General features: G+C 34.6%; 1 pseudogene; it reads right to left on the bottom strand.

Moving 5' to 3' along the window:
- Positions 1 to 66,053: 66,053 nt before the first annotated feature.
- On the bottom strand, positions 66,054 to 67,365 carry LOC123642081 (annotated as a pseudogene).
- Positions 67,366 to 144,179: the final 76,814 nt, after the last annotated feature.

Here is a 144,179-nt window from a genome sequence, read left to right as displayed (position 1 = left end):
TCATTTCCAGAAAGACATTATAAATAAGGAAAAAAATAGCCTTTTGTGACATAAAAATGGCTAGGTTGACCTGTAGAGTATTTCACATAAATGAACATGTGGACAGTAATTGCAATAGCCCCACTTCCTGCTTGCTGATCCACTAATTAGTTAAAAGGATCAAACTACATACTCTATTAAAGTTACAAGAGTACAATTTAGATGGCAAGTGAAGAAATGAAAAGTCTTACAACTGAGAATACTTAATTTTGCATAGCAGTTGTATAAATATAGGTGATTTAAAAATTAATCAGATCGCAACGTTGTCTTTTGAAAAGACTAACTTTTGTTCAATGTTGAGAAATATTATTAGTCATTTTTGTCTGTATAGACTTTCTGTTTTAAAAATAAATTAAGCATTGTGGTTTCAAGTATTTCTTAAATATTTTTTGTAGTGCAGTCAGTTGCTGTAGCTATAACATTACTATGATATTCTCATGAAAAATCTTGGGATTATGAAATGTCAATTAATTTTAGAAGCACAATGTCTGGATATTTAAGACAATATAATGGTAATAGTTTTATTTGAGATTAAGCAAATAAATCATATGTTAAAATTAATATATTCTCAGTATTGTAGTTTTCTTTTTGCTAAAGCAATAGTAAACAAAATTTTTTAAAATCATAAACAAGGTACAACATGATACATTCCTTTTAAATAATATAATACTGATACTGTCAGTTGAGAAGTAACTGAAACAAAAAAATGTTTATAGGTACTTGTATGTTTGATTATGTTTCAAGATAATTTTTATCTAGTTTGAAGTAATAATATAGTCATGCAAACAGTTATTTAAAAGCACTTAATGTAGAGGCCAGGCACAGTGATGTGCACCTGTAGTCCCAGCTCCTCAGGAGGCAGAGGCAGGAGGATCATTTGAGCCCAGGAATTTCAGGCTCTACTGTACTGGGATGGTGCCTGTAGATAGCCACTGCACTCCAGCCTGGGCAACATAGCAAGACCTTGTCTCTTAAAAAAAAACAAAAACAAAAGCAAACAAGCAAAACCCACCCTGAACATAAAAGTATTTGCTCTGGTATGTATCTGACATCTGACAATTATTCAACTACTCATACAGATTAAATTACACAGGAAAATATTGCTACATCCTTTAAAATCATTAAGAATGATTAAAATAAAATGTCTGAGGAACTTACTGTATTCCTCATACCACTTGTTTAAACTTGATTTGAAATGGATTTTATTATATAAAGGTGCTTTCACCCTTAAGTTTTTGTTTTGTTTTTATTTTTGGCATAACAAAATGCAATGGCAACAAATCAAAAGAAGCAACAGCCGAAGTATGAAAAATATTCTAATATCTTCTCTGAGGACCCTGAAATCTTATATTCTAGAAATGTTCACGTAGATTGAATATTTTTCTTTTAAAAATGTTATAATTTTAAAATACAGTATTTGGTAGAAAAAGGGAAGAATATTGGGATAGATATTCACTCATTTAAAAGCAATAGTCCTGTATAAATATTCATATTGTCAATATTGTTTCAATTGTTTTACTTCTGCCAGCTACAGAAACCCTAATTCAAAGTGCTTAAATTGTCATTCTACAAACAGTTTAGCAACGTAAGTATTGAAAGTTTTTAGTATATTTATTAACTGAATGACCGAGAGACTAAAGAATTTTGATCTTTTTCATATGATGATGAAGGAAAGTATAAGTATTTTAAAGATTTGAACTGTTTTGAAAAACGTTTAAAGTCTAGTAGCTATATTGTCTATAAGACAATTGATCAATAGTACTGCTCCTGAGAGCTGATTACAGATGCAGTTGGCCCTTCACAAGGGGCTGCTAAATGAATGTTAGAAAAAAAAGTGTTTAGTTATTTTTGAAAATTTTGTGCATTTAAATTAATGGATTCTGAGAAATACATTTTGGAAAATTAGTTTTACATTTAGGAGACATAGTTGTCTTTTTAAATAAAAATACTCTTCCTTTTAAAAAACCTAAGCAAACAGAAATCCCTACTAAATTTATCTGTATTAAGTTTAAATATATGTTACATCCTTATTCCAATCAACAAATATTTATTAGGTGTTGACTATATGCCTGGTCTCTTGGGGCTAAAATATAATTAGCATACATCTCGGAACTCAGTTGCTGGAATATGTGGTAAGACTGTACCTTCAGAGAGGATAAAGATTAAGATCAGCTACAGGAATCAGGGTAGGCTTCAGTAGGTAAACTTTTGAATTGAAGCTTAAAGGCATTACAGGATTTAGTTGGCATTGCTGAGAGGTGAGCACCTCAGAATGGGCGAATTTGTCTTTGTCTTCACCATGTTTGCAAATTTATATTGTTTGGGCATTTTCTTTGAGCTTACATTAATTGATTCAACTTATTAAAGGAAATGCATTTAGTTTTTTCCCCCCCCAAAATCCAGAAGCCTAGTTTTCTGCACAGTATATCTTTTTAACCTAACATTTTATCTTTTTTAATGAATTGCAGTAAAAATGACTTGAAGGTTCTATTGAACAGATCATGTAGTTGATGTGAATCCTCAAAATCCAGTTTTCAATGTTATTTGTAAGTGAAAGGTAAGGGAAGATCATGAAAGGTTGAAAACTTATGGAAAAAAGATTTTTTTAAAAAATTTATTATTATTTATTAGCCAGGTGTGGTGGTGCACCTGTAGTCTCAGCTACTTGGGAGGCTGAAGGATCGCTTGGGCCCAGAAGTTGAAGGTTGCAGTGAGCTATGATGACACTACTGCACTCTAGGTTGGGAAACAGAGCACTGAAACCCTGTCTCAAAAAAAAAAGAAAAAAAAAAAGCACCAGTGAATAAAGTGAACTCTTACCACCATTTTACTGCACTGGCATTTTGCTTTTTTTTTTTTTTTTTTTTTCCACTTTTGAGATATTCTCTAATTTTCAAAAAAAGTGCTAAGATGCATTTATCTATTTAAAAATTAAGGCAAATGGAATTAATTTGAATTTCAGGTTTTTTTTTTTAGAATTTTGTAGAAATCATTAAAATTGCAGTAAGGTTGGCATGTTAAAATATCAACAAATACCTGGGATTCACTCCTCCAGAGTCATCTGGTTTATTAACAATGGTTTTGTCTTAGAAATCTCTCTTTGATTTTATAAACTAAGATAATTTTTTGTTCTGTTATTATGAATGCATGCTGCTCTAGTCCTTCAATAAGCCCATCACTCATTTTTACTGTGTCATACTTGGGCACTTTTTCTACAGTGTTAACATTGACTTGTCACATGTGGTCAGGTGTGGAATTTTCCACTTGTGGTATCATGTTGACACCCCAAAAGTTTCAGATTTTGGAGTGTTTTGGATTTCAGATTCTCAGATTAGGGATTCTCCACCTGTACTTCATTCCTTTTTAGGAGTGCATAATATTCTATTTTATGTATGTATCACAGTTCATTCATCTGTTGATGGACATTTGGATTGTTTCCACCTTTTGACTATTGCGAATAGTGCTGCTATGAATATTCATGTATAAGTTTTTGTCTGAACACCTGCTTTCTGTTCCTTTGAATATATACCTAGGAGTGGAATTGTTGGGTCATATGCTAATTCCATGTTTAACTTTTTGAGGAAGTGCCAAAATGTTTTCCATCGTAGCTGCATCGTTTTACATTCCCACCAGCAACAATGTATGAGGTTCCAATTTCTCCACATCCTTGCCAACACTTATTTTCCATTTAAAAAAATCATACTTGCAATCTACTCTTAGCAATTTCCAAATATACAACATATTGTTATTCACTGTAGTCAGCATGATGTACAATAGATCTGTTGAACTTATTCTTCCTGTTTAACTGAAATTTTATATTCTGTGACCAATATTTTTTCATTTGTTTCAGATGTGTTCATAATTGTTCATTTAAGTATTTTTATCATAGCTGCTTTAAAATATTTGTCAGATAGTTCTAACATGTGAGTGTTGGCATCTATTGATTATCTTTCTTTTAATTTGAGACATTTCTAGTGCTTGGTGTGACAGTAATTTTTGCTTGAAACCTGTACATTTTTGTTTTGTATTGTGACACTGGTTTTTATGTAAACCTTCTGTTTTAGCTGGCTTTCCTTGACACTACTCCAGTAGAGGGAGGGAAGCTGCAGACTTTTTACTGCAAGGTGGATGTAGAAGTCCAGGTTCCCCACCTGGGGGTGGGGCTCCTTGTTACTGATGGTTGGGGAGTGCCAGCTCCCCATGTGGTCCTCACTGACATCATGGAGGAGGCCTGTTGTCTCTGGGCAGTGGTGAAAGTTTTGAGTTTCTACTGGTCATTACCTAATACCAGTGTGAGAGACACGGGGGCCAGGGGTGGGGGCAGGCAGGGAGGCTATTACTGGCTGGTAGGTAAAAGTTCCAGATCACTACCTGGTGTTCTTTGACACTTCCTTAGGGATGGGTATTGGGTGCCTCATTAAAGCCATGAGAGAGTGGAATTCTAGGTTAGCCACTTGTTCTTTGTTTGAGTGCGTCAGGGTGGAGCTACAGTTTTTTCTGCAGTGTTTATCTAGAGGTAGAGTGGTTATTTTCTAAAAGTTTTCTGTCTTACTAAAAGCTACCTCTTTCCTGACCCTTTGGCTAGAGAGAGCAGACTCTTCTTGGAACTTTTTTGTGTGTGTCCATTGGTGTTTCTAGATTGCTGGCTTCTTTAGCTTGAGGTCTGAAATACAGGAGGCCAAAAGAAAACCTAGGGAATTTACCATAGCATCATTCCTCAGGTTCTGAATTCTCTACCCAGCCTGCCTTCTTTCTACCTTTTAGAGTCTTCTTCTTTTTTTTATTTCAGGATATTATGGGAATACAAACATTTTGGTTACATGTTATGACTAGAGTCTTCTTAATATTTGTTTTATATACAATGTCCAGGATTTTTAGTTGTATTTAGAGGGAGGAATAGACAAAAGTACTTCTACTACATCCTCCCAGAATTAGAAGTCTCCATATGAGAAATTTGAAAACACAAGGACATGTTAGTCTTTAGAGGAATGGCATCATTATGTGACCTCCGGAAAACTCCACTTTACACTTGCAAAAGAATGAGAGTGAAAAAGGGAAATTTTAATACATTATCCTTATTATGAAAAAAATTTTGACCTTGTAGGTCCCTGAAGAACTGCTGCCCTAAATTATAGTCTATCCAGGGACCTGAAAATATTAATCTTGACAATATCAATTTTAAAGCAATTTTTGTTAGATACCTATTGTTCTAGTCAAGCCCTGATCTAAGTGCTGGGGATATATTAAAGAGCAGTGTATGAGATAGACAAAGTCCCTGCCCTCATAAGCTTTGAGTTCTTTGAGTCAGTTGACTTGACAACTGAATGAAGTAATGAGTTTTCTATTTGCCTAAGCTAAGTCCTTACATTCATGTCTCAGGATTTGTCAGGGTGTGCGTAGCTGTTTATTTACAGCAGGCGAGGCAGTACAGCTGTGGTTATTGATAGAAGTTCCAGCTACTGAGAAGACTGTGGTGCCCAAAGGCAGTGGGATGATGGAGGGTGGATTGCAGTACTTCATTATAGTCCAGATAGCATAATTTTGTAGATTATTTCTCCTCCTTCCTTCCCTCCCTTCCTGTCTTATTCCCTTCCCTATTCTCTCCCCTTATTCCTTCCTTCTTCCTTCTTTTCTTTCTTTCCTTCCTTCCAATTTGACTTGTATGTAGACTGCTTTCTCAGATAACCCTTCCAATTCTTACTGCCCTTTCACCCTGGTGAAGTTATAGCCTCACACTTCATTATTCATTTTACATATATATTTATATATAAATACATATTTATATGTAATAAATGTCTACATATTTATATACCAAGAACCTGCTCTAGTTCAGACATAGTGCTAGGCACTAGCAATAACACTAAAAATTGCACATGAAGCCCATTAGTCTTAGAGTAAGAGTTGGAATATTTTAGTGTCATGGCTTAAAGAGATCACTCACTGTAAAGCAGGCAATATAGAGCTTTCACGTCCCTGAACATTCTAGTTTCCAATTTTAACTGGCTTTAACAATTTCTTTGTGTTAATCCACCACAACATTTAAGAATGGATTGACTTTGAAAACTTTCCCACCTTTTCTACCACTCCTAGCATCTAACTTATAAAAATAGGACTTGACTTGCCTTTTCTTGAGGCATTACTATTTTTTTTTTTTTTTTTTGAGTCAAGAATCTTGCTCTGTCACTTGGGCTAGAGTGCTGTGGTGTCAGCCTACCTCACAGGAACCTCAAACTCCTGGGCTCAGGTGATCCTCTTGCCTTAACCTCCTGAGTAGCTGGGACTACAGGTGTGCATCACCACACCCAGCTAATTTTTTATTTGTACTAGAGACAGTGTCTCGCTCTTGCTCAGGCTGGTCTTAAACTCCTGATCTCAAGCTATCCTCCTGCTGTGGCCTCCCAGAGTGCTAGAATTACAAGCACGAGTCACTGTGCCCAGGTGAGGTATTGCTCTTAAGGAAAGTCTGATATTAGGCATCAAAATATGCTAAGTATGGCTATAATTGGAAACTATTTTTTTTCTTGGCCTAGGAATATCAGGGGTTCAAAAGTAAATATTGTCAACATTCCTTAGACTCTAAGTAACAGCAACAAACAAATATTGTGCAAATTACAGTTTTGGAAAGACAAGTACAATACAATTAGTAAGGCATGAAAACCAGTAACAAGTAACTGAAAGGAAGAGGTAAAGTAATTTTTTTATTTTAAAGGGAGAAAGCTGAATTTTTGTGTTTTGAGTTTCCTATTTTTAAGACACCTGTGTCTCACTTGCTACAATCACAAATTCCAACTGTGAATAATGGAAATCATTGTATGGGTATAAACAGTGTATCGACTACTCTTTTCAGTCTATAACACACCTTCCTTGTTGACACCAAAGAGCAATGAATGAGGCATTTTATTAAAACCTAGGCTTGTGCTTCTAATCAAAGGTCACTAGTTGGCTCTCACTTTCAGTTTTAGATTTGTCTATGTTTGATCAGGGGGGCAGCCACGAAATTATTATGACAAAGACTTTGTACTAGTCTGTATCTGTCTGTTGAAACTTGAAAGTCTTTGGAACTGTGATGCTGACAGCATGTGAACACTGCAAGAAAGTGCAAGCTGTGTAATGTCTTAAAGAAACTTTTAAGTATCATCTTCCTTTTGTGTTGTTTGAAAGAGTTTCAGATACTATTATGGTACTAGTGAAAAGGTGTTTTATTGATTAAAGGAGATTTTTTTCCCCTAGCAAATATGCATTAAGACAGTCTTCCTATTACTTTTTCTGTTCACTCCCTGCTTTATACAGCAAGTTCATTAACATGCAGATATGCAGTGATTGAAGTCAGACTGCTTTTTACAGTGGAGTTGTCTTGATATAATGAGCTCCTCTTTAATGTTCAAAAAATTGTTGTTACTTTCTAAAAGGGGTTGTTTGTGAATTTCATTAAATTTAATCTTCTCTTCAAACAATTTCAGCATTGTTCAGTTTACTACAATTAAAATGCTTTCTGATGCTAAAAAATCACTTTTTACAGATGTATCACAAATGTAAGCACTGTGAGAGGGGCTTTGTTTTTTACTTTGAAAGAAAAAGCTGCTATTTAGCAGAGAATTCTCATTTTTTAAATTGGCGTTCCGTATGGAAAATCAGAAGAGGGTACCCTTACTGTATTGCTAAACAGGCTAGTTTGCTCATGAGGGTTATGTTTCACAACTAGTTCATTCTATCCCTGGACTAAAGCATTGGTCTAATCATAGTTGAAAAACAAGGGCCTTAACCTTGCTTTCTCAGTTTACTAGAGTACAACCCCTTCATTTTTAGAATATTGAAAGTCTTGAGAAAGAACAGATATAGTGAAGTTAGGTTTCTGTTTTGGGCAAAAGTTCTCAAAGGGATGAATGAGAAACCTGACTAAATTCTCAGTAGCAGAGCAGTGATTATTGTTCATAGTGAATAGCTTTGTTCTTTGTAAATTATCCTTTCACTTAGGCCCTGGTCAGTAGGACTTGAATGGTATGAGAGCAATCCTTAACATCTTTTGAAGACTGGGCACAGAAAGAGGTAGAATGTCTTTCTGGAGAATATCTGGCAGATGGAAGGTTTAAAAATTTCCAGGTGGTATCCAGGAAGTTTTCCAGGTAAACCCCAGGACAATTGGTTTATGAAGGCAGGGGATTGGAGAGTTGAGAATACATTACTTGATATCTTAAAGTTTTTTTTTTTTTTTTTTACCAGAAATTAGTTTATAGAGCTATCCAAGTCCTACTATGATCGCTGCTCAGAATAATGTTCTTACAGGATGTTTCTTCCTGTTTTAGTTTCAGAGGCTATTTACATGATGTCAAAACATCTAGTTAAGAAGTCAAAGGTTCTTGATAGTTGGAAAAATGGTGTAGAAAAAATATTTTAGATGTTTGACTGGTTTTTGAAATTGTGCTTTGCCTTCTTAAGGACAGAATCAGTATCTGAAACTTAACAGGGGTCTTTAATAGACTGAAATAATCCTATCACCAAGTTGGCCTTTATAAGTCATTATGAGGTAGCTATAACAAAAGGGCTTATCAAATACCTTCATCAAAATAAAAGATACACTGATCTGAAAAAGGAGCAATTCTTGTACTACATAAGGCATGAAATACTTCTGTAGCTTTGTGGGAGCTAATAATCATGATAACAATATTACTGATATTATAATTTATAATAACAATAAATGATAATAGTAATAATGTTGCCAATATTATAATTTACAATTATAAAGGTAACATTTTCAGGTGAGAGATAAGACTATTTGAAGTAGATACCTAAGAAAATTATGTGTAAGCAAAGGGTATTTATAGAATGGCAAACAAAAGAGTTGTGGAATTTTATGTTTAGATGAACTTTCTTTGGAGATTGCCAGCTCTATGTTTTTTTTATTTTCCTGTGGTTGCAAGGTATCTTGCATTTGTTGTAGTTGTTTTTTTTTCTAATTTTTAAAAAATTTAAAATTTTTTTTAAATTTCAGCATATTACAGGGGTACGAATGTTGAGGTTACATTATGTTGCTTTTGCTCCACCTGAGTCAGAGCTTCAAGCATGTCCATCCCCCAGACAGTGCACATCGCACCCATTAGGTGTGTTTATACCCATCCTCTCCTCCCTGCCTCCATCTGCCTGACGCCTGATGAATGTTACTACTGTATGTGCACTTAAGTGTTGATCAGTTAATACCAATTTGACGGTGAGTACATGTGGTGTTTGTTTTTCCATTCTTGTGATACTTCACTTAGTAGAATGGGCTCTAGCTCTAACCAGGATAATACAAGAGGTGCTAGATCACCACTGTTTTTTGTGGCTGAGTAGAACTCCATTGTATACATATACCACATTTCCTTAATCCATTCATGTATTGATGGGCACTTGGGTTGTTTCTACATCTTTGCAATTGTGAATTGTGCTGCTATAAACATTCTAGTGCAGATGTCTTTTGTTCTTTTGGATAGATGCCCAATAATGGGATTGCTGGATCAAATGGTAGTTCTACTTGTAGCTCTTTGAGGTATCTCCATATTACTTTCCATAGAGATTGTACTAGTTTGCAGTTCTACCAGCAGTGTATGAGTGTTCCTATCTCTCCGCATCCACGCCAACATTTATCATTTTGGGACTTTTTCATAAAGGCCATTCTCACTGGAGTTAAGTGGTATCTCATGGTGGTTTTGATTGATATTTCCCTGATGATTAGAGAGATGCTGAGCATTTTTTCCTATGTTTGTTGGCCATTAGTCTGTCTTCTTTTGAAAAGTTTCTGTTCATGTCCTTTGCTACTTTTTAATGGGGTTGTTTGATTTTTTCTTGCTGATTTTCCTGAGTTCCGTATAGATTCTAGTTATCAGCCCTTTATCGGATGTGTAGCATGCAATTTCCTCCCATTCTGTAGGTTGTCTGTTTGCTTTGGTGACAGTTTCCTTGGCTTTGCAGAAGCTTTTTAATTTGATCAGGTCTCATTTATTTATTTTTGTTGTTGCTGTGAGTGCATTTGGGGTTGTCTTCATAAATTCTTTGCCTAGGCCAATGTCTGTAAGAGTTTTTCCAACATTTCTTCTAGAATTCTTATAGTTTCATGCCTTAGGTTAAAGTCTGTTATGCATTGTGAGTTGATTTTTGTGAGAGGTGAAAAGTGCAGATCCTGTTTCAGTCTTCTACATGTGGCTATCCAATTTTCTCAGCACCATTTATTGAATAAGGATTCCTTTCCCCAGTGTATGCTTTTGTTTGCTTTGTCAAAGATTAGATGGCTATATGAGGATGGTTTTATATCTGGGTTCCCAGTTCTGTTCCCTTGGTCTATGTCTCTGTTCTTGTGCCAGTACCATGCTGTTTTAGTTACTGTAGCCTTGCAGTATAGCTTGAAGTCTGGTAAATTGATACCTCCCAATTTGTTCTTTTTGCTTAAGATTGTTTTTGCTATATGGGGTCTTCTCTGGTTTCATACAAAGCATAGAATTATTTTTTCAATAAAAAATGATGTTGGTATTTTAATAGGGATTGCATTGAATCTGTAGATCACTTTGGGTAGTATAGACATCTTAACAATGTTGATTCTGCCACCCCATGAGCATAGTGTGGTTTTCCACCTGTTTATGTCCTCTGCTATTTCTTTCCTCAGTGTTTCATAGTTCTCCCTGTAGAGGTCTTTTACCTCGTTGGTTAAATATATTCTTAGGAATTTTATTTTGTTTGTTGCTATTGTGAAGTGTATTGAGTCTTTGATTTGGTTTTCAGTTTGATTGTTGTTGGTATATGGGAATGCTACTGATTTCTGTACATTAATTTTGTAACCTAAGACTTTGTTGAATTTGTTATCACTTCCGGTAATCTCATGGCAGAATGTTTGGGGTTTTCTAGATATAAAATCATATCATCAGCAAAGAGTGAGAGTTTGACCTCTTCTGCCCCCATTCTGATGCCCTTGATTTCCTTCTCTTGTCTGATTGCTCTGGCTGGGACTTCCAGAACTAAGTTGAATAGAAGCGGTGATAGAGGGCAACCTTGCCTTTTCCAGTTCCAAGTAGGAATGCTTTCAATTTTTCCCCATTCAGTATGATGTTGGCTATGGGTTTGTCATATGTGGCTTTTATCATTTTAAGGTAAGTGCCATTTATGCCTATTTTGTTAAATGTTCTTATTATAAAAGGGTGCTGAATTTGGTCGAATGCTTTTTCTGCGTCTATTGAGAGGATCATATGGTCTTTGTTTTTATTTCTATTTATGTGGTGAATTACATTTATAGATTTGTGTATGTTGAACCACTCCTGCATCTCTGGGATGAAACCCACTTGGTTGTGATGGATTATTTTTTTGATAAGCACCTGAATTTGGTTTTTCAGAATTTTTTTTGAGACTTTTAGCATCTATATTTGTAAGGGATACTGATCTGTAGTTTTCTTTTTTTGTTGCGTTCTTTCCTGGTTTTGGTGTCAAGGTGATTTTGGCTTCATAAAATGTGTTGGGGAGGATTCATTCCTTCTCAATGTTGTGGAATAGTTTCTGTAGGATAAGCACTAGTTCTTCTTTATAGGTCTGGTAAAATTCAGGTGTGAAACCATCTGGTCTGGGACTTTTCATTTTAGGAAGGTTTTTTATTGCTGCTTTAATTTCGGTACTTGATATTGGTGTGTTCAGGAATTCTATTTCTTCCTGATTGAGCCTAGGGAGGCTGTGTGTTTCTAAGGATTTGTTCATTTTCTCTATGTTTTCAAGTTTATGTGCATAGAAGTTTTTATTTATTTATTTATTTCAGGATATTGTGAGAGTACAAATGTTTTGGTTACATTTTATATCTTTGCCTCACCCAAGTGAGGTTTAGAGGCTTGCCCTTCCCCTCTACATTGCACACTGTGTCCATTAGTTGTGAGTTTACTGCCCTCCGAAACCCCTAATGCCTGGAGAATATTACTACCATGTGAGCACCATAGTGTTGATCAGTTAGTGCCAATTTGACAGCAAGTACATGTGGAAGCTATTCCTCCGATCTTGTGATACCTCACTGAGGATAATGGGCTCAAGCTCAATCCAGGAAAATATAAGAGGTGGTAGGTCACTGTCGTTTCTTTTTTTTTTTTTTTTTTTTTGAGACAGAGTCTCGCTCTGTTGCCCGGGCTAGAGTGAGTGCCGTGGCATCAGCCTGGCTCACAGCAACCTCAGACTCCTGGGCTTAAGCGATCCTACTGCCTCAGCCTCCCGAGTAGCTGGGACTACAGGCATGAGCCACCATGCCCGGCTAATTTTTTGTATATATATTTTTAGTTGGCCAGATAATTTCTTTCTATCTTTAGTAGAGACGGGGTCTCACTCTTGCTCAGGCTGGTCTCGAACTCCTGACCTTGAGCAATCCACCCGCCTCGGCCTCCCAGAGCTAGGATTACAGGCGTGAGCCACCGCGCCCGGCCCTGTCGTTTCTTATAATTAAGATTCCATTAAATATGTATACTAAATTTTAATAATCCACTCATGAATTGATGGGCACTTGGGTTGTTTCTATCTCCTTGCAATAGTGAATTGTGCTGCCATAAACATTTGGGTGCAGATGTCTTTATTATAGAATGTCTTTTTCTTTTGGGTAGATGCCTAATAATGCTATTGGTGGATCGAATGATATTTCTATTTTTAACTCTTTGAGGTATCTCCAAATTCTTTTCTACAGAGTTTGCACCAATTTGCAGTTCCACCAGCAGTGTAAGAGTGTTCCCATTTCTCCACATCCTCACCGGCATTTGTTGTTTTGGGATTTTTTGATAGAGGCCAATCTCACTGGAGTTAGGTGATATCTCATTGTGGTTTTGATTTGCATTTCTCTAATGATTAGAGATGTTGAGTATTTTTGTATATGTTTGCTGGCCATTATTCTGTCTTCTTTTGAAAAGTTTCTGTTCATTTCCTTTGCTCATTTATTGATGGGGTTGTTTGATTTTTTTCTTGTTGATTTTTTTAAGTTCTAGATAGATTCTTGTTATCAGGCTTTTATCAGCTGTGTAGAGTGCAAATATTTTCTCCCACACTGTAGGCTGTCTATTCACTCTAATGATAGTTTCCTTGGCTGTGCAAAAGCTTTTTAATTTGATTACATCCCATGTATTTATTTTTGTTGCTTCAGTGATTTCTTTGGGGGCCTTCCTCAAAAATTATTTGCCTAGGTTCATGTCTGAAAGGGTCTCCCCAACATCTTCTAGAATTCTTATAGTTTCATGCGTCAGGTTTCAGTCTGTTATACATCTTGAATTGATTTTTGTGAGAGGTGAGAGGTGGGGATCTAGTTTCAATCTTCTACATGTAGCGATCCAATTTTCCCAGCACCATTTATTGAAAAGAGATTCTTTTCCCCAGTATCTGTTTTTGTTTGCTTTGTCAAAGATTAGATTACCATATGTGGATGGTTTCATTTCTGGATTCTCAGTCCTGTTCCAAAGGTCTCTGTCTCTATTTTTATGCCAGTACCATGCTGTTTTATTTACTATAGCCTTGTAGTACAAATTGAAGTCTGGTAGACTGATACCTCCCACTTTGTTCTTTTGCATAGAGGTTTTTATAGTATTCATAGATGATATTTTGTATTTCGGTGGTATCAGTTGTAATTTCTTCCTTTTCATTCTTGATGGAGCTTATCAGAGTCCTTTCTTTTCTGCTTCTCATTAATGTAGCAAGAGGAGTGTCAATTTTATTTTTTTAAGAACCAACTTTTTGTTTCATTAATCCTTATAGTTTTTTTATTATCAATTTCATTTAGTTCTGCTCTTATCTTTGTTATTCCTTTTCTTCTGCTGGGTTTGGGGTTGGTTTGCTCATCCTTTTCCAGTTCTTTGAGACAATTCATTGGATTGTTGATTTATGATCTTTGTGTCTTTTGGATGTAGGCATTTATGGATATAAATTTTCCTCTCAGGACTGCTTTAGCTGTGTCCCACAGATTTTGATAACTTGTGTCTCCTTTATCATTTAGTTCAAAGAGTCTTTTGATTTCTATCTGAATTTCCTCCTTAATGCAGTAATCGTTCAGGAAAAGGTTGTTTAGTTTCCATGACTTTGTGTAGGGATGAGTGTTTCTATTGGAGTTGATTTCTAATTTTATTCCACTATGGTCTAAGAAGATGCATGCTATAATTTCTGTTTTTTTTTTAAATTTATTGAGACATGCTTTGTGGCCAAGGATATGGTCAATCTTAGAGATGTCCTATGAGCTGATGAAAAAAACATATATTCAGTGGTTTTTGGGTAGACTGTTCTGTAAATGTCAATCAGGCCCATTTGTTCTAGAGTTCTGTTTAAGTCCATTGTTTCTTTGTTTATTTTCTGTTGGGAAGATCTGTCTTGTTCTGTCAGAGGGGTGTTGAAGTCCCCAGCTATTACTGGATTGCTGTTTATCATTTTATTTAGATCAAGTAGGTTTGCTTTATGAATCTGGGTGCACCTCAGTTAGGTGCATAAATATTTAGAATTATTATGTCTTCTTGTTGAATTGTATCCTTCCCCATTATATAGTGACTATATTTGTTTTTCTTTACTTTTGTTGATTTGAAGCCCAAGTTATCTGAAATTAGAACTGCCATGCCAGCTTTCTTTTGGCTTCTGTTTGCTTGAAATATTGTTTTCCATCCCTTCACCTTGAGTCTGAATGCATCCTTGTGGGTTAGATGTGTTTCCTGAAGACAGCAGATACTTGGCTTTTTATCCATTCAGCCAGCCTATGTCTCTTTAGTGGGCAGTTCAAGCCATTCACATTTATTGAAAGAATTGACAAGTGGGGCAGATTTCTGTTCATCCTATTGAGTGGAACTTTGTTGCTTTGTTTTCTCTCTTGAGTCATTGTGGTATCTGGCCTTTGACCTTTAGCTTTTGGATGATTTTACACTGGTGAGTGTTTATTGTGTTGATTTGTATGTAACACTGTTCTGAATACTTCTTGGAGGGCAGGTCTTGTCTTGATGAATTCCCTCTGTCTTTGCTTGTCTGAGAAGGTCTTTATTTCTCCTTCATATATGAAACTTAGTTTTGCAGGGTACAGGGTTCTAGGCTGGGCATAATTCTGTTTGAGAAGAGTGAGAATGGGGCCCCAGTCTCTTCTTGCTTGTAAGGTCTCAGTTGAGAAGTCTGCCATTATTCTGATGGGTTTTCCTTTGTAGATTGCCTCCTTCTTTCAACTTACAGCTCATAGGAGGGCCTCTCTCATGGTTATTTTGGCCAATCTGATGACTATGTGTCATGGTGTCTTCCTGTTTGCAATGAATCTCTCAGGAGTCCTTTGAGCTTCTTGTCCCTGGATATCTAGATTTTTAGCAAGGCCTGGAAAATTTCCCTCTATTATATCCTTAAATAGTTTACTCAACCACTATGTATTTTCTTCTTCACCCTCATGATGCCTATAATCCTCATGTTAGGCCTTTTACATAATCCCACATTTCTTGTAGGATTTGCTCTTTTATTTCTCTGTTCTATCTCTGCAACTGACTTATTTAATCGAAAGGTGTTATCTCAGTCTCTGAGATTCTTTCTTTTGTTTTATCTACCCTATTCTTGAGGCTTTCTACTGTGTTTTGTAATTCCTTGAATAAATTTTTCATTTCCAGAAGCTCTGTTTGATTTTTCTTTAATATATCAATTTCTTTAGTGAATTTTTCTTCCAAGTCCTGGATTTTTTTTTGTGGTTTCTTTGTGTTGGGTTTCCATTTTCTGTTGCATATCATTGAGTTTTCTTACAATCCATGTTTGAAATTCTTCTGTCATTTTAGTGTTCTGGATTTGGTTGATACCCATTGCTAGACAGCTGGTGTTCCCTTTTGAGGGTGTGTTTTCCATTTGATTCTTTGCACTTCCAGTCTTTTTTTGCTGATTCCTTCCCATGTGGATCAGCTGTTGCTTCTTACCTTTAGATTTTCATTTAGATAATGACACGCCCAGTTTAGTCTCTTAGCCAGTAGGTGGTGTTTGTGGGTGCAATTTGATCACACCCTGTATGATGAATCAGTAGATGCAGAACAAGGGAGTGCAATAGACCTCCCTGTCGATAGGTGGCACTTGCTGGGAGGAGCAAGCTGTAGTGTTGTTTTTGGGTTCTTTAACCAGGTCTCGTTTCTCTGGAGAGGGACTCTAGTGCCTCAGGTGGTGGGCAGGACTCTGGGACTTCCAGGTGTGTTCTTATTCTCCACCTCAGCAGGGGGCGGGTGAGGGAGTGAGACTGGTCGGAGCTGGGTTGGGTGAGCCTGCCCTCAAGCTACACAAATGCTTTTAGCAAGGGTCAAAGGTCTGTTCTCTGCTTATTAGCAAAGCTTCCAAGGTGGACTGAAATGGCCTCACTCAGCCAAAAAGTCTGTGTGTGGGGGTGGAGCTGTCTGAGGCCTGCAGTCTGGTGCAGGTCTTGTTCCTTTCCACCCTCCCCTGTACTGTGGTTTCTCCCGGGCCTCTGCCAGCAGGCAGGACCGCAAGCCAGTGGAGCTCCTCTGACTGTGATGTGAGCTGGGAGGTTCCCTGCCCAGGATTGCAGCCTCAGGTGGGAGTGCAGCCTTCCCATGGGAGGAGTGTTGCCCCTCAAGCATGCTGTAGCTAGTATCCACTCTGATATGCCCCTGAAGGCATACACACCTCAGGAGACCAGTGCACAAATATCCCTTCTTTGTGATCGAGACCTGGGTGTATGGGATCTGGCCTGCAGGTCTATTCCTCAGGCCTGAGGATCAACCCCTGACCCTGCCAGGGAGAAGAGTGCTGGTCTCAAGTCACCCATGGGGTGCCCAAGCTGGATCAATGTCTCTCTGCCTCAGGATTTGCCCTGCTCTGCTGGAGTCACCAGGCAGGCAGCATCTGGGAGGGCTGGTGGGTAGGGAGCTCAGAGTCCAAGTACCCCTCAGTCCACTGTGGGGCCCCAAATGGAAAGGTCCCATTCCCTGTGGTTGCCTCTGAGTGGTAGCTAAATTATCTCTCTTAGCAGTCTTGGGTAGGGAAGGGGAAGGGGAGAATAAAGCAATATGACACCTGCCAATTGGCTCAAGCCAGTGGGGCAGGAGGTGCCCAAAGGGAGCTGGGAGCCTGGAGCCCTGTCTGCAAGAGGTTCACTGCTCCCTGGTGGCAGCCATCTCTGGGCTGGTGTTAGCAGGTCTCTCCAGCAGCTCAGGAGCCCACCAGCAGTATGAGATGCAAGGGAGGGGAAATTTAACCACTCCACCTACCCTTGTTGCTGGTCTCCAAGGCTCTCGGTGTTTAGACCCTGCTGATGCCTTTCTCCTTCCAGTTCTACTCTGCAGCTTCTTCCTGTGGAGTCTCCTGTAGTTTCAGACACCCTTCCTTCTGACCCTTATCTGATCTATGTTTGTCTGCATGTTTATTTTTTTCACTTTCATCTAAAATCTATCTTTCTCACAGAAACACTCTGATTGGCAGTTTTTCTTGTCTGTCATCTTGCTGTTGTAGTTCAGCTTTATGTTAATTAAATCAGAAGCTTCACAAAAGAATGTTCCTGGCTGGTACTAGCCAGGAACATTCCAGGGGTAGTGTAGAGTCAAGAGGAAATTTGTATGTGGGAATGTGTTTACTGGAAACGTTTTCCAGGGGAGTTAGAGTGTGAGGAAGAGAAAAGAAAGAGATAGGGGCAAATTGAAATAAAGTAAAGGCTTAAGAAATTTGTCAAATGTGATACAGATGCCATGTGGAAAACTTCCTGACCTTACTTTGCCTGTCTTCACACTTCATATCAAAACACATAGATACAAAAACTTTACACTCAGGAGACTTGGCTTCTGTGACAATATTTTGCCATATTTAAGTGACATTGAGATGGAGAGATGAAAATTTATAAGAAACCATAGTTATATTTACTAGTTGTGATTAGGGTATGTAATAAGACTAAAGGAAAATATGAGATTTTGAGAATATTATCAAGAGTTCTGGGATTCTGAAGCTGGGGAGACATTTAATTGACATTGATAAAGGAAAATTATGTGTGACAATCAAGTATGGTATGTAAGAATAATGAAAAGTTAGAGAATAATAAAGTCAGAAATTCCTAGTATGAAAATACTTAACTTGATTTCAGAAGTAGTGTGAGCTAAGGGCTAAGAATTGTTATATTATTGGTCTACAGAATAAAATTTGTACCTTCTATATTTTATGGATTAATTTCTCATGCTTTTTATTATATGCAAAAAGCAACAAAACAAAGTGTAAGAACAATAATATTAAAGTATTAGCAATAATTTGAATAACTGTAAATTTACGATTCTAAAATGTTATTTGATGAAAGCAAAACCATATTATATGGCATGATACTGGGTACTTCATCAGTCTGAAATGTTAAATATTTTAATCACAAAAATGTTACAGGTATCTGTCCTAGATTAAAAACTAATGTTTTTATGGTCATTTCTGCATGTGATTCTGTGGTATATTTGAACTATACTTAAAAAGGACGCCCACTGTCATTTCTATTCAACATAGTGCTGTAAGTCCTAGCCAGAGCAATCAGGCAAGATAAGAAAATTAAGTGTATCCAAGTGGTTAAAGAAGAGGTCAAACTATCACTCTTTGCTGATGACATGATCTTACATCTAGAAAACCCCAAAGATTATGCCAAGAGACTCCTGGAATTAATGAATAAATTCAGCAAAGTCTCAGGCTACAAAGTCAATGTACACAAATAAGTAGCATTCCTATATACCAACAACAGTCAAGCTGAGAATCAAATCAAAGACTCAATACCTTTTACAATAGCTACAGAGAAAATAAAATACCTAGGAATATATTTAACCAAGGAGGTAAAAGAGCTCTACAAAGAAAACTACTAATCACTGAGGAAGGAAATTGCAGCTGATATAAACAAATGGAAAAACATATTATGCTAATGGGTCAGCAGAATCAACATTGTTAAAATGCCTGTACTATCCAAAGTGATTTACAGATTCAATGCAATCCTCATCAAAATACCAATGTCATTTTTAACATATCTAGAAAAAAATAATTCTATGCTTTGTTTGGAACCAAAAAAGAGCTCTAATAGCCAGAGCAACCTTAAGCAAAAGGAACAAATCTGGAGACATCACTTTACCAGACTTTAAGCTATACTGCGAGGTTATAGTAATGAAAACAGCATGGTACTGGCACAAAAAAACACACATAGAGCAATGAAACAGAACAGAGAACCCAGATATAAAACCATCCATATATTGCCATCTGATTTTTGAAAAAGTAGACAGCAATATACACTGGGGAAAAAAATCCCTATTCAATAAATGGTGCTGGGAAAATTGGATAGCCACATATAGAAGATTAAAACAGGATCCATATCTCTCACTGCTCACAAAAAATAATTCAAGATGTACAACAGACTTAAGTCTAAGACATGAAACCACTGGAATTCTAGAAGAAAATCTTGGAAAAACTCTTCTAGATATTGGCCTAGGCAAAGAATTTATGAAGAAGACCTCAAGGGCAATCACAGCAGCAACAAAAATAAATAAATGGGACTTGATTAAATGAAAAAGCTTCTGCACAGCCAAGGAAATAGTCAACAGAGCAAAAAGACAACTTAGAGAATGGGAGAAGGTACTCACATGCTATACATCCACTAAAGGGCTAATAACCAGAATCTACAAAGAACTGAAGCAAATCAGCAAGAAAAAATTAAACAACCCCATTAAAAAGTGGGCAAAAGACATGAACAGAAGCTTTTCAAAAGAATATAGACTAATGGCCAATAAACATATGAAAAAATGCTCAACGTCACTAATCATCAGAGAAATGCAAATCAAAATCATAATCAGATATAGCTTAACCCCAGTAAGAATGGCTTTTATCAAAAGGTCCTAAAACAACAGATGCTGGCATAAATGAGGAGAGAAAGGAACACTTACACACTGAAGGTGGGATGCAACCTCTATGGAAAATAGTATGAAGATTCCTCAAAGAACTAAAAGTAGAACTAAGTTTTGATCCAGCAGTCACACTATGGAGTATTTACCCAAAGGATAAAAGTCACTTTATCAAAAAGACACTTGCACTAGAATGTTTAGTATAGTACAATTACAATTGCAAAGATGTGGAATCAAACCAAGTGCCCATTAATTCATGATTGTAATAATAAAATGTGGTATATTTACACCATGGAGTACTACTCAGCCATTAAAAATGAATGAACAACTTTTGCAACAAACCAGACGGAACTGGAGACCATCCCCCTAAGTGATGTATGACAAGAATGGCCAGACAAACACCATATGTACTCACTATTAAATTGGAACTAACCAATCAGTACTCATGTGAACAGATGGAAATAAAACTCAATGGAAATCATGCAGGTGGCAGGGGGTAGGAGGGAATGGGCGATAGTATACAAATGGGTGATAGTATACATTCATAACTTTGACCCAAGCAATACAAAAGCAATCCATGTAACCAAAACATTTGTACTCCCATAATATTCTGAAATTAAATTAAATTAAATTAAATTAAATTTAAAAAAGAGGAAGCCACAGTTATTCTTTAATTGTATTTCAATATTTGGGCCAAAGGTTGTAGCTGGAGTACTTTTATTTAGTGGAAGGAAGTGTGAAAAATGTGATGATTTCTGAGAAAAAAAAAACCAAGTTAGATTAGCGTTGCAGATAGTTTTCAGAATATCTAATCATTTAGTATAGCTTTCAGCCATATTTCCATTTATTTTATTCAGATTTAACTAATGGCCAGAGAGTACTGTGGTTTAGGGACATGTGTAATATCAGTGCTTTTGATTTGTTTTCTTTCTCATTTTTAGGCTACAACTGTAATGAATTTCTGATAATTATGACTAATACCCCTAGCCATCCTGGCTATTTGAACCCATTACTAAATGATCTGTTTCTAATGATGATTGTATATTCATTTAAGGACCTTTTGTTAGATGCTAGAAGTGGAAGATATTATGGAATATAATTAAGAACTATGGCATTCTTTTGAGTTATCCTTATTTTGAATCAACATAAATTTTTATGTTTTTTCTTTTACATAAAAATATAAATATATTAATTAAAAAACCCGGAAGTGGCATGCTAGTTTTTCCAATCAAGATATCAAGATCAGAATCTTGAGAAAAAAACGTTTATCTTAAAAAACCCATGTGTATATAGAATTAGCAAAACATATTATTGGATTATTAGTAAAACCTAACTGGTCAAGGGCACATGGTAGAAGGCACTTCTGCTTATTATGTTTATCATATTTCTACTTTTTAAAGTGATTTAACTTTCTTGTGGGTGAAATTCTCTGGTATAAATTCTTATGTGTTTAAGACTCTATATGTATTCCTTCTATCTAATTGTATTTTTGTATTCAGTAGTATGGTAGGGAAATCATAGTTAAAATAATTTATTGCATATTTCAAAATAGCTAGAAGAGAAGATTTTTAATGTTCCCAACACAAAGAAAAGATAAATGTTTGAGGTGATGGAAATCTCAATTACCCTGATGTGATCATTGCACATTGTCTACAGATATCAAAATATCATATGTACCCCCAAAATGTGTACAACTGTTATATATCAATAAAAAATAAAAAAGATTTTGTATGTAATAATAATGATCATATATTTTGTTTGAGAAACAAATGCTTAAATTAACCATTGCATCTGTGCAAAAGTAATTTAAAAAAGAAATATAGTTATGTTGTTAGATGATCAGCTAATTAGTGGTAATTTAGACTAATAAATGTATGCATTGAAAAATTTATTGTTTTCATAGCATTGTTAAGTTTTTAATGCAAATGTTAAAAAATTATTTTCCTTTTAAGATTGTTGAATTTTTTTATGTTATTGAGACCACAGAGTCTGCCTGTTTGTTTATATATTTATTTTTGGTTGTGAATTTTATAAATTGTCCTACTGGCTAATGTATGGTAGAGACTGAGTTCTTTTCCATTTTTAGGTATTAACATGTGAAACATTCAGAGAAGTTATCCTGTACATCTTTTTAAGTAGTCAATGACCTTATCTTTTGCTAAAATCAAAAGACATTCAATACTGATACTATGGAGAGAGGAATCAAAATAGATACCTAATTATAATTACTTTTTTCCCTGTCATTATATCACTACGTGCAGAACAACTGATTTTTAAGAGATCATACAACTGCTGAATTTTGGCAGGTACAAAGGGTTTTTTTTCTTTGCTTCTCTCTCCTTCCCGCTTCCTGTTTTTATCCTGTGTAGTATTAATTGGAACAGTTCAAACTGACCTCTTTCTTGTAAGATTTAATTTTAATTCTAATAGTTTATAAGAAATAGCAGAAGGACAAAGAGAAGTTAATATGTTTATGATTGTTTCATATTTTCAGAAATCCTTAACATTTACGGTATAGTTCAGTTGTTAAGTGTGTAAGGATAATTTTAAGGGAAATCAGTATGAAGACTTGTACTAAATGCTATATAATTAGCTGCCATAATTACTGATTTTTAAATAAAATCAAATGTGAGCAACATGAAGGCAGGATCTATGTCTTCTTAACTATTCTGACCCATTAAGCAGTATTATGTCTGGTACATAGTAGATATTCAATAGTTATTGTAAGAGTGAAGGAAGACAGGATGGGAGGGAAGGGGGAAGGGAGAAAAAAAGCTAAGTTGATTGGACAAAGTTCCATGTTACTCTGTTATGCTTTCTTTGGCTGATGCATTGCTCTCCCAGACAGATAACAAACAGGGTTATGGTCTTTACACTGAGCATGAACCTGGTATATTTTGAAAAACCTTATCAAAGGCTTTTAAACACTTTTATTTGCTTATTAGTTCACAGTGACTCAATTCTTTTCTCTCCTACTCATTTTTTGTTGGATGGCATGGGGAAATAACAAGACTAGAGTTGCATATAACATTTCAAGGGAAACTTTGATGATTACTGTCACCATCTTTATTGTTTCTTCTTTTGAAACTACAGATCCTTGTGACCAATCCTCCTTTTAAATTGACTAAGTACTACCTCCCAGTAGGACCTTCTACTTCCAAAATGGCTCTGTTTATTATCCTAAGACATTTCGAATACTCTGTAACATGTATATGGTATTTAACACATTAATTGCCATATGAGTTGTATTTAACTCACACTAGTTTTGACCCCGGGCCTCGTGAAGAAAAACCTGGGCAAAAGCCTGCAGTTCATTCATGAAAATCTTACTTGTTGATGTTCTTATTGTTACAATTAATATTGACAATGTAATTCTAAAAATGTGGATTAAATGAATAGAAGTCAATAACAAAATTTTAATTAAATTAGAAAGGACTATTTTGTTTTCAAAGTTTTTATTCTATTTTCTATATTCTATAAAACACCATGGCCCCAAGGAAAAAGTTTTTTTTCTAGTGTGGCAGTCAATGTGTTAAAGAGTCAAAGACATTCACTAGTTAGTTCATTGACAGAAAATGGTCTATTATTCATTTTTTAGATAAGGTCATTGATAAAATGGTGTTAGAATTCAGGACTGGTAAATGACCTGAATAATAGATTTATAAGTCAGGAGTGAAACTCATCTATCCCGTCTTTATGAATTTGTTGTAAATTTTACTTACTGTCAGTTTTATTCTGGCTCTATTTGGAGTTAAGGGTACTAATCTATGTTAGATGCTCTGGGATCAGTGCCTCTTTAGAGATTTGGTCTCCACTGAGAGAGATGGATGCTGGGTTGTAGCCATTTACACACTTCTCTTTTGAAGTGCTGTTGTTTCAAGTGTCTTCTTTCCACAGATACCTTAGTTACTAGAAGGACAGTTACAAAGAAAGAAAATAGTTTTTAAAATAATAAATTGTTGCATTTAAAGTCTAGATTTCAATCTTTCTGTTGACATTGGATGTTTAGTGTTTTAATTATGAGATGTAATAATTATCAGTGTATCATAATGATCCCCATATTCACATAATGTTATTTTTCAAATAATCTCATATCTATGAGAGATTTTTACTCACTCCAAGATAGGTGTTATGCAATGCCATTTTAATTTTCCTGGTTCTCCAACTGTGTAAGAGTCCTGTGATATTTAAGTCAAACTAACCTGAGTGTCACCTCAGAGAAAGGCTGAAATTGTTTATAGCAGAGGATCTCCTTGTAACCTTTTAGATCTTCCTTTATAAATTTTAGGATGTTATATAAAGCTTTTATTAAAAAAGAAAACAATAAACCTTAGAACCCCTGTTAGGCTGAGAGTCCTGAATCTCACTTTTCTGTAACTCCCAGGATCAGGCAATATAAAGTACACGTTTCCCTTTTTTTTTAAAGACAGAGTCTTGCTTTGTTGCCCCGGCTAGAGTGCAGTGGCGTCATCATAGCTCACTGCAACCTCAAACTCTTGGGGTGAAATGATCTCCTGCCTCAACCTCCTGGGCAGCTGGCACTACAGGTATGTGCCATTATACTGGCTAATTTTTGTATTTTTTTGTAGACACAGGGTCTTGCTCTTGCTCAGGCTGATCTCAAACTCTTCACCTCAAACAATCCTTCTGTCTTGGCCTCTCAGAGTGTTAGGATTACAGGCGTGAGCCACCACGAACAGCCTAAAGTATGTATTTCTTTATTAAGTGTCATGGGTAGCAATATCTGGTTACTAAATGTTTAGAAAAATTGCTTTCATTTGTTGAAGGCTCTACTTGTTGTAGAGTGTAATAAATTTTTCACTTACTTTATTCATTTGTCCAGACCAGCAGACTCTTAAGTGTGAATAGATTATGAAAAATCCCCACAAACTTCTACATCAACTCATAGAGTGAGATATATTTTGATTGCATGTATTATTTGGGGGGTTTGGTAAATGAGGGTGACCTTTATAAATTACATAAATATTACTTTTGGTCTGGAGAATTTGCCTCTGACATACACATATAAGTTTTTACAGTGGGCTTTATTCATAAAATGTCAGCTATATAGCATGTATTTTCCTATGTATTTTCCTGTTTTGATTTTAGCTCAGTAGATTTTTATGATTCACAGGGAGATTTTTTTTTTTTTATGTGGAATCTCCCTGTATAGCCCAGGCTGGAGTACAGTGATGTGATTATAGCTCACTGCAGCCTTGAACTCCTGGGCTCAAGCAATCCTCCTGCCTCAGCCTCCCAAGCACCACCATTGCCTGGCTAGTTTTTTTTCTTACTATTTTATTTCACACTGATAAAATTAATGGAGGTTTATCTGATACCCATTTCTAGATTGGGTGGACATTTTTTAATTTTATTTTTTATTTTTTATTATTTCAGCATATTATGGGGGTACAAAAATTTAGGTTACGTATATTGCCCTTGCCCCCCGCCCCGAGCTTCAAGCATGTCCATCCCCTAGATGGTGCGCATCGCACTCATTATGTATGTATACACCCACCCTCTCCCCCCTAGACTGGTCTTGAACTCCTGATCTCACTCAGTCCTCCTGCTTCGGCCTCCCAAAATACAAGGATTACAGGTGTGAGCCACTGTGCCAGGCTGTGGCTTCATTTTTACATATGGTGTGATATGAGGTAAGGATTTTTTTTCTCCCACTTGAAGTACTTTCTTTAACATTTCTTGTAGTGTAGATCTGCTACTTATGAATTCTCTCCAAACATTTATTTATCTGAAAAAATCTATTTTGCCTTCATGTTAGAAAGATATTTTTGCTAGATTTAGGATTCTTATTGGCTGTTTTTATTTCTTCGGTATTTTAAAGGTGTTATTCATGGTCTTTGGGCTTGCATAACTTCTAATGAAAACACTTTCTCATTTTTGTTCCTCCATATGCATTGTGTAATTTTACCCCTCTGTGGCTACTTTTAAGATGTTTTATTTATAACTGTTTTGCAGTATTTGATTATGATGTACCTTGTGTCTTGTTTTTTAAAAATAACATTTGCAATTACATTTATTTTTAATTTTTAAAAATTTCCCCCTTCATTTTATTTCATAAATTATTAAATCAACTTTAAACACTGTAAAGGACATTTTAAAACAAAGTAAACTCATCATCTACTTTTATTTTATTCTAGTTTTTTAGCACAGTTGTGATCATAGTATGTGTATAATTTTGTGTTCTACTCTTTCTTTAAACAAGTTTTTATTGATACATAGTATTTGTCCATATTCATGGGGTACATGTGATATTTTGTTATATGCATAGAATGTGTAATGATCAAATCAGAGTTTTTAGGATATTTGTCACCTTGAGTATTTATCATTTCTTTCTATGTGTTGGGAACATTTCAAGTCCTCTCTTTCAGCTATTAATATTTTGAAATATACAATATGTTATTGTTAAATATAGTCACCCTACGCTATCACACATTAGAACTTATTCCTTCTATCTAACTATTTTAACCATTAACCAACTTTTCTTCAGCTCCTCCTGACACACACCCTTCCCCCAGCCTTTGGTAACTATCATTCTACTCTCTATCTCCATGAGATAAACTTTTTTAGCTCCCACATATGAGTGAGAACATGTGATATTTGTCTTTCTGTGCTTGGCTTATTACACTTAATATGATGACTTACAGTTCCATTCACGTTGTTACAAGTGACAGACAGGTTTTCTTTCTCTTTAATGGCTGAATCATATTCCATTGTGTATATATACCACATTTTCTTTATCCCTTCATTTATTGATGGATAATTAAGTTGATTCCATATCTTTCATATTGTGAATAGTGCTGCAATAAACATGGCGATGCAGGTATCCTTTTGATTTATTGATTTCCTTTCCTTTGGATAAATACCCTGTAGTGGGATTGCTGGATCTTATGGTAGTTCTATTTGTAGTTTTTTGAGAAATCTCCATTCTGTTTTTCATAGTGGCTGCACTAATTTACATTCCCACCTACAGTGTATGAGTTCCCTTTTCTCTACATCCTCCCTACTATATGTTAATTTTTGCATTTTTAATAGTAGGCATTCTAATTGGGATAGGATGTTATCTCATTGTGTTTTAATTCGTTTTTCCATGATGATTAGTGATGTTGAGTATTTTTTCTTATACCTGTTGGCATTTGTATGTCTTGAGAAATATCTATTCATGTCCTTTCTCCATGTTTTAGTGGAATTATTTGTCTTTTTGTTGTGGAGTTGTTTGAGTTCTTTGTATGTTCCAGATATAAGTTTCTTGCTGGATGAATAGTTTGCAGATATTTTCTCCCATCCCACCGGTTGCCTCTTTACTCTGTGGATTGTTTCTTTTGCTGTGCAAAAGGCTTTTAGTTTAATATAGTCCCATTTGTCTATTTTTGTTTTTGTTACCTGTACTACTGAGGTCTTAGCCATAAAATCTTTGCCTTGACCAATTTCCTGAAATGTTTTCCCTATGTTTTCTTCTAGTAGTTTTATAATTTTGGGTCTCACATTTATGTCTTTAGTACATCTTGAGTCGACTTTTGTATATGGTGAGAAATAGGGGTCTAGTTTCATTCTGTATGCAGATATCCAGTTTTACCAGCACCTTTCCACAATGTATTTTCTTGGTACCTTTGTTGAAAATCAGTTGGCTCAAAATATGTGGATTTATTCCTGGATTTTCCATTCTATTACATTGTTCTATGTGTCTTGTCTGTTTTTATACCAATATCATGCTGTTTTGGTTACTGTAGCCTTGTAATATATTTTGAAGTCAGGTAGTGTGATGCCTCCAGTTTTGTTCTTTTTGATCATGATTGGTTTGGCTATTCAGGCTCTTTTTTGGTTCTATACAAATTTTAGGATTGTTTTTTCTATTTCTGTGAAAAATGTCATTGATATTTTGATAGAGATTGCATTGAATCTGTAGATAGCTTTGGGTAGTACGGTACTAATTCTTTAGATCCATGAACGTGGGGCGTCTCTCCTTGTGTTTGTGTCTTCTTCAATTTCTTTCATCAATGTTTCATAGTTTTCCTTATAGAGGACTTTTATCTACTTGGTTAAATTTATTTTTAGATTTTTTTTGTAGCTATTTTAAGTAGGATTGTCTCCTTGATTTGTTTCTCAGCTATTAGGTTGGTACAGAAGTAACTGCAGTTTTGGACCATGAATTTTAAATGGTTATAACTAGGTTCAAACACATCTTAGTCAAAATAGGAACTATTACAATCAACACATTTTTGCCAATGAGAAACAAGTTTGTTTATTTTTGTAGTGTAAAAATCCGTGCTTTGGGATTCCACGAACTCCTGGAAAGCATTATCTGTATCCTTCTGGTTGTGGAAGTGTTTTCCCTGCAAAAAGTTGTCGAGATGCTTGAAGAAGTAGTAGCTGGTTGGTGAGAGGTCAGGTGAATATGGCGGATGAGGGAAAACTTCGTAGCCCAATTCGTTCAACTTTTGAAGCATTGGTTGTGTGATGTGTACTCAGGCATTGTTGTGGAGAAGAATTGGGCCCTTTTTGTTGACCAATGCTGGCTGCAGGTGTTGCAGTTTTCAGTGCATCTCATTGATTTGCTGAGGATACTTCTCAGATGTAATGGTTTTGCCGGGACTCAGGAAGCTATAGTGCATCAGACAGGCAGCAGACTGCCAAACAGTGACCATGACCTTTTTTCATACAAGTTTGGTTTTGGGAAGTGCTTTGGAGCTTTTTCTTGGTCCAGCCACTGAGCTGGTTGTCCTATAAAATCCACTTTTCATCACACATCACAATCTGATCAAGAAATGGTTCATTGTTGTTGCATACAGTAAGAAAAGACAGCACTTCAAAATGATGTTTATTTTGATTTTCGGTCAGCTCATGAGGCACCCACTTATCAAGCTTTTTCACCTTTCCAATTTGCTTCAAATGCTTAATGACCATAGAATGGTCGATGTTGAGTTCTTGGGCAACTTCTCCTGTATTTATAAGAGGATCAGCTTCGATGATTTCTCTCAATTGGTCATTGTCACCTTCCGATGGCTGGCCACTGTGCTCGTCATCTTCAAGGCTCTTGTCTCCTTTGCAAAACTTCTTGAACCACCACTACACTGTCCATTCCTTAGCAGTTCCTGGGCCCAATGTGTTGTTGATGTCCAGAGTTGTCTCCACTGCTTTACGACCCATTTTGAACTCAAAGAGGAAAATCGCTCAAATTTACTTTTTGTCTAACATCATTTCCATAGTCTAAATAAATATAAAATAAACAGCAAGTAATAAGTCATTAGCAAACAAACAAAGCGAGCAATGCACATTAAAATGATGTATAACATAACCACATTTATTTAAGAATGTATTCCAATATCAAGTGGGAAATTTCAACAATGCTAAAACTGCAATTACTTTTGCACCAACCTAAGTAGTTTATTATTCGTGTATAGAAATGTTACTGATTTTTGTATGTTGATTTTGTATATTGTGGCTTTGCTGAATTTATTAGATGGAAGAACTTTTTGGTGGAGTGTTTAGGTTTTTCTAGATACAAGATCACATAATCTCTAAAGGAATAATTTGACTTTCTCTTTTCCAATTTGGTTGCCTTTTATTTCTTTCTTTTGCCTGATTGCTCTGGCTAGGAATTCTATACTTGTTGAAAAGGAGTGGTGAACGTGGACATCTCTTGTCAGTTCTTAGAGGAAAGACTTTCCGCTTTTTCCTATTTGGTATGATGTTAACTACGGGTTTGTCCTATATTGTCTTTATTATGTTGAGCTATGTTCCTTCTATGCTTAGTTTGTTGAGAGTTTTAATCATGAATGGATATTGAATTTGATCAAATGCTTCTTCTGCATCTATTGAGATGTACAATGTGCTTTCTTTTTTTGCTTCTTCTTGGGCTTTGTTGAAGTTCTTGAATTTATGGGTTTATAATTTTATTCAAAATTGGAAAGTTTTGGCTATATTCTTCACTCTTTATTCTTTCTTTTAGGATTCATATGTATGTTAGATACTACTTGATACTCTGTTCATTTTTTAAAATTCTTCTTTTCTTTCATTGTTTCAGCTTGAGTCATTTCTATTGCTTTGTCTTCAAATTCTGCTTTTAATTTTATCCAGCGTTTTTTTCATTTCAGGTACTATTTTTTTCCTCCATATAGTTCTATTCTTTTTAAATTCTTTATTTCTCTTCTAAACATGTTAATATTTTCCTCCATATTTTTAAACATATGGAACACATTTTTAAAAGCTGTTTTAGCAGCTTATCTTCTAATTTTATCATTTCTGTTCTTTCTGGGTCTGTTTCTATTGATTGATTTTTCTGCTTGTCATGGATCATCTTTTCTTGCTTCTTTATATGTTGGGAAGTTTTTTTAAAAGTATTTTTTATTTTTTTGGTAATATCCACATAACATAAATTTACTATTTTAGCAATTTTAAAGTGTATAATTCAGTGACATTCAGTATGTTCATAATGTTATGTAACCACTACCATTGTCTAGCTCCAGAACATTTCATTAACTCAAAAATAAAGCTACTTTTAAAGCTATCATTCTTTATTTCCCCTGGCCCCCACCCCTGGCAATAACTAATATCTTGTATCTATGGATGTTTCTATTCTGGATATTTCATATAAACAGAATCATATAATATGTGGCCTTTGTTTCTGGCCTCTTTTGCTTAGCATGTTTTCTAGGTTCATTCATATTGTAGCATGCATCAGTATTTTATTCATATTTATTGATGAATAACATTCCATTGTATTTGTTTATCTATTTATCTGTTGATGGACATGAGTTGTTTCTACCTTTTGGTTATTGTGAATAGTGATACTATGAACATTCATGTATAAGTTTTTGTTTGAACACCTATTTTTAATTCTTTCAGAATATACTTAAGAGTGGAATTGCTGGGTCATATGGTAATTCCATGTTTAACTCCTTGAGGAAGTTCTAAACTTTTTTCCATAATGTCTGCACCTTTTACATTCCCGCCTGCAATATATGAAGGTCCTAATTTCTATTTTAGTGGGTGTTAAGTTGTGGTTTTGATTTCTGTTTTCCTAGTGAATAATGATATTTAGCATCATTTCATGTGCTTGTTGGCCATTTGTATATTTTCTTTGGAAAATGGCTATTTAAGTCTTCTGCTGATTTTAGAATTGGCTTGTTTGCCTTTTCATTGTTGAGTTGTAAGAGTTCTTTGTATATTCTGGGTAATAGCCCCTTATTGGATATATGATTTACAGATATTTTCTCCATTCTATGGGTGAGTTTTTTTTTCACTTTCTAGATAGTGTTCTTTGATACATGGAAGTTTTCAGTTTTGATGAAGTCCAATATATATATTTTTTCTTTTGTTATTTGTGCTGTTGGTGTCATATCTAAGAAACTATTGACAAATCCAAGGCTATGAAGATTTACCCCCATGTTTTCTTCTGAGTTCTATAGTTCTAATTCTTACATTTAGGACTTTTATCTATTTTGAGTTAATTTAAAAAATATGGTATGAGGTAAGGATCTTTTGCATGTGGATATCTAGTTTTCTCAGTACCTTTTTTTGAAGAGACTATTTTTTCATTATTGGATGGTTTTGTAACCCTTGTTCAAAATCAGTTGACCATAGATGCATAGGTTTATTTCTGAACTGTCATTTCTGTTCACTTGATCCATGTGTCTGTCCTTATGCCAATACCACACTGTTTTGATTACTGTAACTTTGTGGTAAATTTTGAAATTAGAAAGTATGAATCTTCTAGCTTAGTTTTCACTTTTCAAGATTGTTTTGGCTATTAGGCATCCTTAGAAATTCCACATGAATTTTAAGATAAGCCTTTTCATTTCTTCAAAAAAGGTCTTTGGGTTTTGATAGGGATTACATTAAATCTGTAGATTCATTTGATGAGTATTGCCATCCTAATGATTTAAGTCTTCCAATCTGTGAACACAGATGTCTTTACATTTATTTAGGTCCTTAATTTCTTTCAGTAATGTTTTGTAAGACCTGTAATTTTTCATTGGATAATGAGCATTGTGAATTTTGTGATGTTGGGTGCTAGATTTTATTTTACTCCTTTAAATAATATTGTGATGTGTCTGGCACATAGTTAAATTACTTGGAATCAGTTACTGAGGCTTGTTTTTAAGGTATGTTAGTGAGGCAGCATTCACTAGGAATAACTTAGGCTCACTACTTGGTGAGACTTCTGATAACTCTCCTCAGTATACATATTACAAGGTCTTTTCAGTGTGGCTGGTGGGAACAAGAAATATTTTTAGCCCTGTGTGAGCTTCATACATTTTTCAACTTATTGCTTTCCAGTGGTTGTTTTTCCAACTAGAGTAATTTCCTTCAGCCCATGGACAGATACCAATTCAAAGACTGAACAGGTCACCTCTGTAGATCTCTGAGGTGCTTTCTCTGTGTAGCTGTCTTCTTTTTAGTACTCTTCCCTGTTAATTATAGTCTTCTTGGTCTCTCTAATCACCAATATTTGTTTCTTCAACTCAGCTAGACCTCTGGGCTTTGTTTAGGACTCCCCCTGTCTGTAGTGTGGTGTGAAGACTCCAGGAAAAACTGTTGGCTCACCTCATTTGTTTCACATTTCTGAGGGATCACAATTCTGCATTGCCTATTGCTCAGTTTCTAAAAATCAGTTTCATATATTTTGGCTGGCTTTCTAGTTGTTTAAGGCATGAAGGTAAATCCAGTTCTTGTTACTTCATTGTTGTCAGAAGCAGAAGTGTGAATCATTGTATCAAAGAAAAGCCAAATTGAATTTTCACTGATATGAAATGAAGAAGAGAACATCTTAATTCTTGAATGGTACCTGGTTGAATTTAGGCACTTACTTCCTTAAAACCTTTCATCTACTCCATTAAGATGCTATGCCTTTAATGTTAAATTTTTTTTTAAATTCTTAATATTATGAACATTTACCCTGTCATTAAGCTAGGATTTACTTGAAAATGGCATAAAACATTATCATTAATAATTAACTAGCATTAAGGTTGTATGCAACTTCTAAGATAAATCTTTGCTATAATTTAGATATTTGACCCTCCAAATCTCATGTTGAAATCTGATCACCAATACTGGAGGTGGAGACCAGTGGGAGGTGTTTGGGTCATAGGGCAGACCCCACTCATGAATAGATTAATGCCTTCCCTAGTGGGGATTGGTTTACTCCATTTGTATTGCTATAAAGGAATACCTGAGGCTAGGTAATTTATAAAGAAAAGGTTTGCTTGGATCACAGTTCTGCAGGGTATACAAGAAGCATGGTGCCAGCATCTGCTTCTGGTGAGGGCCTCTGGGTGCTTCCACTCATGGTGGAAGGCAAAGGGAAGCGAGCATGTGCAGAAATCACATGGGGAGGAAGGAAGCAAGAGAGTGAGGAGGGAGGTGCCATGCTCTTTTAAACAACCAGCTCTCACTGGAATGGGAACTAACAGTATGAAAACTCACTCACCAACCCCCACTAGGGAAGGCATTAATCTATTCATGAGTGGGGTCTGCCCTATGACCCAAACACTTCCCACTAGTCTCCACCTCCAGTATTGGTGATCAGATTTCAACATGAGATTTGGAGGGTCAAATATCTAAATTATAGCAAAGATTTATCTTAGAAGTTGCATACAACCTTAATGCTAGTTAATTATTAATGATAATGTTTTATGCCATTTTCAAGTAAATCTTAGCTTAATGACACAGTAAATGTCCATAATATTAAGAATTTAAAAAAAATTAGCATCTTAATGGAGTAGATGAAAGGTGTTTCTGGCAGATGGAAGGGGAGATGTGACTTTAAAGTCTCTGTGTTTTAACTTCTTCATGTCTAAGTGAAGATAATACAGTTGTTGGCTGGGCATGGTGGCTCACACCCGTAATCCTAACACTCTGGAAGCCGAAGGAGCAGGATTGCTTCAAGTCAGGAGTTTGAGACCAGCTGAGCAAGAGCGAGACCCCGAGACCCTGTCCCTACCAAAAATAGGAAAATTAACCAGACGTGGTGGTGCATGCTTGAATTGCCAGCTACCTGGGAAGCTAAGGCAGAAGGCAAAAGGATCACTTGAGCCTAAGAATTTGAGGTTGCAGTGAGCCGTGATGATGCCACTACATTCTGCCCAGGGTGACAGAATGAGACTCTGTCTCAAAAAAAAAAAAAAAAAATACAGTTGTTGTATTAAGTGAACTGATTAATATATATGTAATGTGTTTAGAACAGTGCCAGGCATAAACTGTTATAAGTGTGAACCATTATTATCTTAATTATGATTTTTTTATTATGGGAGGAGAGATTAAGAGGATTAGATCAATTTAAAGGTACAAAATATTTATCTAATTTAATATCAAATTATGCCTGGATGTACTAATTTTGAATATCCTTGGCATGAAGAGTTGAAGACTGAACCTACAGTTTGGCCTAGGAATATAGATCTTAATGAAGACATTTGGTCCTGTGAAACTTGTGTGTTAGCTAGCAAACTTTTTCCTGTTAGATGTGTGATGTCATCACTGGGAACATCAACAGCAAGAACAGAAAAGAAATCAAGCTAATAATTTTACTGGGTTAGAAATGAAGAGGCCTAAATCGTTGTCATTCACATTTTAAATATTAATAGAATATCAAACTGTTGATGTTGTTAAGCTCTAAAAGTGATATTACGTTAAGCTTTGGACAGAAACATATGATGGTATATATTGTTCTATACAGTAAATGTATTCCTAGAAAGTTGCATATTCATTTAATTTTGGTTGGTTAAATTCACTCCCAAGGTTGGAATAAAGGAACACACTACTAAAAAGAGCCTGTATTTAAGATAAAGTATTCCCTAATAATATACATTGCCTGGCACATTAGTAGGTGCTCAATTAATGTTTCTACCTAATTAATTTTTAAGTTTTCTTATAGCAGTGTGTAAGTGTGTGTGTGTGAGCGCACGCGCACACACACACATGCATGTGTGTAGATTGATCTTGCTTTGGACATAAAATACCATACTTTTTTAGAAGTGCAGTTAGTAGACTAACTGTGGGTAATATAAATATTAGCCATCATTTACTGATTACTGGTCCCTGATGCTGAAAGAGAAAACAACCTACTGTACTGTTTTGAAAATAAAATCTATTTGCTGAACAAACTTTTGAGTTTGAATGGTATATAGAGTATTGGGAGTGCTTAAGAAAAGTTTTTATTCATGCTATGTTAGGGTTGAATAATATTTATTTTTTAGTTCAACAGAATTTAAATAGAGCTGCATAACTGATTCTGCAGTCATCTTGATTTGCTCTTTCATTAATAATTGGAGTTGGCCAGGCGCGGTGGCTCAAGCCTGTAATCCTAGCACTTGAGAGGCTGAGGTGGGCGGATTGTTTGAGCTCAGGAGTTCGAGACTAGCCTGAGCAAGAGCAAGACCCCGTCTCTACTAAAAACAGAAAGAAACTATATGGACAGCTAAAAATATATAAATAGAAAAAATTAGCCGGGCATGGTGGCGCATGCCTGTAGTCCCAGCTACTCGGGAGGCTGAGGCAGAAGGATTGCTTGAGCCCAGGAGTTTGAGGTTGCTGTGAGCTAGGCTGACGCCACGGCACTCTAGCCCGGGCAACAGAGTGAGACTCTGTCTCAAAAAAAAAAAAAAAAAAAAAAAAAAAAAAAAATTGGAGTTATTAAAATAGTCATACTATTAATTAAAGTTCTCAAAATGTTTTACCTTGCTAAATTCTATAGGACAGGTTTGTTCTGGGTTTTTGTGAATCAGCAGTTTAATTTAACAGTTCAAATAATTATTGTAGAAATTTGTTTATGAAGCTATGATTTATACTGTCTTTTTTATAACTAACACCACAAAAGAACCATGCTACTATAGCCAGCTGAAGAATTTGGAAATGGTACATTCTAGTGTGTAAAGTTATTGCATATGAATGGAGAGAGATGTTATTTCAATGATATGTTTTTATTACTAGCTTCTGTTTTTATTAAGAATAATGAAAACCTTGTGTCTGGGCCTGTGAACAAAACTAATATGACCTTTGATGTGACCCACCTGTTGTGCTTTCACAATCGATAATAGTCCCCTCTTGTGAGGGTGATCTGGAGAATAACAATGTGCCAGCAAGATGGAAAATAACATTTGTAAATTTAAGCGGCAGAAATTGAAATATGCTTGGATCAGGTCCTAGACTTAAGTAATAAAAACAACTTATCTAACCAAATATTTTGAGAAAAGAAGATATTAACAGATGCTTGAATCACAAGGCCTTTTTCAGGGAGAATTGTTGATTGGTTATATATTTGTCTATCAGGCTCCTGATAAAATAAATGACTTCCTAAACCAGTGTTTGGTAATTTCTATAGCTACAAAAGCATTCTAATGAATGCCTGGATTTTAGGCATTCCCAAAAGCTTTGCCTGTTAGACCATGTCTGCCCTGGATTTACCTGAAGAGTAGTCTTCCAGCTAAAGAATTGTATCAGTTTTGCAGATATATTTAAAGATATCGTTATCTGGTAGACATTTGCACCAGCTTGCAAAATGTTCTTTAGCATGTCCATTCTTAGAAAAATCCTAGTGATGATAATTCAGTGAGCAAACTTTAGTGTCTTGAAGCTAAAGAACTAATAATGTACTACTGCCCTTCAATGTGCGTGTCAAATTTGATCATTATGAAGTCACTGTATTATAAAAATGTTGACATATCTCTGCTTGTCTTAGGTTAAAGATAGTCCCTAATTAGTTAATACAGACCTTAAAGCTTCTGCAGAAACATTTCCTCCTTTGGCAATTACATGGGCATTAGTATCGTGGCTATAAATTTGTTGACAAAAGTTCCATTGATAGGACCTTTGTAGAATGAGAAAAAGGGGATGGTTCTCAAGGATCCAGTTGAAGGTTTGATGGCTGAAGCTTTGTTAATGTCTCATGGTTAACTCTTAGAACTGCTGTTACCAGCACCAGTGGATTCCCCTTTCTCCTGGGGTGGTAGGAATGTGAGGGTTGGGAAGACAAGTTGTTCTTGGGGTCCCCAAATAGAATTCAAAATATTTTCTTGTAGAAACTAGAGTGTTGTAATCCAGTGCTCAGCTATGCCATGAGTGGACTGGCATAGGATTCTAACCATTATTGGTATCATTGTTTCTATGGGAAAGTACATTCTAAATTCTAAGAACTTTTGAAACTAAATCCATTTGTGTGTTGGGGACTTCTGATGTTTCCTAAGATTATAGAACTGCATTGTTTTACAGTTAGAAGGACCTTGGAAGTCATCTATTTCAAGTTCATTTTATAGATAAGATAAAATTCTAGAAGAATATAAGTCTAATTTGGCAGGAAAAAATATGATCTTGTGGGATTGGATATTTAAAACATTAAAAAAACCAATGTTATCTACAGCTTTATTTCTTTTACATTCCAAGACTTTTGGTTTTTAAAATTTTCATATTTCTCTTATGTGCAGGTATAATAATTCATCATAAGAAAAATTTCCAGGTTTTTCTGTATGAGGATTTCTATAGCACTAACCAGTATCATATTATGATCTGTAGATTAAAAGATGAATAAGACTTTGTATATTTTGTTGGACTTATCACTTATGCTGTGTTCTTATATCTAATATCATGTTGAAAATGTGTTACAGTGGACAAGTCATTGCTTTAAATGGCTAGTTACTGATCCGGAATTGATGCACTTTAAATTCTGAATTATGTGTTTCTCTAAACCTTTATGTGCTTTTGATTCACAGACTGGTATGTTATGTTAAGGTGGATGAGATAGGAACATGTGCTCCACAGATATAGTGTTATTGGTTTTAAAAAACTGATTATCGAAATTATCTTTGGAAATATGCATTTATTTATTTTTGTGTGATTTTTTTTCCCTTGATACCTTATTGGATATAAATAAAGCTGTTTGTAGGAAGCATATGCTTATTTTTAAAAATGATATTTAAACAAGTTTATTGTCACCAAATGATGTAATTTGATTATTCTGGTGTATGGGGAGTCCTCTTTTAGTTTTTAGGATTTTCTTATTTTATCTCTCTCCTGTTCAAATGTGTACCCTAATAAGACAAAATTAAAAGTTAGAGATATTACTCTTATACAGAAGATAAAATTTCATATTTTCAGTGAGGGTATACTATTATCTTTAAAACTTTTCTATTTTAAACATCTTTAGCTTAGATTGAAAAATGTAGTGACTCAAGCATTACAAAAGCAATCCATATAATCAAAACCATTTGTACCCCCTTAATATTTTGAAATTAAAAAAAGGGAAAAATGTAGCAACCAATTCCTGCTCCTATAAAGGATTTGACAGAGAGGAGTTAATGACTTTCAAGCATGTTTTTCACCTTTGACTTCTTCAGAATATGACTTCTTAGATCTTAAGATGCAAGTTTTTTTGGTTTTAATCCTTTTCATTGAGATTTCTTTTAATTCTCCCTGTTACCTAATTTATAGGATTTATACAGTTTTTCAGTCACCATAGTCACCTATCATCTACCCAGTTTCACAGACTAAATTATGCCAAAAATGTTAAAGATATATTCATTTAGCTTTAAATATTGTGTTTCCATTGCAAGGTACTGATATTATATACTTTTGATTTATGTTGAACATTTTTGTGATTTTTTTGCTGAATGAATATAATCAGTATGCTAAGTATTATGTTTTAAACAGATGCCAATCTGTAATTTTGTGTCTAAGTATTTTTTTTGATGATACAGGGCATCAATATTAAATGAAATTTTAATTTAGTGATTTCATTTTCTTGAAAATATTTCTATCAGAAATTCATATTATACTTGCATTAATGCTGAACATGATCAAATATTCTCTTTCCCTTGTTGCATCCTTATTGCAGCAATCATCAAAACATTCAAAAGTTTAATTTAAGCTGAAATGTTTCTCCATAGAATAAACAGAATATCTCACCTGTAAAGGGTGATTACATTTTGTAAATTTAAGACCTTTGTAATTCACAACTCATAGCTTTGCCTGCCCAGTGCTTGAAACCATTGGCATATCATGTTTCAAAAGATATTTAGAATATTTTTGAACCTTCCCATTATATTGTTGAGACCAGAAGTTGATATTGAGACTACATTTTATTTGGGGCTTATGTATTAAGATATATTATGTCTAGGTCTGTTTTTATAAGACATTTTCTTTCACTTACTGTGGAATATATGTTGTTATTTAGAAAGATTTTGAATCATGATGTAGTGGACATGTTCTACATAGGATTCAATAGTTGAGATTTGCTAAGGAGACTATAGGAACCCAAAGTTTTCTTTTATTATTAAGTGAACTAAATTACTATTAGATTAAATTGCACATTAGACACCAGGATTGAACATTTGTTACAGAATCAAATAAATTTTTGTGATTTTGGGGAATTGAATTTGGAGGCCAGTGCATATGAGCCATTTAGCTAGCTTTGTCTCATTTCTTAGGTCATACTGTGGATTAAAAATCTGAAGAGTAAGGATAAATAGACACTTTCCCAAATAGAGTAGTGTTAACAGACAGAGTTCTTTGGGAATTAGTTCTATGACTAGTTACTTTTTTAAAAAATGAATTTGAAGAGCAAGTATATAGGGAAATCTCTTGTTTCCTTGGAATAAGAAGCCTATTCCAGGCTTTTTCAGGTGGCAAAATGCTAATGAAGACTGGACAGTATGAAAAAGATATTAAAGATAGGTAAATAGGAAGAAAGTAACAATAACAAAATCTCCACTTGCCCAAAATGGAGATTATTTCCATTTTTCTTCCTATTTAAGACAAAGATAACAAAGATTAACTCCTACTTATTACCTAGAGTAGGTAGAATTATTTTAAAGGTTTTGGTTTGTATGTGACCAAAAAATCAGAAGAAATACTGGATATCATTAGGAAAAATATTAGAAACAATATTGTAACTTTTTAATTTGGAAAAACCAAGTCTGAGAGTAGATATGATTTAAGTGTAAATACTCATGAAAGGTATATTTAAAGCAAAAATGGATTTAGTTACCATATGTTACCCCCAGTCTTCTGTGGTTTATGTAGAAGCTTTGAAGTGAAGCTTGGAGTATGGGCTTTTAATTCAGAAGATCTGTATTTATATCCATTTTATAGCATTTAACAGCTATAGTAATACCTTAAACCTCAGGTTTCCTCATTTTAAAAATAGGAATCTAATATTTATCCCATAGGGTTGATATGCATATTAAATAAGGTTAAATTCATTATGACAATGAGTGAAGGTACCTGACACACAGAACTCAGTTAATTCAGGTTGAATTAAAGTACATGCCCATCTCGTGTCTTTAAGTTATATCACATTTTAAAATTATGTATACATGTATTGGTTCAGTGCTAGTTTTGTTCTTATTGCTTATCTTCAATTGTGGGCATTTTTATACCAGATAGATGTTTGCTGGAAAACATTATTGGGAGTGGTTGTGTAGAGGGAGTTGGGAGAGTCTTAGCAGATTTTTTTTTTTTAACATTTTCTCCCTATATCTTTGCTTAGTTTTTGGCATTAGAAGTTTGGTGTGACTTACAATAAGCACTTTAAGTCCGGTTATCTGTGTTGTGATCTGGTCATCTACCTCTCGCTCACCTCAGGCAGTGTTTTAGGAGATTAGATTATAGACAGGATGGTCTGTCGCATGTTTCTTCCTTATTTAACTCTACTTTGCGTGTGGTTCTCTCAGTGTGGAACTGGGATACTTCTTCACAGGAATATTTCCTACTAGTTCTGTTGTCTCTAATGTCTCTAAATCTTATCACTTTAACCAAAGAATCATTTGGTGTCCTTTCAGACTGTGATACTTTTAGAGAAATTTATTCTTTCTTGAAGTCTGAGGAGGTTGGTGTTAGCTGGTAGTAGTCTCTCTTATGTTGGTTCAGATATCAATGTATTCGGCAGATATTCTTCATATTGTGGTTTGAGGTGTTTCATTGCTTCATTGAAGATTCCCCCTACTTCCCATTTTTGATTCTTTTTGGTTGTTTTAAAAGGAGAAGAGTGGAGAAAAAAATTGCTTTTACTCCTTCATCTTTAACCATAATTCTGAATTGTCACTTAAAAAAGTGTTTATAGATGTATTCTCTACTCCTTTTAAGCCAAACATTTCCTAACATTTATTGAGTAACTTCCATGTGTTAAGCCTTGTTTAATGAGCTTTATGTAACTATTATCTTCTTAATTGATAAAAGTCCTATATATTTTTAGTGTTATTTAAAAATAAAAGAGAAGTTAATTGTCCAAGGTCACACAATAGTAGAGCTGGAATTAGAACCTAGATCTGACTTCAAAGCTATATTTTTTTCTGCTATAATCCATCTAGTCCCTGTTTGTATAATCACACATTTTGAATACATAAGGTTTTATGCTACATTTCATAGTTAGATTTTCAATTTACATTTAATAAATGTTTTTATACATTTCATTATCCACACACATAAACAATAATAATAATAATAGGTCATAGGTTTACTTTGATGGTTTGTGTCTGGGTATTCACAGACACATACTGTATTAGTAAAATTTTTCTCCCGTTTGGGTTATCTGTCAAAGGGACTAGTGGAACTCTATGTCCTAATGCCACCAACTGGAATAATCCACTGATGCCTTAGAATGAACAGGATAATATTTCTGAGATACATTATTTATGCACCAATTGATTCCATTTTGATTTAATCTACCATGTATTTTGATAATCTGAATTGCATGAAAATATCCAAAGCCATTCTAGTTAAACATAGCTTAGTCATTTTACTGGAAGATTATGAGTGGTTAGCTACATAGCAGTATTTGGGGACAAATAGGTGGGAGTTGAAGAGAATAGTTAGGCCCAGGTTGTATGGATGAGAATTGACTGCTGCAGTTTTCTTCTCATACCTGGGAAAATATTTGCTTGTTTTTCTTTTTTTTTCCCCCATTGTGTGCTAGAGTAACAGGGTCTACCAATATACCCAAACCAAATAACATGGAATACTTGCATAAGACATAATTAGTAGTAATGCACTGTTATCTCTTGGAGATTTGCATTTTCTACAGTGGCAGTCTGGCTATCTGGCTTGGAGGCCTGCTATAAGATTCTCCAGCTTTTTGTTGCAAGTACTATTGTCCTATGGTGCTTCTACAACTCTAATTATCACTTACCTGATAGATAGTTTTCTGCTGGCATAATTATGTATTTAATGTTTTAAATTCTTGAACTAAAAATATCAACAATAACAACTTAGAAGTTATATTGCTACTAGCATGTTAATATTCTGAATAGATTAAAATTGTGGTAGAAATTGGCAGGCAGAGTAGATCATGGTCTGGAGCCCCAATGATGTGACTCAGATGAAAAATAACTTCTTAAATGTGTTGAGAGCAACCCATCCAGGTGCATCAGGGATGGCATGGTATTTTAGATTTTAAAAAGCACTTGATGCCCATAAGCTAGGGGACCCATCCCTGGTCTCAAAACAGGCACTAGAGTGAGTACATGGTAGTATTCAGGCAGCTACAAAAAAACTGGGTGTGCACTTTTTAAAGGAAAGGGAAACACCCTAGTGCTTTTCTTACGGCCTGTGAAATCAGAGTCTAAAAAGTTTTCCCCTGAGGCAAGCTATTTTTATAAGTGCTCTTGCCCAGAGAAGTGCTATGAATTTCTCTTCTTATTTTCCAGTTCCTTAGGTTCTCATTCATATACCTTCTCATTGTTGTGCTCATTCCTGCCTATTTTTCCATAAGTCTATTTTTCATAGATGTTTCCCACTATTTCACTATCCTTATATTTCCCTATATGGTTACTTATTGAAGTCTTTTAGAGACAATACTGGTTTTACATAGGACAGATTCCATCTATTAAGTTAATGCTTATAACTTGACAAAGAAAAACAGAGTGTGATTGTGGGATGGGAGTAAGAGCAAGTGCTTTGGAGTCATGTATTCCTGGACTGGCACCCCAGGCCTTACTTTACACACCCCCTGAATAGCTTTTGACAAGTTAGATTACTTTTCTGAGCCTCAGTTTTCTAAAAGATGGTGATAATGCCTTCCTTACAAGGTTGGTATGCAGTATAAGTGAGATAACTTATGGAAAACACAGCTAGTACAATGACCAGAATATAAGTGTGGTATATCATACTATTGATAACAATTATTTATTTCTTCATTTCTTATAGTTGAAGTATATTTCCTCCTCCCTATTGACTTTGGGTTTTGGCTATGTAATTTCTAAGCAGAATCTTTTAGAAGCATTGCAAATTTCTGCCAAGGCTTTTATTCCTATACCCTCTGTGTGGGGAAGGGCACGTTTCAGACATGGGATGTATCCTCAGCTTGGATTCTAGAATGAGAAGACAATGGAGCAGACTTGAATTGTCTCACAGCCTTGAGCAGAGACACAGAAGCCGACCTGCATCCACCAACATGTAATATGATCTGAAATAAATATTTGTTGTTTTAAGTCACCGAGATTTTGAAGTTGTTGGGTAGCATAATACTATTTCTCTTACCAATTTTTGTATTTGTGAGCTTTGCTGCAGTCACAAAGAATCGCACAGTCTCAGTGGCTTAAAACAACAAGCATTTATTTCTCAGTCATGGGTCTGTGGGTTGGCTGTGGCTCTGCTTGGCTTTGTTTGGCCATATGCCATTTCAATCTGTGATCCAGGTTGAAGGAGCAGCCCCTCTCTGAAACATGCTGTTCTCATCACAGAGGCCAGAAATACAAAAGGCTGAACCAAATTATGCAGGTGCATTTAAAGCTTTCATAAGGATATGGCGTAGGTTACAGCTTCTATTCTATTGGCCAGGTAATGCATCCAGGCCTGGCAATGGGGCAGGAAAATATGCTCTATCTACTGGGAGACACTAGAAGTCACATGGCAAGGGGTGGGAACAGATAGTTGGGAATGTGGTACAACCTACCACAGTAGGCTTTCAACACATATTAGATTCTTGCTGTCTTCAGCACTTCTCTTCCCATTTCAGGATTACTAAGCAGGTATAAAATGCAAATAGATACATCTGAGAGGTAAGTTAGATTAACTTAATTTCACCCAGGGTAGAACTATTAAATACTTTTCTCAGAGCATGTTCTAGCTGAGGGTACAATGGCACAAAAACTAGTAAAGAAAATAGTTAAGTAGTAGAAAATGGGTTAGATCCATGTGGATTGAACTATTTAACTTCAGTAGATATATTACAGAGCTTCTGATATTCAGGGAATTCTTCTAGGCTTTGTAGGGGAAATGAAAATGAACAAGACAAGTTTTCTCCCCTCAGTGAACTTACAGCTTAATCAAGGAGACAATATACATTATGTAAATTATTATAAAACAAAACTGATGTGTCCAAGCAAAATATAAAGCCCATGCTATCATCACTCTAAGGAATGACAGATTAACTTAGTTGGAAGAGTTTTTACCTCTGAGGGGGACTTCATGGAGAAAGTAGCATTTGTACTCAACAGGTAGAGGTGAGGGGAGTGGGCATTCCACTTGTTTTGAGGAAAGAACATGAAAAAAGGCCTGAAGGTAGGAAAATGCAATTAATTTTGAGAAAGCATGGAATGGTCTTATTTGGCTGAAATGATGTCTGTGTTCAAGAGAATGAAGCCGTGAAGGAAATTGTGGCCAAATTTATGAAGGCCTTTAATTAAATAGTAAAAATTCCAGGCTTTAAACTTAGGGGTGTAGGGCAGCCAAATAGGTTTTGAACATAGTAGTGACATGATCATATGTATATATTAGAAAGATAACTGGAAAGATTATGGATACGGTGAGCAATGAATTGAAGGAGAAGAAGTTGGAGTTAGAGGTATCCATTAGGCTGTTTAGAAGTTTAAGTGACAAACGATAAGGGGTTAGTCAAGAGCAGTGAGAGTGAATAGGCAGTAGTTAAATTTGAGAATTATTTTGGAAATGATATAAATAATGACAAATATTTCATTTGGAAATGAATTAACTCAAGTAATAGATTAGTTTTCAATCTGCATTTTGTAGATATAATTCAGATCTTGTAACTAGATTGTTATTCAGGACTACTTTTAATGGGCTGTTTTAAATAATCCAGTCTCTGTGGCAGTTATTTTCTTTGATCTTCTTTGATGCCTGGGTATCTGATGTAGCCATGAGTTTAAGTTCTAGGATTACAGTGTGATATATATGGGTGTACAATGTATAGGTTAAATGTAAGGAGTTTTGAGTCTACATTGCTAGCAAGTCTGGATCTTCCTAAAGCTCATGTGAGAATGAAAGTAAAAGTACTCTTTTGAGTGGTTATAACAATATCTAGATTGTAAAACTGTATATTTTAAAAGAATTTTCATTCTATTATCATGTCCCATTCTTAAAACTCCTCTAATGCAATAAATATTACATTATCTATTTTATAAATCTTGGCAAATTGAGAAACAGTAAGATTAAGTGACATTTCAGAGATTAGACAATTAGCTAGTAGCAGACGAAGGAAGAGAGTGTACTTCTTTGGACTAGTAGCCACTATTACGTACCAGTGTTACTCTGCTTTTACCAGAGTTTTCCTTTGTTCTGACCTAGTTTTAGTAGAATAACTGCATAAATATCACAGATAACTCCTCTGCTGTCTCTAATTCATTTAAAGAACATATAAAAATAGTGTACTCACTGGCGTTTTTTAAAAAACATTTTTTACTGATGTTAGGAATGTGGAATTCTTGATTAGATTTGAGTCTCATCTTTTTTAATTTGTGGAATAAGAATCATTTCTTCACAGCAATAGGCATTGTGTTTTGCTATAATGTCTAGGGGTGTTCTTGTTGGAAACACAATTCTGGACATTGCTTGACTTCATCTATGTCTGTCTCTGCCTTTAGATTTATAGGTTGTTTTAGGTTTATGATCCTTTTTACTTTATGATGAGAGGATCCTTCCCCTTGCATAGTTTTGCTTTATCCCCAGTACCCCTCTCTTTTTTGTGTGTTTTAAAGTCCTGCAGTTTTGTTTTCTTCGTTTCTTGTCTGTTTTTGTTGTGAGCTCGTGTACATTTTCTTGATTACATTTAGGCTGGGATCAGTATCTACCAGGTACTGCCAGGATACCTCTTGAATGTAAAGTCGCACAAATGCTTCTTTTTGTTTCTTCCACTTGCTAACTTAACAATGTGATACAGAAACTAGAAACTGGAAAGTGAGTTTTTCTTTTGGTATGTAGAGTGTTTCTCATTTACTTTTTTCAGGTTGTCACATTGCTTCCCTCTCACCTGTTTCCTTTTTTAGATTGCATTTCAAGACATTGACTTATTTGGTATTGACATTAAAACTGTTGATTTTGCTTAAAGTATCTATAGAACCGTTCCCTTTCTCTGGACCCAGATTATTTAGGCACTGGATAGAAAAGTGCATTTTTAGATACTTTTGTTATTTTCCTTTATTTACCACCAGTGATTTTGCTTTTATTTACTTGGTTTTGTACATTCATGATTAAGCAAGTTTTAAGATCCTATACCAGAAGTTGCCAATTTTTTATTGTTCAAAGTGTCCTTAGTGTGTCAGTAATTTTTTCACAGTGATTCTGGTCCAAAAGAAATACCTAACAGTTTACTTCATTACATGGTTGGGATCAAGCAGCTTAAATATTTATATGCTAATAACATAGTAACTTTTTGAAAAAAATAATACAGATAAATTGAAAACAAAAACACTAATTTCATTCTTAAATAATCACAATTACTAATGAGAGATATGTGCCTCTTGGACACTCCATACTTTTTCAAACACTGCAAATAAATGGAACATTGCTATCTCATTTCCTGTTCCACATTGATTTTTAACACAATTGCTTTTTATCATAGTAACTACTGAAAACCCATCTTTGCAAAGGTATGATGTCATAGAAATGAATGTCGTGTGATGTAATGTTGAAACTGTAAACTAATTTGTGTTTGTAGTTCACTGAGTGATCAACAGTTGTGTATTACTGTTTCTCTTGAAAAGTTAAGCTATCCACAGTGCTTCTGTGAGTTCTCTGTGGTGTCTTGGGGTGCTTTGGTACACAATTTGGGACCCATGGCCCTTAGTACTTTTTTTCTCATCTACCATGACACCATGTTTTTCTGGTGTATACCAAGTGTTTGAAAGATGGCAAGTACTCATTCAATTTTGGTTGGTTTCCACTGTCCTTAGGCAAGCATTTGGTTCCTGAAAGTTGGGACTAAAAAGAGCCTATGTATAATCTTTAATTCCGAAATAAGATATATTTTAAAGTGCAGTATTTTATTATGTTTTGCCATGCTTCTTGCTTTCCTCTTGAATGAATTCTGATGACTGTAAGACATTCAAATGGGCTTGTCAGAGGCATAGTTCAAAACCTTAATCTCTTCCCTTTTGTTTTTAATGTGTGGAACTCATCTTAGACATCTGCTCTAAGAAAAACAATTAGAGACATTATGATGCAGTGGTCTCATCTTGAATGTTATTTTGCAACTTGGCTAGCTCCTGTGCTTTTAAGTTTTAGTAGCTTAATAGTCTTATTTCAAGGTAAACACTGTGAGGCAAGTGTAACTTCAAATTTCTTGTCATTAGTTTGACTGAGTCACCTTGCTCTGATTCACCACTGCAGACAACCAAATTGGGAATAAGAATTCAGTGGGTGGATACAGGGGTAACATCTGCTTTGCTTTCATTCTACTCACTGAATATCTATTTGTAGAGTTCAGGTATTGCAATTAAAAAAAAAAACAGGTGAAGCCTGGGCACATAAAAATATCCTTTAGAGAAAGTTTTGATACATTGCAATTCTGTTTTGACTTGGCTGGAATTTTTCTTGCTTAAAAAAATTGGTTAATCCTCCCTAGAGTGTTAAGTGCTATGTCAATATTTTGCTAATTATGCAGAAGGAGCACCAGATGGTTTCTGAGGATGACACTCTATGGGTGGGAGCACTGTTGACTGAAGCTGTGGTAAACTTTGTAGCTCTGTAATCATCATAATCTATAGAATACATCCATGTGCTTTTGAGACAGAGGAACAGACAATTAAATAACATTTTTAAGGTAAAAAATACTATTAGTTCCAAAGAAAGAGTTTAGGTTGCTTTTAAACTCCCATGGAGTAAGAAGATAACATTTAGAATGAACCTCCTCTTATATCATCAAAGAAAAATGTTTGTATATATGTCCTTAGAAACTTATTTTTTTCTTTTACTAACCTTTTCCCTTTTCCCTGACAATATCTCAGATTGTTAACTTATTTTTTTATTCGACAAAATCAGATTCTTAACTGAGATAAAAAATTTTGGGTTTTTTAAAATTATATTGCCTTCAATTAGCCTGCAAGAAGGATTGGTTACTTTCCTCCACTGCCCTCCCTCAATCAGTTTACCTACACTGGGAAATAGAGACTAAAAATTAATTGCTACAGCAGAAATGTCTTTGTAATGGACTCCAAATCTAAAGCAATGATGGTACCAGTCTCCAAGATGTAATCATATATAATAACAATTATGACAACACATGAGTTTAGAATAACCCACCCTACTGTGTATCTTGTTGGAAGCAAGAGTCAGGGTGTTAATAATCATAGTTTACCATAAGAATATGGGTTATTTTAAAAATGAACTTTGATAAGTAGATTGATATACTATATAATGAAATATTTCTTTTTACCAGGTACATTACCTAAATTGTTCTTTTCTTTGAAAATATGGTATAATCAAAAATTTATTGAAGGCTCTGTACCAAGGTACTATATAGATTTATGAAAGGGAAGAGATAATAACCCTTAAGAGGTTTTATAATCTGAAGAAGTGCATACTGAAATAATGTAAGAATTTCCCTGTTCATGCAGACCAGGATCAGTGCTCAATTAATATATGTTGAAGAAAAAAAATTGCATTATATAAGATTAACATAAATAGGTCGTCAATTCCAACTAGTTCATTATGATAAATTTTTCTTGATTTGAAAAAGCAAGTAAATAACAAACTACCTGTAGGTTTAATTGTGAATTTAGGAGCTGATAGTCTTTAATGTGCATGATCATATAGACTGGAATCATGCTACAATTTACTAATATGTTAATTAACAGCTTGTACATTTTAAGAGTGGCAACATTTTCCTTTCTCAGATGTCATTCATTCCTGTTTGTTCTGATGTGACATGAGATTGGTAACTATTTTGTACTCTTCGTGATTATATACAAAATGAACTTTGAGGTTGGTAGATAGCTGAATTATCTTAAAGATATGAGATTAACTGAAATGAAAGAGATTTTAATAAAAGCCATGATAAAGTTTGATTCAAGAGTATTAAAATGAAATGTCCTATTAAAATGATATCTAAAGTGTTTTTATGTTACTGAGTCGTGTTTACAGAGAAAGGAGTCAAGTTGAAATGATCTGCTTGATTCAACTGATTTTACAGCAACCATTTTACTTTTGCATAGATGGTTAAATATTTGCTGCATTACCAAATGATATGTATGCCAGAAAGTGACCAAAGTCAGCTGGAAGGAAGAATTATCTATTGCTCGGTATGCCTGATTAAAATAAAATTTAAAAAGTATTAAAAATTACACAAAGGGAGTATATGTTCAGTGGACCTGTCTGGGTACAGTCATGACTTGTTCTTCTCTTATTTATATGAGCTTGTTCTATAGTGTTTACTCTGGTATTTGTGAACACAAGAGTAAAATACCTCTCATCTTTGTGTTGTCTAACAATATTTTGTAGTATTTTGAAAAACAGGATGTCATCTTAAAGGAGCTTCCATTATGCTCAGACCAACACAGCAGAATGATAAATCCCAAAACTTTATTCTTAGATTTACTTAGTTGTACTGACTCTAGGAGAATATAAAAGATGTTTGTAACTAATATACCAACTGTGCATATTATAGCATAATTAAAAATAAAGCCTTCCCAGATATGTCATTATTATTCACAAAATTAAATATTATGTGTCAGGGACTGTTGAGGACTCTTGTGAAACCAATTCCAAAATAAATTTATTTATTTGAATAGATTACATATATATATGATAAAAATTTATAAAGATACAAAGGCTATAAAATAAAAAGTAGGATTCCTCCTACTTATTTCTTGCAAGTTCCACAGATTCTCAGGTTCCCTCCCTGAAAGTCATGTTTACTACCAGTTTCTTATATATCTAAATATAATCTATGAAGTTTATTCTTCAAAAAATTTATTTCATTTTTATAGTTTATTGATACATAATATTTATACATATGCATGGAATGTATTGTGATATTCTGTTACATGCATAGAATGTGTAATGATCAAGGCAGGGTATTTAGGGTATCCATCACCTCAAGGATTTATCATTTCTATGTGTTGGGAACATTTCAAGTCCTCTCTTTTAGCTATTTTGAAATATATAATACATTGTTGTTAAGTATGGTCACCCTACTTCGCTGTCAAACAGTAGAACTTATACTTATTCTTTCTATCTAACTATATATTTGTACCCATTAACCAACTTCTCTTCAGACCTCTCTGCCCCCTGCCCTGACACACACCTTTCCCATCCTCTGGTAACTGTCATTCTACTCTCTACCTTCATGAGATAAACTTTTTTAGCTCCTGCATATGAGTGAGAACATGAGATATTTGTCTTTCTGTGCCTGGCTTATTTCACTTAACATAGTGACCTACAGTTCCATCCATGTTGTGGCAAATGACACAATTTTTTATTTTTATGGCCAAATAGTATTCCATTGTGTATATATACCACATTTTCTTTATCCATTTATCCATTGATGGACATTTAGGTTGATTCCATATCTTTGCTGTTGTGAACAGTGCTGCAGTAAACATGGAGGTGCAGGTTTCCCTTTGATATACTGATTTCCTTTCCTTTGGATAAATACCCAGGAGTGGGCTTGCTGGATCGTATGATAATTGTTTTTTTAGTTTTTTCTGAGAAATCTCCATATTGTTTTCCATAGTGGCTATACTAATTTACATTCCCACCAACAGTCTATGAGTTCCCTTTTCTGACATCATCACTAGCATCTGTTATTTTTTGTTTGTTTGTTTTTTTAATAGTAGCTGTTCTAACTGGGGTAAGGTAATATGTTATTGTGGTTTTGATTTGCATTTCCCTGATGATTTAGTGTTGTTGAGCATTTTTGCCTATACCTGTTGGCCATTTGTGTGTCTTCTTTTGAGAAATGTCTCTTCATGTCCTTTGCCCACTTTTTATGAGATTATTTGTTTTTTTGTTTGTTTGTTTTTGCTGTTGAGTGGTTTGAGTTCCTTGTATATTCTGGAAATAAGTCCCTTGTTGGATGAAAAGTTTGCAAATATTTTCTCCCATCCCACAAGTTGTCTCTTCACACTGTTTCCTTTTCTATGCAGAAGGTTTTTAGTTTTACAGTCCTGTTTGTCTTTTTCTGCTTTTATTGCCTTTGCTATTGAAATCTTAGCCATAAAGTCTTTGCCTTCACCAATTTCCTGAAGTGTTTTTCCTATGTTTTTTTTCTACTAATTTTATAGTTTTGGGTCTCATGTTTATGTCTTTTGTCCATCTTGAGTTGACTTTTGTATATGATGAGAGATAGGGGTCTAGTTTAATTCTTCTGAATATGGATATCCAATTTTACCAGCACCATCTATTGAAGAGGGAATCCTTTCCCAATGTATGTTGGCAACTTTGTTGAAAAATCAGTTGGCTATAAATACATGGATATACTTCAGAGATCTCTATTCTGTTCTATTGGTTGATGTGTTTTGTTTGTTTTTATACCAATACCATGCTGTTTTGGTTATTATAGCATTGTAATATATTTTGAAGTCAATTAGTATGATGCTTCTAACTTTTTTCTTTTTGCTCATGATTGGTTTGGCTATTCAGGCTCTTTTATGGTTCCATATGAATTTTAGGATTGTTTTTTTCTATTTCTGTGAAAAGTGTCATTGATATTTTGATAGAAATTTTATTGAATCTGTGGATTGTTTTGGGTAGTATGGTACTAATTCTTCTTATCCATGAGCATGGGGCATCTATCCTTGTGTTTGTGTCCTTTTCAGTTTCTTTCAGCAGTGTTTTGTAGTTTTCCTTGTAGAGGACTTTCATCTCCTTGGTTAAATTTATTCTTAGATATTTTACTCTTTTGTAGCTATTTTAAGTGGGATTGCCTCCTTGATTTCTTTCTCAGCTAGTTCATTATTGGTATATAGAAATGTTATTGATTTTTGTATGTTGATTTTATATCCTGGGGCTTTACTGAATTTATTTATCAGATGTAAGAGCTTCTTGGTGGAGTCTTTAGGTTTTTCTAAACATAAGATCATATCATCTGTAAAGAGGAATAATTTTGACTTCCTCTTTTCCAATTTGGTTGCCTTTTATTTCTTTCTCTTACCTGATTGCTCTGGCTAGAAGTTCTATACTTGTTGAATAGGAGTGGTGAATTGTGGGCATCCCTGTCTTGTTCCAGTTCTTAGAGGAAAGGCTTTCAGCTTTTTCCCATTCAGTATGATGTTAGCTATGGGTTTGACATATATCACTTTTCTTATGTTGAGCCATATTCCTTCTATGCTTATTTTATTGAGAGTTTAAATCATGAAGGGATGTTGGATTTGATCAAATGCTTTTTCTGCATCTATTGAGATCATCATACGGTTTTTGTCCTTCATTATGTAGATGTGATGTATAACTTTTATTGATTTGTGTATGTTGAACCATCCTTGCATCCCTGGGATAAATCCCACATGATTGTGGTATGTTATCTTTTTGTTGTGGTGTTGGATTTGGTTTGCTAGTATTTTGTTGAGCAGTTTTTCGTCTATGTTCATCAGGGTTATTGGCCTGTAGCTATCTTTTTATTCTTTTTGACTTCTTGTCTGGTTTTGGTATTAGGGTACTGTTGGCCTTATGAAATGAGTTAGGGAAAATTCCCTCCTCTTCAGCTTTTTTTCAGAATAGTTTGAGGAGAATTGGTGTTAGGTCTTCCTCGTAAGTTTAGTAGAATTTGGCAGCAAAGCCATCCGGTCCTAGACTTTTCTTTTTTGGGAGACTTTTTATTACTGATTCAGTGTCATTGCTTGTTAATTGGTCTGTTCAGGTTTTCTATTTCTTTCTGATTCAGTGCTGGTAGGTTGCATGTATCCAGGACTCTAGGATTTCAGATTGTTAGTGTATAGTTTTTTATAACAGTCTCATGATCTTTTATATTTCTGTGATATCAGTTGTAATGTCTTCTTTTTTATTTCTGATTTATTTGGATCTTCTCTTTTTTAATTTTTATTAGTCTATCTAGAGGTTTATCAATTTTGTTTATCTTTTCATAAAAGATAAACTTTTTGTTTCGTTGAACCTTTTTTTTTTAGTCTGTATTTAATTTGGTTCTGCTGTGATCTGTATTATTCATTTTCTCTCGCTAATTTTGTGTTTGGTTTCTTCTTGCTTTTTTATTTCCTTAATGTATATTGTTAGATTATTTATTTGAAATCTTTATACTTTTCTAATGTAAGCATTTATTGCTATAAACTTGCTTCTTAGCACTACTTTTACTGTATCCCATACATTTTGTTATGTTGTATTTTGATTTTCATTTGTTTTAAGAAATTTTTTGAGTGTAGTGGTATGATCACAGCTCACTGCAATCTTGAAGTCCTGAGTTCAAGTGATCCTCCTGCATCAGCCTCCCAAGTAGCTGGGAATCCAAGTGCATGCCACTGCATCCAGCTAATTTTTGTTTGTTTGTTTCATAGAGACAGAGCCTACTATGCAACCCAGACTGGTCTTGAACTCCTGGGCTCAAGCTATCCTCCCGCCTCAGCTTCCCAACATGCTGGGATTATAGGTGTGAGCCAGCATGCCTGGCCTGAGAGCATGCTGTTTAATTTTCATGTATTTCTGTAGAGTTTCTCTTGTTATTGATTTCTAGTATTATACTATTGTGATCCGAGAAGGTATTTGTTATGATTTTGATTTTTAAAAATTTGTTGAGACTTGTTTTGCATCCTATCCTGGAGAATATTCTGTGTTCTGATGAGAAGAATGTGTACTCTGTAGCTGTTGGATGAAATGTTTTGTAAATATCTGTTAGGTCCATTTGGTCTAAAGTGCAGTTTACATCCAATATTTCTTTGTGAATTTTCTGTCTAGTACTGAGAGTGGGCTGTTGATGTCCTCGACTATTAGATGTCTCTCCCATTAGATCTAATATTTACTTTATATATCTGGATGCTCCATTATTGGGTACATATATGTTTAGAATTGTTATATCCTCTTGCTGAATTGATCCCTTTATCATTATATAATGACCTTCTTTTTCATTTACTGTTTTTGACCTAACACCTTTTTATCAAATATAAGTAGAGCTATTCCTTCTCGTTTTTGGATTCTGTTTTCATCCTTTTACTTTTAGTCTATATGTGTCTTTATAGATGAAGTGAGTTTCTTGTAGGAAGTATATAGTTTTGCTACATGTTTCTTATCCATTCAATCTGTCAATATCTTTTATGTGGAAAATTTAATCTATTTACTTTCAAGGTTATTATTGATATGTAAGGGCTTATTTCTCTCATTTTATTAATTTATTTTATTAATTCATTTGTTTTGTATATCCTTTGTTCCTTTCTTTCTCTCTTACTGTTTATTATTGTAGTTTGGTAGTTTCTGTACTGGTAACATTTGAGTCCTTTCTGTTATTTGTGTGTTTGCTCTACCTGTGGGTTTTATAATTCAATATATTTTTATGATGGTGAATATTGTTCTTTTGCTTCCAGGTATAGGACTCCCTTAACCATTTCTTGTAGAGTTGATGTAGTGGTAATGAATTGGCCCAGCTTTTGCTTGTCTGGGAAAGACTTTATTTTTCTATTTTTCATTCATTTATGGAGGATAACTTTTTTTTTTTTTGGAGACAAGGTCTCCCTCTGTTGCCTGGGCTAAAGTGCAGTGGTGTCATCATAGCTCACTGCAACCTCAAACTTCTGGGCTCAAGTGATCCTCCTGTCTCAGCCTCCTGAGTTGCTTGGACTACAGGCATGTACCATCATGCCCAGCTAAGTTTTCTATTTTTCATAGAGATGAGGTCTCGCTATATTGCCCAGGCTGGTCTTGAACTCCTGGGCTCAAGCAGTCCTTCTGCCTTAGCCTTCCAAAGTGCTAGGATTACAGGCATGAGCCTCCATGCCCATGAAGGATGTATTTGCTGGGTATAGTATGCCTGACTGACAGTTTTTTTTTTTCCCTTTCAGTAATTTGATTATATTATCATATTTTATTCCATTCTCTCCTGGCCTTAAGATTTCTGCTGAGAAATCTGTTATTAGTCTAATAAATGTTCCTCTATAAGTTACTAGGTGCTTCCTCTTCTTGTTTTTAGAATTCTCTTTGTCTTTAGCTTTTGATGCTTTCACTATAATGAATCATGGAGAAGACCTTTTTGAATTGTATCTATTTGGGGATCCCTGAGCTTCTCTATCTGGATTCCTAAATCTCTTGCAAGATTTGGGAAGTTTTCAGCTCTTATTATTTTCTTACATAGGTTTTCTAATCCTTTTGTTTTCTCTTCACCTTTTGAGACACTAAAAATTCTAACATTTTGTTGATTTATGGTGTCCTATATATCACATTGGCTTTATTCATTTTAAAAAAATTATCTTTTCTTTATTTTTGCCTGACTAGGTCATTTCAAAAGACCTGTCTTCAGGTCCTGAAATTCTTTCTTCTGCTTTATCTAGTCTATTATTGAAGCTTTCAAATGTATTTTGTATTTCATTCAATGAATTCATCAGTTCCAAAATTTCTAGTTTTTATTTTTTTAATGATAGCTATCTCATTGGAAAATTTCTCATATCCTGAGTTGTTTTTCTGATATCTTTATATTGTTTATCTGTATTCTCTTATATCTCACTGAGCTTCTTTAAAATCATTATTTTGAATTTTTTCCAGAATTTCATAAATTTCTTTTTCACTGGAATCTGTTGCTGAAGAATTATTGTGTTCATTTGGAGATGTCATATTTCTTTACTTTTTCAGGTTTCTTGTGTCCTTATTTTGCTATCTGTGTATCTGGTGTAAAAATCGCTTCTTCCAATTTTTTGAATTTGCTTTCATAGGGGAGGACTTTTTCTTTCTTTCTTTCTTTCTTTCTTTCTTTCTTTCTCTCTCTCTCTCTCTCTCTCTCTCTCTCTCTCTTTCTTTCTTTCTTTCTTTCTTTCTTTCTTTCTTTCTTTCTTTCTTTCTTTCTTTCTTTCTTCTTTCTTTTCTCTTTCTTTCTTTTTTTTGAGACAGAGTGTCGCTTTGTTGCCCTGGCTAGAGTGAGTGCTGTGGCATCAGCCTAGCTCACAGCAACCTCAAACTCCTGGGCTTAAGCGATCCTACTGCCTCAGCCTCCTAAGTAGCTGGGACTACAGGCATGCGCCACCATGCTCGGCTAATTTTTTCTATATATATTTTAGTTGTCCAGATAATTTCTTTCTATTTTTAGTAGAGACGGGGTCTCACTGTTGCTCAGGCTGGTCTCGAACTCCTGATCTTGAGCAATCCACCCGCCTCGGCCTCCCAGAGTGCTAGGATTATAGGCATAAGCCACCGCGGCTGGCCTTTTTTCTTGAAAATGTATCTATGATGTTGAGTAGGGCACTTTGGCTTTGATTCTGGGTGTGTGCCTATCCTTGGGCCCAGGGTTGCATATGCTGGCATTGGTATTAGTGGGTCCAGGTGGGCCAATTCTTGAGTAGCTTTCTTGGGTGCTGGCAAAGGTAGTGGTGGGCCAGGTGAGTGGATGTGTCCTTGGGACTCTGGGCAGCAGGCATGGCATAGGTGATGGCAGTATCAATGGTGGGACAATTCTCTGGATCCCAGTTGATCCATGGTGGTGTTGTTGGTAGCTGCAACAGGCTGGGTAGGCCAGTCCCCAGGCCTGCGGGTGGCATGTGTGGGTAGGTACCAACTGTGGTGGTAGCAGCAGGTTGGGTGGGTCCATACTCAGGTCCCCAGGAGGAGTGCTCAGGTGCCAACAGTGGTGGATAGGGCAGGGCAACCCCCAAGCCTCTGGACGGTGTGCTCAGACACTGGGGGTATGGCCCCCCGTGTTGTGTGTGGTAGGCAGGGGCAGGGTGATCCCAGGAACCTCTTGGCAGAATGCTTGGGTGATGGTGGCAGCAGCAGCTCCACTATGGTTTTGCAGCTGGGGACAGCAGGGTTGCTTTCAAGGGCAACAGCTTTCAGCAGGTGGCTGTGGGTGGGATATCCTGTCCTCAGGGTGCCTGTAAATACATGGCAGCCCAGTTGCTGGGGGTGGCAGAATCACTGCCATTGGCTTGTGTTTTGTTTCCTGAAATGTCAGCCAACAGACAGCCGCAGTGGTGCCTGGCTGCAGGCAGGGGATGTCAGTGGAATTCTAAGGATGTAGAGATTCAAGGGTTTTTGGGCCCCATGGCAGGTTGTAGCCTGGTGGGGACTGGGCTCTCAAAATGGTGCCTTGCTGTAGCTGTTTAGGACTTGGTGGTGAGTGGGAAGCAGGGTGAGCTCCCTCTCTGGAGCAATGCCATTGCACAATCTCCAGGCAGCTCCCTGTGTTAGTCTCAGGACCCTTGTGAGGATTAAGGGGTTTTCCCATGGCTAGGATTATCAGAATCCGTGCTGGAAATGTATACTGCTGGGGATCACCCACTTACCCTTTCCTTGTACTGGGGAGCCTCTCCAGGCTCCCAGCCAAACCTGGCCTAGCTAGCTGCCTCACTTCTGTCTCCTTCTTTGCCTTAAGTGTTTCCTATCACTTCTCTGTTGAATTCTGTCTTTCTCTCTAGTGATCTATTTGAAGTCTGATTATCTACTTGCTATTTTGGTTCTTCTTTGTGGAGGAGGCAGGTACCAGATGCCTCTAGTCAACCGTCTTGAAGCTCCTCTCTTTTTTTTTTCTTAATACAAATGGTACGATATTATACATATTTGCCTGTATATTGCTTTTTTGAAGTTTCATAATATATATTGAAGATATATGTATCAGGATGTATGGTGCATTCTCACTCCTTTTAAATGACCACATTATATTCTAATATATGGGTGTACTATAACTTATTTAACCCCTCCTCATTAATGGACTTTTTGATTAATTCTTATCTTTTGCTATTACTAATGATATTGTAGTGAATATCCTTGTATATCCTTCTTTGTGTTCAGGTATGAATATATATGTAGGAAAAATTTATAGAGATGGAGTTGTGGGTTAAAGCTTATATAAAATTCAACTTTTAAATAAATATTATCAAATTGCTTTTCATAGTTGCTGTGTCAATTTGTACTCCTACCAGTAATGTTTGAGAGTGACTGTTTCTCCATATACTGGACCATAGAAGTAAAAACTGATATCTCATTATTTTATTTTTATAATTTTGAGTTGGGTTGCTTATCTTATGTTTAAATATCAGACAATTTAAAAAACATGTTTTCAACCTTTTTATTATAGAATATAATACTCATGTAGAAAAGTGCACAAAACAAAGATGTTTTATCTATAATCCCCCCACTCTCCTGGTTAGGAAATAGACCATATACAGCACTCTGAAGCCTCTTGTTCAAAACATCACTACCTCTCTTTTATGATAATCACTTCTTTGCTTTTCTTTATAGTTTCACCTCCAGAGCATGCATGCCTAAATAACACAGCTTCGGTTTGCCTATTTTCTATACTTTATATACATAGAATTGTATATCATATATCCTTTTGTTTCTGGATTCTTGCATTTCATATTATATTTGTGAGATCCATCCTTGTTATTTTGTGTAGCAGTAATTTGCTAATTTTAATTGTTGAATAGTATTCCGCTGTATGACCGTATCACAGTTATCCATTCTACTCTTGACAGACAGTTCCAGTTTGAAGCTAATATGAATAATGCTGCTATAAGCATCCTTTTATACTTAGTGTACAAGGGCATGTATCTTTGTTTGTTAAATTCTTAGAAGTGGAATTTCTGGGTGATAGGATGTAGTATTTTTATCTATATTGGATAACTTCTACAAATTCTTGTAATTTATACTTCCATCAGCACTATATGAGTGTTCCTATCATCAAATACTTTCTCCCATTATTTGTATTATCAGTCTTTATAGTTTTAATATTCTGGTGGGTATTATTTGATATCTCATGATTTTAATTTGTAGTACTCTAAATATTAATGAAGTTAAGCACATTTTTATGTTTAATTTGCCTTAATCTTCTTTTATGAATACTTTTTAGTTTTAGTTTTTTGGTCCATTTTTATATTCAATTGCTTGCTTTTTTATTACTGATTTTTTTCTTAATATATTCTGGGTACAAACCAGTTTATAGTCTTAGTTTGGGTTCCAACAAAAGTAGAGCCTGTGATGAGGACTAGGGTTTAGATAACTTTTTGGGAGATAATCGCAGAAAGTAGAAGTGAAGGAGTAGTGACAAGGAAGTCAGGAAAAAGGAAAACCCTTCTTCTTATTGAGGTCACACTATAGGCATCAGGAACTTGATTCTTCTAGCACCTTAGAGAAGAGCAAAGAATGCCTTCCTAAAGAAGAGGGTCTGGAGCACTTATTCAGTGCTGGTTAAGAGCTTCCTCCAGGAGCATTTACTCCTCCATCTTCTAAGCTGAGTCTGTGCTGGGCTAAATATACTCCCATGGCTTTCAGAGAAGATCCTGAAGCAGAAGGTGGCAGAACGTTCAGTGAGTGCTTGAGATGAAATACTTGCAAGGTTATTCCAACCTTGCATGGGACTGTCCATTGCAGCTCTGGCTAAAATCAGAACCAGACCAAGAAACTCTTAAGTAGAGGCAAAAAGGGGCATCCTTTCTGTGTTGAAAATATCATCATGCTTTGAGGTGCCTTTTACTCTTTTATGGTGTCGTTTGATGCACAGAAATGCTTGCAATTTTAAATTTGTATTTTCTGTGACTGCTTTTGCTCTACGATGGCAGAGTCAGGGAGATGTTACAGATACCATATGGCTCTCAAAGCTTACATTATTTACTATACGGTCTATTACAAAAACATTTGACAGTTACCATCCTGCTAATAAATTGTTGAGCACTGACTACTTTGTGGGCTCAATATGTTGCTTGATATTTTATGCAGATAATCTCATTTAATTATCCTAAAAATCTTTTTAGGTAGGTAATATGATTATTTTTATTTTACAGATGAGGAAACTAAGAGGCAGAGAAATTAACACATTGACTGCCACACTAGAAAAAATTTTTTTTCTTTGGGGCCATGGTGTCTTATTATGAAAATAGAATAAAAACTTTGAAAACCAAATGATCCTATCTAATTTAATGAAAAATTTGTTATTTTTTCTTGTTTTCTCTGTGTGAGTTACATGCAACTTGAAAAATAGTTCTTGCGGCTCCCAAGGTGAAGAGATGTGTGAATTACATATGCTTCATGAGGTGCTAGACTCAAAACTAGCAAGAGTTAAATACAACTTACATGGCAGTTAATGTGTTAATAAATTGGCCATGGTCACACGTCCATTAATAGTAAGTGATAGAGCCAGGATTTGAACCTAGGTTTGTCTCTTAACCTTCACACTTTCTCACTTTACTAGACCATCTTCTGGTTCCTATTGTTCCAGTAGAGTGTGAAGTAATGAAATAAATAGTAAAGAAGGTTAAAAAATTCACACTGTGAAGTAAAATTGTTACTGTAGGAGGTTAGCTGAGGAAGTACAGCTGGTTTTCTTTTATTTTGAGATTATGTGTGCTTATAATTACTTGGCCATAATAATAATAAACATTATATTCTTTAAAAATGTATATTTGCAGAATAATATTTAAATAAGTAACTCCCCAGATATAATTTTATATTATGCACGAACTCTTAACTATTTTAAATTGATTCTGATACTAAATCTCCGTTGGTAATTTAGAAAACATCCTTCTTTCGTTCTGATTAATCATCCACAGAATCTATCCTAATAGAAGGAGAGAGTAAGTAAATGTTTTAAGGACAACCATGACCATAATAATAATTACTACCATTTATTGAGTACCTGTTAAGTGGTGGGGACTGTACTAATTCCCTTACATATATTATATCATTTAATCTTAGCAACAAATTTGTGAGGCAGAATAGTATTATTGTGTGCATTTTACAGGTGAGGAAACAGAAGTTACTTATCAAGGAAAAAGTAGTTAATCTATCTCATTCCATACCTTCAGAGGAACATTGCTGATTCAAAGGAAGTTAGGTAATTCTATTGGCTAAATTAAAACTCTTTTATATAATAGAGTGTATATACACCACAAATGTTTTCCCGATGCTATTGTCTAGGATTCCAAATAAAGGTTTTCATAACCACATAATATTATGCCTTGTGAATGGGGTGTATTTAAAACTTTCACTTATTTTTGGATATAGGGTATAGAATTCAAATGACTAATTAAGGAGATTTACTTGCATGTTAATTATAGTTTAGAAAAAAAACTCTTTGAATGTTGGTTAAGAGTGTGATATTTGAAAGTGTGAACTCTGTATGAAATAGTAGAATTTCATACTCTTTTGCTTAATTTTTCCATCTAAAAATGTTCAGCATTATGTAAATTTAGAAAAATACAAAAAGTGGGAAGAAAAGAATGAGTTTATCCATTGTCCCATACCTAGTGCAACTTTTGTTAACAGCTTAATACTTCGTCTCAGTATTTTTCTTAAGCATAGGCTTTTTTTTAAAGTATGTAAATACCAGCTAGCCCAAAGTACCCGTAAAGCATGATTTGTCATCTTGTTTTCTCAACTTAGGAGGTCTCCTCATGTAACTTGAATTACATTAATGTTTGGTAGCCTCATTAACAAAATAATTCATGCTTAGAGCTTGAAGACGCCTCAGACTCTGAAGTATTTTTTCTTTTTTAGGATGTGTTGCTTTTCATCATTTCCCCCACCTGTACCTGTGTCATTGTATTTTTGAGTGTATTTGAGTTAAGATTTTGAGTTAATAAGTGAGATAACAATTTTTCAAAAGTATGTAAATATAATTTTTATCCCTTTATTTGGCTTGACATTGTAACATGAGCATTTTCTCATACTATTACCTAGGATTCTAAATAAAAATTTTACTAATCACACAATTTTCTGCCTAGTGAGTGGGTTACATTTTACTTAGACTTTCCCTTATTTTTGGGTATAGGTTGTTTCAAATTATTATTTATTATTGCCATTTTATCTCTTTTTTCTTTTTCTTTTTAAATTATAAAAGTAATTATGTTCATGTTAAAAATTCAAATATGGAAAGGTATAAAGTGGGAAGTAAAATATCCCACAGTGAAGAGTTTCTTGGCTATTTTTCTAGATTTTTTCAATGCATATGTAAGCACATTTATATCTATCTTTATTTTACATAAATGGGATCCACAACCTACTTTTTTGATTTTACTCTTTTAAGTAATACTAAGGTAAATATATTTGCACATAAATTCTTTTTGTGTTTCTGATTATTTCCTTAAGACAGATTTCTAGAAGTGGAGCTGGGTCAAAAGTGATACACACTTTGAAGGCTCTTAATAAATATTGCCAAATTTAAAACATAGGTGTTTTAGAGAGAGTATGCTAATATCATCAAACTATGATCATGCTATGTTTATAACTTCTACAAACTTTAGGGAAACATGATGTGCCAATATCCTAAAACCTTTTTATTAATATAAAGGCCTAATCATTTATGATATAAGTAGATAAATGTATAATATAGGGATGGGTATATCACATTTATATCCATATGTATTATGGATATGACATATTTACATATATATTTGTGCCTATATAATATGTATGTTTGCACACACTAAATTTGTTTAATCAGGGTAGGTCTAGTCATTTTCCCTTACAATAGATTTCAACCTACCATTTTAGATTTAGCATTGTTATTCTTTTTTTTTTTTTTTATTTCAGCTCATCATGGGGGTACATAAGTTCAGGTCATATACATTGTCCATGTCCCGCCCATCCCCCCGAGTCAGAGTCCCAAGCGCGTCCGTTCTCATTCTCCAGACAGTGCGCCTGGCACTCATCATGTAGTCATACCTCCATCCCCTCCCCCCGCCACCTCCCTGGGTCTGCACCTTCAAGCATGACCATTCCCCAGAGGGTGTGCAACGCACTCGTCATGTAGGCATACACCCATCCCCTCCCCCCACCCCCCATCCCAGTCTGATATCCAATTGGTATCCTTCCCTGACGTACATTTAGGTGATGATCAGGGAAACCAGTTTTCTGGTGAGTACATGTGATGCTTGTTTTTCCATTCTTTGGATACTTCACTTAATATAATGGGTTCCAGCTCTCTCCAGGAGAACCAAAGAGATGTCGTATCATCGTTATTTCTTATAGCTGAGTAGTACTCCATGGTATACACATACCACAGTTTACTAATCCATTCGTGGATTGATGGGCACTTGGGTTGTTTCCACATCTTTGCGATTGTGAATTGTGCTGCTATAAACATTCGGGTACAGGTGTCTTTGTTAAAAAATGACTTTTGTTCTTCTGGGTATATGCCCAATAATGGGATTGCTGGATCGAATGGTAGGTCTACTTGAATCTGTTTAAGGTATGTCCATATTGCTTTCCATAGGGGTTGCACTAGTTTGCATTCTCACCAGCAGTGTATGAGTGTTCCTGTCTCTCCGCATCCACGCCAACATGTGTTGTTTTGGGATTTTTTGATAAAGGCCATTCTCACCGGAGTTAAGTGGTATCTCATTGTGGTTTTGATTTGCATTTCCCTGATGATTAGGGATGCTGAGCATTGTTATTCTTATTGATATTAGTTAGAATTACCTTTTTCAGTGTCATTTTTTAAGGTTATAATTTGGTTTAAAAATAAGTTATGTTTGAACCTTAGTTTAATCTTTACCCAATTTTTAATTTGTTTTAATATAAGAACCAATTGTAAATGTATTTTAAAATAAAAATAGCCTTTTTCTCTGATTATTCAAGAAATGAATGCCAATACATGTAAAAAAATTCAGACAATATGGAAAGAAATAGAGAAAAAAGAGAAAGTCACTTATAATCTCAACACTCATCAATAACATTTTGTTGTATGTCATTTCTCTTTCTTTTATGCATATGTTTACATACTTGTATATATTGCTCTCATATATATCTCAATATGAATGTTATTATGAACAACACTCAGTAACATTTTGCTGTATATCCTTTTTTGTATTCATATGCATATGTACTCATACAATTTATTTGTTTTTAATAGGCTGTGGATACCATTCTTATTGATAAATATGGATATATGGCACAATTATAATAACCACATTGTACTCTATCTTGTGTTTGAACTTTAGTCATTCCCATATTGGTGAACCTTTGGTTGTTTCTAGCTACTTTATTTTTTATTTTTTTTAGAGACAAGATCCCACTCTGTCATCCAGGCTGGATTGCAGTGGTGTGATCATAGCTCCCTGTAACCTTGAACTCCTGGGCTCAAGCGATCCTCCTGCCTCTGCTTCCTGAGTAGCTAGGACTGCAGCACCATGGCTCTCGGTTAAGCTGCTTTTTATTCTAAACAACACCACCTCAGTAAACATTTTGTATGAGTGCCTTTATCCATGTGCCCAAGAATTTCTTTAGGATAAAATAGAATTTTTGTATCAAAGGCCATGTACATTTAAAATTTGGATATATTAGAAAGAAGGTCTTTTACTTTTTATTTACTCGTTTCCAAATTGTATAAATTTTTGTTATGAATGATATAGGGAATTTAAAATTGTCAAATTGTCTTCCAGAAAGGTTGTGCTATGTTGTATTTTCACCAGTGAATAAGAGTGCCCATTTCCTTATGCTCATGAACATTAAATTTTAACAATATTTAAATCTTTGCCAAAATATTATCTTGTATTGAGATATGTATTGTTATATTACTTAGCATTTTTAAAATTAATTGTGATATTGAATACATTTTTTAGCTTATTTGCTTTTCTGTTTTCTCATTTGTAAATATTTTTGTTTTTTAATTTTTATTTTATTGATTTTCTTTTATATTGTAATTTTTTTAGAGGGACTGGTTCTTTATTTCAAAAAGATACTTGTCAATATCCAGTATTTAAACAGTTGCACTATTGGTTTCTCTTTGTTCCAATTGGCCCCAAAGAGAAAACACCAAGGGAGAGTACATTTTAAGCCAATAAACTGCAGGACGTAAACCTAACAGACCTCACAAAAACCTCACCAAAAGTGAGGATTGGGCAGGGAAAGAAACTTCAAAAGATCAGCATGCTGCCAGCCCACAGACTGTAGAGAGCTCTCATAGTCAGATGGTGTGGCCAGGGAACCCAAACCCAGAGAAGCTAAGTTTCAAAATAATATAAAATTTGAAAAGTTTTGTACGTTAAGTTATTCAAGATTTCTCCAGCGCTGACTGATACAAAGCACAATAAGATTGTACTTTTGGAGAAAACAGCTTCAGACCCAGAAAAGGGTAATGAGATGAGTTTCATATGGCTAAATCAGTAGGAAAAACATAATTTTATTTCTTTCTTTCAAGGAGTCAGGAGAGCAATTAAGTGGTCAACTCAACATAAAGGGCGTATGATCCATTCTGTGAGTGTTTGGGAAGAGAGTGCAGGTAGGGCAAAACTTTGGTCTCAGAGGTCTCACCATCTTAATTTTGTTGCTTCTAATGAAAAAATAAAAACAGAGTTGTCCAAAGATACCTTAAAGCTGAAAACCTGAACAGCATGTTTTTGTTGGTTTTTTTTTTTTTGGCTAACTCCTCCTACAATTACCTTTCTGGTTTGGCTGGTACTTTGTACAAAGCAATGAGGTTTCCCAAAGTGAAGTCTTTCCCTGTGCTCTGGTTCTCAGGAAAGCAGGCTCATAACTTTCCGTTCTCTATGGAGAGGGCAATATGCATATCTTCCAAAAGTGAGAAAGAGATTAGACTGCTGCTTCAGAGCTGTGGAATTATTTGGAATGTTTTACAAATGGTTGCTACAACAACAAAAAAGGTAATTACAAAATGTGTACATCACAACATGCTTTTAAGGACATTTTGCATTGTGCTCACATTCCCTTAAATGTTCCCAGAGGTGTTCAGCCTCTAGCTCAGCTGGAATCTCTGGGAAGACAGAGCAGACTTTGGCAAAAAAGTCTGTGTGTGTGTGTTGGGGTGGGGGTGGGGAGTGCCGGCATTGGAGGAGGTGGCAAAAGGTGAAAGCAGGCTTCCAGTTAAAGATCATCCCTCAGTCTAAAGGTCAGCTTTGGGCAGGCTGGCCTTAGGTGAAGTCCAGGTCAGAGGGAGGAGCAGCAGCAGGTCTGGCCGGGGGTGCTCCACATCTCATTCAGGTCAAGCAGAGTGTGGTCTAGCAACCTTTGTGTACAGAAGTGCTCCTCTCGGGTGCATTTCAGTTTGTCTTCTAAATCATTAATTGTCTTTTCCAGCTTGGCTACCGAGCTGTCGGCAAACTCAGCATGGGTCTCTGCCTTCTTGGGTTTATCAATAAGAATCTTTATCTCTTCCTCATATTTGTCGTTTTTTGAGACTACTTTTCTTCAGCAGCATTCAGACACTTCAGGTTCTAGCCCATCAGTCTGATATGCTCATCCATCTCTCCACAACAGGATGCTGCCACATCAGCTGGTTCCCCTGTGTGTTCCAAGTTCTCCTTCAATGACCACCAACTTCTGAGCCACTTCTTCATACTTGTCTTCCTATTCTGCAATGTGCTTAGTTTCTTTGAGTTGGATTCCCTGGAATTCCATCTTTTCTTTATCTTTTATGGCACGGTTTTCAATAATCTTCATACCACTTGCACGATCATCAGTAGCTTTTTCTGCTTCCTATAGCCTTAAGGCAGTGGCTAGGTGCTCCTGAGCATGGTCCAGCTCCTTTTCAACTACCTGGGTCCTATGGTTCAAAGGCCACCTCAAGCTGAGGGGCCTGCCTTTCTCCCACCACTTCCCGATGCAGGCGCTGGGCTCTCTGCATCACCAGCCTGCTTCTGCAAAACCTGAATCTCGCACTTCACTGCCTTGATAGTGGTGATTCCAGCCAGGGTGCCCACCCAGCTTCTGACTCAAACTCTCATTCCTGCCTCCTTTGCTGGGCATGACAACTATTTCTTACCCTATTTTCTGTTTTTTTTTTTAATTGCTTTATTGGAGCTGTTAGTATTCCTTTTAGTCACTTTGTGCCAAATATAAATATACTTTTGCAATTTATCTTTTACTTCATTGTCTTTTTTAAACAGATGTTTAAAACTTTTAACGTAGCAATTTTATTAATATTTCCTTGTTTTAATGTCATGCTTAGAAAGATGTTTCTTGCCTCAAGATTATACGAATAGTCATTTGGATTTTCTTGAAGATTGCATATGTTTTCAGTTTTTCCATTAAAAATTTCCTCTGGAATTTTAGTGTGAAGTGAGATGTGGAGATTCAATTATTTTTTTCTAAATGTCTACTCATTCCCAGCACCATTTATTGAATAGTTCATCTTTCTCTACTGACTTAAAGTGTCATTTATATCATACTCTAAATTCTTCTTTACACTGTCATCTATTTCTAGATTTTCTGTTGCCCATTGATCTGCCAGTTTATTCATGTGCCAATAATATACTGTTTTAATTTTTGTACTTTTATAATATTTACAACTTTTAAACCTAAAATTTATTTAGATTTATTATTAGAAAGTAAACATTTAATTTTTGAAATCATCTCAAATTTATGTTGTTTATTTATAAATAAAATAACATCCTGATGTTAGAATATTTCTTTTAAGTTTTATGCTTTTGTATTGTGTGTGTAATACATGTAGTACATATTTTCATTTTCTTTTTTAGAAGAAAGACTCCTTTGTCCAGTAAAATTGTTCTGGGAAGCTACTCTGAGATAGAAGATGCAAGAAGGAGGCTTTGAATTATGGGCCATGTGAGCTTGGCATAGTATCTATCCCAAGAACTATAGTGGTTGAAGGGTAGGGGTAGGATCAGTGGACAGAGATGGTGGGATTTAGAATCTCTTAAAAGCAACTCACTTAGCATAAGAATCAATGGTTTTTGAAAGGGCTTGGGTCTGAAAACTACTTAAACGAAACATAGAAAGTACACTATGTTTGAAACCAGAGTTGTGAGTTTGAGTGCTGACTATGCCACTTAATATTTTTGTGAATATTTAATCCCACTGAATTTCAAATTTCAAAAATGAGGAGAGTAATCTCTTCACAAGTAATTGTGAGGCTTCAGTGAAGAAATAAATATCAACTGAACAATACTTGGCCTATAGAATTTGCTTACTAATGGCTTGTTGTCTTCTTATTGTGGAATTCTGCAGAAACAGGATTGATAGTGATGAAATTTAGGGCTGGGACTTGAATATTGGAGAGCTCTATGCTTTCCTTATCACGTCACATTAAAAAAGGCAGTGGTTTTTGTCCCAGTGCTGGCATTAGAGTAGTAATATAGGGAAATGAGAATTATGTAGCATGTAGCAGGGTATTTTTCCTGTGTATATCTACACACACATACACAAACACATACAAACACACACACATACAAACACACATACACTGCTTCATCAAATCTTGTGTGTGTGTGGGTGTTCAGAAAAAGAAAGTCAAATTAGGAAAATTCCAGGACAAGAATATATAGGAATTGGTAGTTGTTTGGGGCTTGGGGAGATGGGAAAGTGCTGGCACTGGAGAAATATATTTAAAATCTAGGTATTTAACCTGTTTCCATTTTACAAAGTATCTTTTGTCAAATGAGTTAAGTGCAAGAACAAAGTATAAACTAATATTTTATGAGAGAAGTGAATGCTGAAGTTCCCATTTTACAGATGAGGTAACTGGAGACATTTATTTTCCTCATGAAGTGGACATAAGTCTAGTAATTGGAAACTTTGACTTAAAATGAAAGCTCTGTCACCAACTTGTCATGTGGTCCTGAGTGAATTATGTGTTTATTTCCTTGCCTGTAAACTTGAGCATATCTCATTCTGCTATCCCTGATATTTTTCACTTAGGACATGAGGCAATCTCTGAGGCCAGGCCAGATCTTGTCTACACTTTAAAGTGAAATCTTTAAATTTATGCAGAAGATTCACAGGATAAGCAGGATCTCTCCACTTGATGCTCTTTGTTTCTTTGTTTTTGAGAGTGAGCAAAAGACCTAATTATGGATGGGAAGGATTAATTCGTACAACCAAGCTCCCAGTAGGTCTGAAGTGTTTATGTGTTGAATGTGACGATGTGGCAGCATTGCCAAGGACACAGCTCTAGGGTCTTGTACCCTTCATGCACTCTTCTTTAACAAGTGGATGAATATACTAGCCACCACATCATCTGTGTAATTTGTGACTTGGGCACATTTCAGTTGAGTCCCAAGGAAAAGACAAAAAGGAAAATATATTTACTAATGGAAGGCAAACTCCATCTAGGAAGCATTTTCATATGTCTAATCCTCATATAAACCTTGGGAGTTAAATGGTAATATCCTGATATGTAAAAGCATTTTCTTTGTTTTAAAACAAGAAATTATATAGTTTTATAATTTGCTTTCTTCATCTCACATGTTTCACACAAACCTGTAATTATTTGTCTTCTTCAGTAGACTATGAACTCCTTGAAGTCACCAACTCTACTTCATTTATTTCAGTTCTTCTGGGGCTTAACACAGTGCCTGGCACAAGCAAACATTTAGTAAATGATGAGTAACTATGATTTAATCTAGGAATTAGGACTCTTAGGTAATTAGCCCAAAGCTACGAAATTTTTATTTTTCTCTTCTTTTAGCACATCTTACACTTTTAATTTCTATCATAATTGAAAAATGCTTAAAAAATATAAAGTGCCACATACATGTAAGTTCAGACCATGTTGACTCTCTGCATTCACATAAGTTGTTCTGGTCTGTATCCAGTTGATAACGCAGCTGTTATTTTTATAATCGTCTAAGTACATATTTGCACAACAGGCGGTGTCAACTCATCTAAGTTACTTGCTGTTATTTGCCTGATACTTTAAATTACAGAACTCCATTACTCAAGTCATTATTTGTGGTTAAGAGGGAGTGGTACTGAGAGTGGTAACAAGACAAGTTTCTTAAAATGAAGATCAAAATTGACCTTCTTTACCTGTCTTTAAGTTTATCTTGATTTAACTGCCTAGAGCAAGTACAAAGGACAACCCTGCCTCATTTCTTTCTATTAGTTTACTCTATAGAAAATAGTAGATTGATTAAAAAGATGTATGGGCTTAAATATTAGTAATTATTTGCAAGATTTTGTTAAATGATGGCTTTAAAATGTTATGCCACTCTACTTTTACTCTATTTTGTGAGCAGAACTCAGGGAGAGAAAACTCAGTAAGGGTAGGAATCTTCTCTTTCTGGGTATGATAATGCACTGCAAATGTGCGAGTATTAAGATTAAATTTTTAAGCCAAATTCCATCTATGTCTAGTTTCTAATACTTCCTTACATTTAATAAAATATTTTATTTTATTTGTAAAAAACAAGAACTCCAAAATTATTGAGAATCTTTTCAGTAAAAGATTTTATAGTGACAAAATATTTATTTTTCCACAAACGTTTTTGTGAGCTTACCCATATTTAATACAGTTGCTTTTTAGCTTAGCAGTGCTTGAATTTTGGTGTGCTAAGAATTACCTGGGAACTATGCTTAAAAAATAGGTTCCTGGGCCATCCTTTCAGAATCAATCAGTCTGGGTGGGGTCTTAATAATATTTTTAAAAATTTTATTTTAATAAGCACTCCAGGTGCTTCTGATATAGGTAGTCTGAGGATTATGTTTTGATAATCACTTTATTCTCCAGTCCTGCTTACACATGACCTCTTTCACTGCCTTTTGTTATTAAGCTGATATCATATATGCCTGAAATTAGACAGGCTGTAAGAAAAAAAGATACTAAAAACACAATAGTAGCTGTTATTTCAAAGAAGTATATTTTGATAAGAAAAGTAAGAGGCATGAAGGAAGGGATAAAGGAGAGCATATTTATTGAGTGAAAAGTTACAATATATATTCCAAAATTCTTTTTGACCCCCTGCCAAATTTTTATTTGATTTTCTGGTCAAGTTGCCTTGATGCCTTATGTTGTATTTATGGAGTATATGGAATTTTTCTGTAGTGAAGACCTCAAAATACAAGAGTTTGGGGGATTAAGTCATGTGGGGATTCTGCATACATACACCTTTTGAAGTTTGTGGTCTATATTTTGATGTTGGTTCATAGTGATAAACTGCCTTTATAAAGTAAGGACATGCTGTCTTCTAAATAATCTCATTCACTTTTTTCATATAGATGCTATTTTTATACTGACCATCTTTTCCACTGATAGTTCTTGTTGAATTGTTTGTTATTTCAGGAGAACAGTAAAGTGTTGGCCGTTGTGAAAATGTGTCAAACTTACGCAATTCTATCTCTAATTTACAATTTAGCTACACATGTTGGCAGAGGTGTACTGGTGGGCCTAGGAAAGGCAACATTAATTCCTCCTCTCCTGACCCAGAAATACCTTCATCCTGACCATCTGTAATTTATTAAAGCAGGCTTAGGAAATGTTACAGTAAAGTGTAAGGGTATTCCTCCTACTGGGTGTGGATATTATAAAATTGTGGAATCTTAAGAGTGGTGGTTGTGACTTTAAAAGAGAACTGTATCACAGTTCCTGAATACCAGTCTATAGCCAGGCCAGCTGTAACAATCACCTGCAGAGCTTTTAAAAATGGAAACTCCTGGCCCTCTCAAGAAGATTCTGGTTTAGTCCAGAGTGAGTCCCAGAAATTTGAATTTTATAAAAGCTTTCTAGGTGATTACATAATCAGCTAAGTTTTGGTACAGCTTTCAACTTACAACTCAGTGTAAGAATTCTTTCTACAACATTCCTGCCAGAGTCATCCAGTCTCAACTTTGACAACTCCTGTTTTGTGAGGCAACTTATTTCATTGCTTTTAAAGATTTTTCTTGGCCTGAATTAAAATCTATTATTTGTAATTTCCACCTACTAGTATTGTTCTTTCTTTTGGAAAGAGGAAAGAGAAACTTTCAGTCAGCATTTACCATATTTCACTTGCTGTGCTTGGTATTGTTACCTCTTCTTTGTGTGCTTGAAAATATTGAAGTAGGTAATTTCCTTAGCTGCAACATGGAGCATCAGAGTAGATCAGCAGTTTTCAAAATGTGGTCTATGGATGCTGGGGACCCCTGAGACCATTTAAGGGAATGTGCAGTCAAAAATATTTTCATCATAATGTGAAGTTGTTATTTGCAGTTTTCTTTTCCTTTTCTCCTCTCCTCTCCTCCCCTCCCCTCCTCGCCCCCTCTCCTTTCCTTTCTTCTTCTTTTTTGAGACCAGATCTCACTCTGTTGCCTGGGCTAGAGTGCAGTGGCATCAGCATAGCTTACTGCAACCTCAAACTCCTGGGGTCAAGCAATCCTCCTGCCTCAGCATCCTGAGTACCTGGGGCTAATAGATGTATGCCACCACACCTGGCCAAATTTTCTTCCTTCCCCCCTCCCTCCCTCCCTCCCTCCCTCCCTCTCTTCCTTCCTTCCTTCCTTCCTTCCTTCCTTCCTTCCTTCCTTCCTTCCTTCCTTCCTTCCACTCTCTCTCTCTTTCTCTCTTTCTTTTCTTGTTTTTTTGTAGAGACGGGAGTCTCACTATGTTGCTCAGGCTGGTCTCGAGAGATCCTCCCACATTGGCCTTCCAAAGTGCTAGGATTTATTTGCCTTTTTCAATGTATTGACATTTGCACAGAGGATGCAAAGCATTTTTGGGTAATACTACTGATGCCTTAGCGCAAATCAAGGCAGTGGCACCAGGTTGTATTAGTCATTGAATTCTTATCCTTACCACTTACAGAACAAAGAAATAAGAAGCCAGTTTCTCTTAAGAATGTTGTAGATGAAACAGCAAAAATTATTAATTTTATTAACTATTTACCATTGAGCAATCTTTTTAATTCTCTATGTGGTGAAATAGGAAATATGCATAAAACACTTATGCTATATACCCAACTATGGTTGGTTATCTTGAAGAAAATCACTTGTGTGATTGAGTTGAACTAAGTACTTTTTTCATAGAGCACCATTTTTTTAGTTGAAAGAATGACTAATAAACATACAATGGTTATTTAGAGCCGGGTACTTGGCAGACATAGTCTCCAAAATGCATAAAGTGAGCTTTTCCATTTTAAGAAAAGCAACGGACACTTTTTTTTTTAATCAATAAAATTGAACTTTCAAGAGAAAATTGGTAGTTTGGAAAGCTCGAGTTCACCACCATAAGCCTGATGGCTTTCCGATACTTAAAAACTTTTCTGATAAGATTGGTGGTGGTATTAGAAATGTGGTTTTAAAAAATATTGTATAATAAAATGTGTCAACATTTTAAAAGTCTGCATAATTCAGTGAACCAATATTTCTCAAATGAACTAATGCATGATGTTACAAAATCATGCATGGCTAAGAGATCCATTTGAAGGCTACTGGATTTTAAAGTGACAGAATGCAAAATGTTTATTGATACCCAGGTTTTAGATTCCATATTGCAATTAATGTTTGAGAAATTATCACTTGTCAAATATTGATATAGTATCAAAGAAGAATAGCCACAATTATCCAAAAATGCTATTAAAACACCTTGCGTCTTTTCAACTATGTATCTGTGTGAAAATAGATACTTTTCACATACATCCATCAAACCAACATGTCACAACAGATTCAGTGTGATAGCACTTGTGAGAATCTAGCTGTCTTTTTCTAAACCAGGCATTTAAGAGATTTGCAAAAATGTAAAACAATGCCAGTTTTCTCTCTAATGTTTTGTTTTGGGAAATAAGCTTATATTTCGTAAAATATGTTATGTTACCATGTAATAGGTTTATTATTATTTTACATGAATTAATAACTATTTAAAATTTTTGAAGTTTTCCTTTCTAACATAATAGATATTGATAAATGTAATGATAGCTCTTTGGAACTCACAATAATTTTTACAAATGTAAGAGTCCTGAGACCAGAGTTTGAGAACCACTGGACTACATCATCTCTAAATTCATTTCAACTACCATCTTTAGAACATGGAGCCATTCTAATGTAACATAGTGCCTATAAAGTTTCTTAGCCGTTTTCCTCTCAATGCTTTGTCAATGTCCCTTCCAGATTGTGGCCCTCAATACTGAAATAATATTGAAGATGTAGGTTAAGCAGCATAGAATACATGAATAGGCTACTCTGAGTTGGCTTCAATAATAATTATCTTTGGAGATCTATAAGAATAGATGAAATTCCTATTTCTTTAAGGAAGCAATTTCTTCTAGAAAAGCAGAATGGTGGGCTAGGGAGCATCTTAAGTTGTTTTTTTTTGCTACCTCTCAAATACTCTTACCTTTTGCATTAGAAGATATAAATACTAATGACTAAAGCCTCATTTTCTATTCACTATTGTGATGTTCTTAATTATTAGCAATTGCATTTTAAAAAAAATTGGGCATTATCTTGATATCAGTCCCACTAAAAGTCAAATTTCACATTTTGTTTTTTATAGTTAATTCAAATTCTGCATAATTAAATATAATTATTAAGAAGAAAAGGAAAGCTAAGCATTATGGAGTTCAAGAAACATGGGTTTAGCCTAGGAAAACTATAAACAGAAAAAGTGATAATAATAGTAAAGAGGTTTTTAAAAATTTTTTAAACTGATGTAGCTTTGGGGCAAATAGCAATAGTTTTAATGCAAAAATTACATCTCCAGGAAAACTCATTTGAATTTGCGTACAGGATATTTCTGATGCCTTTCTAATTTTATTTTGATATATAAAAGACCAGGCATTGATATTTTCCCAAAAGTTAGTTGAGAAAATAAATGCTTTAAAGGCAGTTGTTTTAACTCAGCGGCTCATTGTGTATAACATTATTAAAATTAGTGAATCAATAAATTTTAAAAAGTTATTTAATTCTTAATCAGTTTTAAACATGGAATACTATAATTTAATGTAAAGGTGAATAAAGTCTGTTACAGGTGTTTTTGGTAGCACTTTAGTACTTAAATAATACCTTAGAATCATTGACTCTCAGGGTTGGAAGGTCATTTAATCCAACCACCCATTTGATGCTTGAACCTTCTTGCTAAATCAAATAATAAAGCAAAAAGGAGGGTGGTTTAAAAAAAGAAATAGGTGTGGCTTAGAGACAGAGCTTTAAGCAGATTAAAAATTTAGCTTGAAAGCTTTTAAAGTCTAATTATACAGGGAGGTGGCAGTGTTTTTATTTGCTATTTACCTTTGATCTATTACCTATTTTTGGTAACATGGGACATGCTTTTGTAAAAGTGTTTATGGTTTCTTCATTTGATGTCAGGATCCTTGTTTGAAGTTGCCCTGTAATTTTGAGAGTTTTTAAAAAACTATTAATAATATTAATATTTGGCTTTTGCTCTCAGACTAATAGCAAGTTACCCCAGATTTGGCTGATTTCTTTTGAATGTATAAGTGATATACTGAATTTTAGAAGTAGCTTTCTTATTTTGGGGCACATTAGACATGTTAAGTATAAAAAAATTTAAATAACATCAAATAATAACAAGGAGAAAGTGAAGAACCTATAGCTCACTGCTTAATGTTAACATTTTTGTTAAATTGTACTTTGTGAAACTTGCATTTATATATTTTTCACATATGTACACATATATATTTGATTTTTTATAAATTGATTGGCTTCTATTATACATGTATTTTTTAAATTCAACAATATATTGTGAACAATATATTTTTATGTCAGTAAGTATAGATTTATATCATAATTTTTAATAGTTACATAACAGTGTTATATATATGTACCATAATTTTCTTATCCAATCAATAAGTTATTTCCAATATTGGCTATTATAAAAATACTATTATTATATAAAGATAAAGATATATTACATTATGTATCTTTTATCATTTTTGTGATTACTTATTTAGGATAATTTTTGTAAGTATTATTGTAAACTCAAAGATATGGACATAAAAAATTTTAATATTTACTGTCAAATTGCTATTCAGAAAAATGGTACACAATTTATAATCCTATCAATGGTACCTGAGAGTGCTTATTTTTCTATACCTTCACAAGTTTTTGTCCATTTTATAAAATATTTTGCCAATATTGTAGATGAAACTATTTCATTTGCATTTCTGTGATTATTCAGGAGATTGTACACATTTTTATGTTTTTGGACATTTGTATTTCTTCATTTGTAGATTCTTTATATTCCTTGTGCATTTTTATATTGAAGTGTTTGTAGCAATGCATTTTTTATTTGGCAAATTAAGAATGTGTAACCTATTTGATGACTCAATCAATAGTATGGAGCATGTCACCACCATGGTTAGATGTAATAGTCTGTGGCCCAGGTTGGATTATTAATTTTTTAATTTAAATTTTTATGTTCTTACTGTCCAGAAAAATCCCTAACCTTTGGTCACAATTTGCTGAATGAATGAGTGAATGAATGAAAAAATAGAGGACTAGAACAATCCTTGGGTGATTGTGTGTTCTGAAGATTCATTTTACTAAACAGATTTGAGATTTTCCATAATAGATAATGATTTGCTCTGGCATTTCTTTCTCTATCTACTCATTTTATGCTGCCCTCATGACCAAATCAACCACTTTTATATTTGGAAATGTCTTCTTCAGCCTAAACTTTTCTAGTTCTTAAGGACTTCAAGTTGTGTGTATTAATTCTTGGCTCTTTGCCCATCATAAAATGTTGCTTGTTTGTTACTAAATTCTCTGCATGAGGAAGTGTACATTAAAGTTATTTTTTTTCTTTTATAATAATGAACTCTGTGACCTTAGGAACTTACTCTTTTTTGATTCTTTGCGCTAAACTTTACCAGTAGTGCAAATCAGTTGATAACGTGATTCAGAGTTGCTTTTAACATAAGTAGCAGAATTGCACTGATATGTAACAAATGAGATTTATTGACTTTGTATTGGTATATATTAAAATATTATTTGCCTTGAATGTCTGGAATCTAACTTGTTCCAAAATTAGAGATGTTTCTGGAGTTAGAGATCTTAATTCCTAAAGAGTTCATTGATAAAAAAATTAGATCTGTGTTAGTTGCAATATTTACTGGTTACATTTTCTTTTATCCTTCCATTGTTTACATGTGAATGAAGAAATGGGATGTATTATGTATCTTGCATAATTCCAATTCATGCTTTCAAAAGAATAGTTGCCAGAAAAGCAAGGTGTGATGTTTTAAAAAAATGTATAAATACTAAAAGCCCTTTTAGATTCTTCCAAGGTTTAGGCTTTTGGGTATATAGCATTTGCTATAGATTTATTTTGTGGGTACCTTCTTTGTAAAGAAATTGTAATTTATAACTCAGAGGAGGATAAAATGTGAAGTGCTTATATCAGAACTAGTACTCTTTGCTAGTTTGGGATAGTACACATAGTGTGTCTGAGTAGGGTTGTTTGGTGTTCTAGATAAAATTACTCTCCTGGATCCCCAAACAATAGAAAGCTGAGAGGAAGAAAAGGGTGTAATGCTGAAAATTAATGATAGAACTACCCTCCCCTGGCCAGACTCTCCTGTACTTTTTGCACTGGTGGAAGTAGGCATTACAGAGTTGCTGGAAACTGGTGAAGGTGGAGTGGCGAAGGCCTGAGGCACCATTTCCCACAAGGACAGGGAAGTCTAGTGAGAAAGCCTAGCCGTCAATACTTAAAGCTGTCCAATGCCCAGGCCTTTATTATCTATTGACTAGAAAATAGAATAAATTATCTGGATCATTTAGGTAAAAGCATATTTTAGGGGCTGGGGAAGAGCTGAGTTAGATATTTATTTTACATCCCAGCTTAATTTCAAATGCCAATAATCAATCTATTAAGATCATTTGTGCTTTAAATGTAAAGTTGGGCATAATGGTTCCTACAAATGATATTGATCAAGATCCATTTTTTTCAGAATGAATTTTATTTAAATGTAGTTAGCTCTAACTAACCTAGATATTCACTGGCTATGTTTACAAAATGCAGGTTGAATCAAACCAATCCCCAGAGCCTAGGAAAGTTTCTGACCTAAATTGGGAACATAAGCTGTATTATTATTTTCAGTTGAATATGCTACACATAGCCATCCTCACATTTTGGAAACAATACAGCCTCTGCAACAAAGTTTCTTTGTTTTAATGGAAATAAAAATGTGGTGTATTTAGACCAAACAATAAAAATAAACTACCAAACTACCCATGAGAGGAAATCATAGATACTTAGAGGCATAAAGTGACTCATTGTGCTAGTTAAAAATTTTATAAGGCTAGTTCTATGTTTTTGAGTTGCATCTGTTACCTCTTCAGCTAGAACTAAAGTGTGTATAAGCAAAAGAATTTTGGACTGAACTGTGGCTTATACAGAATGTCTTGGACACACCATAAGCGTCTAATGAGTTCTATACCTTAGGTAGAACAAAAACTGCATCCTTCTACCTGCAAGGTATTCCTGTTGAATGCATTCAAGATATTCTCTGTGAAGCTAATTCATTTCAAATTGCAGACATAAATTAAACATGTTTTTCAAATGTAACATGTAAACCTTTATTCTCTTTAAATTTTTTTGCCTTTTGTTTTTATGTATTCATACTTTTAAACACCTACTTTACTATTGAAAAGTTTTTAAAAAGCCATAATGGATGGAGATTTTTGTATTCTTAGATGTAGAACAATGAAATAATTGTTTCTTTTGGCATTATCATCTTGGAAAAATTTGTTAGAGTAGATGGGGACAACTGCCTGAGTTAAAAATAGTATGATTTGTAGCCAGAATGTATACTTCTTTAGTAAAACATATAAATGCAATTTACTTATCCTTTTTCATTTCATTTTGTGTCTAAATTTTCAGGTCACTTTCATGAATTCAAAGGCAATTTACCAGTGATTTCTGGGTGCTGGGGCTGATTTCTTGTGCATATTTGTAAGTATTGGTTTATTTATTACTTTTCACATTGTGTAATGAAATAGTTACAGTTTGTAAACAAGGTCTTAATTCCTATTGTGTGTGAATTTTTATTAGTTTGTTTATAAGTTTTTTATAAATTTTTTTTTGTAAGTATTTTTTGTAGGAGGAGTATAGAAAAAAGTATCAGCTGGTGAAAAAAGCATCAGTTTGTTGTAATTTCCAGCAAAATAACACCATACAGAGCCTATTACAATAAGCTTAAAGAATAAATATTTTACTTTTGAGAATAGGGCTCAATTGTAGGAATGAGTTATCTTAAACCGTCTAGTCTATATACACTTGAATAATTTACCCTGATAACTTCTGACAGTCTTCTGGTTGTCTCGACCTGAAAAGTACCTGTGCCTCTAGAAAAGATATGAGATGATACAGAATACAAAGAGCTCTCAGTACACAAGGAGATTATGTACAGGCATACTTTTTTATTGCACTTTGCTTTGTTGCACTTTGCAGATGTGTTTTTTACAAATTAAGGATCTGTGGTAACCCAATATTGGGCATGTCTGTTGGCACCATTTTTCCAACAGCATGTGCTCACTTAATGTCTCTCTGTCACATTTGGGTACTTCTCACAATATTTTGAACTTTTTCATTATTATTATATCTTTTATGATGATCTATGATCAGTGATCTTTGATGTTACAATTGTAATTGTTTTGGGATGCCACCAACCACACCTATATAAGATGGTAAACTTGTGTGTTTTGTGTGTGTTCTGTTTCATCTACTGGCCATTCCCCCATCTCTTTCCCTCTCCTCAAGCCTCCCTATCTCTGAGGCACAACAATATTGAAATTAGCCCAATTAATAACACTACAGTGGCCTTTAAGTAGTCAAGTGAAAGGAAGAGGAGCATATTTCTTATTTTAAATCAAAAGTGAGGAAGGCATGTTGAAAGCAGAGACACGTCAATAGCTAGGCTTCCTGTACCACACAGTTAGCGAAGTTGTGAATGCAAAGGGAAAGTTCTTGAAAGAAATAAAAAGTGCTACTCCAGTGAACACATGAATGATAAGAAAGCAAAACAGCCTTATGGTTGATATGGAGAAAGTTTTAGTGATCTGGATAGAAGATCAAATCAGGCATAACATTTCCTTAAAGCAAAGCCTAACCCAGAGCAAGGCCATAACTCTTCAATTCTATGTAGGCTGAAAGAGGTGAGGAAGCTTCAGAACAGTTAGAAACTAGCAGAGATTGGTTTATGAGGTTTAAGGAAAGTAGCTGTTGCTAGAACATAGTGAAAGGTGAAGCAGCAAATGCTGATTTAGAAGTTGCAGCAAATTATCCAGAAGACTTGTCTAACTAAGGTCATTAATAGAAATGGCTACACTACACAACAGATTTTTTTCAGTTGATGAAACAGCCTTGTACAGAAATAAGATGCCATCTAAGACTTTCATAGCTAGAAAGGGGAAATCAATGCTTGGCTTTAAAGATTCAAAGGACAGGCTGACTCTCTTGTTAGGGGCTAATCCAGCTGGTGACTTTAAGTTGAAGCCAATGCTCATTCACTATTCTGAAAATCCTAGGCCCCTTAAGAATTATGCTAAATCTGCTCTGCCTGTGCTCTATAAATGGAACAACAAAGCATAGATGACAGCATATTTGTTTACAGCATGGTTTACTGGATATTTTAAGCCCACTGTTGAGACCTACTGCTCAGGAAAAAGATTCCTTTCAAAATATTACTGCTTATTAATAATGCACTTGGTCACCCAAGACCTCTGATGGAGATGTAGAAGGAAATTAATTTTGCTTTCATGCCTGCTAACACAATATCCATTCTGCAGCCCATAGATCAATGAGTAATTTCAACTTTCAAGTCTTATCATTTAGGAAATACAATTCGTAAGGCTATAACAGCCATAGATACTGATTTCTCTAATGGATCTGGGCAAAGTAGTTTGAAAACCCTCTGGAATGAATTTTACCATTCTATGTGCCATTAAGAACATTTGTGATTCATGGGAGGAGGTTGAAATATCAACACTAACAGGAGTTTGGAAGAAGTTGATTCTGACCCTCATGCATGACTTTGAGCAGTTCAAGCCTTCAGTGGAGGCAGTAACTGCAGATGTGGTGGGAATAGCAAGAGAACTAGAATTAGAAGTGGAGCCAGAAGATCTGGCTGAATTGCTGCAACCTCATGATAAAATTTGAGCAGATGAGGAGTTGCTTCTTATGGATGAACAAAGAGAATAGTTTCTTGAGATGGAATCTACTCCAGGTGTCTATGCTACAAACATTGTTGAAATAACAACAGAAGATTTAGAATATGACATAAACTTAGTTGATAAAGCAGTGACAGCATTTGAGAGGATTGACTCCAACTTTGAAAGAAGTTCTGTGGGTAAAATGCTATCAAAAACAGCATCACATGCCTGTACTAAGGAATCAAAGACTCACTTGGTGAATATATAATGTATATCAACATGGTGGTATTCCTACTTTCTTCCCAATCCCCTAAACACCATTATGTTTTAAGTGGTATTTTGGAGAACAAAGGTACTTTTTTTCAGGGAAGAGAGTAAATTTCAAGAAAAAATATTGAATAAACTTGAAAGATTGGTTAGAGTACTCAAAATTAATTGATAAATATGTATTATGTAGAAGTGATTTAGAGTATGTACCAGGTATTCAAAAATGTCTGTGTGTACACAAGCCCATATTTACATAACTTGAGTTTAAAATGTATTTATACTTGTACGTGTGTAAACCATTGGTATTTAAAAGGCTCTTTTACATTTGATAACAGCAAAGACATAGGAAACTTTTTGTTGATAGTATACTAGGAATTTTTGACAATATATTTCTAGGAAATTACTTGAAATAGATAACGTTATAAATTAGAGTTTAAGTGATTCAGTGTTTAAGCAGAGAGCAGTGAAAATTTATTTAAAACTACTTTTTCTTTCAGTAGTAGTATTGATTGGGATAGATATTTTGAACTATTTAAAAAATAGATGTTCATGTTTAATATTGTTGAATACATAAAGTATTTTAATGCTTTAAGAATGATTAAGTTTATGAAATTATATCAATTTAAATTTTATTATTTTAAGACAATTATTCTGTAAAACACAAAAATGTATAAACTGTATGGTTCATTTGTATTAAATATAAGCTTTTAATTTTTGAGAGGTATCATGGTGAGGATTAGGAAGCAAAGAAGGTGGAGAAAGAAATATAAAGTATCTTTGAAGGGCTGCTGATGAAAATAGAGGATTCTAAGGAGTTGAGCTTATCCTATTAGAAATCTGAGTGAAGGGAAATGATATTGAGCTGTCTAAATCTTATCTTAGTTGCATTATCCTTTCTTTTACCTCCTTTCTTTCTTCATATCATTTAGTCATTCCCTTTAGTAAGTTTTTAGGATTATGAACTTTTTTAAAGTGACAAATAGAATTACCAGCATTTCAATCAAGATGGCCTTGGTTAAAACATAGTTTACATTTCTCATTACCCAAAGGCTCTGTTTCCTGAATTCTTCATGTCTTTCCCCTCACCAAGACACACACAGGATAGCTTTGAATGGAGATGATCCAATTAGCTAGACATTTTCTTGTGACCTAACAAAGGGAAAGGTGAAAATTAGAAGAAGGGACACTGTTGATATAGTTTTTATGTGGTATTTCTGGAGTTCAGCTTAAAAAAACTAAAAACTTTTAGTCAGATTTTATCTAGTCACTTAGACAGAAGTCATGCTAGTTATACAGGCCTAAAGCAATTATTTTCCAGTCTTGATCATTTCCGTTTGCTAATTTAGGGCCTGCACTTTGCTGTTCCTTTGGTCAGTGATCTCAAGTTTTGTTAGGGCCATCTCGTGACTGCAGAACCTTCTTGTTAAAGAAATGTAGCATAATACTATGCCCAAGATAAGTCATAAGAAATTAAGATGGCATACAAAATTCTTGAGTTTCTAGTTCTTTCAATTATTGTGGAAACTGTTCACCATTTATACTGAATGATGAGATAGTTAAAACAATAGACATATTTATCTAGTTAGGCCTAAGAACAAGCAAATAGGTTCAGTGACAATGGCTTCTTTTATGAACCTTAATTTCCATGTCCTGGAACTGCTAATTTGCTACATGATCTAAAGCAGAAAGTTATACCTCATGGCCATGGGAAGGTTTCTTAGTAAGGTGCGCAGAAACCTGTCTGAGATAAGGAAGGTGGGATATTGTTTTGCACATCCATAATGAATGTGCCACACCAAGAGTGTGTGAGAACCGATTGGAATCTTACCTACTCACATCAACTACCTAGGTCAGAAGAGGAAAATACTGAGAAAGAAAATCGCTTTCTTCGTAAGCTGCATCTTATTCCAGTTTTTTAAATTCTTATTAAAAAAATAAAACTACTTTTCTCTTTTTCCTAAGTAGGTATTGTGTAAGAAGACCTTGTTTTGCATGTCAGTATCCCACATTTAATTTTTTTTTATCTCTAATGGAAAAGAATTATATATTTATTATAGAATGTCTTTTTTTCCTTTGGGTAGATGCCTAGTAGTGAATGCATTACATGCAACCAAAATGTTTGTACCCCCATAATATCCTGAATTAAAAAAAAATAATTATGTAATTCTGCCCATTCAGTTTTACCAGGGCAAAAATGATTGGTTAAAAAACAATAACAACAAACCAGAGATAGTTCATTAGGTATCCTGCTTTTTCAGGTTACCCAAACGTTTTTAGTAATTTGATAGTGAATTCCCTTTTATAAAATTCTGTCGCTATTCATGGTCTCCAATAGCAACCTTTTTACTGAGGTCTCTGACAAGGATTTTATTGTCTGATACCAGAAGTGATTATTGTCTAACCCAGGCTTGAGGCAATAATAATAACAACAATAGAATCTTAAGTTGGTGTAACACTTGATCTTGCACACATGAAGTTGGTTGGATTTCATAAAAACTCTGTAGGATGAGTAGGAATTATCTTTATTTTTGCAGAGTAGCAGAATTCAAACCTAGAATTTATTTATAAATTCAGTGTTCTTTCTACAACACCATGCTGTCTTCCCTCAGAGAGTTTTAGCTCTTTTTCTGTTGTTTTTGATCACTATCTTAGTTTTCACTTGGTTTCTGTATAAATATTTTTCAAAAGTTGAGATAGAGTAGGTCAGGGAAGAGATTGTAGAGAGGCTTCTACCACTTACTTTGTTTCTTCATGTTCCTGGAGCATTTGGTTCTCCCTGACATTTTCCTATTCCTCTATTCCAAAACTGCCACATGTCATGCTTCAGCTGAAATTTTTTGAATTGCATAGATTTTTAGGAAACAAACAAAAAGAATCATGAATTCAGGTCTTTGTGGTATTTTAAAACGGGAAGAAATCTGTTTCAAACTGGGCATAGCCCAGACCAAGGCTCTGTCAGTGAGAACATCTGTGATTTTACGGACAAGTAGGTCTAAGTGCGTTATCTTTAAAAAATATTATTCCAAGCTAATCTTGACATAGAGCAGGTAAATAAAAAAGATGAGCTGTGAAAATCCACAAATAGGGCTTGAATGCCATTTTCCATGACAACGGGAGCTGCCCCACGAAAGCATTAATGCTGGGAATGTAAGGAATTTAAAATTGTGCCTTCTCAGTTTTACAGTTGTGTGCTCATGTTAATTAGAGATATACTGACATTTGAAGTATCTACATTAATACACACAGCTACTATACATTTGTGAACTGTGGCCAGAAATCTACTTTAATTGAAAGGAGTTTGCTAATCTGAATGGGTATATCCATTACATTTTAAGCTTTTACGTTTCATATACTAGTGCTCTTAGATACTTGTTCTTTCTGCCCTGTCTACTTTCTGTTTCTAATTTATACCTGAAAGGATAGCCTTCCCCGGCCTATTTTTAATCTTTTAGTGGTGTTTTGGAGCTGTATTGATGGAATTTTGGGAAAAAATGTTTTTAATAGTGTCATTTATTTGCTGTAGTTTTGAATCTCTTTTCCCTCTCTGACTTTCTAAATTGTTGGTTTTTCTTGCAAACCTTTAAAATGGCCTGCCACCAAAATAAGGTAGGATTTAGGTTTATGGAATTTGCTTTGCTGAGTAGTGCAAAAAAGCTACTCTTTATAGTCACACTATGGATTTAGTCAGAAAAGCCCAGTATTCGAGACCTTGATGGGATTTGAATAGTGAAGAGGAATTCTGGTTTTTCCAGTATAGCAGCGTTTCATCTTTCGGTCTTGATGTTAAGCCATGTGTCTCTTAATTTTTGATTCACAAATATGTTTGTGAATCCAAAAACAATAGTTTGATGCCTTCTTGAGGTCATCCTTAGCCCTCAAATTTTTGCTTTGTCTGTCTCACACTTATATGAAGACCTTACATTTATTTTTTGCAAGCTGTATTTCTTATGAATCTGTCTGTCAGGATTTTTAACCTAATTGTTTTGTGTTTGTTGTCTAATGGAACTCCCACACTTACCTTTTGGACCAATCCCTGAATATTACACAAGACCAGTTAGAAAGAAGCTTCCTTTTTGTAGTACCAGCAGAAACTGCTCTCAAAATTTTGTAATGCTCTGGACTTGTTTCATTAAACCATTTTACTGGCACTATTAAACCACTGAGACCTGGGACTATTAAAACTTACTCAGTACTATTATTATTGTTATGGCCTATTTTATCCTTTATTACTTTTTCTTCACTGTACCAAGTTCCTCTGTTCTTTAGTCTTTCATGTTGCTTACTACATATTGTGCCATCACAGCACATTCAGTAATTTCAAGTTAATTGCTCAATTATCAGTGATAGTCATGAAGCATTTGAAACATGCGCAGTGGAAGATTTTAAAAATTTCAAAATAAGTTGGTGTGTCATACTCTTAAATATGAAACATGCCAATATCTGCAGGCATAAAAATACACAGCCTGAGCTAGGCATTTCAGGGAAGGCAAAAACCTACTCTTAAAAAATCAGGGCTTTTGTCTGGCACTGAAGTGTTTCATCTTCACTAATTTCAAACAACATGTCTAAATTTGATCTTGGTTTGCTTTTCAACTCTAAAAATTTGGTTGTGGCTTATAAAGGAAAAGGGAAGTAAAATTGTATTGATTTTGTTTGAATGTTTTACTGGAACCTCTCACAATCACTTATTCACTGTAAAGTGATATTTGATGTGAGGTGGATCCATGTTGGTTTCTGACTACTAAAGAAGTGGAATAATCTCTTTATAATGTTTATTCACTCAGAAGACAGTCCTTTAATTAGAGGACAGTGTTACAGGAAGGTTGGATATTGATGATTTATCGATATTGAAAAAGAAACCTCACAAGAACAATGACACTTTGGGGACTTATTCTGAATCCTACACAATAGTATTCTCAGATGTCTTCAAGGTAACTTACACATTATGATTGTAATTGTTGTAATAATTATTGTAACTCTTTTGGCAACTAGGCAAACTATCATTAAATGTTTGCATTAGTATTCAGTTTGGGATTTTCTCTAAACTAATATAGTGCCAACAGCTCTTTTTTAGATGCTATTATGGTTCTTTCACATTTTATAGTACTGTAGTAAAGCTGAATTTACTGGCTACATTTGAAGGTGGAGTAGAGCTGCACAAGAGTCAACATTAAAGTGATTCAGTGCCCAATGGAGAAAAAAATTCTTCTTAACTTGAGATTGGAAACAATGTGGGGCTTGGGGACAATTTTCTAAGAGCTACTAATAAATTTGAATATTTCCCCAAAAAGCTGCTCTTTGAAATTGTTAACCAAGAAGATAAGCTTAACCATTTTCTAAGTATTCTTACATAACTTTCATTAATATCAAAAGGAATTAAAAGTACATAGAGAAGAGAAAATAAAGCCATTATTTGAGCTGGGTGATGGTCTCAAATATAAAGAAGTGAAAGAGTATCAACAAATGCACTAATTGTGCACAGCTGGTTATTATTTTCTAACATAATGATCTATAAGATGTGAAATATAGTCTGTCTATAAATTCAAGAAAAAATAAAGTCACTGATTACTCAAGTATTTAGCTAGAAATATTTTACTTACTATTTAGTTTATAAAGATTGCTTGAATAATTAACAAAATCTACTTCATTTTGTTGTATGGTTATTTCTACATATCACTTTCAGCGTATAGTTTTATCTGCAGTACATATTTCATGTTATTTTGGAATATTGGTATAAATGATTATCATGTCACCAAATTTTTGCCAGCTTCAAAGCATCAAAATGTGAGTTAAATATTGCCATTAAAGATAAACATTTTGTGCATTCTTTTTCTCTCTTTCTGTGTGTGACCTACGTATTTCTTGCTGGAGGTTTTCAAATATATGGGCGCTTATAGTGTAAAAAAATTAATTTCCAAAGCATCACCTTCTATAGACGACTGGCAAAAGAGACTATCCTTTATGTTTAATCATTAAAAAATTGTCCATATCATATAATGTTTCTTCTTATTATTATTTGCTTAGTACTAAGGGCTTGGCGCAATGCTTACAAGAGAAGAAAAGATGGCCTCTACCCTAAGGGCTTAAAGCTTGATATGTTACTAGAGAGTTTATGTGGGTGGAGTTTTTTGGATACAAACTGTTCTGGAGTTAGCTCTTTCTAGCACACACAGTTTCATATAAACTTAAGTGAATGAATTTATTAATAAAAGCAGATTTTCTATCTTTATTTCACCTCTGGGCTCTTTTATATCTTTGAAGCACACAGTACAACAAAAGGGTATGTTTGACAGTAAATTATTATTTTTCCCTTTTTGATCCTGACATCATAGATAATTAAGCAATAGCATTAATGGAACCCAAGTCTGCACCCCTATAATTGCCTATATTAGGCAAAATATAGATCCTTTTTCTTCTTAAAGCTAAGGCAGGCTGGTGATAAGCCTATGGCTTAGTTTTAATTATTACCACTAGTATTCTGAGTTTCATTGAACAAAATGTAGAAGAAATCTAGATCTATTAATCCTCATGTAAATATTATTATTTCATTATTATGTATATTATAGAATCATCAATTAGAATGGATTTTTTAATTTTAAATTAAAAATTTTTAATTATGGGTACATAATAGTTGTGTATATTTATCGGGTACATGTGATGTTTTGATACAAGCATACAATGAACATTAATCAAATCAGAGTAATTGGCTTATCTATCACCTCAAGCCTCCATCATTGCCTTGTGTAGAATAGATTGTTTTTAAGGTGAGATTGGTCTCACATAATTTGATATCTGATATAGCCATAAGTGCACACTCATTGAATGGCTGACAGCTTTAAGGGATGGAAACATTTGGGCTTTATCCTCATAGAGGCAATATTAGGAAGCCACTGATTATATTGATTCTGTGACTCCCTCTGTTAGAAAGAATTTTCCCCCAGAATTGCAGTCATAAGACAGAAAGCTAAGAGACAATATCTGGGAGAAGTTTCAGAGAGTAAGACATGAAAAATGTGGGTATAAACAAGAGTTGAATATCAGAAAACTTTGAGGGCCTGGAGTTTTTTGAGAAGATATGGTTAAAAAAATGGAAGACATATCTGTCTCTCCAACTTCATTGCAGTAATTGAGAAGAGGAGAAAAAGGGAGAGAAATAAGTGAAACAAGAGATGACTGAAATGGGAGATTTTTGTAGATCACAAAATGGATTTTAGGACTGCTTTTTAAGGTGTGGAAATACTTGTTTGGATCAGACAATGGTAACTTAAAAGGAGTTCTACAGTTTTATTTATTCTAATTTGTTTCAAGTTTATTGATTTCAATTCTATGCCTTTTGAGTACAACTATAGGAATTGTAAAAAATGTGTGCCTTCTTGGTAAAAATCAGTGAGAATAATTTTTCTTTCTCTGGGTAAAGATTAATACAGTGTATATGAAAATAATTATCTATGCATTACACTCTAATATTATATACAGGATTCTTACACATTCTCATTCATTGTAACTCTGACCAGGAAACATCCTTACATGTGCTAGAGCAAAGAATCAGGTAAATTAGGTTTCAAATATGGTATGCGATGTTTCCAGTTTTGGGTATTGGGAAGCTCTTTGGAATCACTTTTCTGCAAAGTGACTTATAATGTAATAAATCTTCCTTTCCCTTCCTTTCTCCTTCCTCTTCCTTTCTCCCCTCCCTTCTTCTGTCCTTTCTTTTTTTTTCACTTAAGAGATAATTTGTTTTTAATTAGTCTGTGTGCTGCTTGCCAAGTTGTAAGATAATACCTAACACATGTCCCTTAAATTGCATGCGGGGTCACCTTTTTGATTAAGAACTGAAGAGTCTCAATTGAGTTTCTTATAAGAACTAAGGGTACTCAAGTATATTTTGTGCATTCAAAGAAACTGAGGAACTTTTAGAATTAGGAATTAGTTTTTCTATTGTGAGGTGATGAAGATAGCATACTTAGAAAGAAATTATAATCTTTATTGGCCCAACAGTTTACTAAACCTGGATTAGGGTTTGTCAAATTTTAAGGCTTGTTGAATGTTTGTTCTCTAAGAACAGGATAGAGAAATAATGGTCTAAAAGGAGAATTTTAAAGTTTTTAGAAAGACCTCCTATAGTGAGGCATTCTGTATAACCATATACTTACAATCATAAGGGAAGTTCTTAGTTGTGTTGCTCTGACTTTTCTTCCACATAAAATGAATTAGTCTCAGTTGTTGATGTCAGTCTTTTTTGAGAATAGTTTGATTTAGGGATAAATATCCCATGGAACCAGAAGGGTAAAGTTTATAAGTTATCTCAAGAATATTGAGCAGGAGATGAAACCCAGATATGCCTGAAAGAAGGTTGTGGATTGGTTAAGGTTGTGATTATATAGAAAACTGGTAGAATGGCAAGCTGTGTGGCAATTTGAAATGTCTAGAGGAAACAGCCTGCCACTCTCCTAAAACAGTACCTACCAGTGCTCCAACACTTCCCAGTTTCTGTGGCAGGCGAGGAATGGGAGGGAATAGGAAGTCAGGGGTCTATATACTTGGCATAGAGCAGTTAACAAAAGACAGCTGTTACTTGTGTTAAGCACCTGCATGTACTAGGCATTATGTTTATTTTTTTCTCATCCTGTTGGAATATTGCAACCATCTTATGCTAATAGTTCTCTCCAGAAATGCAGATGTCATATCCTGGATTTTTAGGCTTCTGTTCCTCCTACACAAAGAGAGTACAATTCTTTCCTTCCTTCTCTGAGATTGACCCTTAATTTAGGTTCTTGTGCTGCTAAATTGACTTTTGGTAATGGACAGAGTGATTATCTTGCCCTGCTGAAATTTTTCCTAGAGGAGAGGTGTGTCACTGTGGAAGAAGTTGGGCTCAGCTGAAGGAGTTCTTAGCCTGGAGGGCTTGGTTTGGTCCTTCAGCAGTGACCTCATTTTTGCCACTTGGTTTTTTTTTCATTGTTGTTGTTGTTGTAAAGAAACTTTGTGTTTTAATTTTTGTTTTTGCATAATGCTATTGATCATTTTCATTTCTTTTTATTCCTGGTGCTATCTTTTAAAAAAGCCTTACTGTGTCTTTCCATTCTGCTTCCCAGGAAAGGAGGAAATGTAAGCATGTTAAGAGTAAATGCAAGGTTTGCACAATCTCATTTGTTTAGGCTTTCAGCAGTGCTCTGTAGCCTTGAAGGCACACACAGTAAAGCTTTGTAGATGTGATTAGGTCAAACATGAAGTGGGTACCTTCTAGATATGTTGAATAGATACATATTTAAATCTGGAAGTCAACTTGAAGTATCCTATATAAACTCCCAAGAGAGGTGAGGCAATAACCATCTTTACCTGAACCAAATTGCAATACTGAAGCTTTGACCACATAGCAATTTATTGTTTGAAATAGCCCGGCCTAAGTTAGTATCATAGTGAGAAGTGATCTGACCCCATTAGAGTCTACAATCTGGATGGTATAATCAATGGTCAATATAATTTCTAACTTGGCCTCTGAAACTATTTGAAGATATGATTGTCTGTTTTCCCAGTTAAGACAAATCCTTTTTTGGTAGCAATGTTTTCTTCCCAGTAGAGTGCTTAGTATCTTTGGAAACTAATAATAATTCAAATCTATAAATACATATTGAGTACTGACTTTATTCAAAGCATAGCTTTAGATGCTGCATTGGAAACAAATGCAAATGTACAAAGTTCCTGCTCTCAAGAAGCTTAGAATCTAGACATAATTATTAAACTCTATTCCTTTTTGTATCCTTAGTCTCTAACCAATTCAATGTATGGCTCAAAGAAGGAATTAATAAATGTTAATTAAGTTACATTGATTATTGCAGAGGAGATGTACACAGCAGAAGGTTCAGAGAATTTAAGGTATATCCCTTTAACAAGAAGGATATTAGGAAGCAGATTTTTTGATGTTCTTTGAGAGTGAGATAGAATTTTGTCAGTGGAATAGGAGCATCTTGGTAGTGAGGGGAATAGCATGAACATGAGTATGGGGCAGATGGGTGGAAGAATTTAAGTATAGGATAGGGAACAATAAGTATAGTTTGACTGAGGTATAGGTATGTATAGGCTAGAAAATTTAGTGTGATCATATCATTGTGGTCCATAATGCTAAGCTAAGGCATTTGGTAGGTCAGAGGGGGCTGTCACAACCAAATAGTCCAGTGGAATAGCAAGAGCTTTGCTTTTAAAATATTAATTCAGCCAATAGTTGATAGAGTTGATTAGAAGAAAAAAAAAAAGACTTGAACTAGAGAAGCAGCTTGTAACGGTGATTGAGCAATTGCAAAAGTTCTGAGCAATTGCAAAAGTTCGAGTAGGAGGTAAAAGGTTTAAACAAGGGATCAGTTAAGACTGGTGGGACTATATATTGAGGGAAGGACAAGGAAAAGGAGTCAAAATGATTCTTACTGCTTTATCCCTGTTCATATTGTTCATCATAGTACTAAATTTGTGAAAAGGCAGAGGGAAATGATCATATTAACAATCTCGTGTCAATCCCCAAATCCCTTTCCAGCTCATTGATTAAATCTCAACAGAAAATTAAGGACTTTTTTCCTTCCTATAGAACACTGGGAAGAAGATGCATTTTTTAAAGCAACGAGAATATCCTTAAAGATAAAATTGCCTTGAGGATTTAGAGGCATAACATAAACACAAAAGATATTAACATTAGGAGCTAAAGTGCATATGCAGGGCCTTGTTGATTTCAGAGTCATAAGTTAAAACTTGGCTACCATGACTGTGAGAAAAGTGAATATACTTGAGATTATGTCATTTTTATCAGGTGGCTTTCACATAGGGATTAGTGCATAGCATCTGTGAGGAATAAAACAGGTGCACACAGAGTTTGGTTACTTTTAAAACTCTGTCAGATAAAGTGAGGACTTATGACTCCCTGGTTATATTGCCACATTCTGTCCTTGTCCACAGAAGATATAGTTGTAGCAAATACTATATTTAAGATACAAGCCTTTTTCTACTTGTCTTTTTCAAGGTAAGAGGGAATCGTGCAGGAAAATATATTCATGTGTGAGAAAAGATACATTGAAATAAAAATAAAAAAACAACAGTTTTTCAAGAAAATGGAACAAAGTCAAGGTGACTTTGTAGGGGATCCTGTCATTTACATTACTTTATCATTCAGACTAACACTAACATTTGTTTATTAATTTATTCATTCATTCTGTAAGAATATGAATTTGGACTCTTGTGGACATAAAGTGAAATTAAATATAGAAAATGAAGAATTAGTCCTTAGGAATTTATAATCTGTTTGTTGGTGGAGATGAGATAAATATTTACGAAAAATAGGAGTGAAAAGGAAACTGAAACAAAACCTAGTAATTATTCCCTGTGAAAGTCTTCGGCTATTGTTTCTTCTTGGGGAGCTAAAGTGGCTGGTCAACTCCATCCTCCACTCAAATGTAAGCACCGTAGCCACCTGACATACTGGGTCTCTTGCCATTGCTTCATCACAGGATGGCCTTTCAAAACCTTTGTGTTTCTTAAAAATCTGTCTCACTTGTGCTTGGTGAGTAGTGCATAAATTGCAGTGCATAATAGTAAAATGCTTTTTGTATGAATTGCAGAAACTCTATCTCCCATATACATTTTATTAAGATTATTTTATGTTAAAAATATTTTTAAAAAATTCAAATAGCCTATGGGAAAGTTAAAATTTATTACCTTTTCACACCTTAGATACATCTATACTTTAAAAATGAAAAACCACAACTTTTTGCGTACCTTCTGTGAATCAGAACTATATTAGATGTTTCTTTCTTTTTTTTTTTTTTTTTGAGACAGAGTCTCGCTCTGTTGCCCGGGCTAGAGTGAGTGCCGTGGCGTCAGCCTAGCTCACAGCAACCTCAAACTCCTGGGCTCAAGCAATCCTACTGCCTCAGCCTCCCGAGTAGCTGGGACTACAGGCATGCGCCACCATGCCCGGCTAATTTTTTCTATATATATTTTTAGTTGGCCAGATAATTTCTTTCTATTTTTAGTAGAGACGGGGGTCTCACTCTTGCTGAGGCTGGTCTCGAACTCCTGAACTCGAGCGATCCACCCGCCTCGGCCTCCCGGAGTGCTAGGATTACAGGCGTGAGCCACCACGCCCGACCTTAGATGTTTCTTATAAGTTTTAAAATATACTGTGTGGGATCCCTGCCACTCCTGGGCTTTGCTGTGTACTAGCTGTGGTCTTAGGCAAATCATATAACCTCTTTGAGCCTTAGCTTTCTCACCTGTAAAGTGAGAACACTACCTATTGCATGGATTTCCTTTTACAGGTTTGTTGAACTATATTTGACATACAGTAAACCACACATATTTAAAGTGTAGAATTTGATAAGTTTTGAGATAGGTATATATCAGTGAAGCCATTTCCACAATCAAGATAATGAAAATACATTTCCATAATTCCCAACAGTTTCTTCAGAACCCCTCACTTCTGCTCCTCCCTGCTTCTCCCCTGACTCCATCCCCAGATAATCACTGATCTGCTGTTACTATTGATTGGTTTACATGTTCTAGAATTTTGTATCAGTGGAATCATAGAGTATGTACTCTTTTTTTGCTAGTTTTTTTCATTCAGCAGAATTATCTCATGATTCACTCATGTTGTGCATGTCAATAACTTACTTTTAAAATTTCCGAGTAGTATTTAATTGTGTGGATATACCATAATTTGATTATCCACTTGAGTTCTTTCTAGTTTTTGGCTATTACAAAGAGGCTACTATGAACATTTGTCTTTGTGTGGACAAATGCTTTCATTTCTCTTGGGTGAATATTTGGGAGTAGAATGGCTTGGTTAGGTGATAGGTATATGTTTAGCTTTGTAAGACCTGGTAAACTTTTCCAAAGTGCTTGTACCATGTTACATTCCTACTTGCAATGTATGAGAATTCCAGATGGTCTATATCTTTACCAACACATAGTATATTTAGTCTTCAATTTTACCAATTTTAATGGTTTGTTGTGGTATCTTATTGTGTTATTAGTTTGTATTTTCCTAGTGACTGATGATGTTGAACATCTTTTCATGTGCCCATTTGCCATCAATCAATATACTCTGTTGAAATGTCTTTTAAATCTTTTACTGTTTTTTATTATGGTTGTCTTCTTTCTTATTGAGTTGTAATAGTTTTTTATACATTCTATATAAAGTTAATTGTTAGATATATATTTTACAGGTTTTTTGTACTAATTTGTAGCTTGGCCTTTATCTGTCTTTTGATGAGCAAAAGTTTTAAATCTTGATGAATACAATTTACTGTTTTTTTCTTTTATATTACATACTTTTGGTGTCCCATTTGAGAAAACTTCACAAAACCCAGGTTTACCAACATTTTTTCCTACGCATTCTTATAAAAATTTTATAATTTTAGCTTCTAATTTAGGTCTATGATTAATTTTGAATTAATTTTTCTGTTTGGGTTGTGATAAGATTTGAGGTTTGTATTTTTGCTTATGGCTATCCAATTGTTCTAGTACCACTGGCTGAAAAGATTATCCTTTCCTTATTGAATTGCCATGGCACTTCTGTCAAAAATCAATTGACCATGTATGTGTAGGTTTCTTTCTGGAATCTCTCTTTTTATACCATTGATGTATTTGTCTTTTTTTTTTTTTAATGGTACTACCTCAACTACTTAATTACTGTAGCCTCATAGAACAATTGGGAAGCATTTCCTCCTCTTTGGTTTTCTGGAAGAATTTGTATACAATAGGTATTATTTCTTTTTAAAATTCTTGAAAGATTTCACCAATGAAATATCTGGGCTTGGAGTTTTCTTGGTGGGAAGGTTTTAAATTACAAATTCAATTTTTAAAATAGATATAGGGCTATTTAGGATATCTATTTCATCTAAGCTATGAACTTAAAGTGAATTTCATCTAAGTTGTTGAAACTATTGGCATGGAATTGTTCATAATACCCATTTATTATAACTTTAATATCTTTATAATATTTAGTTATATCATATATATTACTTTTATGTATAAAACTCTAAATTATAATTTTTGCTTTGAATAGTCAATAATCTTTTTTTAATATCAGGAATGATGCATGGAGTATCACTACTGATGCTTTATTTTATTTATTTATTTTTTAATGTGATGAGTTCACATTTAAATTTAATTAATTAATATTATTTTAAAATTTCAGAATATTACAGGGGTCTAAAAGTTTTGGTTACATAAATTGCTTTGATACCATTTGTGTCAAAGTTATATGTGTGCCCATCCCCCAGATAGTGTGCTTTGTACCCATTAAGTGTTAATTTGCCCATCCCCTCCTCCCCCCCCACCTGCTTGATTTCCAGTCTTCTATAGAGATTTAAAAAATAAAAAAATATTTATCCACATATTGACCACTTCCAGTATGCTTTATTCCATTATGTAGATTTAGATTTCCATTTGATAACATTACCTTTTGTGTGAGGGACTTCTTTAGTATTTCTTGTAGGATATGTCTGCTATTGAGCTGGTGAGATTTTCTTTAGCTTTTGCATTTCTGAAAAATCTTTATTTCAAGCATGTCCATTCCCCAGACAGTGCGCATTGCACTCATCATGTAGCTATACCCCCATCTCCTCTCCCCACCCCCCATCCCCCCATCCCCCCATCCCCCCCAGTCAGAACATTCAAGCATGTCCATTCCCCAGACAGTGCGCAATGCACTCATCATGGACACGCTGGAAGCTCTGACTCAGGGTGAAGGGCGGGACATGGGCAATATATATAACCTGAACTTTTGTACCCCCATGAAAAGCTGTAATAAAAAAAATATTTATTTCACTAGGTATAGCAGTTTAGATGGACTTTTTTTTTGCTCAATACTTTCAAGATATTGATTGATTCATTGGCTTTTGGCTTGCATTGTTTTTGAAAAGCAGTCTCCTGTGATTATTATATGTGTTCCTCTATATGTAATGTGTTATTTTCCTCTGGCTGCTTTTTTCTCTTTATTACTGGCTTTAAGAAATTTATCATGTGCCTTAGTGTAGTTTTCTTAATGTTTCTTGAGTTGAGGTTCTTTGAGATGCTTGGATCTATGAGTTTATGGTTTTCATCATATCTGGAAAATTTTCAGCCATTATTTCTTTAATTTTTTTTGTTAATGCACCTTGTTTGAAGACTACAGTTATAAATGTATATTAAGCAGCTTGAATTTTCTACAGCTCACAGATTATTTCTTCACTTTTTTCATCTTTTTTTCCCCACACTCTGTTTCATTTTGGATTGTTTCTGTTGAAATGTCAAGTTCACTTATCTTTGTCCTGCAGTATCTAATCTGCTTTTAATTCTACCCAGTGTATTTTTCATCTCAGATTTTATATTTTTAGCTCTACAAGTTAAATTTGAGTCTTTTTTTATATATTCCATTTCTCCACTTAATATGTTCAATCTTTCTTTTAGCTCCATGAACAAATGAAATGCAACAATAATAACTGTTTTAATATCCTTGTCTACTAGTTTTATCATCTGTGTCATTTCTGGATTAGTTTCAATTGATTTTTCTCCTCATTATGAGTTATATTTTCTTTATATGGCTGGTAATTTTTTATTGGATGCCAGAAATTGTAAATTTTACCTTGTTGAGTGCTCAAAATTTCTGTGTTTCTATAAATATTTCTGGAAATTTTTCTGGTGTGTAGTTAAGGTGAAAACAGTTTGATCCTTTCAATGCTTGCTTTTAAGCTCTATCAGTTGGAACCAGTATGGCCTTTACTGTAAGGTTAATTCTCTTGGCTACTGAGGCCATACCATTCTGAGTACTCTGATCAGTACCCCTTGTATTATGAAGTTTTACACTTTTGATGATGGGAAAATGACCTATTTCTTCCATTGGATAAGCTCTAAGTATTGTTCCTTCTGCTCTTTTTAGGTTTATCTTTCCCTAACCTTGGTTAATTTCCTCATACACATGTAGTAATCAGTAATTTAGTAAATTTTTATGAGGGATACTCTGCAGATTTCTGGAACTGTTTGTGCAGGTCTCTTTCCTTTGTTGCTCTGCTCTATAAACTACGGACACCTTAGCGTCCCTAGACTCCCAACTCCATGTTCTTAACTCACTGAAACCAGTAGGCTCTACCTTTGTGCACAGCAATCAATAATTTTTTCTCCATGTAATAAGTTGGGATAACTGTAGGGATGACCATATTTGTTGTTCCTTTCTCAGGAATCATTTTTCTTTGCTGCCTGATGTTCAGTGTCTGAAAACTGTTGTTTTCACATGTTTTGTTCAGTTTTTTAGTTGTTTAATCCAGCAGGGTAAATCTGGTACCTGTTAGAAGCAGAAATCTTCACATATGTGAGGAATATTATATATTGGATATAAAGCATGCATTATGTTAAGAGTGTTTCACGTTGAATACATGTTAAGAGTGTATTCAATAAAAGATGGTTATTATTGCTATTTCTTTGCCTGCTTCCTGTTCATCAATGAAGCTTCATCTTATATATCACCTCTTATATGAAGCCTTCCTGGACTACTTCTTCCCCAAATGATTTCTGCTACTTTATTCTTTGTACCCATATTACTTTCTTTTGCATACTTTTATTATGACATTTATAAATTCATGTTATAAATTTTGATTTATTGTCTGTCTCTTGTGACAGATTTGTAAGTTCTCTGATGAATAAGATCTATCCGGTCTACCTATCTCTAGTTTCCAGCATATAGTAAGTGCTTAGATATTTGCTGCATAAGTGAAAAAATGAAGAGTGTCTTACAGTTTTTATGAAATTTTTAGGAATAGAATTTTTTATTGGGAAGGAAAGAGAAATGGTTTAGGAATGTGAAAACATTTGAGCAAAATGAAAACTGAGAGGAAGTAAGATTTTGGGAAGCCAGAGGGCATGAAAGCAAAAGGTGGTTCGTTAAGGTGGGTAATATATAATGATGATGATAAAGATCATCAAGTTCCTGTGAAAGTGAGAGAGTGTAGAGGGATAGAGAATGGAGGATGGGAGAGAAATATTATAGTGTGTCAGTGAAACAATTTTGTCATACTTTCAGCACAATTCTGTAATATAAGTGTTAACATTGGTAACATTATATAAGTGTATATTGTGTGAATCAGTGTAACTTGAACTGTTGCAATAGGGGTTTTAAACAAAGTGCTAAGAGAACATAACATACTTTTTGGAGTGGGTGAGCCTTGGAAAAAAGTAGTGTGGATGGATTAACTAAGAAACAGAAAGGAATTCTAGATAGTAGAGAACAGCTCAAACACAAACATAGACCAGGCCTTCAGTAAGTATAGTATAGCAAAAGAAATAAGTGGACCTTGGAGTTGGGTAAATTAGGGCTTTTCTTTCATTTCTGCCACTTGACATGACTCTGGACAAATTACTTAGTCTATCTGAATCTCAGTTCCCTCATCTGTAAAATGGGTGTGGTTATTGGGAAGATTCTATGATGAATACAGAGCATTTATTCTATCTCTGCTAGATAGTAGGCCCAATAACTAATAATTTCTTCTTTTTAGACATTTTTTATCTTCTGATGGGGAAAAGAAAATGGTTCAAGAAGGACTTTGTGATCTCTTATCACTTTGTATAAGAACCTAGGTATAATATATATGAACGTAACTGATATTCTTATTTTTTTCTATTTCCGTAGTAAATTAGGATTACATTGCATTTTTGTGATCCAATACTAAGGCCTAGGCAATATATACCTAATTTCTCTTATATTCTAGGTTTAAGTTGTGTTTAAAACTATTAGGATTATTGGCTAAACTTTAAAAACAAATTAAACCATTTTACTGCTACAGTTTAATATTTTTCAGGAATATTTCTATGTATAGGGGACATATCCATTGACTGAAAGATTGAAAAGACAAGTATCAGAAATCCTAAATTTTCCCAACTCTTGAACACATTTGTATTCATTTAGGTTATTTATTCTATGAATAAAATAAGTTTTGATTTTACCCTCCCATCATGGAAATGATATAAGGCATAAAGTTTAAAAACCTTTGATTTTCAAAAATAATTAAACTTTAAATCCCTAATTAGTTTATAAAAGACTGCTATTAATATACACTTACCCACAAAACTATTTTGGGTACATGGAAACTTTAAAGGTGGTTCTAGAATAACTAATCTAGAAAACAGAAACATATTTTATTTCTCCACTGAGGGAAAAATTCAGGACTCCTTTAGTTAGTTAACCATATTTGGTTAAGAGAAGTAAGGAATTTGCACAGTCAATAGAATAAAATGATAAACTATAATAATTTTGGAGCTACTTTTCACCACTGTTTTTGGTTCATACATACTTGCATTGACTACACAAAAATCATAGGTATTGTACACAGTGCTGCTGATCCTGCCAAATGAAGAAATACCTTTAGTCATCTGCTTGGTATCTCGACTTGGCAAGGATTTGGCATGATTTGCTGAATTGGCAGGGATCTGGCATGAGGTGGCACCTAGCTTCATATTCTCCTTCACTATAGACTTTAGTCTGGCCTTAATGACACTTTCCTTGGTTGAGAGTCATCTTAGTTTTAGTTCAAGACAACTTGCCTCCAGGATGCTTGTAAACATGTTGCAAGACAAGTTTGGATGAATCTCACAAAACTCCTATATGGGAAGTGAATGGAAACTGAGGAACTGACAATGTTAGTAATTCAGCATTTGGCAGTACTGCAGATATTAATACATTTGTAGTTCACCTTGGTAAACCTTAGCCCAATCACTAAAGTGGACTAAACCTACCACTAAAATGAGTTTAGTTATTTCATTTTAGTCTCTGGTGAGCATTTTAATACTTTTTTTCAATGTATAGATGAGAGAGAAAATATTAATTTCCCCTAAGAAATTCAAGGTTCATAAGTTATGGGACTATGTGTTATGAAATAAAAATAAGTGTTATAATAAATTGCCATCTTGATTTAGTGAAAATAATGTTTAAGAATTTTTATATCACATTATGGCTGATCTGGGGTATTTTTAATTTCCTATTTATTCAGAATTTCAGGTGAAGTACCTATTTTGGTATTTCAGGTAAACACATAATTCTTAACATTAAATAACTAGTAAATTTATGTACTGTATACAGGTAAACTATATAAAGCATTTATCAGAAAAATTAAAACATGTTACTAATAAATACATGTAACATCTAAGTATATTCAGTACTTAGGACTTAAAAGTTATTTTACAAAAATTACTTTTATAGGGAAATAATGTATCTTCTTACATTAAAATGTTATGGGAATGATATAATTTCTGTGAAATTATTAGTAACCCCAGGACACACCTCATAATTTTGGGGGCCTATAAATAATGTGGCAATGGGTGGAGTGAAAAGATCCTGCTCCTTAAAATTTGATGACTTGTTGAGCTGTCTGATTAGTCTGTGTCCTTCTGATGCATACCAAAAATGTTTTACAATTGCAAAGAAATCATTTTTAAGCTTTAACTTAGTCTATTTCAGGCTGATATGACCACTTTGTTGTAAGATTTCTTCTTTCAAAGGGTAGAAATGAGGAATTTAAACATATATATATATATATATATAATTTGGTCCTTAAGTATTTAAATTTAAATTAGTATTTAAATTCATATTTCTACCTGGAAATCCTTACTCTTATATACAAGTTGAACTACAAGTGGTAAGGCTTGTAAATTTAAAATAGTCTTTTGTGGTGATAAAATGTGGTTTACATTACTTGGTGAAAGACACTGACAGTAAAACTGAAAGGAAATAAAGAAATCTAATAGAGACTATTTTGGTTTGGCTACTTATAAAGCTAATTTTAACTTTTAAGAGATTTCAGTAGTCAGAAACTTATATCTCAATATTATATTTTCATTAAAATAAATCTTCAAATGGGCAATTATGTCCGCATGATAATATGTGGGGTTAATGACAGTAATTTGCCACCTGTGTCATGGAGCAGCTCCTTTTGATCCTTATGTAAAAATTTCCATAGTTTTCTTTCTAAGTCTTTAGAGTCTAAAAAATATGAATTAAAAAGAAAACAATTAACACTATAAAAATCTGCCTCTTGCCAAGAAATCATGCATAAGTTCTGAAAAAAAAGTAGAAAAGAATTAGGCGTATATTTTAGATAGCAGATTGAATCTATTCAAAGAATTTATAGGAGTGTCTTCATTATACTATGGTAGTAATAAATGGCATTGTGCTACAAGCTAAGTAATAAAAATGGAATAGATTTTAAACCATAAGCTAGTTTATTTACTTTGGCTCAATTTCTTTTCACTTTTGTATACCTTGCAAAGGAGAATGCATTACATCTCTGTGAACAACCTGAATTTCTCTTGCCCTGGAAAATCATAAAGTCCAACTTGGCTTTTGACACAGTCTAAGCTACTTGGATTAGGTAAAGCTGATCTTAAAAGAGAAAAATTGGATACTCAGCAAACCCCAGCAGATATTTTGACACACTCTTGGAGCTGATAAGAGTCATCATAAATTTAAACATTACCTTTCCTAGCACAGAAACCACACTAATAAATGGCTTTGAATATTTTATGAATGACTGAGCACCCTGCTTTGCTAATAAGTCCTCTGGAAAGCTGTGACTTTTTTGGGATGATTTTACTTTTGGAAGAAGGAGTGTTGAAGAGAAGCTACTGATGAGGTGTCATATAATTTTACAAGTTGCATAACTGCTTTTAACTACTAAACTACCTCTGATTAAAATAACAATTGAGCTTGTAATTTTTTCTGACCAGCTGCTGCTACAGGGGGTCATTACCTTGGAGAGCTTGAAAATAATCGCACTCCTGGTACATGAGTTATGTAGTCTTGTGTTTTACAGCAAAGCACAAAGTTTAAAGCCTATAGAAGAATGTTATTTGAAAGCTGTCAAACCACGTTAAAAAAGACTGCATCGTCAAAAGGCCCTGGTGGCCACAATTCTGCATGTAGCCTTGTCTTATTCATTATAAAATGCATGTTTATAAAGTTCCACAGAGCATCCAATTCCCAATTCACTTATATCAGCAAGACTTAACTTGCTCATTAATCTAAATTCTTTTGCAACTTTAATCTACATGTTTAATTAATCATAAAATGAGGCGGTAAGTAATTTCAGCAATGTGTGGCTTGTTATCAGATGCATTTAATCACTCTTCTGTGAGCTCATTTGGAAACACCTGAAGATGTCGAGTGCAGTTTGAATAAGCATAAATTATTCTTTGTCAGTGTACTTCACTCAACTAATAAGACATTAATTTAAAAGGCACTGTTTGTCGTTTTTAGATCTTTACCAATATTTTTAGCTTAGCAATATAACTCTAATTGTATATATGATTCAAAACTAGTGCCCGACATAGGAAAGGGTAAGAGTTTAATTCATTTTTCTTATTTACATGTAATTATGTCATGTAATCTTAGTTTTTAATGAGGATTAACCATCTTCTAAGTATTCATATGCTTTTGGAATAAGGTACCAATGAATTATGGTTGGAAAAATTATTTGTTGGTACAAAGGCTCATGCTCCCTTATTTCTTGCCTAGGTTAGGATTGAAAGGACATGAGTTTTGGGAGAGAACATTGATTTGAGGATATAGGTAATACACAGGGATTGTGTGATGTTAACCTTAAAAAATCCAAATATAAAAGCTATATCCAGCTATCTCACATAATAACATATATAGTCCTTATATGGAACTAGGTAACATAAAATAATGACAATTTCATTTCCCCTCTAGTTTTTAATAGTTGCCACAGTTGATGATGGCATTTTAAAAAAAGGCAAAAACCAAAACCAACAACAATAAAAACCCAGTCATATCTTCAGAGCAAAAAAATATCTTGAGAGCTGAATGAGTTATATATCTTGATGCCAGGAGTATGGGAATAAAAATTGCATTTTATAGTATGTCATCACCTGTCCTGTTTATGCCATGAGAGCAGTGACACACGGTAAGAATAATTATCTCAGTGGAAACAAATTTATTTACCTGCTGTGGAGCATCCCTGTTCATCTTGCTCATGAACTCATCTCACTTATACGCTATCTATGGATTGTCAGCAGTGAGCCAGAGGTGATGATTCCTGAAAAGGGAATATTGGTTTGAGTTGAAATATAGCCATATTCTCCATTTTTATTTGATGTACACATCTCCTGGGTTTCTTCCCTTTCTTTGGGGATCCTTTACACTGAGCTAACAGTTATTTATATGTCCATTTCTTGCCCTGTGCTTCATGACTATGTAAAATTTTTTCTTCTTATTTTCTTTTCTAAAGGAAAGAAAAATCCCAGGAAATCTCATTGGTATAGTTAAAGTCATACAGACCATAGCAGCACATTGCAGTGAAAGGGCATTTACCCTTATTTCACTTAAAACACTACAAATTGTTTTCTTAGAACTACTGGTGGAAACTTCAAACACTGGGGGCTTCCTCAGAATCATCCTTGAAAATCATTTCATTTGAACTTAACTTTCTTGATAAGAATGGTCTTCTTATTCTTATATAATCTTAGTGGATAAACACATAGTCAAATATGAAAACTTGCTATTGGTTTTTCTTGAGATGAAGCCTTAAGCTTCCTTAACTTTTCTTTCCTCAGAAAACCTAAAATAATATTTCTATGTAGGTTTATTTTCTAATTTGTTGTTGTGAGTGCAAAGAAAAGAACACAGTTTTCCTCCCCCTATCCCAACTGATGTATGAAAGTCCTTCTCTGTTGTTCTATTAAGTCTCTGCATACAAAGACAATGATTTATTTTATAAAAGGCCATATGTTAACTGTAGCTTTTTGTCTGTGTAACATACTTCAAGAGGAAACTGATAAACCTAGTTCCATACAGTGCTTATGCTCTCAGGTATTTGAATATGTGCTTATGCAGAGATATCTTAATACATCCACTATATCCAACTTTACCAAATGTGTACACACACTGACACTGTTGCCCAGTCACAAACAAGGACATATCACTTAACCACGCTTCTTCAATGGAGACTTCACAGTTGATTAGGATGCACAATACCCAGAATGATGGACTGCTCCAGCGGGTGCAACTGAATGAGTGGGCCTTCTGTTCCCAGCTACACTGACAGAGATGGTTAACAGGACTCTTGTTTTGGTGCATACTTCGATGGCTGAAGGACAGAGTGCTGGTAAAGAATGGGATTACTAACGGCAGAAGGAGTGGCTGAAGAGTAAGGAGCATATACTGTGTGTTGTCCACTAACACATATGCTCTGGGGGAAGGTTTTTGGAAGTCCTGAATGAACATCTAGAGTCTTCAGCTGTTGTCTTCAGCTTATCAGATAAATGAGAATGTCATGGTGCAGTCAGTTATAGGCAACCCTCTGACTTCATACTGTAAGTCTCAATCCCTTATTTATATTAAAAATGGGAGATCAATTATATATTCAGTTATGCTGTATACTGTCTCAGGAGAAGGCCTAATATTTGTTCCCCCCCCCATTTCTTAAACAGGTGAATTCTGTTGTAATTTTTACTGAAAAGTCGATGTGTTCTTTTCTAAAAACACCTTCATAATTTATGCTCATCCATCTTTGCTTTGGATCTTGGCTTTGTCTGTGAACATTGTTTGCCATTCTATAGCAATCTAGTTTTTTTTAATCATTTGAAATTGGCTTTTATTAGGAGATCATTTAGGCATCACATCAATACAGTGCATTTGGTGGTTTTATGACAAGTTCTGATGATACATGCTCAAAGCTCTGCTCAGATGATATTTTTATGCATCTATGTAGTTTTTCTTATATATGAAAATAAGGTATTGGGTTGTGCAGATGGTTAAATGTACATTTAGTTATTTCTTTTGAATTTGCATGAGAATGGACTGACTTGTAATTGTATTAACTTTCCTGGTGTCCTCAGCTTTGATCTGTATAGTTTTTAAAGACAGCCTCTGAATCACTTATACTCAGAAGAAAGTGGTAATAGTTTTAGAAACTGTTGATGTTTTTTCCATTACCCGCAATACATAATATCGGCAATATGGTTTTCATTCTTGTCAGCATATCAACAGTGTGCTGTAGCCACTAATAATCATTTGTTCAGTCATACTTCCAGGTACTTTATTTGAAAATCCCAGACTTCATATATAGCAAATGATGAAGTAATTTATAACTTTCATTTTGAATTCTTGCTACTTTTTTCATTTGTACTTCTTCGTTTTAAAAATATATGACCTACTTCAAGGCTGACAGTTACCTGGATTTTTAGTATTTATTTATATACTCAGAAAAAAATTTCTATGAAGTTTGCACAGGGGTGTATTTGTGTGCAGTTAGCAACTTACGAATAGGTAACATTCGGCAATTTTGAATTGTATTTACTTCTTTCACTTCAAATCTAGCAAATTGCATTTTTTTATTGCCCAGGGGAAAGTATGAAAAAAAGGAGAGTAGCAGGGAAAACAATGAGAGGAGTGATATTTAAAAAGCTCTAAAGATTTAAGTTGTCAGTGTAGAGAAAACAGTTTGATGAATTATGGGCAAAATAGAAAGGATTTAGTTTCCCAAGGAAACACATGTGCTCCAAATGTAGGGGAAAAGTGCTTGGCAATACAAACCACTTATTTTTCTTAACCTGGAGCATTTGAAAAACAAATAGAAACATTTGGCAAACTGAAAACTCAACTGACTTCATGCCCACCAAGTGAAAAATCTGATTCTTCATCATCTAAGCACATAGTTCTGTTACTCATAAGCAGAGTTATCCAATGTATAGGTTGCAGTGGATAGAAGTGGCAGTGGCAAGAAGCCAACAGTGAGATCAAACTTATAAGCACCCTATAGGAAACTCCTCAAATTACTTATGTGTTGTTGCCAGCGGTACTGCCAGGGAACAAGAACTGTAGAGATTTCCATGCAATGCCTGGGTTACTTAACACAGTTTGATTGGCTCTGTTCCTGTTCCTGTTCTTTTTGGCTGACAGCTAACCATCATACTGAAGTGAACGCAACCACTTATAAGCACCTTCCTCTTGTACACTAGGCCTATCTTGTACAGCACTAATGCTGATTGAATAAAAAAATTCATTTTGTCTCTCATTTAACTCATAGTTTGAAAAGTATTGCATTAAAGTAAGCACCGTTTAAAAAAAATTTTCATGTTGTTTGATCTACCATTGTTTTTAAAGAACTGAATCTCCTCCACAGAACATTAATTCTATTGCCTGTTTGATAAAATCATTAGGAAGATAAATTTTGTACTGTACTTATAGCATATAATCTATTAATAGCACTATGTATTAAGTGCTTAATTGTGCCACATATTGTGTCAAATATATATATTTAATTTAACTACATAATTTAATATATACATAGAGAGAGAGAGAAATAGAGAGAGAGAATTTTCTTATTTAATTCTTATATTTACCTTGTGAGATAGAAAATGTTATTGTACCCATTTTTGTAATTGAGGCTGAGTGGCAATATAGACTTTCCCAGTAGTAGCACAGTAAATGACAAGGCCAGAATTCATATTCAGGATTTGGTTTACTCAATGACCATGTTCTTTGCCTCAGTTCTTACAATTTCTTAATTTTGGCTTAAAAAATTAACTGCTTTTGTGAACAGAATGTATCTATCACAAAGCAAGGAAAAACAGACATTTAATGATGATTGCCACACATTTTTAAAAATGTAAATTTAAACTTCCTGATAAAATATTTCCTCCATGCAAAGGAAAAAGAAGGAAGGAAGGAAGGAAGGAAAGAAGGAAAGAAAGAAAAAGAAAGAAAAGAAAGTAAAAGAAAAAGAAAGAAAGGAAGAAACCTCCTCCAGAGCCATGGTTAGAAAAACTTGCTACTCTTTTAAAATATTAAATAATTAAATCTCGTAAAAGCCTTCTTTTTAAAGGAAAAAGAAATACATATACATGAAATTACATCTTACATTACAGGCCGGTATGTTTTAGCAAGTCAGAAGAACTCAAACATGAATGAAGAGTGGAATTTTCCTTTCGTTTTCTGTAATAACTATGTTTGTTGAAGAGAAAACAGAGGAAAAAATGACCATCATGCCTGGTTTTGAAGAAAAACTTGTTTATGTGTGTAATACATTGGAAAAATTGTTTGGGATAATTTTGCAGAAATATGACCACCAAAATTCTTAATGAAGCTGAAGGGCTATCAGATCCATGAAACTAATTAAGTCAAACAAGAATGGGTATTTGTGAAGGTAATTCACTTACCTAATTCTTCCAATCCCTGTCTGTAAAATAGGAAATATTTTAAAAAGAAAATAGTGGTTACAGTTGGCTTTTATGACCTCTTTTTTTTTCCCAACCCTGCCACATTCCTAAATTTATTTTTTTTTAGTTCCTACAGGTTTCTTTTTAACCATATAACTTTATTTTATTTTATTTTATATATTTTTTCAATTTCAGAATATTATGGGGGTACAAACGCTTTGGTCCCATAAATTGCCTTAGCACTGCCCAAGTCAAAGCTACAAGCATGTCCATCCCCCAGACAGCATGCACTGCACCTATTTATTAGGTGTGGATTTACGCATCCCCTCCTCCTCATTCCCACCTGCCCTATCCCTAATGAATATTACTTTCGTATGTGCACATAAGTATTGATCGATTAGTACCAATTTAATGGTGAGTACATGTGGTGTTTGTTTTTCCATTCTTGTGATACTTCACTTAGAAAAATGGTCTCCAGTTCCCTCTAGGTTAATACAAGAGGTATTAGTTTACCATTTTTTTAATGGCTGAGTAGTACTCCATGGTATACATATACCACATTTTATTAATCCACTCATGTATTAATGGGCACTTAGGTTGTTTCCACATCTTTCGAATTGTGAATTGTGCTGCTATAAACATTCGAGTGAAGATGTCTTTTTAATGGGACCTGATCAAATTAAAAAGCTTCTGCACAGCAAAGGAAACAATTATTAGAGAGAACAGACAACTTACAGAATGGGAGAAAATATTTGCATGCTATACATCCATTAAAGGGCTGATAACTAGAATCTATAGCGAACTCAGGCAAGTCTGAAAGATAAAAATCAAACAATCCACTCAGGCAAGTCAGAAAGATAAAAATCAAACAATCCTATTAAAAAGTGGGCAAAAGACATGAACAGAAACTCTTCAAAAGAAGATAGATGAATGGCCAACAAACAGAGGAAGAAATGCTCAACAGCTCTAATCATCAGGGAAATGCAAATCAAACCACAAGGAGATATCACTTAACTCCAGTGAGAATGGCTTTTGTCAGAAAGCCCCAAAACAACAAATGTTGACGTGGATGGGGAGAGATAGGAACACTCATACACTGCTGGTGGGACGGCAAACTAGTGCAACCTCTGTGGAAAGTAGTATGGAGATATCTCAAAGAACTAAAAGTAGAATTACCATTTGATTCAGCAATCCTACTACTGGATATTTACCCAAATGATAAAAATACATTCCTAAATTTAATAGTAGATGATTTCTGTCTGTCTCTCTTTCCTTCTCTCCCTGTCTCTTTCTCTTCCCCTCTTTTTATCTCTCTTCTTCTCTCCTTTCTCTTCTCTCCCCTCTACCTTGTCATCTACTCTGCCCCTTCTTTCATTGTACATTCTCACATGCAATATTTATAATTTCCATTATAACCTTCATTCTCTTGCTAGAAAGGTGATTCTTGAATCTTCTAAGTAAGATGCAAATGGACTTTGTTTTTGCTCATTAAAAGGATGTTAAAAGGATGATCTAGTGTCTAGTGTCCTAACACAAACTTTCAGAAAGAAACCTATTGTCCTATTTCTGGAAAATATTGAAATGTTGCTGTCTACTTTGCATCTTCTCGGGAGTAAGATTTGTCTATGGTTATTGTCTGATCATTAAAGAAAACCAAAGATTTCACACTAAAAATTGGCATTGACCCAGATACTTCTGCCACACTAACTATAAATACACATTTATAAGCACACTTTTATACAAGGAGATGGACTTGTTCAATATGTAGTTGCCATGTAATGCTACCCAAGAAGAGAATTGAAAACAGGCAGATGTACTAGGTCTAAGCCTCATTGAACTCAAGGTCAGGATTCTAAAACGAGCCTCCTCAAGGGTACTCAGACAAGGAGGAAAAGGATGAACTTGGATTAAAGGTACTGCACAAAATATGTTTTGAGGGCCGGAGGAATGTAAGGAGTACTGTGAGTGATGGTACAGTGCAGTAAGAACATGATTAGTAACAGGTGCATAACTGAGATATGTTGAGGAAGTTCCCCAATAATTCTGCTGGTAGACTAGTAATGAATAAGGATGTAAAAAAACTCACAGACACATTGCTGCAGCCATTTTGGACAAATACGCAAATGTACAAATCATGGGGCAATTTTAGATGTATTGGCAGGTAGAGTGAGTTATAGAACAAGAAATAAAGCATGTGTATATTCATATAAGATGAGAGATGTTGGAGAATAGTAATCACTATTAGTTGGGAAAGAATTTGGGGTTGGTGAATGATGTAAGTTAAAGTTGCCCTGATTTATTGAGTCTAAAGGAAGAGGTCTAATGTTACTCTCTTGTTAACTTATTTATGTATTTTAATGTAAATATTAGGTAGAATCCAAGCCTATACATTTTAAGATATGGACTCTATTCTTGACTCAGGATTCTTCTGGGTCTTAGGATCATGTAATCAAGGTATCACTTCCCTATAACGCCTTAGGTTTTAGTAGTTATTAAGGTGACAAATTAATTTAAAAAAATTAAAAATTGGGGCAAGTGCAACAAAAATTATAAGTATGATTTATATATGGAAGTTAACTTTGTTTTGTTCTATGACTTTGGGCTTTAAGTCTGTCTAACCATGGTCAGCCTCTTTGGTCACAAGAAGGAATTGGCTGAGAGAAAGTAAGCACATTTTCAGCAATCCATAATCCATTTGGGCGGACTTCATCCTGTTCTTTGTTATTCTTATTTCCACTATTAAAAGTTTGTCCATTCAACTAACAAAGATATATACTTAATTCTCGCTATCTTTAACCTCTTATAAAATAGTTTCATCAAATATTTGCAGAGTGGAAGCCAGTTGTGCATACAGTGCTAGAATGATTCCATAACAACTTGCTTTATGACATATTTTATAGGTTGTGTGTGTTTTCAGGGTAAGAGAGAGGGAAGGAAACTAACATGTATTGAGTACCTACATATGTTATCTCATTTAATTCTTACAAGAACTGTGTGAAGTGATAATTGCATTTAGATAAAGACACTATTTGGAATTAGGAAACAACACTACTAAAAGAATAAAATTGCCACAGATTCTTATGTAAAGGGTAACACTTTAAGAAGATTCCAACTTATCTTTGCCATTATAGTGGGCTGAAGTGAGAAATAAGATATGAAGATATAGTGAGAAAATGTGAAGGATAAGACCTGAACCATAATGATTTGCCTTACCTCCAGAGTGAATTATGGGAAATAATGGATTTAAAGGAGGAACTAATACTGTAATTAGTGTTATTTATAACATGTTATCTTAGAAAAGACACAGATTCATTTTCTGCCCAAGTAGATAAGGGAGTCTTGGTAGAATCACAGCATAAACTATTTTTAACATGTTCATTTAATTTGACTCTGAAGAAATGGATCTTTTGATGGCAAAGGGACTTGGATAAAAAAATGATATCCTAAAATAACTTATATTTTTCACAGTTCTTATTATACTTCTTGCTCTCTCACTTCAAATTTCATTAGGTAATAATTACTAAATTTTAAATAAAATACCAAAAGATATAGTTAAGGCCAAATGTTTTAAAAAAATATAGAGGCTTTTTTTTTTTAACTTAAAAAATTTGTGGAGATTTTTTCAAGCACCGAGCACTGTGGTTGATTTATAACAGGTCTAAATAAATATTATTGAAATGAAATGTGGAAATAAATATGTGCATGTTCATTTATTCATTCTTTTTTTCAGTCAACAGATATTTACTGAAGGCTTAATATGTTTCAGGTAGACATGTGTGAGATTTAAATGTGAATGGTGTACTAAAGCCGTTTTAAGTAGCTTAAGAATCTAATGGAGAGAAATTATAATAACATATTAGTCTTAGAATAGAGATACAAATGAAATAAAATACATATAAATTTGAAACTTGCCCGGAAGAATTGGGGGAAGGCTTCATTAAGTAGGTTAATATTTGAGCTGCTTATAGGAGTAATAGAGGGTTACCTGGAGGAGATGTGAAGGAGGAGGAGAATATTCTAAGATGAGGGTATACTATTTGTAAAAGCGCGTAGACATTAAAAGCGCCTGGTAGGTTTTGCAAATTGTAAGAAGTTCATGTGATTGCTGCATGTGGGGTAGAGGGAATGGACAAACATATACTTGAGATTTTGGTGGCACAACTGATTATTTCCCGATATGAACCTGGGAAATATTTAATTTCAACTAATTAATTTTAATAAGATGTGTATTTTTCTAAGGAAATACCTGTTTTATTAGAATATCCATGTATATATTTTTTAGTGCCTTCACTATAGCAGATGAGATAGTCAACTGTTGAAATGATGAAGTACAGAGTGTGACATGATATGAAAGGGCTTTGGAATGATATATTGCAAAAATTACTAATCACTTTTCTTTGACTTGCTTTTTGAATTTTCTTATGCTTTTCTAGCCAATTAATTTGCTAGAGCAATTTGTAGGTTAGTCAAATGGTTCCAAATTCTAAGAAGTAAAGGCAGAGTGCTAATATTTATTTATATTTAATAATTTATATTTTTAACAGAAAAAGCTGAATTTGCAAAATATGTGATAGATATCTTGATAGCTTCAGGAAAATGTTAGCTGGGCATAACTTTATAACTTTGGTTTCTTTATTTCTGTATACTACTTATGATATATACTTTTCAGGCTTTATTCCAGATACAGGATTCATTTTCACATAAAGAGAAGGTCAGGCTTTACAGTATTTGTTATTTAATTTTTTTTCTTCCAGAGAAACACCTCAGAGGATCCAGACTTTGTTTTAGAGAAATTATAGTTCCTTCAACTATAAATTGCTTGGATAGGTCACTATGAGATTATAGAGAACATGATGTACTTTACAAGTTGAAGAGTTTTCCACTAAGTATTAGCAGCAGTGAAAATTGTCAGAGAAACAACTAATTAATCTCTGCTCCTTTACAGCTGTTTAATGCAATGCATAACTAAAAGTCCTGTTAAATTAATTAATGATTTCAATTATGAACTTTTCTCCAAAATGTTATGATTCGTATCAGGCTGATAATGCAGTGACCTGGGAGTGTGAAATCTGTGTTATGAAGAGAGTCGCCAGTTAATTGATTCACAAATTATTTAAAGTTTGTTGCACCCAAGGGAGTGCTCAGTTTCATGACAGTCGTTTCTTAAAGTGTACAAACTCCTTTTTCACCTTAAGAATATCTTCAGTTATTAAGCATGATAAAATACCAGCATGTTTCTGGAGCTGTGAGTAATCTCAACATTTATGATTTAGAATTTGTAGGTGACTATGTGAAGATTAAATCTATGCTGGAAGGAGAACAATCTTAGCTAAAATTACCAATGATTCTCTTTTGTGGCAGTTTTTTCATTGTTTGTACGTTAGTCGTTTTAAATAGTTTTTCTAAACACTCCTTAAATTTTCTTTTCCATTTCCTATACATTGAGAATATTTCATGTTAAAACACAGTATATTTATGCATTTTTAAGAAATTCTGAATGGTAAATAACAGTGTAAATTGATTTGATAGTTGGTACTTGAAGCATTTGGGTTGCTGGTAGGTAGGTCTAAATTGATGCCAGTCTTAAATATTGGAGAGGGTGCTGACTTCATCAATTTCTATAGGACACCTTGAGTTTTTTTCATAGTATACAGGAAAAAATTGAGTCATATATACTTGCTTCCAGTCTGGTTATTTTACCCATAACTTAAATATTATAACAATTAAGGGTGTACATATGAACAAAGAGAAAGGAAGGAATCAATAATATCATTAATATTTTATAATGTGTTTATTAAAATTTTATTAATGTTTTTATGCTGGGCTTGGGCTGATTTCAGAGTAGATGATATGGCCATAGGTGAGAATCCTTTCTTGAGTGCCCATGGCTAATTGAGGTGGAAGGGAAAGAGGTGGTACCCAACGAAAGGATTCTTAAGCAGGGAGAGAAGGCAGCAGGAAGATCTCTGGACATAAGTGGTAGCTATATGATTAGTGGGCCCTGGAATCTCTTTTGTTCTACATACATATTTGAGCTAAATGATTAGTTAAAAAGTCCAGGGCTTTTAGAGTGGTAGAAAAATATCCTTAGCAGTTTCACTCCAATTTGATAGGCAGTATGAAAAAGTCATTTTTCATTTAATGTGAAAAACAAATTTCCTTTGGAGATATTTGTCTCTCAGCTCTGAATGGATAGTGTATTTACAGGATGGAGCAGGAAGCTTGTATTCTGGATAGACACTGTGTTTACAAATTTCACTTGTCCTGGTAACTCTTCTGTTTTACTTTCATTTTTTTTTTTGATCAAAGAAAATTGCCCAAAGAGAAGACAAATAGAGAAACAGAATTATTAAAAATAAGTTTATCTTTGTTAAACTTGCTGCAGGGCAAAAAGAAATGGACTTGAAAGGGAAGTAAATTTATACTAATTTTTGCATTGTAGGAAATGTACTATTTTAGACACTGACTGACTGCTTCTGTTTTCTAAAATTAAGGAGCCTATAATCTCAGCACCATTAACAAGTGCTGTCATTCAGATACACAGTGTCTGGCTGATTTAAATAAAATGAAATGAAGATAGTTGTTTCTGGTCCCTTGGCTTCACTCATTGCCATAAACATATGCTCTGCGTCCCGCTTCTTTCCATCTTATTTATGACTTTAATTTGTTGTGTGGGCTGCGCTAGAAATTAAATTTAATATAATTCTCCAAGGGACCCTGTCATATAATAACATGGTAATTTCTGTGTATCCTTTTGAAAAATGAGGAAATTAATTCTTCCTGACATGTTCTAATTATTCCAGTGTGAACGGCAAATCCGTTTTTCCTAGCCCCTGAAGTGTTATAGGCAAATGGCTGGTGTTCAAAGCTGAGGTGCTAATGCTGACCAGCAGTGCGTTTAATTTGAAACATGAGCAGACACCTTTCAACACACCTTTGTAATATTGGAGTACTTTACAGAAATTAATTCACTACTTATTTGGCAGCTTAGCCTTGGGGTTATGTTTTTGTATTCATCAATACTATAGTCATGTTAGCATAATGTTTCCTGTTTCCTTCAATGCTTGGTGCCTATGTATGGAACTAAAAGTGTGCAATGGGTAGTTCAGCTGTATGAATGAAGGAGAATCCAGACACTTCAGAAATACCAGTTGTATGCCAAATTGTGTTTACACTTTATAGAGAGGTGTAGCAAGGTCTTGAATGTTAAACTTAATTATAGTCTATGGTTAGCAGCTTTAACTGAAATTACATGGTATAGGAATTATTGGGACAATCTTGCTTTGAAAAGACAACTGTATACTCTGTTGCCCTGCTGTAGATTTCAGTTGTGGAAATCCAATTTCTTACATGAGGAGTGATACCATGGAAAGACAGTCTGTGAAAAGAATTTATGGAATAGAAATCTGAAGATCTGAACTCTGTTAGGAAGGAAGTAGCTCTACCTTTGGAGATAAAGGTTAAAGCCATTTTTCGGTGCTGTTGGCCATGTAAGTTGGGTAACTTATTATACATTTGTGTTAATTGGAAAGTCTAGGTAGTGTTCTTTAGAGGAATTAAAAGAGTAACTTACTTTATCTGTAATCTTTATTTTAAAACTAGCCATTATATACATTTCTTTAATCAGGTCAATCATTTGTGTCAGTCCTGATACAACTCATTTGTTTTAGTGGGCAGTTGATAAATGCCATTACACATTGGCTATTTATTGTTATAAAAAATTAATGCATGAAATCCTAGTTAAAATAGAAGATAGAAATATAATTAAACTTAAATAAAAGAATTATGTTTGGCGTGGCTGTAATCAAGGTTCTCTGTTTATCTGTTTTTGTATGTCTATATTACACTCCATTTAAATTTTAACTTAAATAGGAGAAATGGGAATGGGTAGCGTAATTATTCTGATAAATAACATTAATATTGCCCATAGTTTTTATGCTGATCGTTCAGCTGCTAGATATTTCCTTTTATTCTCTCCATCAATCTACTGGAGGCTACTGTCAGATTTAGATTATGGACAAGGAAGAACATGATTAAGACTTCCCTGTCTTAGCTTTCCCTTATATTAGACTGATGAAAAAAGTGGGCTTCTTTTGGCTGGAAACCGGGGAGAACATAACAACATGCTTCTTTCCATTCAAGTACATGCCTCTTTGTACTGCTCTTGTCAAGGGAAGGTTATTCTACAGTTATTTCTGTAGCTTTGTAAGGGTAGGAGATGGAAGAGGGAGTTGGGAGGTAAAGAGGAAGCAAGGGTATCACTTCCCGGACCTCTAGACTATAAGTTGTGATTTCCTGATCGTGTACTTCTCCTTTATGTCCTAGGGAAGGAAGAGAAATCTGCCCATCTGACCTTTCTTTTTCTTCTTCTTTTTGTCACTGGTATCACAGAAGGATTAGTACCAAAGAGCAGAGATAGGGGCTAGACTAGATCCTGGTCCGTATTAGATCAGATCCTCTTCAGAGCCTTGATACACCATTTATATCGATTCTAAAAAAGAATTGAAGATTTTTTCTCTATTTCTAATATTCTTCAAAATAAGGGAGCCATAAAAGTTTATTGACCAGGTTAAAATAAGCTACTCATATGTGCAATTATGCATATACCTAGTTCCGTTCTCTTTCTAGGAAAGAAACCGCAAACATTTTACATGCTTCCATCTCAGGATGCTGCAATCAGTGTGTCCAGCAAAATAAATGAAAAGAGGTAAATATCCCCCAATTTTGAAATTTTTTCTTTTAAAATGTTACTTAGGCTCAATTTTTGGTCACTTTAATTTTTAAAAATATCTTATAATTTCAAATTAATGTATAGAAAAATATGTTACACTTATTTCTATGTAATTTTTACTTGATTCAGTGCAACTTGACATATATGTTAAATTTTATTTAAAAATAAACAAGTTGCAGTTTATTTTGCATATATATGTTTACACACATATGTACTCACATGCACAAACACACACGTACTTCTAAAAGGCTTATGTTTGATTTCTCTCTCCTTATTACACTCTTTAATACTTTCCTTTTATGCCAATAGATTCATTTCATAAATCAAATTCATTCATTTTGCAGGCTTATCGAATTTTGTTTACTGATGACTATAGTTAAAAACAAGATTTTCCCATGCTTACATATGCACATATTTTTACGTCAGTAATACCAGCTAACATTTATTGAGCATATGCTATTTGCCAGCCACTGTACTTATCACTTTACATGAATTGTTTCATATGAAACTAGAAGCAACTCTTTGAGGTAGCTATCACTATATATATATAAATATATATATATTTTCCAGTTTTATGGATGAGCAAACTGAGCACAGACAGGCTAAATAATTTTACCAAAATTACATAGTTTACAGGTGGAAGAATGAATATTTTAACATATCAAATGTTTAGAACAGTGCCTGGCACATAGTAAGCCTTCAATGAATTTTAGTTGCTATTCTTGTTTCTGTGGTACAGTGCTATGGGTGCTAAATTTCAACCAATATTTGTTGATTCTCTATTTTTATGAATGAGATTAGGAGGCTTCCTCAAAAGAAGGTGATTTAGAAACTAAACTAGCAGGTCTTTAAACCTAGCTTGTGAACCTTGGTACTTATGAGAGCTTCAATCTTAATTCATATAAACAGATATTTTTTGAGTACTTGCAATATATACAGTTCTCTTTTGGGTACTATAAGGTATATAAAATGTCCCTGTTGTCATGGAGCTTACAGTCTAGTGGGGGTGGGGGTGGGGATATGAGAAAATGTATAATGATTCTAATGGTAGAATAAGATTAATTCTATTTTACATTTTAAAATAGTTCAGGAGAGAATTTCTAATGCCCTTACAGTCTTAAATGAGCCCACAGTCTTGACCAGATTTCATACTTGGTTTGTGCAGAAGGCTAAGATCCCATGACAGTAGTTTCAGAACAGAGCAAGGTGGGGTGATTTCATACATACTGAATTTCAGATGCTAGTTGTACGCATATGTGGACATGTCAAATACTTAAAATAACAGCAGAGTGACATTTACTGAAAACTTCTTTTGCAAGAGGCACAGAATTATTTGCTGCTCGGAATACATTTTCTCATTTAATCTTTCCAACAACTGAGTGAAGTAGGTATTATTACTAACCATATTTTACAGGTAGGGAAACAAAGATTTAGAGAGATTAAGTATTTTACCTGAAGTTGCAGATTTAGTAGGTAACAGAGCTGGGATTTAAAATTAGGTCTATGTGATGCTATGTTCTTAATCACAAAAATTACACTGTGTGGAAGTATGACTAGGGAACTCAGAAGAGCACTCTGGGCTACAGAAACAGATTTGGGAGTTAACTGCAAAGGAGTGATAGTTACATCCATGGAATTAGATTGTATCTCCCCACAGGCTGGGGGAGGGGGCAGAGAGAAAGAGAGAGAGGGAAGGAAGGAAGGAAGGAGGAAAGGAAGGAGAGAAGGAAAAGAGTGAGGGAGGGAGAGAAAGAACAACCTAAGACTGCAACCTTGAGGGAATGGTAAAGGGCAAGGAGAGAGGAGCAGTGAAAGAACAATAGAGAAGTAGTCAAAGAAAAACAAATAGGAAAGTTTTTATGTCATGGAAGTCAAAAGAGGAAAGAATTTCAGTAAGAAGAGAATGACCAATAGCAATCACTGTTGATCTAATATAGCAGTATGGAATATTGTTGAGAATTTTTGAAGAATGAGGATTTGTCAATAGGAGCTTGTTGCTAAAACCAGAACTACTTGGCAAAGGACCGCATTGTGACGATGATGATGAAGAAGTAGTGATAGAGGGATAGAACACCTTGTAAAGAAGCTTCATAGCTAAGGAAGTAAGTGTCTGGAGCAGTCCCTAAATGGAGAGAAACCACTGAGAAAAGGGTCTTTTTTTTAGAATAGGGAGAACATAATTGTGGTTTATAAACAGAGAGAAAGCAATCAGGGAAAGAAAGAGAGTAAAGAGAGTGGAGGAAGAAAACTAAAAGAAGAAACAAAAAAGGGAGAAGAAAATTTTTTTTCTGCTTCTTGAAATAGTTTTGCTCAAGGATTTTTGGTAGATGTATTAGTTTCCTGGGGCTGCTGTAACAACAGAAATTTATTTGTTTCATAGTTCTGAAGGCTAGATATCCTAAATCAAGGTGTTGGCAGGGCCATTCTCCTTTTGAAACCTATAGGGAATCCTTCATTGCTTCTTCCTAGTGGTTTGCTGGCAGTTATTGGGTCTTCTAGGTCAAAAATTCTATGATTTTACAACTAATAGATTTTATTATTACATAGTTCATATTCTTAAAGGGAAACTTGTATACAGATTTCATGCTTTTGGCTGTTAGTCTGCAAGTTGGTGTTTTATGTGTATATGAGTATGCGAGAACAATTTAAAGATAATTTGGAATTTGTAAAATATATAGAACTAGCAATTAAAAACAAGTATAAAATATGCTCTAAGGCTAACTTTTCAGTTCTTAAAACCATAACCCTCTTCAGAAGGAATTAAATTTGATTACATTTAAAATCATGTGATTTAATAGAAATAAATATACATATGCAAATTGTTTGTACCCTGCACAGTTATTGGAATTCATGTGTCTTCACTTTTAATCAATAGTTATTTTCTTTGCTATTGCAATAAAACACTGAAGAAATAATACCTGCAATTTCATTGACAATGCAGATGAGCTCTCAATTGATAATAACTTTAAGTTTCAATTGTGGTGAATACTATTATTTATCTTACATATTGGACTATGAGGCTGCATAATAGTCATATGCTTATGGAAGATGGTTTATTTAACCAGCTTAATATGTGAGTTAGATTGTTACTGTCAAATATTTAATATAACATCTAATATAAACCTGAACACTAAAAATCACCAAGGTAAGAAATAAATATATTTTTAAATATTTGTGACTACCACTTTTTCTGTGACTGATTTTATAAATTATGTTTTTTTCTCTCAATTGGGTATTTTTAATGTTTAATTTATATGGACTGTACAGATGGCATCTCAGACAAATATTTGTGTAGTTTTCTATTCACTTACAAAACATTTATTGAGGGCTTGTATGTTAACCAGGTATTCTGCTAAGGCTGAGGATACAAATCTAAATAGGAAAGGGTTTTTTTTTTTTTTTTTGAGACAGAGTCTCACTTTGTTGCCCAGGCAACAATGAGTGCCGTGGCATCAGCCTAGCTCACAGCAACCTCAAACTCCTGGGCTTAAGCGATCCTCCTGCCTCAGCCTGCCAGGTAGCTGGGACTACAGGCATGCGCCACCATGCCCAGCTAATTTTTTCTATATATATATTTTAGCTGTCCATATATTCTTTCTATTTTTAGTAGAAACGGGGTCTCGCTCTTGCTGAGGCTGGTCTCGAACTCCTGAGCTCCAACGATCCGCCCGCCTCGGCCTCCCAGAGTACTAGGATTACAAGCGTGAGCCACCGCGCCCAGCCAGGAAAGGGTTTTTTATGTCAAAAGACTTTATAGGCTAGAGGGTGAGATGGGGTACATAATGATTGTACATAGTACAATATGATATCTTATAATAAAGGTCTTATAAAGTGCTATGATAGAACAGAAGAAGAAATTAAGAACAGATGTAATGGAAGTTTTCATGAATGCAGTGACTCTGAGTCAGGTATTGATAGAAGATTAGGAAAAAGTAAGCCCCATAGGCAGAATCTTTGTCTTGCTCACTAGTCTGTCTCTTGTGCCTAGAACAATGCTAGGCACACAATAAGTTTTAGTAACTATTTTTTTGAATTTTGAATCAATCTAGGGGGACAAGAATAAAAAAAGACACTCTAGAAATAGGAAAAACATGAGAAAAGTATGAAGATATCAAAGTTCACGGCAAGTGAAGACTTATGATTTGGTTTATTACGGCTGAAATGAGGCTATAAGGAAGATGCACTAAAATCTAATGACTAAGAGTATGTATTTTGGAATCAGTCAGACCAGAGTTTGAATCTTAACTTCATCTTATATTACCTTTATGATATTGGGTAAAATGTTCACCATTTTCCTACTTTAAAATATAATTAATAATGTATATTTATAATGGTGCTTTGCAAATTGCTTGGCAGTAGTGCCTGGCACATGGAAAGCTTTAAAAAAAATTATTGTCAGGGTGTGGTGGCTCATGCCTGTAATCCTAGCACTCTGGAGGCTGAGGCAGGAGAATTGCTTGAGCTCAGGAGTTCGAGACCAGCCTGGGCAAGAACAAGAGACCCCCCCCCCATCTCTATTAAAAATAGAAAAATTAGCCAGGCATCATGGCATACACCTGTAGTCCCAGCTACTTGGGAGGCTGAGGCAGGATCACTTGAGCCCAGGAGTTTGAGGTTGCAGTGAGCTAGGCTGATGCCACTGTACTCTACCGAGGGTGACAGAGTGATACCCTGTCTCAAAAAAAAAAAAAAAATTAAAACTATTATTACTTTTTTGAGAAAGCAATAGGCCCTAAGACTATAAGGACACAAATGGTTAAAATCCTAAAGGACTTTGTGTCATATTAAGGAGTTTGAACTATCCTGGAGATGATTGGGAGCTGTTAATTTTTAGCTTGCTATTCAACATTAGCTACAACATACACACACACACACAAACACACACACACAAGGCACCCTGGAAAGGGACAGTTAGTAGCTCATAAACTGTACTTTATCCTTTTCATAATATTCTATTACTGTTACACAAGTTCAACATTCCTCATCCTGCTCATATTGCTCAATTATTTGATGCTCACTCCAAGTAGGGAATAGACAGCATGAAATTGTTAACTTGGTTAAGCAAAGTGACCTTCCTCAAGTCTCTTGAGGGTTAGGGGATGGGTTAAATAGCACATAGCAAGAAACCAAAAATTTGAAAAAGAAGAATAAAATAATTAAATAGGATAACTGTTATTTACAGGACTGATATATCAATGACCTAAAATATAACTACGTGGGGCAAGTGGATGATCCATTGTTGATAACTGAGAGTTGATTGCATTTTTATAGGTCATATTCTACAGTTAGCTGACCCAGTAAGGTCTTTTGGTAGACCACAAGTTCTGGAGTTCATCTGCATACCAAAACCTTTTTGCACAATATCTTACATATCATACATTCAAAATTATATTTGTTATTGAACATTATAGTTTGTATTTCAGTTGATATAATCAGTGTTTACTATGTTTTTTTAAATCTCCTGAAAAGCTTTTTTTTCCCTTCAAAATGGTGAAGAGAATGGAAAAATAAAGAATGATGTGTTTTGTTAATAAAAAAAAACCTATTTGCTATTGTTAACATTTCCAGGATGGAAAAGGGCAAAAATATCACCTCTATTTGTTATTTCAAATGAAATTAATACTGCTAGTCTAAAGTTTTGGTTAGTCTAGGTCTGGCAGTTCAACCTGGCATAAGAAGGTTTCTATAGGGAGAAAATGATCTTTTGCAAAGGCCTTGATGTGTCATTTTTGAATCCCAAAGCAGAAATTGTAGGTAGGCTTATATGCCTTATAATATTAGAAGATTGCTAGTTTTACAGCAAGTTCTCACAGAATGCCAAATGTTTTTAATATTTGAATCATGGATATAAAATGAAATGTACTAGGATCTTGAACTCATGGGACGAGAGTGGTTTGTTAAGAATGGGGAGAAAATAGTTACTACTGGGGCTTTCTAGATCAGCATTTCTTTATGATTTGAGCACCACTAACTGTTAACTAACTGCATTTGGGTGCTTGTTAAAAATGCAGATTCTTGATGCCCTACTTCTTCCTGTTGAATTAGAATCTGTAGATGCCCAGGATTCTTCATTTAAATAAATCCTACAGATAATTCTAATCACTGCAAAGATTGAGGCCTACTGTCCTAAAAAAATAATTTGGTAAAAAGCTGGGATCTTAAAAAATAAGACAAATGTAAAACCGGATTTCTGATTAAGGTAGTTTGTATCACTGAATACATCTAAAATAACTCTGATAACTGAAAAGTAACCTTTTAAATTTATTTGTTTTAAAATAAAAACTTAAGAGTAACAGCATTTGAACAGCTAATTTGTACATTATTTTGGTATCATTCATAAATTGCTTTCAAATCCTTTGACTTAGAGACAATTCTACAAATCTACTTTTGACTATAATTAACTTGCATGTGCCTTTGAATTAAAAACTGGAGTTATGAACTATCTTAAAGAGTTTTTAAAATGGTGTTGATGTCTTTTCATTGTTCCTACTTCACTAGGTGGGGCCTAGATGTTTGTCATAAATGAAGTGATACTACTTAAATACAGTATTACTATTCATCTCCATCAATCAAGATAACTATATTTTTGAATTTGTAGGAGTGGAAAGGGGGAATTGAAAGAGATAACCTAAAACTCCATGAAATGAATGCCAGTTGTTATAAAGTATAATTAGTAAAACTTAGTGATTGGTTTGCTAAGGGGACTTTTGGGGAAAATCCCTAAACAGTACCATTTCTTTGTTTTTAAATATAATATGGTTTTATTTTCCCTCCTCTTTCTGATCTCACATCTTATTTGCCAAAGAGAATTTAATGATTACCACAATGTAGTAAATATGTGGTAATGTCTAATTGGATGGGGCTATTAGTATGTTTAATGGTAAAATGTCAAGATGATAATAAAGCCTTATATAATTCAAAAGAATATTAGAAATTGGGAAAGTTATATATGATGAATACTTCACATGAAATCTGAGCCCTACTAGGACAATTAAAACAATAGAAGTTTAAGTAAATTCAAGCTACCAATAACAATTAACATTAATATGCTTCATAGTTTTAAAAAGGTATATTCTTTTTTCTTTTACAATCTCTTGTTCCATTTTTGCCCTTCCTCATGTTTTCTTTTCCTCATCTAGTTTATACATTTGAATATTTGAATTTTCTTTCTTAATTGGTATCTTACTAACTGTGGTTTGGACTGAAATTCTTGAAGGACATTGAGATTTTGGTTAGCTATTATGAAATGACAGGAACTTTTATTTAATTTTTTTTCAGCTGTAGAAATTGTTTATTTTGGAAATTTATCTGGCTTGTTTTATGGACATTATCATTTTAAATATAGGGTCTACTATGTGCCTGGTACTATTTGAGACAATGGAGATATAGCAATGAATAAAACAAAATCCTTGCTTTCATTAAGTTTATGTTTTAGTGGTAGTGGTGGGGGAGACATTAAAAAATAACCAGTAGACGGTAGTATGTCAGAAGATAATGAGTGCTATGAAGAAACATCAAGCAGGATAAAGGAGGTAGGGAGTGCAGAGGTGGGGAGTTTGTTATTTTATGTCCAAAATATAGTAAGGCAGTCAGGTGTGGTGGTTCATGCCTGTAATTGCAGCACTTTGGAAGGCTGAGGTGGGAGGATTGCTTGAGGCCAGAAGTTCAAGACTAGCCTGGGCAATATAGTGAGAACCTGTCTCTACAAAAAAAAATTTTTTAAAAATTATCTAGGTGTGGTGGTGCATGTCTATATAATACTAGCTACGTGAGTGGCTGAGCCAGAAGACTCACTTGAGCCCAAGGAGTTCAAGGCTGCAGGGAACTATGATCATGCCACTGTACTCTAGCCTGGGAGGTAGAGCGAGACCCTGTCTCAAAAAAAAAAAAAATACAATAAAGCCTCACAGATAAAGTGATATTTAAGTTGAAAACAGAGAAACGAAGGAAAAAATTATGCAGATATCTGGAGGAAGACTAGTCTAGGAAGAGGGAACCAGTGTCCTGACGTAGAGGAGTGAACTTGATGAGTTTGAGGAGGCCACTGTAGCTGTATGATGTGATTGGTGAGAACACGCACTATTTAAGCCATTCGTAAGGGCTTTGGCTTTTACCTTGAGGAAGATGGGAAACCAGAGGAAGACAGATTCTCAGTAGAAAAGTGACACGAGTTCTTAGCAGAAAAGTGACATGATCTGACTTCTATTTTAAAAGGTTTGCTCTGGCTACTGTGTTGAGTATAGACTATATCAGGAAGACTAGTTAGGAGGTGTCTTAGTTTGCTCAGGCTGCTATAACAGAACGGCAAAGACTGGGCGGATTATAAACAACAGAAATTTATTTCTCACAGTTCTTTAGATCAGGAAGTCCAGAATAAAGGCACTGGTAGATATGGTGTCTGGTGAGGGTCTGCTTTCTCATAGATAGCCTCTTACTCTAACCTCTCACTCTAATCTCATATGGTGGAAGGGGGAAGGTGTCTCTCTTGGGTCTTTTTTCTTTTTTTCTTTTTTTTATAAAAGCAGTAATCTTATTCATGAGGGCTCTGCCCCATGACCTAATCATCTTCCAAAGGCCCTACCTCCTAATACAATCACCTTGGGAATTAGGATTTCAACTTATGAATTTTGGGAATACATAAACATTCAGACCATAGCAGAAAGCTTTTGCAGTAATCCAGGTAAATGATGATGGGGTCTTGGATGAATGAATGAAAAAAAAGAATGAATGAACAACTAAATAAACAGTGGTTGTATCTGTCATTCTGAACAAATATAATGAGAATTGACATAGTTAGGTAAGTCTTCCCTAAGGAAGTAATGATTGAGCTGAGATCTGAAAGGATAATAGGCAATGAAGTGCTAGGTAAAAGTGCTGGGGTGGGGCTAGGGAAGACGTAAAATATTTTAGGCAAAGGAAAGAGCATATGCAATGGTCCTGTGGTAGGAGGGTGCATGTTGTGTTCCAGGCCAAAGCTCAGAGAGCTAATGTTTATATGTTAATTATTTAATGCATTTTATTTATTTCTCAAGATAGTCTGAGGTAGTTCCTGTTGTTTCCATTTTACAGTTGAGGAAATTGAATCATATAGAAGTGAAGTCACTTTCCCAGGGTCAGATTGCTAAGAAACAGCACAGCTTGTTTATTTATTATAACTATCTTCCACCTTCACCAGAGTGTAAATTCAATGAGGGGAGAGATCTTATTTTGCTTGAAGCTGTATCTCAGCAACTGGAATAGACCTTAACACATGGTAGATGCTCAGTTAAATATTTGCTGAATGAATAAATGAGAGAATGAATTGGAATCCAGCTGTATCTAATTCCAAAGTCTATTTTTTTTTTTTGAGACAGAGTCTCACTCTGTTGCCCGGGCTAGAGTGAGTACTGTGGCGTCAGCCTAGCTCACAGCAACCTCAAACTCCTGGGCTTAAGCGATCCTACTGCCTCAGCCTCCTGAGTAGCTGGGACTACAGGCATGCGCCACTATGCCTGGCTAATTTTTTTTCTCTCTATATATTTTAGTTGGCCAGATAATTTCTTTCTATTTTTAGTAGAGACGGGGGTCTCTCTCTTGCTCAGGCTGGTCTCGAACTCCTGACCTCGAGCAATCCACCCGCCTCGGCCTCCCAGAGTGCTAGGATTACAAGCGTGAGCCACCGCTCCTGGCCCCAAAGTCTATATTCTTAACCACATTTTCCATACCCAGATGCAAATTAGAGCTGTCAGATTATTTCTTACAGAAGATTTTGACAAGGGGCCAAAGCCTCAGGCCAGTGCAGTCCAAGGGTGATGAAGAAAAATCATTGCTGAAGGGAAAATAGAACTCAGAAAGAATAAATGATTCAAGATAAATTTGCTATAAACTAGAATAGCTAAGAAGGGAGGAGGAAAAGAAGACTAATTCTAAAGCTGAGTGGCTAACTTCCACAATAGCTTTTACTAGGACTACTAGGACCTAGGTCTGGAAATTTTTTTGCTTTGCTATCCCACAGCTGCTCATTGTTTTGACTTCCAAAGTCCATATGTCCTATATAATTTTTCTCTCTGGTCCCTTTAATTCTTTCACTCATCAGCCCCCCTTCCTTAAACATTTTTCTTATCAGGCACTCTCAAATAATTTGTCCCCAGGTATATATGATCTGTGGGACACACAGAATAACTTCTGACTTCTTGGTTCTAAATTGGTAGTTCGGATGTGTAACTTTATGCCTACCTATCTGTAGAAATCTCTCTCTGAAATGGAACTTTGTGTCTCTCACTCCTAGAAATTCAGTCATTAATCTTTCTGTTTCTTCAGCTCGCATTGCCCCATGTTCCTTTACTATTTCAAACTCTTTATCTTTTTCCTTCTGTCTCAGAGGAAGAAATGTTCCATCTCTTTTCATAAGGTGACATCTCCCTTGTGCTTTTTTACTTTCATCCCCTTTAGAGAGGATCCCTTCTCTTATTTTTCATGGTGTTAGAGATTCAGGTTCTAATTCCTGTTTTACCACTTTCTGGCTTTGGGGACTTGAGCAAGTTATTTTACTTCTTTGAGTCACAATTTCTTATCTTAAAATACCATTTGTCCTGATAATCTTGCAAGTTGGTAGTGAGTCAGTTACAATAGTGTATGTGAATATACTTTATAAGCTAGAAAACACCATTCAAATGCAAGATGTTATTATTACAACCTAAGTGCACAAATAATTCAGATTTCTTTTTAAAATAGTTTTCCTCAACTTTGCTAACCCTTGAAATATCCTTATTTTCTTCTTCCTTTTACCGTCAATACTCTTGAATGAATAGTCTTTATTTTCTATCTACATCTCATTGCTCCTCAATCCATTGGAGCCAGGCTTCCATTTGATTCTGGCTGACTCTATCAAATCTATTGCCTTCAAGAATACTAGAGATTGCCTAATTCCATATTCAACGTCAACCCTCATTCTTGCTTTCTGTAGCAGTTGATATTGTTGACTAAAGATGGCTCAGCACAGTACTTAACATGTAGTATGTATTCAACAAGTCTTTAGTACATAAATCTTTCTCTTTTAGCCTTTTGGATGAATCCACTTTTTCTGCTCATAAACCAAATATATACATCTCCAAGTTTAGTCCTTTCTCTGCTGTTTTCGCTCTGTACTCTCTTGGAGGTCTGATTTATTCCAATGCATTTTAATGCTACATAGATGGATCTCACATCTATTTTTCCAGCTCTGTCCTGAGCTTTAGTTCTGTTTGTTTAACTCTATATTTCTACCTGGATATCTCATTATCACTTCGGATTCACCAAGCTTACCATCTCCTTCCCCGAAATCAATCTCTTTTATTGCCTTTTATATTTTTGAAAGTGATACCAGCACTTAGACAGCCAGACTTGAAACTTCAGAAACATATTGACTCTTCTTTCTTTATGTATCATTATAGTGGTCATTCATTTGTTTATTAAGTGTTTATTCAGTGTTCATTACATGTAAACCACTATCCTAGATGCTGGGAATACATGTAAGGGAAACAAAACAGATAAAAATAACTGCTCTCAAGGATCTTATTTTCTAGTCATTTGCATTTTCATCCATTTATTCAATAAACATTTACTGAGAGTAATGGGGGTAGGGTATTCCGTGTAGGGTAGTCCAAGAAGTCTTCTCTAATATAGAAACATTAGATCAGAACCTTGAATGAAGTGAGGGAGCGAGCCAGACAAATTATTGGGGGAAGAGCTTTCAGGCAAAGGGAAAAATGTGTAGAAAGGCCTTCAAGTGGGAGATGCTTGGCTATTCAAAGAAAAGTTGGCACCAGTTCTGTGATTAGAGTCAACTGAGCTAGTAAAAGCAAGTTGGAGATAATGTTAGAGAGATAGCTGGTGGCAAGAGTAAGTAGTGTCCTCAAAACCATGATGAAGACTCTGGCTTTTATCTAAGTATATAGGAAGCTATTAGAGGATTTCAGAGAGAAGCAAGATGATGTAATTTACATTTTTAAAAGAAGCACTCGCAATGAGAAAAATAGGCTATAGAAAAGCAGGTGTGGAAGCAGGAACACTAGTTAGGAGGCTAAGACAAAAGTACGTTTACTTTTGTAAACATGAGAGATAATGATGGCTTGGACTAGAGTGATAGCAGCAGAAAATGGTACATACGCTGAATACATAAATCAGGAAAAAAAGCCTTTTTTCAGTAGATGATGTAGCTTCCCTTGGTAGCATGACATTAGAAGTTGGCAAAACCTTTCCTTATAGGTGTCTTTTCCTTAGATGGTTGCAGCCCCATGCCAAGGTACATGACTTAAAGAGCAGAGTTCTGGCTAGACTTACAGCCTACTTGCTTCTTCAGCGGAGCACCCTTGTGCAGTGAATAAACTGTGTAATGGTCCACAACCATCCTGGATAGAGGTGAAGGGAGTAAGAAGTCACTCTTTCTTAAAAATTTTTTTATTCCTATTATTCTCATCCAGCTCCTTATCACTTCACATATATTTAGTCTCTCCAGCTAGATTGTAAGGTCATTGAGAACCAGAACTAAGTCTTATTCTTTGTTTCACTAGTACCTGACATAATTATCTGTAGTTTGATGTTTGTTAATGGTGACAATAACGAAACTATTTTATGTCAGTCCTTTGCACAGATCATTTTACTAAAGTTCCTGAAGTCAAAAACAGTTATGCATGTTAATAAAAACTAATTATAACAGCTTATGTTCAATGTTAAGAGACATGAACTATCAAGTGTAAAGGCTGTTATTGTGACATATAAAAGTAGATGTATTTTTTTGGTATCATGTAGTATTAGTTGTCCTGTGAGAGGCTGATTGTTTCAGTGTACCTATGTTTGTTTCAATAGCTGATACCAAATACAAGGGAAGTGATAAAATACTTGATTTTTTTTCATATGTGCTTATTTCAGTAAACCTGACAATATCTTGAAATGACATGGTGTGGGTGAGGGAAGTCTAGGGACTGCTGCCAAGTCCTACATAGCAGCAACATGGAAGTAGTTTAGTCAATTTCACTAAAAGTTTGAAATCTACTGTATTAGAGGCACGTGCAGAAGCTGTGTTAATTGCTAGCTTATTTTCCATATGGTTCTGTTTTAGTGAAGCATATTTGATGCAGATGGTTGAAAAGTAAGTTGGGCAATGTCTAAACTGGCTCTAATTCCTACAGTGCTTCCACTCCAATCCTTAACAGTGTCTTTGTAAAGTTTCTTCATTCACAGCTTTTTTTGTTGTTGTTGAAATGTGACCTAAGATAACTAAAAACTATTCTTTCAACTTAATCTCTGAAAAGAACAAGAACAGTTCTTGTTCCTCCCATTTAAAGAACATACTCCTCTGATTTAAAGTCAAAACTACACTTCAACTTGGTTTCTTTTATATTATTGGGTTCTGTCAATCATTACTATGGCTATTTCTGAATGTGTTTAGTTGAGATGATGGGCATGATGAAGGGTCTCACATAGGAACTGAAATGACTTTACCAAATGCTGAAGTTAGCTTTGCTCACATGGCAATAATTTTACCTCTTTGGGGGAATGAAATACAGAAGTCTAGAATGTTAATAACTATCTCTTGTTTGCACATTTTTTATATCTTATGCATTGAAATTGGACTTACTAATTGATAATGTTAAGTTATAACTGAAATGAAGGATAAATTGTTCAGAAATACTACAAAAATCTTTCCGTTCCATTTTTTCCTATCAATGAGACTGGAATATCAATATATAGTCATTGTGTTTGTCTTAAATCTTTAGAGAGTTCAGATATGCTATCTTACTTAACAATGATGTGCTGATTTCCTATAAGTATTTTATTTTGGTGTACTTGAAAGTGAATATGTAAAATTGTCTTCATATTTGCTCAAGAATATAGATAATGTCCTTGTTAGACTTGAGGTTGAATTCTGCAGAGTAAAAATGGAGGCATACTTCATTGGGTTTATGTCAATTTTGCCATTTTTTTCTCACATTGTCACTGAAATATTCTCTTTGTTATCTGAATAAGACATCTGCTGACTAGCCTGGCCCTCTTTACCTGATTGTGTGAGAAATCTTGGTTAAATGTTAGGCCTCAGAGGCCCAGGAATCTGCTAAGTGCTACTGAGCTTGAAAGACATAGTGTCCTTGATCTGTTCTTTCTTTCCCACTTATGGATACCTTTGATAAATAATCCTGATGTAGGTATTGGGTAAGCTAAATAATGCTGTATTATAAGAAGTGATTGGTCCAAAGGATTAATGACATCTGAATAAGTAATGGACTTTTCTCCTCCTCTAGAGAGATTAAAAAGTGCAATATTAAATTAAATTAATTTTTCACCCAATTTGATTATCTAAATACAAGAAGTCCTAATATTGAAGAGAAATAATTTTTCTTTTAAAAAACTAGCCATGAAAAGTCTTCTAGAATCACAATCCTGCCTTTTATCTGCCTCCTCTTCCTAGTTGTTTTTCCCTAGAGGAGGTTAACATTAGACCTATGTTCTGCCCAGATGGACTTGCATGTTTGGGAGCTGTATTGAACATACCCCTTTGCCACAGAAACTAGTCATCTTTAAATGTCAGCTTCAATGTTGAAATTTTATGAGAATGGAAAGGAATACACATTTTCACTTATTTTAGACTTCCCTTTGGAAAATGTAGTCGGCTGCTTTTGTCTCAAGTTGGAAGGGTTTACAAAGTTTTCTTCAAATACTCATGGAAAGCAACTGCAATCCCGAATTAGACAAGAAGAAAAAATGTACCTTCCTTTTAAAAAACTTAATAATTGTAACACATCAGTCTTAGTCATTTTTTTTGACCTTTCTCTCAATTTATATTCACCCTGGAGACTTTTTTTGCTTTTGTCTCGTCTTGTTTGTTTTATTTCAAGCATGGTTTAACTTTTCACTAGAGCAAGAGCTTAAAAAGGTCAGAGTAAGAAGAGAACAATTACCTTTGTGACAACTGTCAACTAATTGTCCATTATTCAAGATAGAATATATTTCCTAATTAATGTGTAAAATAGAAATTGTAGAATTACTTCTGAGTTTGATTCACCTTGAGAAATCTCAGAAAAGTTTTAAAGATCCATTCTGTCACTTTCTTTTCCCCTCATGTAGGAATGTTTCTTACACTCAAAGAGAAGAGCTCTTTGGAATATTCTCTGACTTTGAATTCTGTGGAAAACTACTTCCAAGGTACAGGGAGCCTTATGTTGAGTAAAGCAGTAGGAGATCAACTGTTGTCATGATGTTGATAATACGTATGAGAAGGGTTCTGGAAATGAGGTTTAAAATACCAGGTTGCCCCAAATAGCAGTCTAAGGCTAAGAAAAATCCAGCTGTAGCTTCTTCATCATTATTGTAAAGATATTAGGTACTTGGGAAGGTTTTTTTTTTCTTTTTCTTTTCTTTTAAGAGAAATAATGCTCTTATTTTAGAGATAAAACAAGATATTTAGGCTTTGGGTTTTTAAATTTTTACTTTTAAAAATTCTCACTGTGGTTTTTCAGGTCTAATCCTTGAACTGTGTATCTCTTTTGGTCTTGATTTTGTTTTCAGAGAAATAGCAGAGCTAAGCTTTTCATTTAATTGTAATAAAATACTGCCCCAAAGAAGAAAGAAATGTGATTTTTTTACTGGTTTATATGGAAAAGCATATAACTGTAATAATATTTTAACTATAGTTTGTATAGACCATACTCATTTAAACTCTATGCAAATCTTTGTTACTTTAGGGCAAACAAGCTACGAAACCATAATGTGTGGTGTAGTGAGCACACACCATAAATTTGATAATCATACTTGTGAATTCATCATATTTTATATAGGCGATCGCTGTTGCATTATGAATAGTAATGTGCAAATGACGTGAAAAACATGTTGCTACACTCTTGAATGTTTAGTGATTTTAATGCTACTGTATTACTTCATTCGATGCCAAGTTGCAATGATTGATAAGTGAAGATATTAAAATAGCAGAAATTTTACATTGGCTTTAATGCATGGAGTTTCTATAATTCTCAATGAATTTTGGAATGTTAATATAAATACTCTTTTTGTGTGGCGGCAGGAAACATGCTGCCCAGACTACACATGTTACTGGGCTAGGCCTGCCTCTACTGTTTAAAGAAATAGGTGTGGGAGGCTGTCTTAAGTGAAAGTGAAAAAAGGCATTTGTTTAGCTGCATGGCAACACAAATATTTCACTTAGTGAGAACTGACAATGCATCTCATTATGTGAGTGGGTGCCAGCTTGTAAAAAATTTCTGTTTAACTTTCCATATTAGTTGAAGGTGCCTGTGCTTAACTGTTTGAAGCCTGGCATCCAGGTTTCCTCCCTCCCCTTGCTGCTGTCCCCTGCCGCACCTCCTGCTGTCCCTCACTTTTTGTCTGTCACTATTTGTTTTTTAATCCCACAGTAATAGATGGGAAAGCTAAGAATATCTGGTCCATTGAATGCTGTTAGGAATATGTGGGAAAGTCTGCCAGATTGAAATCCGCCTCAGGCTAGACAATTGTCACTTCTTCCCATTTCTCTTATTCTTTTTTTTAACATTTTAATAACATATTTTATTAAACCAAACTTACCCATAATATTAACATTTCAATGTGTTGTCAATATAAAAGCATTATTAGCTGGGCACAGCTCCTCAGGAGGCTGAGGTGGGAGGATTGCTTGTTCAGTTCAAGGCCAACTTGGGCAACATAGAGACCTTGTCTCTTAAAAATAAATTATTAACAGGACATTTTACATTATTTTGTCATACCAAGTTTTCAAAATCTATGTGTCTTTTACATTTATAGCAAATCTCAATTTTCTAGCCACTTTTCAGGTGCTCTGTAACCTCAAATGGCTAGTGCCCTGTGTATTGGCCAGATGAGCTCTAGAATTAGATTCTTGGGCAGGAGTGTTTTTTTATTTTTTTTTTTAAATTTCAGAATATTACAGTGGTTACGAACTTTTGGGGTACATGAATTACTTCTGTATAGTTTGAGTCAAAGTTGTAAGTATGTTCATCACCCAGATAGTGTGCATTGTAACCATTAGGTATAAATTTACCCCTCCCTTCTTCTTCCTCCCACCTGTTTGATTTCCACTGAATTTTACTACCATATGTACACATGAGTATTGATCATTTAATTCCAATTTAATAGTGAGTACATGTGGTGTTTGTTTTTCTATTCTTGTGATACTTCATTTAGGATGATGGTCTCCAGTTCCATCCAGGTTGTTAACAAAAAGTATTAGTTCACCATTTTTTATGGCTGAGTAATATTCCATGGTGTATATATATATATATATATATATATATATATATATATATACCACATTTTCTTAATCCACTCATGTACTGATGGGCACTTGGGTTGTTTCCACATCATTGAGATTGTGAATTGTTCTCCTATAAACATTTGAGTGCAGGTGTTCTTTTTAATAAAATGTCTTTTTTTTTCCTTTGGGTAAATACCCAGTATTGGGATTGCTGGATCAAATGGTAGGTCTACTTTTAGTTCTTTGTGGTATCTCCATACTACTTTCCATGGAGGTTGAACTAGTTTGCAGTCCCATCAACAGTGTGTGTTACTTTCTCTCGACATCCACACCAGCATCTGGTGTTTTGGGACTTTTTGAGAAAAGCCATTCTCACTGGAGTTAGATGATATCTCATTGTGGTTTTGATTTGCATTTTCCTGATGATTACAGACATTGAGCATTTTTTCATATGTTTATTGGCCATTAGTATATTCTGTTTTGAAAAGCTTCTGTTCATGTCTTTTGACCACTTTTTAATGGTGTTGTTTGATGTATTCTTGCTGATTTGCTTGAGTTCTTTGTAGATTCTGGTTATGAGCTCTTTATCAGGTGTGTAGCATGCAAAGATTTTCTCCCATTCTGTAGGTTGTCTATTCGCCCTGTTTATTGTTTCGTTGGCTGTGCAGAAGCTTTTTAATTTAATCAGGTTCCATTTATTTACTTTTGTTGTTGCTGTGATTGCCCTTGGGGTCTTCTTCATAAATTATTTGCCTAGGGTGATATATATAAGAGTTTTTCCAACCTCTTCTTCTAGAATTCTTATAGTTTCATGCCTCAGGTTTAAGTCTGTTATTCATCATGAATTAATTTTTGTGAGCGGTGAGAGGTGCAGATGCTGTTTCAGTCTTCTACATGTGGGTATCCAATTTTCCCAGCACCATTTATTGAATAGGGATTCTTTTCCCCAGGGTATGTTTTTGTTTGCTTTGTCAAAGATCAGATGGCAATAAGAGGATGGTTTTATATCTGGATTCTCTATTCTGATCCATTGGTCTATGTCTCTGTTCTTGTGCCAGTACCATGCTGTTTTGGTTACTATAGCCTTGTAGTATATAGCTTGAAGTCTGGTAAAGTGATGCCTCATGATTTGTTCTTTTTGCTTAAGGTTGCTTTGGCTATTTGGGGTCTTTTCTGGTTCCATACGACGTGTAGAACTATTTTTTCTACATCTGTAAAAAATGACATTGGTATTTTAATGGGGGTTGCCTTGAATCTGTAAATCACTGTACACCAACAACAGTCAAGCTGAGAATCAAATCATGGACTCAATACCTTTCACAATAGCAACAAAGAAACAAAATACCTAGGAATGTATTTAACCAAGGAAGGGAAAGACCTCTATAGGGAGAACTGCGAAACACTGAGGAAGGAAAACTCAGAGGATGTAAACAAATGGAAAAACATATTATGCTCATGGATCATCAGAATCAACATTGTTAAAATGTCCATTTCTCTTATTTTTAATGTATTTTTCTTAAAGCTAATTGTTACATTCTGCCTTGAGAGTAGAAGCAGTCAGTGGTATTGTTTTAAGTTGACAGTTACCCCGTGGTGCTACCATTGCTTGAGTAGTAGTCCTATGTTCTCAAGATAAAAATTCTTGATCTTAAATTCTCCAATCTCTTGCAGTGAATTTGAATCCTAGGCTATTTTTGCTTCTCATGGTGTTAGAGAGCAGAAGAAAATGAACTAATGATGACTACCATATCACTTATTTAAAATTATTTATTTTGATATGAAGAAGATAGAGAAGTACTTTCTACTTCAGGAGTATTTGATACCAAGGTCTCTATGTTCTCTTTGGCATGATTCCTGCCTTGTCTGAATCAATTTCAATAGCTTTACCAGGATATGGTAGTTCAATTGGAGGGCAAAATATATTTTTAGATGTCTGTGACTACAATATACAAATGAATGATTCTCAGCATTCACAAACATAGAATGATGTACAAGGACAACCTAGGTGGATAGTCCAGGAAATGCAATATTTTTTCCATAATTTCATCATACTTTTTAAAGCTGTAGCATCAGGAATGTTACAGTTTGTTTAAAGAACATTTCAAAATGACTTACCCACCCAATGAGAGAATGCTGGCTACAGAACAAACTAAGAGAATTAATTTATAATAGACAAAGGACTTTAAAATTATATAAATTAAGAAAGTTAAAAGTGGGGATCACTTTGCATGAAGAAATTGAAAACATTCAAATTGTTAGCAATTTCTTAGTTTTAGTATCTGTAAGGTTTAGGGGATTGTGTTCCATAGATATATCTATATTTCTTTTATAGAAGTAGTTGGGGCATTAACTTTTTAAAAATAGGAGATGTATTTAGATATGAGAATTAGAAGCCTATTCTAAAACTGATTTTTTTCCCCAAATGAAGTTGCTGGAAGTTTCTAGTAAAATCTTTTCCTTCTCTTCCTTTCCTTTAGTGCATTCTTGTTCTTATCCTAGTCCATCTCTATTTTTAGTGTAGATGTTGGTCCTCTTGAAGAAAAGGATCCCGTTAAAAGAAAAGGATCCCGTTAAATCCAGAAGACTCTGACATCATCTGTCAGGCAGAAGCCTGAACTGGCTAAGGGGTTATAAATACCTGCCTTGTCAAAGATCTTTCTGACCTCTTTACCTCTTATTAACCTAATAGCAGTTGTGATTTTTTTTTCTGAATTAGTCACATTCTAGCCTCTCACCTGAGCCTTTCAGATAGAAATACAATATGCCATCCATTTATTAGATGGGCCAGGAGTATGGATGGTTAGGAGGCGCTGCAGTTACAATCTGCATGGAACCCAAAGTAAATATTTGCCATTAGCTTTCTTGTTAATTAGATAGTTATGGTTAGCCTCAAAGTGCCAATGTACTGATTTTTTAAAAGCACATTTGGATTTTCCAGTTCTCTGTGTTATTGTTTAGTCCCTTCTTATCAAAAGCAACTCACTTCCTCTCTTCAAGCAGGACAATAGTTCAACTTTCCCAGTAAGTATGGCTTTAGGATAGGTAAATTGGTCCCTATTAAGGGGAATCAAATTTACATAGGGGATTCTAACTCTTCATTCTATGATTCAGCTTGAAAGGTAGGAGATATTGTTCTGATAGTATCTCTGTCTTCATGGCTTTTACTCTGCCCATCCAATTACTAGCTCAGATTTCAAGTTCTGGTAGTGGCTTTGTGGGACACTATTGTAATGTTCTGTCACAGATTCCATAGCCCCCAAAGTGGGAAAATATGCCTCTTGTTTCCTGTCACTTACAGTGTTTGGCAGATAGTAAGCACCCAATAGATACTTGTTGAATGAATAATTGAATGAATGACTGAAAGTGCAGGAAATGTTGACAAGAAAAGAATATAAAGTTCTTGAAATATGAACTACTACTGGGAATGATTTAGTGCTGTGGTCACTTACAGTCCAAATTTTTGGATTAACTGGTAACCTATTAAAGTGAGAAGTCCTTAATTTAAAAAAATTCAGACAGATTTTTAGACTTTTTAAGCTGGTACAAATTAGCTGCCATTTGTTTCCAAGAATTGCCAGGGAGCATTCAGTTTTCCAAATCTTATTTTGTAAGGCAGTGGAATCCTCTAAAATGTCATAATTGGAAAACTGCCTAGGATTCAGAATAAATAGATTTTATAGTATCAGAGAGACTACAGACATCTTGAAAAATTCTGTACCTATCTGTGGTTTTATATTTCCTTTGCTAAAGAATAATGATAGAAGCATGATGCATACCAGTTTGAAAAGTTGGCATTTCAATCTACAGGAAGCTTGGCAAAAGTCTTTTTCTGAACATGCATTTTCTTTCTGTTAAAGTTTGATTGTGAATTACTGTTCTACACATGGGTCTAAATTTGAAGGTGGAGTTTTCAAGCTGACCACAGTACCTATGACAGTCAGATTGTCTACAGTCCTACATTAACCTATTGTGGTGCTAATGCCTATTGGGTAAGCTCTGTGCTCACGTTCATTGTAGGGGGAGTGGCAGGCTAGCAGAGTAAGTGCGTGTCCTTTAAAGAGCTACATATTGGGACACATGTGCTAAACTTTAAAATGAAAGGACTATCCAGAATTCCAAATCCCACTAGTGTTCCTAATGTCTTTACTTTTTTAACCCAGGAATTGATATGCTCAGGAGGCATTTTTTTCCCCTAGATTCTCTTTATTCTTATTTTGCTCAATGACATGCCGTTTACGTAGCCAGATAATCTTGAGTTTTGCTGATATCCTTCATGATTGATCATTTATTCTTCCTATGTAGTCCATGGTGTTCTTTGTGCATATTATTTTTAATTGACACGTAATTGTACATATTTATAGGGTACAGAGTGATATTTCAATACATGTATACAATGTGTAGTGATCAAATCAGGGTAATTAGCATATCTATTACCTCAAACATTTATCATTTCTCTGTGCTGGAAACATTCAAAATCATCCCTTTTTCTAGGTATTTGAAAATATATAATAAATTATTAACTGTATTCACCCTACAGTGCTGTAGAACTGTGGTCCCAACCCCCAGGCCACAGACTGGTGGTACCTGTCCGTGGCCTGTTAGGAACTGGCTGCACAGCAGGAGGTGAGTGGCAGGCAAGTGAGCGAAACTTCATCTGTATTTACAGCTGCTCCCCATTGTTCGCATCACTGCATAAGCTCCGCCTTCTGTCAGATGAGAGGCAGCATTAGAGTCTCATACGAGCATGAACCCTACAGTAAACTGCACATGGAAGCCATCTAGGGTGCCTGCTCCTTATGAGAATCTAATGCCTGATGATCTGAGGTGGAGCTGAGGCAGTGATGCTAGTACTGGGGAGTGGCTGCAAATACAGATTATCATTAGCAGAGAGGTTTTACTGCACAATAAATGTAATGAGCTTGAGCTTGCATTATCCCCAAACTTTCCCGCTCTACCCCTATCCCCCCCACCCCCCCGGGTCTGTGGAAAAATTGGCTTCCATGAAACTGACCCCTGGTACCAAAAAGTTTGGGGACTGCTGCTGTAGAACACTAGAACTTACTTCTTCTATCTAGCTGTAATTTTGTATCCTTTAACAAACCTACTCTTCCTTCCTCTTCCTCTTCCCAGCCTCTAGTAACCACTATTCTACTCTCTACTTCTATGGAATCAACTTTTTAAAGCTTCTATGTGTGAGTGACAACATGCAATGTTTATCTTTCCATGGCTGCCTGATTTGTTTCACTTAACAAATGGTATATATTTTATTTGCTGGCCACAAAGTAAGAAAGGCCTTTGTGGGGGCCCAGTTATTTTTATTGTGAGGAGATATAGATTTTACCTGCCCAGTTAAGCAGGTAATTTACACATTTAGCCTCTTAGCCATTAAAACATGCTTCCCATTATATGTGGGAGGCTTGCTTCGTATTTTATTACTCATTTGCTAAAATGTGAATAATGGAAAAAGAACATGTGTCTTGGATGTCTTTGGCATATAATGACCAATACAGATAGTATATGAAGAGTCCTGTTCTTTATGCATTGTGGATGTAATTACTACCAAAGTATTCTAGCATACATTATTTATAGCTCTCAGACTCTTCTTTTTTTTCTTTTTTTTGAGACAGAGTCTCACTCTGTTGACCAGGCTAGAGTGCTGTGGCATCAGCCTAGCTCACAGCAACCTCAAACTCCTGGGCTCAAGCAATCCTACTGCCTCAGCCTCCCAAGTAGCTGGGACTACAGGCATGCGCCACCATGCCTGGCTAATTTTTTCTATAAAAATTTTTAGTTGTCCAGCTAATTTTTTTCTATTTTTTTTTTTTTTTTTTAGTAGAGATGAGATCTCTTTCTTGCTCAGGCTGGTTCTGAACTCCTGAGCTCAAACGATCTGCCCGCCTCGGCCTCCCAGAGTGCTGGGATTCTCAGACTCTTTTAATTTTGAATAATACAATGCATGAAAAATGTAGGATATTTAAAAAATGGCTTGTTTGTATATGGTATCTCATCCAAAATTCTCTGGATACTTTTGAACTGACTGATATAGAAGCAATTTGTGCTCTCCTGATACGTTGTATACCATTTCTTCTTCTCAGAATACCTTTGTCAAACATACTTTTAACCATCTTTCAAGGCCTATCTCCTTGTCGTCTTCTATGATCTCATGTCTATGATCTGAACTTTCACTGCATTTGTATCCCTCTTTTTGTGCTTGTCACAATTTGTATTTTTAGTAGTTTTTATGAATAGTCCTTTATATTAGTTTCCAATTAAAAGTTTTGTGTTCTTTTAACAGGCATAGATATTAAGTCTAATTCATCTTAAATAACTTACATGACCATATATAGTGCCTACTAGCCAACAATCAGTATATGATTCTTGAGTGAATTAATTAAAAGTTCTGAAAATCTTCATACTCCCAGTTTTTTATAGTTTACCAAATTGAATTGCCCTTCTTACATTTAGCTTTTCTTATTTGTGCTTTTTGCTTTTACTATTTCCATGTTATCCTGGGAGTTAGGCAAGAAGTAGTTTCTTGAATTTGTAGTTGAGTTAAATGAAATATTTTTTAAAAAATGTGTGTTATTTATCTTGAGACCCTGAACAAAATCTGGAGCTTGTGATGGAGGGAAACAAAAAGAAGGAATTAGCATGTCACCCTGACTATCACTTCTCATGCTCCTTCTCTCTCGCTTACCAATTATGATTTGGGAGGAGTGGGGACTATGCCATGTTTCTTTGTTTCTTAATAGCACAGTAGTTTGCTTATAGTCAGTGCTCTAAACATGTGCAAAAAATGAATGTATAGATAAATGTGACATCAGTGAATATTGCTTTTAGTGCTTCAGCTATTCCTTCTTTTAATGGTTTTCCATTCTCCCCATGCTTTTTTTTTTTTTTAATTTATGTTGTTTTCCTAATTCCTCATATAAAATCCTCTTCCTTCTGGAAAGAATTGCATGACCACATTCAATCCAAAGATGTTAGTGGCCAATAATAGTTTAACATGTTGTCCTTTTGTGGCATATACATTTAAAAATACAGAAATCTTTTCAAATAAAAATTAAGTCATATGGGATACTCATTCGAATTAAAGGTGTTGGTTTACTTGACCTCATAGAGAAACATGTCTATAGCTGGCCTCTAAGCAGTTTTGTAGTGCTTGAGGACTCATGAATAGAAGTTTCTATAGATGATAGCTGAAGAGAGGCTTCTATAAATCTTTGCAAGTGTTCTAAGAATTTAAATTTAACAGTGGAGAAAGGGGAGAATAGAATGAGTACTTGGAGTAGCTGTCTCTGAAGTGAGGGAATGGAACTAAAGTTGTCGAAAGAAGAATCCTTTTGTTCTCACTTGTCTTAAGAATTGCTAGATTCATGGTTTTTGTCCTTCTTTTGGGACTGCTTAGAAACAATGCAAAGAAATCTTTGCTGTGCAATTGATATTACAGTGAAAACTTTGCAATTGTTTTTATTTTTTCTCTTGAAGTTACCTCACTGTAATAATTATTGGAAAAAGAGTCTATTATGAATTATGCTGTGTACTATTTTCCTTGTCCAACATTTGTTCTGGTTTTCTTTGAGAGGACAACCCTTCTTTCACTTTTGGTGCATGTAGTTGATGTGGAACTGCCTTTAGCCTCCCAAGTCATGGGACATTTCATATACCTGGAAACAGTGATTGGCTCAGAAATAAAACATATTATCAAACCAGGCCAATGAGACTCAATTTTGGGATTTTTGCTGGAATTATTGGGAAAGAAGCACTGCCTTTCCACTAAGGTTGTTAACCTGGAGCTTTTGATAGTGAACTCTGCTCCTGAAATGGGGGAGAGCCTGCTAGAGAGAGAAAAGAAGAAAGAACAATTTCTAATTATAACAATTTAGTACTGAGTCCAGCTGAGTCAGAAGGCAGGACATTTCAGTTACATGAACCAATAAATTATTTTTTGATAAAACTACTTTGAGTTGTTTTTGTCATTTACAACTAAAAGTATTATAATGCATATAGCCAGAATTGCATAACTGACTGCATAGCTGATATGGTAGATGGATATATGTGATGTAGAAAAATATTTTGATGTCCATTGACTCGTCTAATATTCGCAATTTATCTATTTAACTTTACTTTTCAAGAGGGTAAAGGAGGATGGGTGATATGATGAAAGTCATTACTGTTTAAACAAGTATAGTTTCTATTGAAATAATTTTATTAGCATTGTCAAAAATAAAATGCAAATGAGATGATATAGCTAGATAATTTCCAGATTTTTACTTTATGTTGTTTTGAAAATAGAACAAATTTATGGATTTCCCAGGTTAAAAATATGATTTTCCTTTTTCCTAAATAAAAGAAGCTGAAATTTGCTTATATTTTTAATATTTACATATCTATTACAATTTTATATTTTTATTAGATGCACAACTTCAACAGGAATTGAAGAGAGTACTTTCTGCTTATACTCTGAAGAAATATCCTCTGCTTTTGACATTTTCATATGTTAATCCTATTTATTAATATATAATTGTACTTAGGATCAACTTTAATGGATTTGCTTCAATTAGAGATCTTACTAGTTTAGAAAGCAAAACAAAAATGAATATTGTAGTAGCAAGTTTGCCTGAAAAAAAAACAATTTGGTTTTGGAAAACGTACTCTCCTAATATAGCTATACAATCCTACTTGACTTTGGTAAATCACATTTAAAGGGGCAATATTTTTAATTTATATTTCTTACATAGCCTCCTAGGAGGTCTTCATTTTGTCTGTTTTTTCATATTGTTAGAAATATAATATACATGGAAAGACTAGGTTGATACTTGGTTACCTCTCTTAAACATACGCTGAACCATTTTGCAGCAAGATTTTGTTGCTTAAAAAAAATCAACATTAAAATAAAATCGTGGTTTTCTTGTTTTTTTCCTGAAATTAAAGGTTGTATGTTCTCAATCAGATTTGATCTTTTTTACCCGTTAAACCTTAAGTGACAAGGTCTTAAGTTGGCAGTTTTCTCCCTAACCCTTATAGATATGTCCCTCAGATCTAAAAGTCTTAGATCTAAGTCCCTTGGGTGTTGGTGCTCTCATTAGGAAATGATTATGTTCAGAGTTTGGGGTGCAAACAAGTTTATGAGAGTGAGACCCTCATTAGAACCATTTTAAGATCAAGCCAAAATCGAAGAAGCCTATTAACCTTTAAAAGTCCCTGCAGACAACAGCACATTTGGAATGGCACACACACTTGGTTATTTGGGTGGAGTTTCTCAGAGGTATTGGATTTTAAAGTTTTATTATCATTTTGTAGAATTTCCCCTTTCCTCAAATGACCCCAAATTTGCAACCTAGACCAAATAAAATTTAAAATGGATAAAATTCCTAGGAAGAGCCTGCTTCCAACAGCCTCTTTTTCTATTTACTTTAATCTTTCTATGTGGTGATCTTTCTTTCTTTTTAGTCACTCACCATCTATTTATTTCCCCTCCAAAAAGCTGCTCACAGGATATTATCACATAGTAGTCACATATACTTTTATTATTTTTTCTGGTTAAAGGTACATTAAAACAAAGAAAAAAGAGAAAATCTTTCACACAATTTCACAATTTGTCACCTGTTTCCATTTTTATCTGCTTATTTCCAGTCCTTGTTTGTGTTTTTTAAAAAATAATTTAACTGTAATCAGAGCACAGATGTCATTTTTTGTTCTTTGTTTTTACTTAATATTATATAATAAACATTTCCCACCACCAAAAGCTTGCCACAACCCACGCAGACCCCTAGGGAAGCCCTGCTGTATCTTACCACCTTTGGGTAAGAGCTGCCATTTGGGCCTTACTTTATTTTTTAATTATTTAACACACATAAAATTTTATTTTTAAAAATTTATTTATTTTTGGACAAATTATAAACATACATATTTATGGGGTACTGATGTTATGTTATATCTACAGTGTGAAATGTTAGAATCAAGCTAATTAACTTATCCATCACCTTAAATACTTACCATTTATTCCTCTTGCCTAACTGCAACTTTGTACCATTTGACCAACATCTCCTCATTCCTCCCCTTTCCCCACTCCGTTCCTTCTCTGCTTCCATGAGTTCAGTTGTTTTAGATTCCATATATAAGTGGGAACATGTGGGTTTTTGTCTTTCTGTACATTTGGGCTTTATTTTAGATGGTCTTCCTGTTGGCCTTGAGATATTCCAAAATGAGCCTGAAGCTTTTTTTCTTTTTTTAATAACTGAGGGAAGACATTGTTTCTGCCTTTTATGGGAATGCAACCTAAATTTTACCAATAACTATGAAGTTTTCTGTAGGTTTTTTTCCCTCTATCTATTGCATCTATTGGGATGCTTATAGAATTTTTCTTCTTTAGTCTGTGAATATGGTATTATTGGCAGATTTCTGAACCATCTAGCATAACTGGAACAAAACCTACTTGTTCTTGATAGAGTTTCATTACACTATAGAATTAGTTAAAATTTAAAGGATTTTTGCCTCTGTGTTCATTAATTAGATTAGTCTATAATTTTTCTTTTCTTCTAGTGTCTTTATTTCATTTTGGAATCGAGAATACTCTAGCCTTATAAAATGAGTTGAGAGTTATATACATTGCAGTGTGGAAGGGACTCATGATATTACCTCTCCTAGAGCCATTTGCAATTTAAGTTTAAACTCTAATTGGGAGGAAGAATATTTTTATCCTTAAAGGATTTTGAAACAACAATCTAAGATAGCTGTTTTTTTTTGTTTTAGTTTTGTTTCCGGTTTTGGTTGAGGGGGAGTGCAAGGGGAAAGTTGGGAATAGAAG

Source organism: Lemur catta, chromosome 7 (assembly GCF_020740605.2).
Source record: "Lemur catta isolate mLemCat1 chromosome 7, mLemCat1.pri, whole genome shotgun sequence".
NCBI lineage: Eukaryota > Metazoa > Chordata > Mammalia > Primates > Lemuridae > Lemur > Lemur catta.
Note: the sequence above shows the minus strand (reverse complement) of the source record. Positions and strands in the feature narration are given on the sequence as shown.